The sequence below is a fragment of the Bactrocera neohumeralis genome, chromosome 2, assembly GCF_024586455.1.
Source record: "Bactrocera neohumeralis isolate Rockhampton chromosome 2, APGP_CSIRO_Bneo_wtdbg2-racon-allhic-juicebox.fasta_v2, whole genome shotgun sequence".
Taxonomy (NCBI): domain Eukaryota; kingdom Metazoa; phylum Arthropoda; class Insecta; order Diptera; family Tephritidae; genus Bactrocera; species Bactrocera neohumeralis.
The window spans coordinates 114,226-255,383 of NC_065919.1; the positions used below are offsets into that span (position 1 = coordinate 114,226).

Consider the following 141,158-nt stretch of genomic DNA (forward strand, 5'->3'; position numbering starts at 1 on the left):
GATGTTCAATTCCATTTCCATGAATTTCATAGAAGATTTCGGTTAATTTTTGATGAATTCACGCACGGTGATCACGGATTTTGATTGGCCCACATGTTGACCGTCATTTATGTAAGTCCTCACGATCACTTTGAAAACGTTGAAACCACTAGTGCACTCTGCTACGGGAAATTTGGTATGAGTTATTGTTCATAGAAATAATGTAATATCGGAAGAAATTGTTCAGATCGGCTCACTATAGCATAAAGCTGCCATACAAACCGAACGATCGGAATCAAGGGCTTATATGAAAAAGTTTCGCATTTGACATCGTATCTTCACGAAATTTGACATACTCGTAGATTACTGCTTAAGGTAATAATATAATATCCGAAAAAATCTTTCAGATCGGATTACCATAGAATATTGCTTCCATACAAACTGGACACATAGTTACTAAAAGAAATACACCTGTGAAGGGTATATTAGCTTCGGTGCAGCCGAAGTTAACGTTTTTTCTTGTTTCAACTCAATTTAACTGCATTAACCTATTTATATTGTATGTTAAATATACATACATAAATTTTGAAAATAATATTGCGCATTCGAAATTCAGATAATTTATACGGAAATAAAAATAAAAGAACGTACTGTTATATGTACATATTTGTTATATTTTGTTATATGTACATATAAATTTGGGCGGATATGTTATTTCTTAAATTAATATTTTTCCTGAAACCGAGAAAGTAGATTGTATTTAAACAAGCAACTTAAGCAATTTCGTGTACAAAACTATTACCATACAGGGACGCCACCAAGTTAGAGAATCGAAAAGGAAACTTTGTCTGCGGAGAGCAAACCAAAATCTAATAGCATATTCTGGTCTTGACTGTGATACAATGAATTAATGAAAAAAACATATAGTTTTTTTACAATATAGATAATATCTATTCAGAAGTAGAAACACTTTAAATATTTCGTTTGCCTTAATCATTTTATCAAAATTCTTGGAAGAGGAACGCTACATATAAATAATACATAATTAATATAAGATTAAAAATTGTTCAACTAAATATAAATAAATTTTATCTCACATCAAAATTATTTTATATATTTAACAATTTTTTCTATGAAATAAATTTAATACAAAGAACCTTTCGAAGCGGAATGACTAAAGTTGAAATTTATTAAAAACAAAAAAACTAAATTAAAGTAAATATTTAGATTTTTGCTGGACCGTCCCATCCTCTACGGTATAAACACCTTCTGAGAATAGAACCTCATGGAAATGTTCTAAATAAATATGTGACATTTTTTACCAAGGTGACTATTATGTTTCGAGATATAATATTAGTAAATAGATATAGTTAGCTACTGACATAACGGCTTATCGCGATTAAATTCGTATAAGCTTTTGTAGTTTACTTATTCATAATTGATTTACATGGGTCTTATGATCTACGTATGTGGTCGTGTATTTAATCAGTAATAAAATACGCATATAGTGTCTTCTTCGCAAATTTCAATTCTTCTAATTGCGATTCTGCTTGTGATTTAGTTCGACCGTTGAATTCAGTTGGAATGGGTGCATCTAAACTATTAACGCAACGCGTCATTTAATTCAGTCTAGCCGGAAAGCCTGAGCAAGATTCAAATACTGTGCTAGTTTCAAGCACTATAATATACAATACAGATTCAGCAAATATAACACCCTAATTGAAAATATGGATCCGATGGACTCTACTGTAACATCCATTATAACTTCAAAACCAATAAAAGCAATGAATGTGACTGAATTAAGCTCTTCTCTTCAACATTTTGGTGTTCTTGACTATTTCGTTTTTGTGCTCATGCTGTCGGTGTGTGCAATAATTGGTTTATATTTTGGATTCATTGAGAATAAGAAAAAGCAAAGTGACAATGAGCAGCGACGGGGTTCAGAGGCGTTAGAATACTTGGTGGGCGGAAGAAAAATGAAAGTGTTTCCTGTGGCTTTGTCTTTAGTCGCGAGGTATTGTTCTGAAATCGTGACTGGCTCAAATCAGTCTAATTAACTTCTTGTACATATGAATAATAACTAGTGGTATTGTCAAATTGATAATTCTGTTCAAATTCTTGTTCATTCACGATTGTAGTGAATATTATTTTATTATATATATTTATATTATTGATGACAATTGTGGAGAAAATCACTAATTCATAATTCAATTCAATTTGGTGGTTTCTGTTGAGTAAATTAGACGAAGAAGAAGTGGCGGAAGATCGTAATTTACATACATACATATGTATGTACATATGTATATAGCGGAGTAACTGTGCGTAGTCTCGTTTTTACAAGATTAAATTTTTACCCGAAGATTTCAAAAGTACTATATAGTAGCATATTAACATCCCAACTAAGTCTTATTTTTTTCACTTTACATCATTTTTCTTTATGATATTTAAGTACATTCTACGGTTATGGCAGTCGCTTGTCTAAAGTGAACAGGGGTGCAAGTAATAATATACTATTTGTGATTTACTTTTCCTTTGGATTGTACGCCCTGTCATGGTCAATTCACATTTCTATTGTGCTTTTATTTGTTTATATAAATATATTCTGTATGTATCGTGTATTTTAAAAACAAGTGCAAAGCAGTGAAATTAAATAAAATCCCTTGAAGCACAGACTTGTGAATGGTCGTAGCCTATGCTTTTGTTGCTGACATTGATTCTTCATGAATGAGTACTAAAAAAGACTTTAGTTTATTTTAACAATATTTTTACCTCAAAAAACTGTGGTAAAAGTTTTTTTTAAATCGGACAATATGATAACAGAATTTGATTCACTATATAATATTTAATTAATACAAGTTTCTCACTTTTAGTTTTGTTTCCGGAATATCTCTACTTGGTACATCTACGGAAATCTATGTTTACGGTACCCAATATGCTTTCATTCTAATTACGTTAGTTATATCTGGAATAATATCGTGGTATGTCTTTCTTCCTGTTTTTTGCAATCTTCAGTTAACTTCGACATATGAGGTAAGTGATAGTTTATTTAAACCATGTTCAGATCTGCCCTCAATTTTGAATTAGTCTTTAGTCAGATGAATAAATTACATATGTATTTTTACATAATTTCTTCGCTGTATATCGAGAGTAAATAATAAATTTTATTGCAATGGATTTGCCGCATATTATACTTGTTTTTCATACTCGCGTAGTAAATTGTCCATAGAATGTTTTGTTATACTCTTGCGACTTGTTGCTACAGAGTATATGTTCACCTAACGGTTGTATATACTACTGTGAATTGAAAGGTGAATTTTTTTATTTTATACTTCGCGTGTTTTTCGAATCGTTTTTTTATCTGTAAGTTGGTAGTACTGCTGGTGACATCTGTGCTAAATTTCACGTCAAAATATTCATTAATATTTAAGATACGCGTCGTGTAACTTCTCGTTATTCAGCAAATTCACATGACCACTCCCTGGACACCGTTTTGACTCAATTGAGGATATAAAAGCTGAATCGAAGAGAGCTCTGTGGCCATCACGACGGAGGGTTTTTCCAAGTGCTATTATGACTGGAAAATTCGTTGGTATAATTGTATTGCAGCGGGAGGGGATTACTTTGAAGGGAATGAAATGGATAAAATTCACCTTTCAATTTGATCACAGTACATAGTATGTATCACGTAAAACTAAGCGAGATAAATATATGTAGGGTTATAAATATATAAATGATCTGGATGACCAGGAAAGAAGTTGAAATCCGGGTGACTGTCTCTTTGTCCGTCCGCTTGTCCGTGCAAGCTGTAACATGAGTAAAAAAGGAGATATCTTCATAAAACTTGGTATGCGGGTTTCTTAGTACAAAAAAATTACGAGTTCGTAGATGAGCGTAATCGGACCACTGCCACGCCCACAAATCGCCATTAACCGAAAACCCATAAAGTGTCGTAACTAAGCACTAAATTAAGATATAAAACTGTAATTTGGTACAGGGGATCACAGTAGCAAGTGTATCTCCTAAACTACTAAAGCTATAACAACCAAATTTGCTGAGCACAAATATCAAAAGAACTCCTACCGACGGTGTGAAAATGGAAGAAATCGGAAGATAATCTCGCTCACTCCCCTTATAACGGTACTGTTAAAAATTACTAAAAGCGCGATAAATCAATAACTAAATACGCCAGACATATTAAATTTTACCACCTAGATGATATGAAAGAGCTTTATAGAATTCGGAGTGAAAATTTGACCAGGACCCGACCAACTGATTTCGATAAAAACTACTAAAAGCGCAATAAATTAATTGCTAATTACGGCAGACACATTAAATTTTAACTGCGAGATGGTATGAGAAGGCTTTATGGGAGCCGGAGTGAAAATTAGATGATGGGCGTTGCACCGCCCACTTTTTAGTGTAATCACCTCTCTTGCTACCTGACCCACCGATTTCGACAAAATTTAGTACAAATCATTCCTCTCATATTCCTATACGACTACAACCACGCCTACTTCCTAAATAACACAATTTTAATTTCCATATGATTTTTTCACTTTCCAGTACACAAATCGGGAATCAATTGATATATGATATAGTACTAAAACTTTACACTAATAATTAATTTAAACAGTTCAAGCCTCTAGGTATCCCAGTATCTATAGTCGACTTTTGACTGAAAATATCAATCAATGTGGAGATATACAATTGAAATTTAGATAAAAACCTTTACTGGCAAAAGTATTTCTGAGTATCAAAAATGGGTTGTATCCGGTTAATACTTCCCTGAGCCCCCATTTAAAGATTTTCGAACTACCTCGTGACTTTATCCTGCATATATCGGCCAATATTTGAGTTATCTCAATGAAAATTACAAAACGTGTTTTATTCATTATAGTATGTCTTTATGCCTAAAATAGTTACAATTTATCGAAACTTGACCTACCTTCCATATACTTGTAACTATTATCCGCTTTTTCGAACATCCGGCTGACTTTGCTCCATATGATTGGTAATTGTATGTGAGGTACCTTAATGAAACTCAAGGAACATTTTTTTAATATGTGGCATGATAATCGTTACCAGATAAAATCGGGTGGATATTACCCGATTTTCGTTTTTTCACAAACCTTATGTGTCGGTCAATATATGAGTTATATTATGTAACAGAATCGGTAATTGTATGTGAGGTAAATCCCGCAAATTAGGTAAGAATTTCATAATTATTATAAAGTGGTGTGATGTCGAAAAATAGATAAAGTTTGTTAATTCATTCTCCTTTTCCTGGCATACCCAATACATTCGATTACATTATGTAATTATGCACATCGGTATATTTAATCTGTACATGCGAATCTGATGAATTTAGCGATTTCTGTCAGTTAGGTTAACTTTTAAGTACACATTTCGGATATAAGGAAGGGGACAATAATTAGCCCATTTAGGGGCATAACTTATAGAATAAATCAATAAAAAACACCATAATTTTTTATGATTTTATTCTTTTCCTTAATTAGTATTTTGAAATGCGATTTGGTCGCGAGGTACGCTATTTTGGATCCGTTTTGTTTATCGTAAACATGGTGAGCTATGCAGTTTAGCCACATTTATTTTAATTTATTATTGTAATATTTTTTTAATTATTTCGTCAAACGAAGATTCTTTGGCTGCCCGTTGCAGTATATGTACCAGCTTTGACCTTTAACCAAGGTGAGAATAAATTGACGGATGTTATCACTACGAAAGCTCAGCATTTTTTAACATACATATGTACATATATCTTTGCTCTTCCAGTATCTGGAATCGACACGCATATTGTAACTCCAATAGTGTGTCTGATTTGCACCTTCTATACTTGTGTGGTAAGCGTGATTCAGAAGGAATTTGTTTTCGCATTTAATTGTTATTATAAATAGGGCGGCTTAAAAGCAGTGATTTGGACAGATGTTGTGCAGAGCTTCATTATGTATGGATCAATAGTGACTATTTGCATTAAAGGAACTCTTGATGTGGGGGGTTTAGATGTGGTTTTGCAACGAAATAGAGAAAGCGGTCGTTTGAACATGCCGGAGTAAGGGAAACTATTAACCTCTTTTATACAGGGGTACAAATTTAATGTTCGCTTTATGCTATAGTTGGACCTGGGATCCTACTGTACGTTTGTCTATGTTAGCTGTGTTTGTGGGTGGATCTCTTCATAAGATACAATCTTCTGCTGTCAATCAAATTTGCATCCAACGTTACCTTTCATTGCCTTCCCTACAAAAAGCCAAACACACAGTCGTTTTATTTAATATCCTGCTAATCTTTCTGATGTTGTGTTGTTGTTATATGGGATTATTAGCCTATGCCAGTTACTACGACTGCGATCCAATTAGCACAAAGGTAGGTATAAAGGTAATATATTAGCTTACCCTAATTCGTTTATTTGCAGCTTGCTGCGGCTAGTGATCAGTTGCCAACTTTACACGTAATGAAGACGGTGGGTGATATACCTGGTTTGACAGGCCTTTTTGTTGCTGGTGTTTTCAGCGCAGCATTGAGCTCATTATCTACTGGGTTGAATTCCTTGGCTTGTGTTATTTCTCAAGATATTATTGCATCCTTCTTTAAGACACCGTTGAACGAACGACATACAGCTATTTTATTGCGCTTAATCGTTTTTGTTTTTGGTACAGCCTGCATCGGTTTGGTTTATGTCGTCGAGAAACTTGGTATGGTTTTACAGTTAGCCACAATGACAGGGGCAGTCACAATGGGACCACTCTTAGCTGTTTACACAATGGGCGTTTCCTTTCCATGGATCAATGGGAAGAGCGCACTTACGGGTTGTGTGACAGGCTTTTTAGTTTTGAGCTGGATATGTGCTAATGCACAAATCGCCCAAATGAGAGGGGAAATCGCTTATCCGAAAATGCCAGTATCCATTGATGGATGCGAATATGAATTTGATAATGCGACAGCTTGGGATACCATTTACAACTATCAGTGAGCTTTTGTATGAAGTAAATAAAACTCTGCTTAAATAAACAAATAATAAATTTTATAGGCCATCAACTTTCGAGCAGCGCAATTTATACCATCTATCTTTTTTGTGGTATTCTGCTTTTGGTGCAATGATTTCGATAGTAGTTGCATGTGTATCAACTAGACTATTTGGTACAACGGATTTGGAAAAAATAGATCCAGCATTACTTTCACCCTTTGTACGGCGGTTCTTACCATTAAAACAACGCAAAACATATTGTAGTGTTAGCTTGGAAGATTTTTCTAATTATAAGTCCCCGAATAAGGGTTTCCAACGACGTGCTAACTAAATTAATTATAAATGCTTTAATGTATGTCTACTCTGTTTTGGAGTGTTTTTGGCTTAAGTTTTTCAAAAATTTATTTACAATGTGCGTATGTGTATGCATTCCATGAATAGGAATAGGAAGTGTTTTATCTACATTCTTACATCTTTAAATATGTATACCTGTGTAGGGTTCTTAAGATTTGTTTACAAATTGGCTAATAAAACTGATGTTAAATACTTAAATTTGAGCGGATAAGCAAATATTTGCCTAGGCAACAATAAATTAATTTTTATAATTTTTTAAACTTATTCATATAAAAAAACACTAGTACTACAAATGTTTAACGTCACTATTTAAAAAGACAATACAAAATCTGTTAACTATTTAAATATTTTCGTTCCTTTAATTTGGAAAAATCAGGCACAACTGCTGTAATGTTAAGAGTTTGTGCCACTTTATTTAAATTGATGTAGTTGCCAAGCCTTCCAGTTTCTCTTGGGGCATTGTAGAGGGTAGTTAAGTTTTGACAATGTCCAATTTAGAGAAACTGCGCTTCCAATAGCTTGGGACATAGGAAGTGTTAGTAATAATCGAATTGTCGTAAATAAATTTGGAACAATATACATTAATTCGTTTGAACAAATATAATTTAAAATGGAATGTTATACCACATAACAAACATGGCAATAAATTTAAAATTTGCAATTGGGTTTCAAAACGAGTTTGATTACCAGATGAGCCTACACCTGTCTCGACTTCATAAATATCCATATGCGCATCATGCATCGTAACGGAGGCAACGCATCAACTCAACTCTCTCGTGTCACTAAGTGGCTTAACGGTTAATGAATGCACATGATGCAGAAGAACTCCCCACGTATAAGTTGACCCTGAGAAATATACTATACATATAAATTTAGAACTATTGATGAAAATGTATTGTTTTAATTTCCTATTACCCTTACTAATGCCACTAAACTTGCTGACAGTAATGTTCTTGTGTTCTTATTAGGAGATAGTTTTCGTCATCTATTGTTTGATTACTTTTTAGCCTAGTTTCAAACTCTTTCCACTTTTGATATTATTTATCAAATTATTTAATATTACTTTATATTTGTTATATAACTATTGAGCAACCTATATAAATAAATTTTTAAAATATCACAGGATATAAAATAATTGCTTTTCCATATTATTCATAGTACATCGGCAAGCGGTTTAGTAGAAGAATGCAGCTGTTTTCTGCTACTCTATTTGTAATTAAAGCGGTGAGAATAGAATTTCCATTGTTTAGAGACCCATTACTAATACAAACAATACCTCAACAGATTATATGGCTGCCCATTGCGATTTATGTTCCGGCTCTAACATTTAGCCAAAGTGAGAATTCATAGTTTGCATACATACATATATAAAGTATATACATACATACATATATATTTACAGATATTTATTTAAATTTCAGTTAGCGGAATCGGAGTGCACACAATCACCCCCGTTGTGATTGCAATATGCACATTCTATACAACAGTGGTTAGAATACAAAAAGAAATTGAATTAATTTATGTTTATTTAATTTATGATTTTATAATTTAATGAAAAAAGGGAGGTATCAAGTGCGTAGTATGGACAGATGTCATTCAGAGCTTGGTTATGTATAGTTCCCTGATCGCATTAATTATTAAAGGTACTTATGATGTAGGAGGCATTACAATCATGTGGCAACGCAACCAAGAAGGTGGTCGATTGAATACTCCAGAGTAAGAAAATGGAATAGTAACTGTCAAATACCTAGAGTAACAATAACTTTATTCGAAAGAATTACTTTAGATCCTACGGTACGCATGAGTATTATTTCTGTTATAATAGGAGGTACATTTTTTAAGCTTCAGAATACCTCCATAAACCAGCCGACAATTCAACGGTTTATGTCTCTCTCATCATTAAAAGCTGTTAAATATACACTTTTTATATTTACTTTTGGGGTAATTTTTCTTTATTTGGGCTGCATATATGTGGGTCTCGTAGCATTTGCAACATATTATAAATGTGATCCAATCTCAACCGGCGTGAGTAAATTAACATATAACAAAATCTCTTAATATGAAAATAGTACTACTAAACCATAAAATACTTAATTATTGTGAAAGCTTGCCGAGGCTCGTGATCAGCTGATTCCACTGCTGGTAATGCAAGTGTTTGGCAAGTTTCCAGGTCTTCCAGGTCTTTTCGTATCAGCTGTGTTTAGTGCAGCATTAAGTTCCGTTTCAACTCTCTTAAACTCTTTGGCAGCAGTGTTACTGGAAGATTTTATTAAACCGAACGTTCGAAGTCCGATCAGTGAAAATACGGTGGCTATCGTTATGCGGACCATTGTAATAGTTTTTGGTGTAAGTGCAATTGGACTAGTATACATTGTCGAAAAAATGGGGATGGTATTGCAGCTATCTGCTACTATGCAATCGATTTCATACGGACCTATGTTAGGCATTTTTTCTACTGGTGTATTGATGCCATGGATCTCAGAAAAGGTTGAACCTTTTATGCTGGCGTGAGCAAATAATACCTGGATTTATTATTTTCAGAGTGTTTTTGTTGGAAGCCTTGTCGCCGTCTTGTCCATGACTTGGATATGTATCAAAGCTCAAATGGCCATTGTGACAGGCTCATTTCGTCACACAAAATTGCCGGTTTCCGTTGAGGGATGTGACTACGAATATGATAACAGTCGCTACCTGAATTCTACGAATGAATAGTAAGTAGTTTGTTTCCTTCTAAGGTCAAAATGTTCACACATTGATAATACATATTACAACTCGTTCTTTTTAATTGCCTTAATAATACCAGCGAGGTTAAGAATGGAAATGCCATACACCATATCTCTTTTCTGTTGTATACAATGCTGGGTGCTCTTATCACCATTGTAGTTTCAAATATCGCTTCACTTTATTTTGGCCGAAATAAGATATCTGATGTAGATAAAAAGCTAATTGCCCCATTCATTGTCAAATATATCCAAAAGCAGAGCTATAAAAATGTTCAAACATCCGAGAAGCTTGAAATGGAGTAATACCTTGGATCACAGAAAGCTACGTAACTACAATCAATTTAAAATCGATGTTAATCAAAATGTTAAAATTTCTCAACTCAAAAATAAAAAATATTTTGAGATTTTTATTTCTGGTACTTACCTGCGTTATATCAAATAACTTATCACAATTTAAAGGTGACTGTTCAAAACCAGTTTTGAAATAAAATGCAGAAGAAATTAGCGGTGGATTTTCTGCTATTAACGCCAAGAGGGTTTGAAAACTGAAGCTGTTAACTACATAATGCAACATGTAATCAGTTAAAATAATAATGACGAATAATGGAATATAGATCTTCGAAATGCAAAACACTAATCTGCCACCATTAGGATATGATAATATCTAGGAAATTGCGAGTGAAGTGAAAGTAGTTTGTAATAGGACAGTCTGAGCTAAGGGAAATTTTTATAAAATTTTAAATAAGAATCTGCGTGAATTCAGTATAGAGGTTTCCGTAGTTAAAATTAATTATATAGAAAAATAATTAAATTGAATTGTACTAGAACTCTATTTGATAGTTAATATTATATAATCTAAATTTTTTTATGTAATTTAATGTTGTTTACGTTTCATACGTCACAATTTATACAGATTTAATGAATGGGAGTATTCACAAAAATTTTAATCATTCTCAAAACTATTGAACAAAACACAGAAAATGTATGTTTATTGAGATTAATTTCTCGCCATTATAACTTCAATGAAAGATACACATTTTCTTATGCTTAAGCATTCATTATGCTATTTACCTGCTTTTGCTGTAATTTTGCTTTCGCTAAAATCGATCTTTTCCCATTAGATATTTTTGTCAGTATTTTTTAAAATAAAATTTGTTAGACATATACACACTTGTATATGTAATCGAATCTTGCTGCCAAAACAAAATGTCTAAATTAGATTTGGAATATTTAAACTTGTGAAAATATATCAAACATTTCGTTGCCTTGTTTTCGAATCCCACTCAGTAAGGGAATCTATTTCTCCACTATCTACCAAAATTGCATATCGTTTTATCGAAATAAAATAAGTGTTGAAAATTGAACACGTAATGAGTTGCTTCCCACGTCCATCGGAATGTTGCTGCTGTTCATCTTGTTCGCCCTGTTGCAATTATATGGGTGATTGCTGCAATATCCGTCGAAATCGGTCCTGTATTGATTGTTTTCCAACGCGGATGATTCCGGATGTACAAGTTCCTCCCAAAAAAACTAAGTCTAGAAGTTCTCCAATTAAGTCTTCCATGACTAAAAATAATAATAATAAACGTACGTCCCAAATTAAAAACGGAAAGCGTTTAAATGTACCAGCCGAAAGCGAACCCAGTATGGAAACTAAAAATCCTAAGCAGACAAAGAATAAGCAAAACTTTCAATACCAGGACCTCAAGAAGCGTATGGAGGTAATAAGTGAGGAAGCAGAACAAGATTCGGATGAAGAACCATTTAGCAGCAAAAATATTCAGAATTCATGTGCCGACTTTCTCAGTATTGTACATGACACGGTATTGGAAACAGTTCAGGTGAGTAAAATGTTATTTGTACGACTATAACCATAATTAATGTTTCTTATTAGAGTTCTGTTGAATGCATGATGCGAAATTATTTTGTCCATACAATGGAAAAGGTCGAAACGTTGTGTTCGCAGATGATGAGAAATGAATGTTTACTAAGCAAAATGTACTTGGATATTTTAGACAGTGAGACTTGAACTTTGAACTGAAGAAGTTAATGCTCTTAATATTTGCTTATTGCAGAAATATCACAGCAAAGCGAGAAAAGTTTACGACAGTTTAAATGTTTGTGTCAATTTATTGCCGAGACTCAGAGAGAAGTTAGCGAAGATCGTACACAGAATCAGAGATGCAATTGTCCTAATTGCACGGGAACGGAAGAATCTTTTATATCACTGGCTAAAGAAAGGGCTTTGTCGAAAGGACGCCGCCTCTCTGGAAGCGGCAATAGTAACGTTAACTTCAATGTTTATAAGAGTGAGTTAAATGCAACGAACTATCGTGACCCCGACAACGAGGTAAAACCTAAAACATCGCTGACAAGCTGCACAAATTTAGCACAGTCTAAGCCTAAACTACTTGAAAAGCCACCAGGTAATATTAGTAGCCTGAGTAATGAGGCAATTCGGCGAAATATTAGACGGTTGAATGAATCTGACCACTTTGAGTTTTCCAATAATCGCAGAATTCCTGAGCCCCCTAGGGTCGATGACAGTTTTAAAATGGAACAGTATGAGAATCGAATAGAAGGTGGCAAATACGTTAGTGTGAAAACAGGGCCAAGTGAAACAAACATGCCGGAAGTAAAACTGTAATGACAGCTATTTTATCCTTTGCCGTATTTTGTGACCAGTAATATTTAACTGTGCATTAAAAGTGGCGATTTGACGTTTTTATTACGAATATTTCGATGAGCCTTGTACGAGTATGTACATATACAGACGAGTGTATTTAAATCATTCTCCAGCCGTTGTCGTACGGTAAAAGGCAGAGACTTCTCCTCTAATTTGCATATACCAGTAGATGTATGTGTTGGAGCAGAAGTTTTCGCTTTTTAACTTATCATAATTTTGATTCTTCCAAATTTAACGAAAGTTTAAATCCTCTAATATATTATATTCAGATATCGAGCCCGAAACAAAAAACATTTATTTTCTTGGATGCGTATTGCGTGAAGTATACAAGGTAAAATTGCATAGAACCAATAACTAGGATGATAATGGTTCATTCTGTTTCTTACAAAAGAGTTTTGCGACTACTTATGCGCAATTGTTTACAGTTATACCAAACACCGATATGTCTAGTTATAAATATGTTATAATATTTATATTTATGGTATTTGAATCATTTACCACCTTTTGCAAGGTGTTTAAATGCCTATTCATCCATATGTTAATCATCATTACATATGCGCAGAATTGTTGGAAAAGTGAACTCTGGTACAGGATTTATTGTAGTAAAACGGGTATTGTGAAAAACTCAAATATTTACGTACATTTTTTTATAAGAGCTCTAATAGTTTATGAAATGTGACATTTAAACATATTAGTAGGTTGGCCTCTGCAATTAAAAAAAATACAAATAAAGGTAGTCCTCATCTTTTAGACCTATGTAAGAGCCGAATTTGAGCTCAATTGGATACAGAGGTAAATATAGAACTTAATTATTTTTTTGTTTAAAGATCACCTCCGTTTTATTGACTCACAGTGGAATTTAGTCGACTTTAGTAATTGGAGGTGTTTTCAAATATTGTAAGAAGAATTTGAACTAAAAATTCAGTGTGTTTAAATAAAAGCAGACTTCTAATTGTTCTAAATGTACCATATAACCGAGCAATTAACTCATTACACAATTAGATTTTGAATAACAATAAAATTGTGTAAAGGACTCTGTGAAGTATGTCCAACGAGAGTAGAAAAACATATACATATATTTAATCGCAAATCAAAATGAATAAAATACACTCAGTCTTTTTTTTACGCGATTGTTGGTTCTGCCACTAATCGCGTAAAAAAAAATCGCGTAAAAATGGTTAGTTTTCCAATATTAACTGACGAATTGGTTCCGAATATAAAAAATATCGCGTATAACAAAATATACGCGCAAAAAAATATTCAAAAACAATACAATAAGTTTCAAATTTCAGACTTATGATTTATTCATTCATAACAAAATAAAAAATACAAAACAAAAACCATATATAAAAGAGAACAAAATAGAAAATAGGTAGATTTATTGAAAACACCGTTGAATGCTGTTTAATCACTGTCATTATCCGTAGTGGAAATTATTCTTAGCCGCTTATTTTGATGGCCGGCACTGATATCACTAGAATTTGTACCAGAATCAATAGTAAGAACTATGGATTGATGTTCTGATTGACTAAGCATCTCCGACTGAGTTTGCACCATAAATTCAGTTAATTTTGTTTGAATGCTTCTTTTTGGACCCAATAAATTCCGATGTAGTTCTTTATATCTTAACATGCAGAGACTCAATTCTTTTTGAAAAATTCGTGCACGTTCGGCATCAGTATCATTTGCTACAAAATAATTTTCCAATTCTGCTGCAAGCTTAAGACCTTATTATAGTTAGGCCTTTAGTCTTTTAACGAAATACCCGAAACTGTATACCCATACACTCACACACGCATACCAATATCCACACACTATTAGGGTGCGCCGACATATTCAAAAATTATTACGCTTAAAAATATGTAAACAAGCAAAAAACGAAAAAAAGCAATCGCGTTAAAGTGAAAAATTCGCATAAAAAAAGGAATTTGCGCTGCAAAAATAACCGCGTTAAAGTGAAATAGCGTAAAAAGAGATCGCGTAAAAAAAGGACTGAGTGTATAGCAAAATATAGCGAATGTAATGCCTATTACGAGTATTAGTAGCGTGATGAATAACGCTTTAGATGATATCGCCGGTAAGACGGATATGGTACTCTTTACAAGGAGGTACAAAATCTCGATATGAAAACCCTCAAGGCTCTATAGTGTTGAGTTAACAATTAGGGGGCGTACAAAGTATGTGGGAGTAATTTTGGATAGAAAACTGATTTAGAAACAAAATATGAAGAAGAAGAACTGGCCTTATACATTGGTGTTACACAGCGGAAGTCAAGCCAATATTGCTTTAAGATTCTTTGGTGTGGTGAACCGTTGTTGGAGGGGATACAGCAACTTGCTGTTCTCTGCATAGTGGGGGCTCTAAGTACCACACCAAGGCTTGCCATTGAAAGTAACTCATCCCATCGACATTGAAGTGGTAAGCTCTGCAGTAAAATCAGTTGCAAAATTGGTGGTGTTAAGTGAATTCTCCATATGAATTTTTGGGCCCTGCTCAATATGCAAGGATTTGATGGATAAAATAGAACATATACTCTCACGCTATATTTGGGGGACATAAGTAATGACGATACATGCAGAAAGTGCAGGGAAGTACGCATGAGAGAGACGCTGGCTACGCTTCTGTTCAGCATTATCTGGAACTCGTATTAGATATCGACATTTTTTGGTAGTTTATTTTTCTTGGTATTGGTAATGAGCTAAAATAAATCCCACCTGTTAAAATAATAAATAATATGTATAGCTCTGACTTATAACTTCGCCCAAAAATAATTTTTTATAGTATAATTAATCAATGGGGATTGGCGGCTTTTAACGAAAATCGATATAACGTTAATAAAACTAGACGTTTGTATATACATATATAAATTTAGTTTTATTTAAAAAAAATCATCTGTAATTTGTTTTTCTTATTATCTATGCCTATTTTATCTTAGTTTAACATTTTATATATATACAATGTATATTATATATATAAATAAATACATGCAAAAAAGTGCATATTAGCCATATAAGTAAAATATTTTGCAAGTATCTCCTTATATACAAGTATTCATGCATTTAAGTACATCAGCGTCTACACGGCATGTTAGCATAAATATTAATTACTGAAGAGAGGTCTTTAATGACTGATTCTCATGCATCTCTGACAGAGAAATTCGAAGTTTGCTTTTGCATAAATGGCGGACAACTTCCATCTACACAAATATGTATGTATGTACTTATGTGAATTTAGTTTACCAAATCTGTTAAGATGAAAATATGAATGCATGAAATAATAGATATCTGAGAGTAGCAGGGAAAGTAAAGCGTTCGCAAAGCGAAAGCAAGCTAAGTTTTATGTAAATCAGACATAAGAATTATGTTCCTTGTATCTTTTTGATTCCGACAATTTACGATTTTATTATTTTTGTATCACAAACAATTCAATATAATTTTAAAATAACTTAAAATATTTAGGTTGTGGGTTAAGATGCAATCTAAATAGTGCACGACATCATACTTCCGAAACGGCTAATGGATCATTTTCTTTTTCACATATTACTACATGTGATGACGCTTTGGTAGAGCGTCGTGATACGGCGAGCGAAGTGGTCAACGTTCGCACTGAATCGCAGCTATAGTGAAGTCGACGGCTCACGGTGCTGCAACGACTTTGTGTTAAAGTACTATTTAAATAAGAACGGCAACAGCATTTGAACCACTTGAAAGGGGGGAAACGGCTGGGAAAGTAACAAAAACCAAAAAAGGGTGTGTTAATGAAACTGAAGCTATTATAATTTTTATACCACGAATGTGTCACTAACCTTAGTGTGCGAAATACTTGCGATGAAAAGACGCAGTAAATGAGTGGGTTCGCTGCAGAATTTAGTGGTGCTAAACTCTGTATAAACGTTGCTATAGCAATATTGGTTTGCGTTTTCGGAATACGTCCAAATACTTGCAGTAAGTCGAAGACAATGTATGGAGACCAACACAGTATAAATACGATGACAATAACAAATGTCATTTTGACGGTTTTTACTTTGGCTCGGGGTATTATTCCGCGAGAGCTGGCTCTTCTACTAGTTACATTGTTATTACAATGTTCTGAGGTCGCAAATGTTAATTCATGATTTATATAACTATATGCATACTTTACCTCCGGATGTGAATATGGAGCCCTTCGCCCAAATAGTTTTGACGATAATCGCATAACAAGCTGAGATGATAAGCGCGGGAAGAATGAATAGTGTTGTCGCCACTAGGCACATATATGTTTGCCATGCTTCTGGCGAACCAAGTTCTATCCAACATTGCATCTGGCCCTGGATTAGCTTTTCTTCGTAAAGAAACAAAATGGGTAACGAGAAAATAACTGATACTACCCATGCTGCTGTAACAAGATGCTTTGCCCTTCGCCCTTTACGAGAAGTTAATGTAAATCAAAGCGCATCTACTGTACAAATAAATTTATCAATTGTTTATAAATAGGTAAGACTCACATGATTTCGAGAAGTTCATTGGGTGAGTTATGGCGTCATAGCGATCGATACTCATAGCTACTAGCACATACGTAGAGGAATATGTTACGCAAACTTGGGAAAAGCGTATGAGCTTACAAGCAACATTACCGGCCCTCCATGAAATTGTTATTCGCCATATTATGTCGGTAAGCACATGAAGCAAACCGACAGAAAGATCTTATGAAATTATATATAATTGTATGTAGAATTAAAGAAAGTTAATAGTTGTAGTGAAAGTCTATATTTACTTCGTAGAATATATCAAAGCCACTCTTACCTGCGACTGCCAGCTGCCTAATAAAGTAGTTCATTCTTGATTTTCGATTTTTGTTTACAAACAGAACAAAAAGCACTGTAGAGTTGCCGAGCACAATAACAGTGAAGAGTATCCACAGAACTGCGAATTGTTCCATCTGAAAAACAACAAATTTGAACATTACTAATCTATATACATATGTATATAAAACCGATTTGGCTGAAAATTGGTGGGAAAGTAGCTTAGAACCAGGGTAAGGACATACGATACCTTTTATCTCTTTATGTCCAAATTTAATACAACTCATAAATACAAAAATTATAATTCAAATGATAAGCATTTTTTTCAAAATTTATACAACATACATATGTTCAAAATTCGTGTTTGTGGGAAAAATAATACAATTTCTAAGTATTTGGTTATATTTGGTTTGGTAAATACGCAGTGAGATAAATTATAACTGGCTCAGTAATTAGACGTTGAGTATATATTATAGCACGTGAATCCCAAAAGATTGATGTCATAACCTTTCCAGCCGACTTTTTCGTCGTTCAACGCCTGAGAACCGGTTCACCATGTGCAGTCCACTAGAATAACTGACGATTGGACTTCAGTGGGAAATGATGGAGCTATGTTTCTATTGTCCCACATCGACCCAAAGATTCGATTTTATTACGATTAAAAAGCACTCAAACACTTCTCAGAATCAGTAATTCGTTTTTTGCAAATATATTTTTATCGGTGGATTTCCCTGAGCCCAAATTCAACAGTATTTTCCCCCAAAAAGCTATTATTTATTAACACACGAAATGCTTTATGATCCATTTTTTGTAAACTAACACAAGTTGCTTCACAAAAATGCTATATCACATTAACTAATAGTTATAATCCGACTAATAGAAATCGTATAGATGGTAGTAGTTGTAGTATCTATGTATGTATCAGCCACAGTGAAGCGGGGACGGGTCCTCTAGTAAACAATAATAAGCAAAAAAAAAATTAATTAGACGAATGCAAAGCAAAATTTTCAGAAAAGTCTTTGTTTTTGCCAAACATCAGGACATTGACTACATTTCTGGAGAAAATTTGCTTAAACTTGAATGGGTGACTTTGTATCTCGTCTTTGATATATACATATGTACATACATATATGTACATGTGTAATCGAAATAAACTGTGACCATTCTTACTACCCAATATTAATGATATGTTTGATAAAAGAAAAATTTCTAAATGCTGTCGTAAAGTTTAATACGACGACGGTACGGAAAATTTCATAATACTTTAAGTAAATGTGATTGTGGTTCGGACTATCGGTGTACCCATTAAAAAGAAAATATTAAAATTATTATTAGACATGGTTGTATGTGTGTATGTATTTTAAAAGTATCTATTATATAATTTGAATTAAATCGGTGATTTATAGCATAAGCCTAATTCCAGTAACTGCTTCTATACTTGTATGTATAGGGTTTTTCAAGACGCAATATTTTTTCCTGCTCTCTTGATATTTCTCTTCAATAAGGTTTGCCATTTCGTTATTTAAAGATATACTATCCAGCAACGATTCAAAATTATTAAAATTTACTACCGAAATTCGGAGTCAGTTACCTCAACTTTAAGAGCTATCCATGTATATACGTATATACATGCATGTACGTATATTAAAAAGCCAGCAAATTTAAAGCATTATGACCCAACGGTATACTGAAATCACAACGAAATAGGGTAAATATTGAATAATGTGGTTGTTTACCTTTAAAATAACCATATAACGATAATGTACTAATGGGATTAAGCCATAAATGCCATCATACAAGTTTTATAATTACTAATCAAATAATTAATTTTCTATAGTACTGTAAGTATCAATAATTAAATTTAAATTTCGGTGGCACCAAGCCTTTTTGGAGGGCCGGGAAGAGGTCGCTGATGAAGACAGTGCTGGGAGACCTGCGACTTCGACAATCACCGACATCGCGACAATGTGACTCGTGTGCGCAATATTTTGAATTCAGACCGTCGACTAAGCATTCGTTTAATTGCCCAGATGATAAAATTTATCAAATTTGTCTTAAACATGCGCAAGGTGTGCGCGAGGAGGGTCTCAAAAGGCAATCTTCCGAGCATGCACCTCGGCACTCAAGGCTATTACGGAGAATGCCGTCCGTGGCGCCTTCAATGCTTGGAAGGGGCCTATTTTGGAAGTTTTTAAATAATAGTAACGATTGGTTCAATAAAGTTTTTTAAATCAACTCAGTCCTGTTACTTTCCGCATACACTCTTTAATAAATGGTTAAAAGTTTGGTAGAAGTGGATGATTTTGTGTTCCATTGTGTTATCAATAATTTTTCAATTCACTACTTTGTGCGTATGAATGCATATTTACAAATAAATGTGCATTTATATTGTGGCCGTACATGTATACATTAACGCAGGTATTTGAGCATTATATTGTTTAACGGCCCGCAAGCCCATTTTTAGACGTTTAATACATACATACGTGATGCGCTGCGAAAAGCTTTCTTTGGATAAAATATGAAAGGAAAAGCTAGCCGCTGAGATTAAAGATGTAAATATGCACGTCGCGACAGCAGTTACATGCACAAATACACATGTATTCATATATTGAGTCGCGCGTACATACATAGGTATATACGCACGATTTGAATAATTGTAGTCATGGCAACTAAGGCGTAGTGACATCTTCTCAAGTCTGCTGTTCTGCCAGCCTAGAAAATAAGTAAAAAGTAGAGTAAAATCTGTCTGTCCTAAAGCAAAGATCCCCTAAAGAGAAAATAAAAATAATAATCCGTATGGGGTAGAATTTATTTTCACTTGTACATATTTCTGTACTCACGCATTCATATTCTATTAAGAAATGTTTGCGATGTAAAACTCAATACCCTGCGAATATGAGATGGAATGACTAAGTAGAAATCAGAATGACTACTATTGTCATTAACACAATTAATTAATTTTTTATTCTACATAATTCGTTGAGACATTTTGTATGTTGTTGAAGAAAATCATAGAACAGGAGCCACTGATTAAATAAAGATTTTTTGGATATGAACTATGGGCACACCAGGGAGGTATTTTCAAGTATGATTTTGGGGAAAGTGTGGATGAATCATGGCATCAGTATTTTTATGCTCTTGCAACATATTGCTACAGAGTATAATGATTTTGCTCAGCTCAAGTTTATTTGTAACACCTAAGACTTAACTTTATAAATATAAAGTTGTATATATACATATGTACTATATGTACATATAAATGATCAGATGATGAGACGAGTTGAAATCCGGTTAATTGTCTATCCGCACGTGCCAGCTGTAACTTTTGGGAAAATGAAGACGTCTTGATGAAACTTTGTTTACATAAGCTCTTTAGCATCATTAGAAGTTCGGTATTATAATAGAATACCTATAAATGGAAAACCTATAAATTGCCCTAACTAAGCCACAAATTAAGATATAAAACTGTAATATGGTAAAACGAATTGCATTAAAGAATAAAAATTCTCAAAATCGAACCATATCTGTTCAAGCCTCCAGATACCGAACATGGACACTTCAGTGCCTTGGCTGATTTTTTTTATCGAAAATATTGATCAATTAGCGAAATATGTAATTGAAGTTCAAAGAGAATCCTTTCCTGATAATAGTACATATGTATGAAGAAAATGGGTGGATTTGGGTCAATATATCATCTTTTTCTGTTAATACTAAGTAGTAGTTTGAAAAAATATATAAAATTGGGTCAATACTACCCTTATCTCCTAAGATTTTCAAACATCTGGTCTGCTATTATTTAATGCCAAAAAATTGTGAAATTATTTTATATGAAATGCATCATAAATATTTTCGTTATTCTAACAAGCCTTTTGCCTAATATGTATGTCGGTCAGCGTGCAGAGCAATGGTAAAGGTTAATGCAACAAGCTTTCTCTCTCCCAGGATATTTTATGAAATGAAGTGAAGAAAGCTTCTTAAAAATTATATTAATGGTTTAGCGCTGAATATGAATGGACGTGGTTTGGAGTCTAAGCCTCATTTGCTTGAATTCCGATTCTCTGGTTGACGTTTTCCACATAAACTCAATATATTTAATTTAGCCTTCTCGGTTGACATAAATCTCATTTGAAGATGATTTTAATATAATATGGCGTACGCGAAGTAAAGTATGGCATTAAAAATAGAACTGTGAATTGTTTGCCTTTTTAACATAAGTGAGATATAAGCTATCCCATCTTTTCAGTTAGATTAAACTGGATTAAAGTTTTACTAAAATCGGTTCAATAGCTAAGCAGCTTACGCCAGACAAAATGGACACGTAATTTGTACATGAATTTAAAAAAAAGTAATAATTTTGATTACAATGCCATTCGGAAAATTCATTATTTTTTCCATTGACAAAAATTTACTGAAATCAATTTAAAAATTAAACCTCAAGTACGTCTCTTGGATTTTTATACCGGCAATAACGCTTTTCGCCTTTATTGATAAATAATATTTTCCCTTTATTGAATTGTTTGTTATACTATTATAGTTTACTGTAATATGGATGTATCAGTTTAAAATCCTGTCGCGGCGTTTCAGCTTTGACGTCACTGCCTGTCCATGTCAAACTACGATTCTTGGTATGTTAAATGAACGTATTCGAATATGTATACCATTCATAGTCTAGAAACTTCCTTTAGTTGGAAAAGAAATGACATCGCCGATACAAATTTCTAGTAAAATAAAGGGAAAGCAAGGTCGTGGTTTGAACTGGTGGTTATGTGAATGCTATGTAATGATGTGGTTGACACCAATGAAATAAGTTAGTGTCAAAAGACAATAATATTTAACGCACAATTCCTAATAAAATGATTTCCATCCACTATTGGATATGTCTAGGGATTCATCAAATTATTCGACAATTTTCGGTTTTGCCAGTATTTACATATTTACATATATTCAGTTGTTTAACTAAGTGATTTTTAAAGAAATGAAATGTGCCAATGAGTACTTAAAAAAACTTGTGGATTGTGCACAAAATTATTATTGCTACCTCTTTCTTTGATTAAGATTTTACATCAAATTTTGTCAGTAGTGTATCAATTACAAATTATTATCTATTTCAGACTGAATTGAAATTGTAATTTGTTTCATACGGCATTTAAGTCTGTCAAGTCAAAAAAATGATTAGTTACATATGATATAGTTGTAATTATATCAATGCACATATGTAAATACTTATAAACGGGTAAACGTTGCAAATTAGTATAATAGTAAATATGTATGTATAGTTTGTACGTCACTCACCTCGTAAAAATAGAACGAATTTAGTTTATCATTTCCTACACTCTCTGTCGTCTCTGTTGATGGTCCCAAAATATTTCCCAATACTTCCTTCGAAACTTTATTGCCACCGTTAAATGATGAAGAAATATTTTGCTCAATCAAAACTGGATGAAGATCGAATGATGCCATTGACAAAGTCGTAGTCGGTGGTGTAGACGTAAGGACAGCATGAGATACAGCCGCAATGAAGTGAGAGTAGGTAAAGTTGCTTAGTGAAACGATAGTGCTTGTTGCAGGAGTGTTGCTATTGCTTACTTCTACGTAATTGAAGTCATTAGCAGTGCTATTTGGGTTGTCAATCGCGGCAATAACAGCGGCACTTACATTCGAATTTGTCGTTGCTGAATTATCAGGAATGAAAGGCTGTGGAGTATGTTTGTAGGCCAGCACAACTGGAGGCTCCACTGTATACAAACGAACATTAATACCACCCATCACATAGCCTAATACATATGTATATAAGTATTATTCATTGTTATATCGTGAATTGCAAATTTGTCTTTCTTTTGAGAATTGCGGATTTAATTCAATGGTTTTCTCCGATAAATTAAGGTCGTCGCAGATCCCACTACAAATTTGGTTAAAAGTTAAAATTTTGAATTTGCCACTTAATTTTTTTTGGGTTTACGTTTCAGACTGGGAGTAGAGTTACACATAAAATGTCGAACAGACTCAAACCAATAATACATAATTAAGAACGCTGCAAGAAGTAAAAAAAGTTGTTTATATAACTTGTATTTACATACAAATGATTATTTTCATTCGATAAATAAATAATGTAGGACTGCCAACAACGCAGAAGTATAAATTTTGTAGTTTGCTAAATGAAATCAAAATAATTTAAATTTTCTATCTAAATGAAACAAATTCAAACTCTCCGTTAGTTTCTGTCGGAAATATATTCACATCCTTATTATCTAGTCATTGCCACGTCCATTTCTGATTTAGCGACGGCCTAATTACCTTCTTTTACTATCTGATTTTTATGAAATACATGTACATATGTAAATATGTATGTACGTGCATGTACATATAAAAAATATTGTATGTACATTACATTATAGTACTGCTAATAGTTCATTTATGTAATCATAATATTTGAAGGATTAATTAACCAAAAATAAAATTTAGTAAAAGATGAACATTTCCTTTTATGCGCAATACGTTTTTTTTGCATCTGGTACTTTGAAATTAAAGAATTATAAGAATTTTTTAGTTCCATTAGAAACGCAATTAATTGCGTTCGTCTGACTTTTTATGCCAATCTTATTTAAGACATGTACATATGTATATAATAAATAGGTCATTATAATTTTTAATATTGATTTTCGGATGACTTCATACCGTAAATATTGGTCATATATACAAGCAGCACCAATGAAAACTTAGGCGATGTGTTTTGCTCACCTCCGCGTAATGGAAGAAATGGGTACTTACATTCTCTTAATAATAGAAATATTTAATTAATTCTGTTTTTTTGTGGGAGGCAGTAAGTTGAAATAGCGCATGATGCCTATTTCACAAGGACTAGCGAACAGTTCATCATCTTAGTTTCTGTTTTCCCGCAATACCACTATTCATAGCTTTTTAAGGCCTTGATTCGGTTTATAATTAAAATATACAAAGTATAAATATAATCATATACATATTATGTATCTTATATTCAGTGAAATTTAGTGAGAAGGGTTTCTTGACCAGATTTTGGATTTTGAAATCCTGTTTTGGTCTCAATACAATGATAATTATTAAAACGAATGTGTACTCGACTAACTAGCCAAATTATGGGTTTATAACCCTCTGGTTGTCCTAAATATTGCTATCTTACAGTACTATTGAAGGCGAACAGTTCAATATTTATAATAACTTTTAACACTTTGTACTCTTTTATAAATAGGTAGTACAAAAAACGTATGGAGTAAAATAAGTTTAAAGTTTTGTTTAATGAGGTCATTTAAAAGATACAATATTATTATTACGCCTATAATGCGCCATTAAGTTATTACTATGTCAACAGTGTAAGAAGGGCTATCCATGGTTCGAAAATCATAATGCATATTTAGTGTTTCGCAATCCTATTTATCCGTTCGTGCAACAGATAATTATTCACACATATACATACATATGTATGTATATGTAAGTGCATTCCGTGTACACGTTACCATATTGCTTTTGAAAATTATGGAAGATGAAACGAGTGCGCTGGAAAAGAAATTTTTTAAGTTTTTAAAAGTGTTGCATTTTTTAAATTTAAAAATATATTCATATTATACGCAACCTATAACTCTTTGTCCAAAATATATCTAAATATCTACATATGAGTATTTGCAAGTAATTTAGCAAATGATAAAGCAAAGCAAAAACCTTTGATATTAGACACCAAATTAGTAGATATTTATACCATATAGTATACATATATTATCACCACTTTCCTTATCACTCGCCATATGTACATAAACTGGTACACCCCGTTTTAAAGTCTTATAACGTTGGTTTCCATTTATTGTTACAGTTATACATACACGTATGTACATATGTAAATAAGTGCATAAGTACAGATATATGTATGTGTACTCATTATGATGCAGCGTGATACTTTTGAATTTAGTTTAGCCATAAAACTTGTTTTTAAATATGCATTTCTATGTATGTACATACATATGTATGTGCAATAATCCAACACGGTGCAAGTGTCAGAATTACAAATATTCTGCTTTAAAACACTAACGTTTTTATCACAAAACAATTAATTTCAACCAATACGTTATTCGACTATAATAAGGGAAGTTATGATTTACCGGTTATTTAATGATTTCGGTGCACGCTTTTGAATATGCACTTCATGTATATACATACATATGTATGTATGTAGATGTGCGGTCATACACGGATAAGTGCTTATGCATACGTATGTACATACATAGATATATATTTCCAATATATGATGGTTGCACTATTTGCAGAATCCACTTATCTAATCTCATACATAGAAAACACTTCACGGGACACGAAAAACCAATTGCCACGACAAACGTAAGTCTGTATGTGCTTATCTTTCGTCCATACGTTTGTTGCTTACATCACTTAACACTACCAATCGAACGTGTTGCTCTCACGGAAGGCGACGACATACTAACAAATCAATTGGTCGCGTCTGATGCTACTGCCAATGTAGCCGCTGTAGCTACAAATTTATAGACACTTCTTTTGCTTTTGCCTTTGTACCATGCTGCTGTCCTTTCAAAGAGAAAGCTTTGTTAATAGCAACATAAATATATCTGCGTCACGAAATCCATGTGAGAAATCCAAAAATGGCCTTTGTGGAAGACGAATGGTCCACATAAGCGTCATCTTTAATTTTGGTATCTAAAAGCACAAATTCCGATTGTTAAAGTTAACAACATTTCTGGTTATTACTTAATGCTTATGTACGTACACATAGAAATAAGATGTAAACTAGTACCAAGTGCAGCAGCCGTCAGTTAAAACCCTATACATATATTTATATACATATACGTATATATGTATATGTAGGTATTAATATAACGATTTAAACAGAAAATAAAAGCTCATACTTTATTTTATAAATTTCCCAACTTCATTTTTAACATTAACAGAAAGCTTTTTCTTAAATACGATTGCAAATCAGAATATAATGTGTATGTGTTTTTCTGTTAAAGGACATTTATTGACATTGATTAAGCTTAAATGGTTGATCCAACTGCTCTTAAATGTGAAGCGCGTTTCGATATTAGACCTGGCAAATGGTTTTAAAGTAGTTAAGTAATTAGCTAGTTTTGAGAGCACCTTACTCCCTTATTTCACATAACTGCAACCGCAAGATTTAATTCAAAGAGTTGAAAGACACATACATAAAGCAGACTGACACAAATTAAACTAAATTCTACTTAAATAAACAATATTACAATATATTACATAATTATAATCACACGTTTGCTGTTCCAACCTTGTAAAGACCACCAATTTACAAAATTAATTGATTAATTAATTAAAATTAATACCTGGAATTAAGAGCGAAATTCGCTTACTTACTATATATGTACGTGTATCTATAACTCAGTTGACTCATACTTGTGCGGTGATACATGTGTTGCACAGAACAGCCAGTGTTAAGAACAAATTTAAAACCCTTCAATCTGCTCTCAAATTTGTGACAATTTGGGAATCATCTCATCACAGTTATAAATTAAATTTTGTTTTCCGCTTTAATAATAAAATCTTTCAACAAAGTTTTGATGCATATTAATCCTTCACTATCGCCAGTGATAATTATGGTTATGACAAAGTTCAGAACTGCTTAGTCAAAATAATACTACAATTTTAGTTTATTCCAAGTAGAACGGGAGGTATCAAGATTATAATATAAAATATATATATAATACATACATTTATATATGTATGATACAAATTTTAAATTCTTTGAGAAATAAATAATCGGGAACGAGCATAATTTAGAGTTAGAATTACATTTGAAATTCCATTATTTAGGGATTTTTAACGATCACACGTGCCATAGCGTATTAATATGTATAGTACATTATTCACATACAATTTTATGTACATATATTAATTGTTTGTTTTCATTATAATTTCCTTCTTCCTCCGCTGTACTTTTTATTACATATTAACGAACAGCAGATAAATACCCATTATTCTAATCTTAGGCATCTCCACCTCCGTTTCCTCCGCGCGTTGTGCTGCAACTACGCATCGTTGTTCCACCATATTTATTGTGGTGCAAGTGTTCGTCGCTGCGAGGTGTCATGCCATCGGAGCTCATTTGGAAATCATCATCATCCTCTTCGAAAACGGGCTTGCTAATTTTCATAGCGTCTTCTAAGCGATAACTGTTACTTTTGGGCAACGGTTGATCGTCACATTTTAGTTCACTCATTTGTATTTGGGTACAAAAGCGTTGAATGTGCTCCAAAACTTCACGCATACCCATCTCAGATGACTTTTGGCTCATGCTACGCTCCTCTGAAGAGGTTTTGTGTGGTTCCGAAGGAGGTGTTTTAATTGTGCTGCGACATGAACATGAGTTTTGTGCCTTTTCACATTCATTGACCGATGTACTTTGCTTCGATCCGCTACCTCGCTTCTCGGTATGATTTGATGGCGGAGTTGGTGCAGCAGTTGATTGGGTGTTTGAAGTAGATGCCAACATCGTATGGTGTTGGTAAAACATTTTGTCATACTCTGATTTCATGCAGAGATAGCGGAAATGGCGTGAGTTCTCCTCCCCGTAGTGCACAACCTCTGTCGGATTAATAGTATAATCAATTTTTTTGAAGTGATTTTGACACAAAACTTACTGTTATTCAAATCAGCCTGAAGTTTATTTAACATTGAGTTTGTGGATTTAAGTTCAGCAGAAAATCGATCGACTTTTGCTGATAATTCACGAAAATTACGGTTGAGTAAATCAGAGATGGATTTCTATGGAAAAAACCAATTGTAAGATGAAATTTATGCGCTCATTGAATTCGCTAAAACTTACTCCAATAGCGTTTTCAACAGTTTGACGAATGAGTTCAAAAAACTCTTCGGTATCATCATCCTTATCATCGTCATGGTTGGCGTGATGGTGACGATGGTGATTAGAATGCTCCTGAACGCGTAGATCTTTTTGCGCGGTACTATCCGCAAAGCTTGTATAGTTCTTGTTATCGTATATATTAGGCGCATTGTATATCGCCGATGGGTGACCATAGTTGCTTTTTTCTGTGCGGGCAGTCTTAGCTTTGTTACTGCTACTATGCTCTTTTTTACCATCATCGAGATTCAGTACCTTCTCGTCCTTACCAAAATATTTGTCTTGTTTGACGCTATTAGTTACCGGACGTGCACTTTTGCGACGACCTGTCGTCATACTGCTAACTCCCATTGTATTGCCGTTACTATTGACGGTTGCCGAGTTGCCAGATGTTGCTTGACAGCTGGTATTGTAAGGAGTATTGGAAGTGATAATGTATCCTCCGTACTCTCCGCGATCGCGTAAGTTCTTTGGCATGTTATTGTTTGCTTGAGATTTAATTGTGTTTGTTTCAAATTTTGACGCATACAGCTCTTCGACAGATTTCCGTGGCCGTTGTCTTACCATTTTATTGAAGGAGTTCCGAATAAATACCTCTTAAAAATATACGAATACTGTTATTTGTGATCTGATCTTGCGATTCTTCAGCTAGGGAAAGACCATAGAATTGTGCGATGCCGAAATGATTTTGTAGCTGACCTGATCACTTGATTACAAGGATATGGTGTGTAACAAAGAAGGAGATAAATGTTAGTAGCAAATTATTTCTCTGAGACTATTTAACAATTTTTTTTTCTTTTTTGACGAAAATGTCAGTTTACGTTTCCTTGAAATGTGTCTGAAAAATAAAAAAATAAACTGCAGTAGAGAATTCAAAGTATACACCAGATAGCGCTAGATAAGTCTTTATATGTAGACAATGTCTACTAGACATATGTATATAATACCGTTGTAAAGGAACTGGACGTGGTTATTATCCGATTTTAACCATTTTTACAGTGTATGAAGGCGTAGAAGGCTTCTTCTCACCAAGTTTGGTTGTGTCTGTGACGTTTACTATTATGATCTGTAGCAACATTTTGGAAAAGCATAAAAATCAATGAAAGTGTTAAGTGTTTACGATTTACGATTAATAATAGTCAACGAAAATAGCAATTCTTTAAACATCTTTATTCAAAAAAATTTAAACAATTTAATAGCTAACAATGTCCTGGAATTTAACCCTTTGCTAGTATTATGTGACATAAATATCAACCTGGTAAACCATTGGGCTGTCAATTATGACGAGCTAATCACTGGCATGATTACGAATTTCTCTATCACCAAATGTAGAATGTCTATGAAGCAACACATGCATACACATGTTACATCTTCATTTAGATAAATTTAAAAGATAATGAGAGCTTCTACCAAACGGGACAGGAAAAGTAAAACTGTTAAAAACTGTTCTTATATATTTGGAGTCTATTTTAAAATGTTAATTGTAAGAATGAATCCTAAATGGATGATCGGTATCTTTTAATAAATTATTTATATGTGTTTTTTGTTTTGTATTTACACTGAGTTGAATTTTTCCAGTTTTTATACATAAATGCAAATTCAGAACTATTTTTTAATCTTATTCTTACCCTTAGCACTTAGTGTAATGATCACCTTAGCTGCAGCATTCACAAGAATTAGATGACTTTTGCCTTCCTTGCTTATAAGTATTTATTCTTGTTATTTTTCTATAATGTGTAAAGTGAAGGTATGTTCGCTTCGAAAGTAGACATATCATTTTTTGAAGTCTTTTATAGTAAGTCATTGTATTATTTACATAGAAACTTCACCCCTACCACAATACATATGTACATACATATAGCACCCAATGGTCTTATGTTACAGAGGCCAGTGCACTTTTGCTCCAGAGACAATGTAAATACATTATGAACATATGTACGTATGTATGAATTTATATTCTTAACGATATCACCGTGACAACAGAAAGCGATGCCAAACATTGTTATGTTGCACGAGAGATATATAGTAGCTTTTCTACATATGTATGTATGTATACGGTGATACATATGTATGTATGTATATTCACAAAATCATAACGACAAATTTTGTCTCAATAGGCTCACTGCTTATGCAATAATTTAACTGTGCGCATATAACTATTATTGCTACAAGTATTTATTGGTCTTTTAAAACAATTAAAACCGACCTTAACGATAAGGGAGCATGCGCTGTATGCCATGTTCACTCTTTTTAGTTGAGCTTAAATTTGGTGAAGCGTTAAGTCTGTCTCACTCAAATACTACAAATTAACTGGCAAACGCAGGGCAATGTAACAATGAAAACAAGCCGTACAACAGTTAAAATTCCACTCCAGGTAAAAAGGTACCAAAAAGCGGAACCGCTTGCTTGTCGCGAAAACAGTGAAGGTAATTACTGGTGTTTACATTAACCGGTCAATATTCTAGGCAAATGGAAATATAGACCTAGTGAATTTTCTGATTTGCGTTAGTCTAAATATTCAAAGTGAGCCACCAATACCAACATTCACGAAACTTATTATGACTAGTATTACCTATTGATTTTTAAATGGAACCATAGGCGTGTGCCCTAAAATAAATCAAATTTGATAGAAAAATTATTAATGAAAAACAAAGTGATGTACGTTAACTATTTTACTTTCGTATGCAGATACTAGCGAACGTAAATACATATGTATGTACATACATATCTCAGTTACACTTGTAATATATACAGCTGCAAGAGTTAATAAGGCACACAAATTATTTACAATGCTAATTAGAATAAACAAAAATTAATTTTCAAAATTGATCAAGTAACTACAAATGTGCTGTGATATTTGTATGAAATAGTAACACATCAACATTTTTATACGAGATTTATTAAAGATATTAAGTGATTTTCACCTTTCGTCGGCGCGTGCATTATTTCATAAATTGGCATTACATACTTACATGCATACATATATAGTATGTGCGAAATTATTACTAAATGCAAAGCAACAAGGCATTGCATACATATTCAAATATGCTCCCTCAGAAATGATATTTTTGTGCAATATACATACATAGGGAGAAATATTGTAAATAAGTATGTAAAAAACAAAAGCTTTTCTACACGGTTATGTAAATTTACCTATACAGGTATGTACCTGTAAATATTCGTATTTTTCAAACTTGCAGTTGTGATCAGAAATCAACCCTTCGAAGGTAATACCAATTCCGTGCATGATTGAACGGGTTAAAGTGCGCACACAGTTTGTATGTACATACATATACATATGTATGTATGAATATTTGTTTACAAATTTACGGAAATGTGCGTTTACATCATTACCGACTATAACAACTAATTATTCCGAGCGGTTAAATAATGTTAAAGGACTAACTTATTTTGGTGGGAGGTTAATCAATGCCATAAGCAATTTGATGAGTACTTGCAAAAAAAGGACTCTAGGTCATAACATAAAGAACTTTGGTTTGGAACTGTGGTAATATCAACTCTGTTTTTAATATAAAAGTAAATTATGGGTTCTCCCCCTTATATGTACTCGGGGAAAATTACAAAAAATGCAGTTTTGGTTCAATCAGAAGTAATTGTTTGACAAAACTTTTGGAAATCAAAAATATATTAAAGATTCTACGTCAAGAAAAAGTCACAAGAAGCCTTATCCTATAAGACAATATTAAAAAAAGGCTTTCTTTTAGTGTATAGTATATCAGAGTATTTTCACTCGTACATTAAATCATTGATCGTAAATCATTGTGCTAGTCAGCTACAGAATTATATAAATATAAAAAACAAACTTATGTAAGAATATCGAAAAAATATATTTTTTACATATGCACATACTAGATAATATCATTCAAAACTAGTTTTTATGTACTTTATAAACTGGCACAAATAGTAGTTGGTATACGGACCCTGTAGGAAATATAAGGCTTTTAACCGCATAGATGCAAGTGCATAGATAAGGAGAATTGACAATTGTGTTTTGGTCAAATTAGGTCGAAATGTTTCGATGTTCTTTTCCTGTGGGTACTGGTATCCAATTGCTGCAAGCCTAATGCGATTACAGTGAAAACTAAACTTGGAAAATAGAATAGGAAACAAATAACCTACAGAACACCTTTATATGTGCTTATAATTATGTATGTACATGTGTGTATACAAAAATGTATGTATTTATTCCAAAAAATATTCAGTTAGATTTGCCAGGAGAAAAACAATACCGCGAAAGAAAAGATGGAAGGAAAAATGTAAAACCGTCAGAACTATTTGTATAACTTAGTTAGAAGCGGCCTACATAAACATATTACTATTACTATTAGTAAAATTGATTTATTCAGTATTTTTCACTGTTATCTTATATTACTAGTAGACTGCATTTGAATAAGAAGTAAAATAAATGAACTGAAATTGCTGAGATAAAAAGATATGTTTTGCAGAATAAGTGGTAAGTGTCATCAAATTTTTGTCGCTAATTAACGTCTTTTGAAACTTACACAATTTATTTTCAGTATTAATGTTGACCCTCACTGTGGCCAATATTTGCATTTTTTATTCAGTATGCGTTTCCGCGCAAGGAGCTACTGATTTGCTGAAAATTACAAAACCAACGCCGAGAATTATTTCAAAAGGATCGTCAGTAAGAGCAACAGTTCCAAGTACTCTACAAGCGACTGGTTCGTCTACTACAGAGGCAAATCCAGCGACATCTGTAGTACCTGAAATTTGCATACATGGTGTAAAAATTTACTCAACCGACAAGCATGAAACCCATAATATACAATACGAACGAGATTTCGTGCAAGTCCGTGAAGGTGATGCTATGCTCAGCATATTGACGGCAGATGTTGCTTCACCTCTTTTTGTAATTGATCGGATCAACAGAGCAAATCTCTTGGACGCAGACTTTGAAATTGGGAAGTAAATTGGATATTTGCTTTTATCTAGCTACATATACATATGTATATATTGTTTACGTTTTTTATTTAACTATACAGGAGTTCGTGCTATATTGATCGAAGATGAATCTTTTGCTGAAAACTTACTTATGCAAGAGGTACAATATCTTCAGCAGTGCATTGCTCATGCTATTGGTATCTTTGTCGATTATGATTTGTACAAGAATTCCGAGCAATTCATCAAAGATCTAGAGTACAACATTTGGCCCATACTTCCACCTCGTATGTATGTACTGCCAAAAGTAGCACATCTGTTACACCAAATGCCTTGGGCGGGAAGTATAGCATCTGTAGAAATTGTTACTGAAAATTTAGATACTTATAATGAGTTTATTGAGGCTGTGCGTCACGAACACATGTGCCTTATGCATTTCAAGAGCGACAATAATATTTACATTCTCTTTGGAAATAAGTTGATGAGGCATTTTGAAGATAATAGCACTATTTTTGCAATATCCACTGATCGCACAGATCGTACTTTTCTAACAGGTGTGTATAGTAAAAATTAGAAAACACATTTACGTACATCTATGAGTACATGCATTATTATTTAATTTAAGATCTCCCAGATAAGTCGTATATACTTATGGAAAGTGAAGTAGATCCTGATAAAATTGAGGAAAATTCCACAATGCTTGCAACAGAGGAGACTTTAAGGGACAATTTGATTCAACCGTCGAGGGTTTTTGCTTTCGCTCGGCCCATGCTGGAAATCGTCCGTTGGCTAAAGGGATCATTAATGCGTAACTGTAAGCGGGAACAAAACATGTTTGTACTTGAGTCTTGCTTAAACTTCCTAAATTTTATTGGTGATTGGCAAACACCTGAGAATCGTCAATATTACGAACCTGTTAAACTTTTGGAGTTATTACACATGCAACGATTTACTTCGTTTTTGAACTTTAAAATGTTTCAAAAACGCAACAAAAACCCTAACGAAAGAGCAACGCCTAGTCAAGATAACGCAGATCTTCAAGAGATTGCTTCTCAAAACTTTATTACTAACATAACTACGTTTTATCATTACAATCAAGCTAATAGCAGTAGCCTAGAGTTAAAACCTAAATTTGGTCAGGTTTTCAACTGTCAGTATAGTGCGGGAGAGAATAGGCGGTATCCATTTTTATTTGATGGAGAGTCAGTGATGTTTTGGAGAATTAAGCCGGATGCATGGGTAGCCACGGGAATGACTGCCGCTATTCTTGGCCTAATAATTACCTTGGCCATATTAGTATTTATTGTTGTTCGAATATCATTGGGTGACGTATTCGAAGGCAATCCCGTTACATCGATCTTATTGCTGCTCTCTATGATTTTGTTATTCACATCTTTTGTACCTTTCTCTTTGGAGTATATCGGTGAACATAAAAACTCGCACGTGACTTTTGAAGATGCCGCCACACTAAACACGCTTTGCGCTGTACGCGTTTTTATTATGACTTTCGCCTATTGCTTGACTTTTTCACTATTACTTTGTCGGGCTGTTATGCTCGCTTCGATAGGTTCAGAGGGCGGGTTTTTGTCTCATGTCAATGGCTATATTCAGGCTGTAATCTGTATTTTCAGTGTACTCGTACAGCTGGGTATGTCAGTTCAATTATTAGTCATTATGCATGTCGCAACGGAGAGTATATCATGTGAAAATATGTACTATGGCCATTGGTTATGGGTTTTGGTTGGATATGATTTCATGTTACTTATGGGCATTGTGGGCTTGGTTCCTTTTATCTATCGCTCACAACGGAATTATCGCGAAGGTATTCTTATTGTTATTGGTGCTGTGCTGACTTTCGCAATTTGGATCGTTTGGATTGGAATGTCACTCTTAGGCGATGAGATGCGAGATGCTGCAATATCTTTAGGCCTACAAGCCACAGGTTGGGCTATTTTGATAGGTGTGCTTATACCGCGAACATTTCTAATAGTACGCGGCATTGAACGTTCGGATATTGCTCAAGCATTGCCTTCGCTCACTTCACTAGCTTTTGCGCAAAATAATCAGTACTCTTCAGAACAGGTAATTGATCATTTCTTTGTAGTATAACCTAAACAATTGTATAATCTACTTATTTCATAGAGCGTTTACGAGTGTGTTAATCCAGCTATGCGAAGTTGTTCGCAAGTGGATATAGCTCAGTCCCCAAGTGAAATCCCAACACTTCCATTACGCGGCGGTGGCCCGCGCAGACAACAATTTTTCGCAAACTTACGCCAGGCTAATGCCAATATTAACCCACAACGGCAACCGCCACGACCACAGAGGGGCAGTCCTACACGTTCAGAGTGCTCTTCTCTGCCCGGTTCACCAGAGAGCAGTAAAATAACTCGGTTTTAAACAGACAAAAGCTCCATGCAATCATATTAACTTACCAAATATACTGTTTGAATCCATTTATTTGTATCTAGTCATTCATTGTCTTTAAAGACTGTTCTTTTTATTATACATATATATACATATATATATATTAAATCGAAAATTTCGAAACATACTACATATATACATTATTAAAAAGAAATAAATGATACTGGCGTACGTATTTTTGTACTCTTGCAACAGGTTGCCACAAAGTGTAATAGTTTTGTTCACCTAAGGTAACACTTAAACTCGAGATAGATATAATGTTTTATATATATATATGCCATTATGAATATTTTGGTATATTTAATATAAGTAACTTTTATCTAACTGGATTTGTTTGAAGCCTGCAGTAAGTACGTATAGTCCTGCCAATTATATAATATACCAAAACATAAAACAGAAATATTTCAATAGTGTTATAATATTCTAAGGTATTAACAAAATATGTTAAGGATTGATTATTACAGTTTCTCTCGATAAAGTTCCGAATTCTAATCTCCATCAGTTTCATTACATAAGTTTTACACATATGGTTATTGTTGTTGTACCATCATTGGTTTTCTGTTTTAATTTTGGCGACTTATGCACATATATTCCGCTCCACTTAGTCTCTTTGTTACATCATTCATATCAAAAATTTGTAATTTACCATAATAATGAATTAAATTAAATTGAAAGGTTTGCTTTCCTACGAAATCACGAGTATCCTTAGTTCAGATTATAGATATTTATCCAACATAAGAAAAGGAGATATTGATGTATGATATGGCAAGAAAATTCAATTTTTGTATATAATCTGGTTATAAAGTGTATTGTCTTGTTGCGGATATATTGCCGTGAACGTTTGAACAATAATATAAGAACTACATATATTTCAATTTTGTCCTGGGCTTCATTCTACTCAGCCTGTTGTTAAATCCGCTACTGTAGCAAAGTAAAATCATGTGTTTAGCATTTAAGTTCAGTATGCATACTTCGACAATTACCCTGAGCACAGTTTAAAATTCGCCGAAATTTATTTCCAAGACTTACTTTTTGCTCAAAAAACCTATATTTACAAACATATTTACCGCTAAATTTATTTACGTCAAAAATATTATTTGGGGATAATATAAGAAATTCTTATCAAACACAAAATGTTCGTATTCACAAAACCAAGTTCTCTCGAAAGATAAAACATACTTATCTCTAAAACGTCTAAAGAACACAGTTAATTCCATGTGTCGTTATTGTCTGTTATTTAGTATTGTTTATAGCAGAATGAAGAATAAAATTACTATTTGCTTAAATACGCTAATAAATTGAATAACTGCCCACAAGACAGTTCTATTCAGTATATTGAGAAAGCTTCTTAACGAAAGATTTTGACTTTTTCGTGAGTTGTTTTCGCTCCAAAAAGCTGAATTATTAAATACAATGAGAAAGCTTCCTTTTGCACGCTTTATATAAATAATAATTAATTTTGTCTGGTAACTCCTGTTCATCTCAGCTATTTTGTGGTTACTGTTATTCGACAAATTTCGTCGAGTTCAGTTTTGAACGCTATCCCGAACAATTAGGATTCAATTACACATTCGCGTAGGTAAAAGTTTTCGGTCGACGATTTTCGATGCATATATGTACATAGTATAAATTAGAAATACACTCAGAACTCAATAATAAAAAACAAAGTACGGTTAAATGATGTGAATTGAATATTTTTGAAGCAAGAATTGGAGAAATATAAATAAATTGTTTGCAAATATGTGTTGAGATTAGTTGCTTAAATCAACGTTATGATAATTGCATGTGTTTGATTTATTTGTTCGATAATAAATATAACTGTAAAATAGTGAACAATTAATTTACAGAAATTTAATTAATTAGTAATAACTGCATAAAACATATTAATTTAGTTTTAGAAAATTGTGAAAAATCATTGCCATTAAATTCGCGTTTTCAAAAGCTTTATTCCATTATCCTCGTGAAATATTTTCTCTCCCTCTCCCGTAGCGAGTGTGGTGCGTGTCCTTATACATATTAGTCACTCTCTGACATTGTATGTAGTTTTGTGTTTCGCGATTCGTTAAGTGGCATAATTCCATAACTAAAAATCCCTGCTCGAAATGTAACTAGATAGAAGAACATCAAGATTATACCAATTAAAGAACGTTTTTCTAATGGGTTATATTTGGTATATCCACAGGAATTGCAAGAACTGCGAAATGCAAAAATGTAATGAATTTAAAAAGGAATAAATCAACAATATTTGGCTTGGGTGAAAGTAACACTTGCTTCTTTTTTAGTATTATCAAAATCTGGATTTGTTACAAACATGAACAGTAATCAAGTAACTATTATTGAAGACATGAGAAATGATATTTTTCAACCAATATCTGCCCACTAACAAACCTCTTTTGGCACACTGAATTCTTACAATATCGATCCAATTCAAATATAATTTTTACGGTGTATTAATCTGAATATGCACCCCAAAAGGTAGGTCAAAGAAATTAGCACAACGACCCCAATGTGGAGCCCTAAATTATGATGCACTTTTCATTTATACAAGTGTTTATGAACAAAGCTTTCATTCATAAAAATTCAAAAAAAGTACTTTTGGAAAGAGGCGGTGAGCTGTCGTCAACTAATTGACAGAATGCCAACTGTTAAAAGCGCATGCCTGCATTATTTTAGAGAGCATTTCTTGTGTTGCTGCTGTTGTTTATATCAACTTAACGAAAGTAACCTTTCACAAACAACATCACATTCACATATGCTTTTCGGTTTTATTCGACAATTATATATGGTATACAATTTTATATTCTCACTGGTGCGAAATTTGTTCCTTCTTTTGCACAGAAATAAGGCGCACATTTCCCAATCCCTAATTGTTCATAAAATTATAAAAGTGTGTATAGTATATATGAACGTAGAAATCGGGGTTTTATGAACAAGCAATTAATCGTTTTGCTTGACAGAATGAGTTAAATGAAAGTACATACAATTTTTCTAAATGCTGACCAGCTGTTTAGCCATTGCTTCAAGCACGAACACCTCGAAGATAGCTGCAAATGATGTGTTCGCCGTCATTAATGCTAATCTAGATGGTAAGAACTGCAGTTTATGATCTTGAAAAAATTGTACTCTTAACGATATAATGACAAACTTTCAGATGAAAATTTTCACACTGAATTTACAAATTCTTTGGAGGCAAACACAAATACATTTCAAAGAGTATCGATGACGAAGCAATTAGCTACCAGTTCACCTACAACAAATGGTGATCGAAATGCCAGTAACTTTGTTTTAGCCCCTTTGGCCCCACTAGCTAATAATGATGCATCACTGCGGGGTAAAACCGATTCGACTGGCACTGAGGCGGATATTTGTAATACTGCAAAAGTGTTGCAAAAAAATAACAGTAATTATTTAACTTTATTGCCAAAGTCACAAGCTGCAAATAGCTTGGCCTCAATCAATTCAGCAAATGATGAAGCTTCTTTAAGAAAGACAGTGGATGATACTAATGGTCGTTCAGCGGCGCTGGAACGTGCCTACGTTCATGACGTTTATGAGAATTGTGATGAACCATCCGGCGCTATTCGACCACGAATAGCACAATTTCTAAATAATTTAGATCCTGGTGCCGTGGTGTGTGATGTCGGCTGCGGTAATGGTCGTTATCTTGCTCATGGAAATCGTTCTATTTGTACAGTTGGAGTAGATCGTTGTTATCGATTGAGCAAAGTGGCACGTGAAAAAGGAGGAGAGGTTTGTATTTCTTTTGTGGAGTCAAGCAGTTTTGATATAGCATTATAATTTATTTAAGGTTATAATGTGCGATAATTTGGAGCTACCATTTAGAGATAATTCATTTGATGCAGTTCTTTCGTTGGCTGTTGTTCATCATTTTGCTACCACTGAGCGTCGAGTAAACGCTCTCCGGGAGCTGGCACGTGTTTTGCGCATTGGTGGTCGTGTCATTATAACGGTATGGGCACTTGAACAGAGACACCGTCGTTTTGAGTCACAAGATGTTCTCATTCCATGGCAGCCTCCCAAAATTCGTAATATGAGCTGTTCGGATGAAGAGGATGATGAAAGCTTCTTACCACCTTACCATGCTTACACGGAGGACTCAACAAACTCAAGTCGTTCCGCTGGTGATGGCGATAGCTCAAGTTTATCCTCATCATCGCCTGGTGAATCCTGCTACAGTTTTGTGCGCCGTGCTATTCAAGTAAGGTTCATAACCTTTACCATGTTTATGCTTCAACTTTAATCGGTTTTACTCTACAAGAGTAAATAGTTATATTTTTGGCATAAAATTAGCAAAACGGGAGCACTGCGTGAATCAGTTTCTAAAATAACCTGACTTGACGTTCAACTTAACTTAAAGCCGATTATGCACTGGAGTTAACACGTCTACCTATGTAAAGTAAATTTTTATCTGACTAGACCATTTAACTCATGGGTTAAACTTACCCGTGTAAAATATAACCGAGTAGAAGAAGTATAAACGTAGTAATAGTAAGAGTAAAAAGAAAAAGTAAAAAATTGTCATTTCTTTTCAGAAACTTGCTGCTGGTCGCAAGCATCCTTGGTTTTTGGACTCGTGGGCATCGAAAGAAACCAAAAATGATAGTAGTCTTGACTTCGAAGATGTTAAAGACTTACCAATCGAACTTCGACGACTTGAAGACTTCGAAGATTTTTACGATCCTCCACTTTCTGCAGGATTGAAGTCTCGTAGCCTTGGTAGCATCCTAAATCCACCTCCTCGCCAAATTGTGCGTTCGCGATCCAGTGTACCTAGCTTGGGCGGTACTCTCTTTCATTTGGATATGAGTTACAAATCTGGAATACCTGCATCAACCCATTCAATGCAAAACAGTCAACATTTCCATACCAAGGATTTAAGTGTAGCACCAGTTATTGTCACCAAAACCAATGTATCTCCCACAAAATCCATGAATGCAGTAATTTTGAAAAATATAAATAACAGCACTCCACTAGGTCGACGCCCAAAGCTGATAAAACAAAAACAATCATTTTGTGATGAAGAATGCCAACTGCCAGAAAATTCTTTTCATATAAAAAGTACATATAATAATCATAGTGCCAGTAATAGTTTGTATTTACGTAATCGCTGCTACTTCAACGGCAATAATATTAACGTTAACTCACAAACTCTAGGAAAAATGCCTGTTATTGATAATTTGCACCATCAATCTCCCCTTACCGCCCGCCAAATGATGCAAGCAAGTATCTTTTTACGCAAACAAAGTTCATTGAATGAAGAACTTATGGCCGTTAACCGATTGCGTGAAAAAGAGGGAGTTCGGAAACGCATTCAAAAACAGACGTCGTTAAATGAAGCATTTCTCTGTCAATCAACTACGCTTTCTAAAAAATTTCATATCATCAGAGAGAACTTCACCAAGAAAGTGAAAACTTCAACAGGTAGCTTTGAGCGGGTCACAAAAACAGGATTAAACAAATTAGTACAGAACTTTTCGTCTTATATATCACCAGGCACAATTAATTCCGATCTGACGGAAAAAGTAATCAGCGAGAGTCAAGAAAACAGTGCCGAACAGTCACATTCAAACGTTCCAAAATGCAATAAATATCACCATCATCATCATTATCAGTATGCTCAACACCAGCAATCATTAAATCTCCAAAATTACCAATGTCAATCACGTACCTTCATAAACACCCACGAAACAGGTTCACAGGCATCACATTATCAAAAACAATTGTCGGTCGGTAGTGTAGTCAACAAATATGCTGGTCCAGTCACATATTGCAACAATGCAGAGTGTTCTAACTCGGGCTGTTATTGCAGTACATACCACTATGTGGGTTGTAATACCTTTTCCACTACTAACGATGGTTTTGAAAATATGGATGGGGAGTCACGTCGACACTCTAAAGAGTCCGGTTCAGATTCTTCTAAGGACAGCAGCTTGCAGTCGGATACAAGTATTGAGTCTGAAGATAGTTTTGCCTCAGTTATTTTCATACCGAAGCCAGAACAGCAACAGCAGCAACTTAACTATCATCAAAGTTCAAATTCGAGTTCAAGTAATTCGTCGTCCAGTAACGGTGGAGGGGGATGTCGCACTTACGGAAGTTGTTGCCAACACAAAAATGACACGTGTAAAATTCAAAACAATGACAATACCGCGAACTGTTTAACATGTCTAAAGCATCTGCAACAGCCGCATCATCAAAGATTGTCCTCCGTACCCACTTCACCTATGATTTTGCCATGTCCCCCAACACCAGCGCACTCTCCTGCTGCTATACAAGCTGTAATAACATCGCCTCCAAGGACAGTTGCAACTGTGACGGCAGCTATGGCAATGCTTACTCTACCTTCAGACAATAAAAATGGAAACTTAGATGATAATTCAACGGCATTCTCCAAAATTAATATGAAAAATATTAAGGATCGATTCGATTTTGATGAGGATCTTATCAAACAACACGAAAAGGATACAGCTCAACATCAGCAGGAAGATATGGAATGTAAAATAACACGGCATATTGTAAAGAACTTACCTCCTATACCTAAATTTCGCAAACAATCTTTACAACCAATACGTCAAAGTTTTCCAATCGTACGACGGTCATCTGCAACATCCAGTTCATCTATACCAAATATGCCCAAATTAATGTCTCTAGAACTTTTCAATCCGGCTACTGACGATCTAGACAGCGATTCGAGCGAGGCATCCACTCCAAACTCAATTGATAGTGTTATTAGTACTGGAAAATCGAATTCTACGACAACGACCATAGAGCAAAGTGAAAATATGAAATCGTCTCCTAATTTTGAACAAGATGGGAGCGATGGTTTACTTTTTGAGCGTACTGTTAAGACAAAAAAACAACAATATCAAGAAGAACAACTGAAAACCAATAACGATATTCCACATAACATATTTTTAAATGAAGAAGACAGTTGTCCTAAACCACCGAACAAAGGCAACATTAACCTAAGTTCGAATTCTCTACAAAGGAAAGAACAAGATTTTGTTGGGTTTGCTGAACAGCTCAATATACAGTTGATGCGAAAAATTGAGGACAAAAACGATGTTGATGAATGCGTAAGTTTAGAAATCACGAGCGAATGTGGGGATCCTTCAGATGCACACATTAATGTAAATAAGAAGCGCAGCAATGAATTGCGAGATTTGTCAGCAATTCGTGAGGAACTTCGAGAACGACGTTTAATGCTCGCAAATCTTTCTACGCAGCCAAGCTTACAACAATCGCCCACTTCTTCTACATCGTCTTTATCTTCACAGACACGCAGTTTTACTATTCATGAGGAAAACGAAGAAGAAAGTGATGAACGAAGTTACTCTCTGCAACTCTATGAAAACTGTAAAATATCCAAAATTAATTATAAACGTAATCGCCCATATAATTTGAATCCAGAAACCGCTTATCTGTTGCAAGACGAAGGTGATATCTTTGATGAAGAAGAAGAAAATGAGCTTGGCCACTTGTTTAAACATCATCACTCGATTGGTCAAGAAACTCAGTATCAAGCCAAAGATGAGGTCCAAATATATCCTAAAGCCATAGAAAGGGCTCCCAGATGTGATACTATAGAATTGGAAGTGGCAGCTGAGAAGGAAGGCTATTTCGAAATTAAAGATCAACATGAAAACAAAGAAACTCAAAAATCTCTCCAAAATCGACAATCAACAGAATCATGGGGCAATTCTAATAGTTCTGCCGGTTCGCTTGAGAGTCCTTCTCAAGGAGGATCGACAACACACCACCGTTATTATCATGTTTTTCGCGAGGGAGAGCTTGATGCATTAATCAACCACCATGTAGCTAGTCTGCATATAGTCTCCTCATACTATGAACGATCTAGTTGGTGTGTAGTTGCTGAAAAAGTTCAGGTCTGGACTATATAAATAACATCTAAAACTTCATATAAAATGAAAATAGAAAAGAATAGTAAATAACCGCGGGCCAACTAGTAATAGCCTTTGAAAATTCCGCCTCTTTACTCGTGCATAAATTTTATGTGTATATGTGCAAACGGAATTGCTAGTGTGTTCACACGTTCTAGTTCTAATTCAGCATAGATTCTAATGCTTAATAAGTATATCTCGAATATGCATACACATAAACTCCTGAGCTTACATCGAACGAAATAGTCGCAACGAATATTTATATTTAATAAGTAGATATTCATAGCTCATCGCTTAACATATTCTCATCATAAATATGGAAGTACATATTTATGTAAATACTGGTGCTTAAGTTTATTTTGGTATTAACGAATTCATAGATATTTTACGTTTAATTCGAGCGCAGCTTTTCATTAAAGCAATGATTAATTATTAAGCTAGTGAGCAAATTCTTAACGAATATGAAATTGTAAATACATGTTTCGTAACACCACTAGCTACTACTAGATAAAATATAGAAAGATGTAGAAAGTGCAACTTTTTATGAAAGCCTCTATTTATAATTGTACATAAATTTACCTGATACTATAAGATTATTTTTAACTAGGCGTGATTATTTTTCACAATCATTTGCAATACGAGTCCATAGTTAATTTTGATTACTTCGCTGTAGTTTTTCATCCAATGCATGGCGTTGTGTCTATCACTTTGTCCATATTATAAAGAAAAAGTAACAGTGTTACCAACATTGGAATTTAAAGCGCACGATCATTTATAAAATACCGTTTTCGTAAGAGTTTTAACTTGTTTTTATTAAAAGTAAAAAAAAAAAACAAATTATAATATATTCAAAATAACACAAACAAAACTTTATTGCTCATAACAACTGGAAAAGCTTTAACTCTTACAACAATAGTACTTAAAAATAATACTTTTTTTTAAATATTTGTAGTCTCTGATTCTTCTCTGCATAATATATAAATTGGCTCACCATTTTCAACCAATTTTCATAAAGTTACAAGTTATATTTCTAATTTCGTTGAAAGGGTTTACCCTCGTTGGAAAAAAAAATGTTGTGCAAACCTTTTTATGGTGATACAGGGTATTCAAGTTTTGTTCATCTAACGATTGTTTGCAAGACCAACGACTAATTGAGACACATTTAGAGTTGTAATATATATAAACGATGTCGGATGTTCCGACCATTTTGGGTCCAATGTAGATATCAGCCAAACTTGTTGAGAGCTACTTTCTTTAGATCATTTTCATACACTGTGAAAATGGATAAGTGAAAGGAGATAATCACGTCTACTCCTCATACGTTTATGTGGAAAACTATTAAAAGTGCGACAGCTTACTAACTAAATACGTTGATCACATCCATGACACACAAGGGCCTCATAGCACCCGTTGCCAAATTGGAAAAGTAATTGACCAGTTTTGTGTACATTCAAGTATAATGCCATCTCACGTCAAAGAATAATAATCGGACAATAACTTTCAAATCACCCGATACTGAATTTGTGGGCAACAATGCTTAAGGCTCCCGAAAATTTCGGTCAAACTGTAAGATATGTTATTGACATACAGAGCGAACTTATTTCCGATAACAATGTGATCTAGTCCTCATATACTTAACATAAAGATTTTACAACTTCCGGTTAACATTAAACCGTCAATATCGGCGAATATGTAAGTTATCGAATATATCTACATATGTATTATTGTGTATTTCAAAAATTTGTGAAATTATTCAACGAATTGCCCAAGCTCCCACATATTCGTTATTCTGGCATATTTATGCCGAATATGTCGGTTAGTGTTTGAGTTACATTCATAAAAATAATATATATTTTCCCGCTTTCTGACCACGTAAATTGCAAGAGTTTAAAATGTTCGGTTAAACCCGAATTTATAAATGGATACTAATAGGATGAATGGTGTGGCGTTAAAAAAAAAAACAAAATTGGATATTCATAAGTAAGATGGTGGTTTAAAAAAGGAGTAAATCTGATGCTCAAAACACTAATTTGGCAACTTTTATCCATAGAGTATGTGACTCAATATGTTTGGTGTGTTCTTTAGAGTGACATAGTTAGTCGATTATATTATGTATGCTGATCTTATAGAATAATATGTAAATCCGAATGTTGTTGCGTGTAGTGATATTTATTTCGAACCAATAAACGTATTACTTAAAATTCTTTAGAATTATAATAATTAGTCTTTTAGTATTTAAATATTAAGATAAACGTATAATCATAAATAAAATTGATTTAATAGAAAAGAGTGTAAAAAATTTAGAAATAGTACGATGATACATAAATTACAACACTACATTTTGATTAAAACATTAAAACCATGTACTCAAAAACTGAATATATGTTATCTAAAACTTTTCCGAATAAATTCCTTCTTAAATGAAGTGTTTGTTCTTTGTTTTGAAATAGATTTTTTACTATGTGATCTAGCGATTATTCTACCTTTCATTGAAAGTCTTAGAGATGATCTGCGGTTGTTGCAAAAATTTGTTTTTTTTTTTCATTTTACTTGTGACAAACGTGGATAACAGGTTACTTAAGATAAAAAGCACCTGTGGTGGGAATATCTAGTGACACCTTCATAACTGTTTAAAAGTTTGTCATGGCTTGTTCATTACATTTTTTCGTATTAAAATTTAAAATCTGAGCATTAGAATCGTTAAGCATGTTGAATCTGGTCGAAGCTGATGATCGATTACTGCTGTTACAATGATGTTCACTCTATTGTGAGTTAAATATTAGTTACAGTGCGGTAAAGAAGTTAAATAGATATATATTTTGAATGGATTTGAAAAATATTTTGAACAGGTTAATACAAGGGCTTTTAGCATTTGATAAACTCAGGATCACTTGGTGGGTATGTTTGTATTTGACAACAGTAAGTATACATTGAATTATATCTTAATACCATTTAGAAAGCTTGCATATAAGATCACTAGAAGTTGTGAAAAGTTCAATAATTTTTTTTATATAAGAGACCTTATAGTAAAACCATCTGTTAAAAGCAAGGTCACTAAAAGTTAAATCTACCCTTACCTTGGAATCACTTCATTACATTGCTCACGTCAGTAAAATAAATATGACTGACACGATTTGAAAACGTGGAAATTGGTTAAAAGCAGGCTAAAGAAGAGAAAACTTTAATTGATTTAATAATGTTCATGTTATTATTTATTTTATGTAATTTTAAGTTATAGTCTAAATTTTTAACGGATTTGCGACCTTCATTGGGAGTGCATTTAGCTAGAACTTTTTAAAATTTACATATTACAATTTCTTTCTTCGACTTTTCAGATTTAGTGTTCACTTACTGACTGCTTAAAGCATGTATAGTATTACAAGTTATACAACTCTTACTTAGTGCTTAAATATCTTAAATTTAATTAGTTGAGCTAATAACCTACTTACCTATTGAAGTTTCACAACTTTGTTCCCCTTCTTGCTTTTCGCGATTTGAAATTTTACTTTAATACTGTTAACAATAATAATTACAATACTTTGGTATTAATAATTGCTGTTGTTAATACAATTATTAACTTAACTTGTTTATATTTTATTCTTCCAAAAAAGGCGTTTGACATGTTAAAGGGAATAATCGAAGGGGAAGGAAATGCGTTTTCGAAACGTGTGACGAATTACAATTGAGTCACGTTTTCCCCATGGCCTGCAGAAGCAGCAGAAAAGATAAATGGCAAGCGAAAGCGGACTTACTAAGTCGATGGGAGCCTGCCACTGACATTATGGCCGATGCAGAATACTCTCCTGCAAGGGATAAATTAATTAAAGAAACTTTGAAAGATAATAATAAAAAGTTGATGAATGTATTTGTGAATATTGATATGTAGAATGCCTTCAATACTTAAGCTATGTAGTTCTTAACTCTTACCGCTAAGCACGTGAAGGTCGACGGAAACGGAAGCACTATTCGATGGCTCACAAATGTAGGTGTCCGAATCCAGCTTCCGAACGCATGGTATTATTAACGAACCGATCTGTGATGTATAAGTAAATAAAAATATTGTAATTTCGTGGCAAAAACACTTTATACTTACCGTATTACTACTGCTGTCAGCATTACCGAATATCGTACGATCGATTTCTGTGTACCAACCCATTTCATTATCATTTGTGATTTGTGTTTTGCCGCGAAACCAGATAATGTACGCTGGTGGGTCCAGCGTATCACGAACAATACAGTGCAATGCCACTCTGCTGCCCGCCTTCACGAAACGATTGCGATCACCAATAAGTTCAGTGTGGGGTACTAGTGGAATAAAAGTAATAATTAAATATAATATACATATATGTATGTACATATATGTATATATAATGTAAAGATTATATAAATTTTGTTGATATAAGGTTGTGAGAAATGCCATGAATTACTAGTGGTACTCATTTAATGTCGCAAATTGTTGAAATGGTGAGAACAATGCAATGATCCATCGTAAAATTTAAGGAGTATATTCAGAAAACCTGCCGACATTCAAGCGACTATTTAAAACTATTTAAAATTCTAAAACTGATTTACTAAACATTTTATAAAGACATACATATCTTTTTTCTCTAATTATCCCTTCTGGTTCTGTTGAAATTTGTTTCTATGATGTTGTTACAAAGAAATGTAATGTAGTGGAATGCATCCGACACTTACCATAAAGAAGGTTTACTTGGCTAGAGTAATTATAAATCCAGATAGTCTCTACTTACCCACCACTCCTAAATGGATTTTAGCGCTCATTTTCGGTTCGGTGGGCACTTGGCATTCATACCAGCCTTCATCGCTTTTCTGTACGTTTTTGATTTGTAGTGACCAAGTGTTATCGCTCTGGCCTTGAAAAATAGATTGAAAGCGCTGATCGGAGATGAAAGTTGCTTGGTCGACAGATAGAATATGTCCATCGCGGAGGCGCAGCCATGAAATTGGCTTATTCAAAACGCGCTGAATCTGTTGATGAATGAAAACGATTATGCATTCTGATGAAACTTTTTCATGTGTTTTTAAAAATATCTTATGAAAATACACTAAGTAGTAGGCTTTTGTGCAAAGAGTGAACGGAGCTTCATTTTGTTTGCGGTAGGTATATTAGATAAAACCACTTACTCAAGAGCATTGCCTTGAAGTTTTGTTAATTAACAAGTAGACTCTGCACCAAAGGAAATCAATCGTTGAAAAGTGGTTTGCTAAGTTTGAACAACACGAAATGAATACCGACTACGATGAAGTCAGTGGACTCCCTAAAGAGACTGTTACCGACGAAAATATCAAAAAAGTCGCCAATAATAATAAGGAATTGCTGATTCTGAAGATTGTTTGAAATTATTTAATCGTAATAAAACCGAATTTTTGCCTTGTTATTGGACAGTGAATGACACATGGTTCAATTATTTCACACCGGAGTCCAATCAACTGTCTGCCGAGTGGACTGCACATTATGAACCGATCCAAAGCATAGAAAGACGCAAAAGACGGCTGGAAAGGTTATGGCATGATTATTTTGGGATAGATGTGGTATAGTATTCATCGACTATGTTTAAAAGAGCAAAATCTTTACATTGCCTTGTTGAAGCGTTAAAAACACCGAAAATTGTCAAAATAATGAACACCAAATGTGTAATAACTTTTAACCACTTACGTTGCATGATAAATAGGCGTGATTTCCCAATTGAACGGTAATGTTTTTGGTTGTCAGAGAAAAGTTTGGACGGCGTCTGTTCTGTTGGTAGGCGGCAATATAAAGTTGGTCCTCGGATTTCGTAGACATGCTCGATGTTACTGGTTTTATTGAAGGAGTTGGGGGTGGATACTTTGTCAATTGGTCTATAACAAATGGCGATAATGGTGGTATAAGTGTGGGCATCGAAAAGCCTTTTAAGAGGTCGTCAGGTGCCGATGAAGTCTGTTTCGATGATACAGTTGAAGGTAATGAAATTGGAATTGATTGCTGGGCTACAGGTGGTGTTGAAGATGGCAGTCCATAAACAGTTTTCACTAAATCTTTAGTTATTGGAGTCAAGGAGTATTGTTCAGCTAATATTGAATGAGTTGTCATTGGATTTTGTGATAAAGCAGTTTTCGTAGTTGTGGACAATGAATCTACAACAGGTGTTATTGTCATAGACGTTCCTGTTAAAGGTATCGCTGCGTCCTCTGATTTAGCCAACGTTGAATCTGAGAGATCAAAGAATACCCGAATATTTAAATATTGTAATTAAATTAAATACGTTTTCAAACAATAATGGTTTGCATATGTACTACGTAAGAGCTTCACTGCATTAACTGTTGGTAGTCAGTTGTTGTGTTTTAGATGTTAAGGAAAAAGCTAAGATAAAGTATCAGAAGTCAAATGATCGATTTTCCGATTCTTTATTTGCTTTTATCTGTACGCATATTACAAAGTTCTGTTCTGATGCCTTCATTGCTTGAGGTTTAGTTATTTAGTACAACAAAAGCAGCTTAGGAGAATAATGGAAAGTATGACGTAAATGTAATTTAGTTTAAAATTTTTAATATTGGTGAGCTAGTTTATGAGGCAAGCAATCTCTCGCATATATTACTATGTATATTAAAACCTATTGCTTCCAACGTTTGGTTAAGCTTTCTTTATGAAACAAAACCTCCTCAGGGTACCAAAGGCAAAGAGATGTACTCTATGTTAGACGTTTGAGCCAGTTTCTCATCTCGGTCGTGCTGAGAACCTTGTTGTTATCCGAAAAATGGAAGGAAGTACACAATTTATAAGGTTATGGAAACTAATCTATTACACTCTTATCAACATCGATTCAATTGTTATTACTAAAGATGTATAAGAGGTCTTTTATGCTTCTGTTGGTAAAATAACATTAAACTCGTTAGTGATTTTAATAATTTTACATTTCATATATTAGTGAAATTGTTCATAAATGGTAACTGTAGCCATAAGAACGGGTGTATTTTAACAGATGACAGATGCTGCCTGCCACCTGCTATCTTCAATGCACCTTTTGGAGGTGCTGGCACACAATTATGTTAACATATGTAAAGATCTTGTAATTATGTATATTTACTTACTCGATTCCACTAGTATGAAAAACAAAATTGCTAATAAAAATTTCCATGTTATAATGCATGAATTCATATCCTTCATAATTTGATGATGGCTAGTGCCGTTGCAGTTATTATTAATGTCATTCTCTGCTTGTGCGTTGTTCGTGTTCTTCATATTTATTCGTCTCTGTAGTTTTTCTATGGTTAGAGTTGAGATTTTTGTAAACTTGTAGACCACAATTGTCCGACTCTCTTTGTGTTTCCCTTGAGATATATTCACGCTGTGATTTTGTGATGATTATTAACGGCTATGGTAAATAAAAATAAATATATTAAGGTAAATCGTGGGTGCAAATATTTACTGCATTTTTATTATACTAGTCGTTCGTTCACATTCAGTGTAGTTGGAACTTGATATACTTGAATTCAAAATATTTAACTGAATATTGCGGTATTATTTCGAATATCAACCAGTTAGTTTTGATTCACAATTCTATTTATTCAAATTGCTCGTAACTGACTCGAATGTGAAGATATGTGGTTTTCTATATTTTTACTTACGCTATATGTGTCACTGAGTGAAGAAAAAACAACATGTTGCTAGTTGTATTCATAATTTACTGGACCTTAAAATTTTAAAGAGAGCTTTAACAGTTCAGAGGTATACCAAATTACCAACTAACAGTCAGGCGAACAAATACCGCTAATAATTTTTAAATATGCTCTTATGGGACTCCAAAAAAGGTAATATTTTCACCATCTCTTTATATTTGAATGCTCGTATATCCAATATACACAAAAGCACAACCGGCGGGCTGTTGTGCACGATATGAGAGGGTAATAAAGGTAATAAATGGCTTTTCGTTGCCAACATATGTCTGTTCGATTTGTACTATATGTACGCTCATAGCAAGAAAATGAAAACACATTTAACCACAATTTTTAACACATTTTGCAGTTTTTCTTCCTCATCTTGCTTTAATCTCATCGCAAAAAACTATCAATATCAGTATAGAGATGCCATTTTTAAAACTTAAATCACAATTGCATTGTTAGTTAAGCTAGGAAAATAGTCACTATTGCAACCGCATCAGATGTCTTCAACTCAGTGTAAGAGCTTTTTCGCTGATGTTGAATAAATGAAGTTCCTATTAGTGATGTAGGGATGCAGTGACGCCATTTTGCTCCATTTGTCCGATGTTTTTATACTCTGGCAACCTGTTGCTAAAGAGTATTATAGTTTTGTTCACCTAAAGGTTGTACGTATCATCTAAAACTAAGCGAGATAAATATAGGGTTTTATATATATAAATGATCAGGATGACAAGAAAAGTTGAAATCCGGGTGACTGTCAGTCCGTGCAAGCTGTAACTGAAATTTGGTATGCGGGTTTCTTAGTACAAAACAAATTACGACTTCGTAGATAAGCCCACGCCCACAAATTGCTATTAAGCGAAAACCAATAAAATGCCATAACAAAGCACTAAATTAGGATACAAAACTTTAATTTGGACAAAAATTGTCAAAATCCGACAAAACTGTTTAAGCCGCTAGGTACGGAATATATGGCCCCAGTATCTATAGTTGACTTTTGACTGAAAATATCGGTCATTGTGTGAGACATGCAATTGAAATTTAGAGATAATCCTTTCCTGACAATAGCAATTCGGTGTACATATAAAAAATGAGTTGAATCGGGTCAATACTTCCCTAAGCATCCATATACCTAATATAATGATTTTCGAACTTCCAGGTGACTTTATGGTGCATATATCGGCCAATATTTTAAAAAATTAAAAAACATGTTTCATTCAATACAGTATATTTTTTTACCTAAAATATATATGACTGGGCGGAAACTTGACCTACCCACCATATAACTATTACCAGTATTTTAGAATATCCGGCTGAATTTACTCCATATGATTGGTGATTGTATGTGAGGTACCTTAATGATACTCAGGGAATATTTTTTTTAGTATCTGGCATGATAATAGTTAATAGATAAAATCGGGTCGGTACTACCCCAACTCCCACATACTACATACGATGATTTCGTTTTTCTAACAAATCGTATGCCGAATTTGTCGGTCAGTATATGAGTTATATAGAGTGTAAGAATCTATAAAATTGCTTAGATTCCGATCCTCTGTGTGATGGTTTCCGTCTTAAGGTATTTACTTGGCTTTGATGCTTGCAAGAGTATGAAATGTTCGGTTGCACCCGAAATTAGCCCTTCCTTAGAAATAAAATTGTTTTATTTCTCATTTTTCACTATGTTTCGTTTTTCATTCTTGACATTTCAACTTCGCCAAGCACTTCTTTCGCGCGCATGTCCGTTTCAAATGTTTCAAATATTCATCAGCGTTTACTTTCCTGATTATCCTAAGAAAACACACATGTGCATGTTAATTGTCAATTTCATTTCCATTTGGTTGAATTCTTTAGATTCTTATTATTCTCTGATTTAAATAATCTCTGCGAAAGGCCCCAGACAGAATATCAAGAATGGAGAAGTCGCAGTCAACCGACCCAAAATCGTGTGAGATGGCGACATCGTATTGAGGACGTATACTTCAGTGGGGGGGATTCAAAGAAAATTTTGTTTTTTAATATTAGCAATCAAATTTTTTTTTGCACACAAAGAAAAGTAAATAGTTTAGTCAATATAAAACTATTGAGTTCAGAATCGATTTTCCTTTATGAATATGATTCCGCCGGGAGAATTAACCCTGTTAAATTTAAAAAAACAGCGCTTTGGCGCCGTTACTGTAATATCGTCAATACAAGTTAAAAATCTTTGTTGGAAGAAATTTTGCTGTAACTTTTTTGGATATATGGTACATATTTTATTTTAGCTGTACACTCTTGCATTAACAATATATTAAAACAATTAAAATGAAAAGGGCACTGTTCACATATCTGTCCAAATCCGCGGACACGCCCCCATCGTTTAAATATCCCAGGTAAATCGCTTTGTGAATCGGCAGTTATTGCTTTCTCCCGCAATTAATAAATTGTTTTCATTGCCATAAGTACAGATTTAGCGGGGTCCATTTGTCTGTATATAGCCGAACTAGATTCTTAATTATACCCTGAACAGGGTATATTAAGTTTGTCACGAAGTTTGTAACACCCAGAAGGAATCGTCGGAGACCCTATAAAGTATACTATACATATATAAATGATCAGTATGTCGAGCTGAGTCGATTTAGCCATGTCCGTCTGTTCGTCTGTCCGCCTGTCTGTATATATACAAACTAGTCTCTCAGTTTTTAAGATACCGTTTTGAAATTTCTCTTCAAGAAGCTGCTCATTTGTCGGAACGGCCGATATCGGACCGCTATAACATATAGCTGCCATACAAACTGAACGATCGGAATCAAATGCTTGTATGGAAAACTTTCACATTTGACAAGATATATTCACGAAATTTGGTATATGTTATTTTCTATGGCAACAATGTAATCTTCGAAGAAATTGTTCAGATCGGTTAACTATAGCATATAGCTGCCATACAAACTGAAGATCGGAATCAAGTTCTTGTAAGGAAAACTTTCATATTTGACAAGATATATTCACGAAATTTGATATATGTTATTTTCTAAGGCAACAATGTAATCTCCGAGGAAATTGTTCAGATCGGTTAACTATAGCATATAGCTGCCGTACAAACTGAACACATAGTTACTAACAGAAATGCACCTGTGAAGGGTATTTAGCTTCGGTGCAACCGAAGTTAACGTTTTTTCTTGTTTTAAATATCTGTTTACTCAATTTTGCATGTGTCCGTTTGTCGAAATGACAGATATCAGATCACTTGAGCATACCAACTGATCGATCTAAACAAAGCTCTTGATAGACAACTTTTTTATTTTAGAATATTTTCCAATTTTCGAACAAATTATTCAGATCAGACCACTATTGCCCATAGATACCATACAAATGGATCGTTCGAAAACAAGATCTTTTTGTTTATTAAGTCAGCTTAAGTCGACTTGATTCTTCTTCAAATCAAACAATTTGGCTAGAAAGAACTAGCAAAACGTTTTCCAGATGCAAAACGGCCGGTTAAATTTTCAGATTTAGGTCTACATACATACATATGCAACAAAAAAGCACTTGTGAAGGGTATTATCTATTGGCATATTTTCAAATTCCTACCACTCTCTGCTTGAGAAATATTGTGTAAAATTGTTGTTAGTTAAATAAATGGTTTCTAAATTGTTTGACTTCTTTTCTGGGAAGCACTTACTTAATGGTTATATCTGAAACAACTGCCTTAACTGACCTAACCAAATCATATACCCACCGTACTCTTGAAATACTTGTTTATAAAGTAGAAGAGAATACCAGAAAAATTTTGTAAGGCGTCATTATTATAGAGAAATCTCCGTAAACAATACTTCTGATCATGTTATTAGTATATAATCTTTAAACTGTAACTTTCAGTAATTCCAAAGTTTTATATTTTTGTTTTGCCTTGCTTTTGTGCTTTTTTTCTTTTCGCACATAAATAAATAAATAAATTACACGTATTTTAACCTAAACTTAATTAATAATCGTTCGTGATACTTGTGTGCGACAAGTAATACAACTTGCATGGTTTATATTATAGATGTGTGTATTCCAGTCAATTTATTCCAGGCCCTAAACTTCATTACACTCAAGAAACAGTTGATGACAATCATATCCGGAGCGTCCCCTGCGTCCCGCATCGTATAAATGTTCGAACTTACCATCGCTGGTGCGATCCAGGAAGTAGCTTGTAGCATAACTGAAAATTAAATTTCTTCGTTGATTACTTCCACCGTTTTCTAATACTCGCAATACTTACGATCCCAGCTGGCAGAAGATGCTGGCGCCTCCAATTTCACGAACACATTCTGAGTTTGCTTCACACATATAGCGTTGCATACATTTGTCGTCCGCATTGCGGTAAGTACGCACGTAACCTTTCAGAAGAGAGAGACCGGCAACTGTGGCGTCACTTACCGAGTCCCGTTTGCCCATCGAGCGAGCGGACAACGACCGATGGGAGAATGATGTCTTCAGTGCATCTAGCAGGTTCATCACGATTTGAATGAACTGAGTCAGCCGAAATGCAAAAGTAGATAGAGAAGCAATAATATAAACAGAGAATAAAGAAATTACGTTTTTTTCATTAAACTACTCAAGAACATACATACATATGTATGTATAAACGAAGATTTAAGTATAAATATTTATTTATAAATGTGTGCGTGTGCTAATAGCTGTGTAAGCTTGCCAAAGTGTGCATAGGTAACTAAAGTACACAGGTAAATTATAATGGAGAGTTATGTGTTTTTAGTTGGTTTTTTGCATGTGAGTACTAAAATGTGATCTGTGTAATGTTTATATTGCTATTGTTGTAAAATGTGTATTGTAAACATTTCTTTATCTTCTATAGGTAAAAGCATTACGTTGTTTACATACTATTTTCCATCAATTATATTTTTAATAGTTTGTTTATTTTTAATTTATAATTTACTAATTCATCAAAATGTTCTTTTACCTCTCCAGCTTGTTTCGCCATCGAATTCACTTGATCGGGATCTTTGGTACCAAGCACTGATGACAGCACAGCAGCTAAGATGTTCTGTTGCAAGCGAGAAACCACACAAAACCAATAATTCCACACACCATTCAGTTTGAGATAGTTTTCAATATTTTATGTATTGATTTGTTTTGTACAAGAACAACAAAAATAATGGTAAAACAAAAAGAATAGGTTTTTGGATTAAAAATATTTATGAAAACAGATTCTACGACTACGCATACGTACATATGTAGGTCTGGTATGTACATACATATGTAAGTATGAATTTAGGCAGTGGAATTTGAGAACTAATTAAAGACAGAGGGAGGGGCATACATGTGCAAGCACATCTGCAAATATTCCGTTTTTGTAGTTTTTTCTATCGCGAAATATGGTACTAGTTACACTCTCAGCAAAATATCTAAACTCAAAACAGATATGAAGTTATATATGTATATAATATGTATATAGTATAAACGATCACGATGACGAACGGGCTAAATTGCGGGACTTTTTGTTCGTTCGTGCTTGCGAACTTGAGGGTTGGTGCACATGTTCCTTGACCCGAGAGGTTGATACATATTGCAGATGGGCGATATCGGATCACTGTTGCGGTTATGTTGAAAGCTAGTAAATACGAATTTTTCAATTTCCGTTTCATTTTATATCGCAAATATCGGATAATCTACGATTTGTGTATATTATCGGGCCATATGTACATATGTAATATATTACAATTGCGTTCTATGTTCACGGATATGTAAGTATATTCTATAGTTTAATGAATAAAATGGGCGAAATTTTTTGAGTCTTGTGAGAGAAGTAATCGTATCGGTTACACCCGAAATTAGCAATTTCTTGCTTGATTTTGTTTATGTTTTACGTATAATTCAAATATACAACTATTATTTGTGCATATTTAATACTATCGTTAATTAAGATTAAAGTGAACCATTGGATCTGTTTGTCTGTACAGATATAACATAGTTTGTAATTGGAAATTCTGTTAGAATCTTGAAGTTTCATACTGCACTATGTATCCATACAATATGTTGTATGTACATTCTAAATAAACCGTTTGGTAAAATAAAACATACACCTAAAAATATAAATATAAATAATTAAATAATTTTATGAAAATCATAAACTAACCATTGCCCTTGTTAAACTCTTTTCTTATATTATATACATATGTATGTATGTATCTTACATTGTTGAGTGGTAAAGCATGTAAAAGCAGTACTTTTTAGTTATATCTAAGGAATTATTTACACTAAATTATAAAATGCTATGGGATTGTATAAAGTGCACTTCAAGTTTCTACTATGCAAAATGTGATTCAATTTGAAAAATTTCTCCTTACCTGCATTGGTGAGCCGCCGTTGTCAACCTTATCAATGCCGTCGCTTGGAGCACCGCCTCCCAACAGAGTGTTAATGATTTTTAGACCTTAAAGTTGAGAAAGAAATGTAAGTATTAAATAGCAATTTTTACCCCTTGAATATTGCACTCACCCATTGATATTACATTGGCCCATGGTGAGCCACCAAAACCGACAGAGTTGTCGATATCGTCAGACTTAGATGGCGCGTTAGCTGCTCCATTGAAGAACATCGTTAAAACAGTCGACAACATATTGGACCAGGAAAAACCAGTGGGAGTCTCGCTTAGTTGGTTGACCACATCGCCGTCATCTTCGACATCATCTAAAGCCACTTTTTTTGAAGCATTGGGTTTCACCGCATATTTTCGGCCCGTGGATTCAGCTGTTGATTGATAAACAGGTGACTGCTGCATTTTCTGAAGAAGCTGCCGTTGGTAAACTTCATTTTGGGGATAAGCATATGTGAGGAGCAGGTAGTTGGTAGAAACTATTAAAAGTAGCAAGTAAGAGTAAAGCCGGCGTTGGTTAAGCATGCTGTAGGGAGAAAGATGAAACGGTTAATTTAAAAAAACACAGCAAGTGCAGTTGAAAAAAAAGAAAAGTCAACAAGGATCATGTCTACATGATATTCTTATTTGCATTTTCCTAAACGATATTAATGCGACAACCATATTTTTTAAGTTTTTGATTTGCTTTTTACTTGCTCATTGATATTTAACAGGTGTGTTGCAATTGTCATGTTTAAGAAGAAATTGTGCATTGCGACTTTTTCCACTTACATTTTCTGAAATCATTGGTGCAAAGCAAAAAGAAATTTAATATTATGAAAATATTCTTATTATTTCGAGATTATGTGCTAAACGAAAAGGCAAATGTATAATCTTCAGATGAGTTTACTTCAATGGACCATTTTTTTATACAAAACACTCATTCTTCCTAACGAGTAAACAACCTAACTTAATATGTGCGAGAAAATTAACTTAAAGAAAGTTCAAATAACGGCACAAATTAATCTCTTCGTATGGTATGTATACTGAGGAGATGATTTCTGTTTGAGACGCGCCGATATCTTACGTTCGTTTATTACAATTAAGTGTGCTTACCGCTTTTCTCAACAGATGTTTTCAATTTACCCCGGACTACTGAATATATTCACTATACTCTCCCTGCTTGCCAGTTAATTTCACATATGTATTTATGTATTTAGCTCAATAAGTATGTATACTTAGGTATAAATTTCTGTAAAAGTTCATTTGTATGTGCATATGTGTACTTGTAGTAAAGCTTCGGCTGCTAAGTAAGTCTTTCAAGTTGAAAAGAGAAATGCAACTATCGTAACAATTGTCTTCGAATAGCGGCACTTGACCACATTTTTGTTGTTTTTGTTGTTTCTGCTGTTTCTGCTGTTTCCGCTGGATTTTCTGGTTCTATTCCCCTGTTAGCACTACGATAATTGAAACGAGTGACACAAATCGCATGTTTTAGACTGCGGTAGCTGTTCGCCATGCAAGCATAAGTTGCCATGAGAAGCACGCCAGCACGTTCCTCGATCGCCATAAGCAAATTAAGAAGAATTTGTGAATTATGAAAGTTGAATTTTTTATTGCCAGTGCTAATCAATCAAATACCGTAGTTGATTAATCTATACTTTCTACGTACATATGTATGTATTTATACTATTGTAGTATTTGAAAAATGTAAAAAATCAACCTCAAAACCGAGAAAAACATAATGGAGATACTGTATACCTTGCGAAGCGACAACAAAAGATTGTACCGCTATATGCCACCTGGTAACGGAAAAATTATATATGCATGTATGTATGTCATTTGCGTTCTTTTGGTTTGCAATTTGGAAACATTTGTATCTGATTTAATTCATAATTACCGCTTATAAGTCGAGTTCCGGCAGAGAAAGTGAAATTGTCGCAAGACGTTTAAATTAATTGTTAACATTTAATATATGTATATGAAGTACCTATACAGTTACTTTGGTATCATTAATTTTTTTTTTTGGAGATTAAGCGAAGATGAAAATGGAAGACACGATTGCTTTTTCACTTTCATCAGTCCACACATAAAATCAAAAAACAAAAAAGCCGCAATATGAACAGATAAAGGGAGAAAAGTGTAAGTAGAAAAGGCGGAGAAAAAAGTAAAAGTTTATTGACCGTAAAAGTTGTGCGTCTTTTTTGTCGCTTTTTCAATCATTTTCGCCGGGCTAACATATTAAAAAGAGAAATCATTGCCATATATGCAGTGGTTATTGATTGATCCAGGGAATAATTAGCTGTTGGTTATTAAATTTGCATATAGGAGTATAAAAGACCCATCCTCCCCAAAGCTCACAACAATATTAATATTGCTCAGCTTTGAAAATGGAAATGGATTTTGGGTTCAAGTATTCTGATATTTTTAGAACGTCATTGTGATATACATATAGCACGTATGTAAATAATTTTAATTTGATATATCGTGAAATATCCTTCCTTAAAAGACAATATGTACATATATAACAATTTTTTTTTTGTTTTTTGTAATCAAAAATTCACAAAATTCACAAAATTCACGGTCTTATGAAGAGCTTTTGTGAACTTGGAAAATATACATACATATACATTCTACCATAGCCTTTAAGCGTTCATAAAGTATCATTTCTTTTATATAGTAATTAATGTGTGGACTTAATTTCATGTGCGTCTCACGTTTTAGTTAAATTGAGCACAACTATGCACTTTGGTTGATTTTAAAATCAAATACAACGCAATTACGAAACCAAATCGTTTACTTTTACTTTGAGTGATGCAATGCGATTTATTCGGGTATCCAAAAATGCATGGGTATATAGACAACGGCCCTTAAAGTACCCAATTTTTAATTTTTGTTTAAGACATTAGAATATTTAGTAACAATAATTTATTTTTCAAACTGTGTGTAATAACTACATATGTACATATGTAAATATTTTTTTCTGGTATTTGAAGATCAAAATTTGTATGGTACTTGTATGTTTTGCTGTGAGATAAACTAAAGACAATTGCGCCAAAGTAACGGTATAAAATATGGTAGTTAATAAACTTTCTTTACTAATTATTTTCCCATATACCTGTTCACATACATTCATACACTCGTGGCCACGCAAACCTTACCACTATACTTTCTTAAATTTTTTTCGGACTTTTTCGTTCGTTCGGGATTTTCTTCAATTTTGTTTTTTTTTTATGTTTTTAGTTAGCATAAGTAAATTAAATTATATTATATAATAGTTTTTAGCTTATTATGTTTAATGAGTAAAACACAAATTAGCTTTTCTGTGCTTATACAAAAGCGGCCGAATTTATTGTTTTTAAAGTGATACACCGATTAAACTTCGTGTTTCAACTAAAATCAAATAAAATAAAATATTAATTTCAATTGTAGTGTAAATGAAAATAACTTAAAAAAGTAAAAAAAAAAATCATTTTTTCATCGCATGTCAGTCTTTTAAATTTAGAGCTCATTTAATAAAGCTCACTATCTTTCAATTGATTTATCTATATCTGAATGTGTTTTGTTTTTAATTTTTAATATTTTTGATTATTAAACTATCATTATCTTATTTCTAAATAAAAAAATTTTATACCGCAAAATACTTGAAAATTTTTAGTGGTAAGGTTTGCGTGGCCACGTGTGTATGGACATACATACATACATCCATATTCATTTCGCAACAGTTGTACTTTTTCTATACGTTTGACAGTTAAATAAAACAAAAAAATATATAGTGTATATTTCATATCTTAATTCGATATAAATGCAGAGAATTATGTATGAGTGTATGTATGTACAATATGTATACCTACACACACTGCGCTTTTAAGCATAACAAAAAGCAGAGTGTGTCAAGTCAACAGTAAAACTTTCTCCACTCAAGCAAAAGCCGAATGCCAGCCAATCAACAGATGGAATCACAACAACTACAACAATATAAAAACGGTATGTGCATACATACATACATATTTACATACAAGTATACTGATGTAAAAGTTTGTGCCTGAATTCGTTTTGGTTAACTGCTTCGATATACATACATAAGTATAAAATTTGTAAGGAAATGATATCAATTATTAAAATAAAGCTTTATAATTTCAAAAGCAAAACCGAACTATGTTAGTTTATCTTTGAACTTGACTGAGATAATTGTACGTTATTGTGCATATAAACATATAAGTATGCCGTTGCATATGTTCAGATAAATTCATTTAAATGCTTTTGTTTTGTTCATTTCCAAAAACTCTTAAAAAATTTCAAAATATTTTACGAAATAGATCTATGTATGTATGTATCGATTTTTTGTCCATGACTTCGACTAGGTAAGCGTGCTCTTATGTATGTACATATGTAGCACTTATCTACGTACATATAAATTTAATTGTATTATAATTATTATGTTTAAGACAACTTCTTCGTTTCGGTTTCCCATATCAAACAGCTAACTTGTTTGTATTCTTTCACAATTGTTGTTTGCTGTTGCTATATTGTCTTTTTGTATATTAACGATTTAATTCTTAAGGTTCTGTTATGACTGTCGTTTTGACCTACATTGTAAAGTATATTCGAGTGTGTGAACTCGAACAAGCACGAAAACGTGAGCACACAATAGTTGGTGTAAATTAGTCCTAATTCGCTAGAAAGTGCATTCATATGCACATTTTTAATACCGCCGTCCGCTATCCCATTTCGAATGCGTAAAAAATTTGCATACATACATACATACATATGTATCTTCTTTCTCTCATACGGTTATATTGGTTAATGCACCTTAAGTTTTGCTGAATTGAAAATTTTTAGCTTTATGTTAAGTAGATAAATAACTTTCTAATTCTTTCTTAAAATATTATATTTCAGGGCTTCTTTCGCTTACTAGCTTGTTAGTTATTTCAATCCAATTAACTTAACATTGGACATTTTAAAAGATCGATCATTACAAAATAAAAGCCTTATCGATTCGTTCATTTAAATATAACGCCATAGCTTACTTTTATTTGCCTAAATTCTTGATATTTTTGTCAATGGTTTCCCGTTTTAAGCAGAAGGCAGGCAGATATGCTATATACATACATATGTACATAGGTATTTACTGATGTTTATAATTTCTGGTAACAATAATTATTGAGCGGGAATTCATAATTGATTAGAATAACTTGTAGTTCTTTGAAAATGAGCATGGACTAATCACTGAAATATACTAAGTTCTTAAAAAATATTCACGTCAGATATTCACTGATTTTACATTATATATTTATAATATACATACATACATATATATTTTAATTGTACACATTTAATTATTCCGCAAAAGGCAAGCCTCCGTGCTAACATACACATTCACGCAAGCCTTCCGCGGATCGCTATCATAAAAACTCACCTGATTCCAGTTGGTGATTTTCTCTTTCGCAATTCACTTGTATTCTACAGAACTGTGCAGTTAACTATTTCTCGTAACTGCGGACTCAATCACTTTAATATTTGCTATTTAGGATCTTTTATCCAACTGTGACACTTGCGATGAGAAATATATATATACTTTTAACATAAACGTTAACGTTTGTAAGTTAAATTTTCACTGCACTGACGTTAATCTTGTAACTTGTTAGGAAATTGCCGACATCTGCATACACAGTACGATTTTCTTTGACTATAACAAAAGTATTCTTGCTCTAATTTGCTAACTTTTCACAATCTACACTTTGGTTTCGTTTTGGTGCTTTCTACGGTGATTGTATTTTCGTGCAGTCGCTGTAAGCGATTTCTTTCGTCTGAAACAGCGATCGCCTTGAACTTGGGTTTATATAGTCTGACCCACATTCCAACGCTGTAGGAGCGATTAAACCAACTACCAGTTGAGAGTTGCCGAAGAAATTTACAAGCAACAAGTTGCAGCAGTAGTTTTGTTGCCGCTATTGCTGTTGAAGACACATATGCTCACAGTGAAGGTAACGAACGTGAAAATGGCAGAAGCACAGTGCTGTTGCAGCGAATCAATGCTGAAGCTAGGGCAGCTTTAGCGCATGCGTGCATGGTTTTACAAATGTTAGTTTCGTATTCAGCGTCGCTTTGTAACTCCACGACTTGTATGAGCTCAAATTAAAATTTAAGAGTGATGAAGACCACAAAAGAATATAAACAGTAGTAATATTCCAACAATCACTCATAAATGTAAAGTTAGCAGAACATCATGATTAAAGAAAGCAACTATTACATTGCTTCAGTAGCTATAATAAAACTTGTCAACAAACTTGTTTCAAAAACTTAATTAGTATTGATTCACCTACTACCCATATCCACCCCACACTAATAGTTATAATTTTTTATCCGTTGACTAGTTGTGATCGATCTCACGTAAAGATAGTGCGATCGTAAAATATTAACACAATTTTTTTTTGCCAAAGTAAACTCTTGTGAAAGACAATTTTAATCCAATGAAAATATTTATTAAATTTTTTTATCATTCGACGCTAATTTTTAGAACACAATTAAAAAACAGGTTAGATCCATCTCGGTTTCTGGAATATAAAAAAATGTTAGAGAAAAGTGATCGTGGTGAAATTATTTACATTGTTACTAAATCGCTTGTTTACATAGAAGTTGCCTAAAAGTAGGCAATGCAGGTTTAAATCGATAACTAGCTTAAGACCGACAGAAAAGAATGGAAATATGTAAGTATTTTATACCGTATTTTGGCATAATTCTGCAATGTAAAGAATATATATTGATCATGTTTATACTTATATACGTACAATAGAGAAGTTGCTTAATGTTCGGCAGCACCAGTTCTTATCGCTACCTTATATGTTACGGGATTATCTTCCAACGTGGCCGATTTTAAACCCATATACGTCAACTTTATACAAATGTAATACTTTAGATGTAATACAGCGTCTACCTGTAGGGATGACGTAGTTTTGGCAGCTCGAGGCAGCCATGATTATTTACGGATTTGTCTTAAATTGTGTCAGTGTGTTCAGTGTGGTTTCAGATTTTAGATTTTTAGATTATTACGCAAATATACGTGTAAGAGCTTTTCGCGCAAAAAAGGATCTTCTTAGAAAAGCCCATTTTTCGCTATTGGAATGAGTCAACTCATCGTTTACGGCATTTAACCAGCAACACTCGAGGAGTTCGACGACAACATTCACCGCACAGTAGCCGAAATTCCAGCTGGAAGCTGCACCGGGTCATTCGAAATTGGCGGAGATATGCAAACGGAGCTTTGGTGGCCATTTGGCTGACATTTTGTTCAAATTATAAATGTCATGGAATTATATGCAAACAAAAAAACATAACCTCTTTTGACCAAATTTGAGTATTTTATTCCATTTTAACATCACGTCGTTATTGTTGGTAAACCTTGAATATCTTAGTTTATCCGAAGCAGATGCCTGGCGGTGTCAGAATTTTTGGTAGGGAGACCTTGTTTAATGAGACAAGAAAGCTTTTTTCTCAAAATTCATCATCTGCTCAATTGCGGTACATATGCATATACACACATACATATGTATGAATATCTAAAGCAGATTTCATGTATGCATCATGTAAACAAAATAAAACATCAGCAACATCTGGTCGTCAGTCAACACCATGCGCATTAAATGATGGCCTTTAAATAATGGGATTTTTATACCCTGAACAGGGTATATTAAGTTTGCCACGAAGTTTGTAACACCCAGAAGGAAGCGTCGGAGACCCTATAAATTATATATATAAATGATCAGTATGTTGAGCTGAGTCGATTTAGCCATGTCCGTTTGTCTGTCTGTCCGTCTGTATACATATATACGAACTAGTCTCTCAGTTTTTAAGATATCATTTTGAAATTTTGCAAATGTCATTTTCTCTTCAAGAAGTTGCTCATTTGTCAGAACTGCCGATATCGAACCACTATAACATATAGCTGCTATGCAAACTGAACGATCGGAATCGAGTTCTTGTATGAAAAACTTTTACATTGACGATATATCTTCACAAAAGTTAGCACAGGTAATTTTCTAAGGCAACAATGTAATCTCCGAAGAAATTGTTCAGATCGGTTAATTATAGCATATAGCTGCCATACAAACTGAATGATCGGAATCAAGGGTTTGTATGGAAAACTTTTGCATTTGACGTGGTACCTTCACGAAATTTGACATGGATCATTGCTTAAGATAATAATATAATCTCCAAAAAAATTGTTCAGATTGGATTACTATAGCATATAGCTACCATACAAACTGAACGATCGGAATCAAGTTCTTGTATGGAAAACTTTCACATTTGATAATGTATCTTCACCAAATTTGGTATAGATTATTTTCTAAGAGAACAATGTAATCTCCGAAGAAATTCGTTCAGAACGGTTAACTATAGCATATAGCTTCCATACAAACTGAACACATAGTTACTAAAAGAAATGCACCTGTGAAGGGTATATTAGCTTTGGTGCAGCCGAAGTTAACGTTTTTTCTTGTTAAATATCTATTTTTGTATTAAATTATTTATACAAATATTTATCTGAAATTTATTCCAAATTCCTCAAGCCAAAGTGTAATATATCATACCATAAAATAGGGTTTAAACTTGATTCTATTCCGAATTAAAACGCCAAATGCTACCTTTTTCTGAAAACATGGTACTTAACCCTCATCGAGACCCTCGGGTCTGGCCAGGCATATTTTGTTTTTAAATGTTATTTAAATATATTTAGAGTGTAGCAAACGACTTGCGCTTCCAGGTAGCTTCCTAGAATTTTATTGTCTATAGAATTCAGAAAAAAAATTCGAGGATATTGTATCGAAAAGGACGAAAAAAGGATATTATAATATTACACCTTAGTGCACCAATGGAAAATATATGAACTTTGGTATGTTTCTATCACTTCGCATGGTTGATTTATCTGTTTTCATGTTCGTTACATGTCCAGATTGGTTTGTATGTTTATCTAGGTCAAATACTTTAGCCGCTAGAGCGTTTTAAAGGTTAAGAAAAAATGTAATTTTTCTCAAAATGTTACATTTTTTGTGAACGCTATTGCCACGCCAAGCGTGAACAAGGCAGTCAATTTGATTTCCACCAAATCGAGAGGTAAGAAATTTCAAAAATGTATCTATATTGTACATATATGAGCGTAAATACAACACGTATTTCCATACAAATGTATGTAAACACCACTTGGCCTAGCCAAGCACCGTTGGTTTCAACTAAGTGTATCAGATCGTTGGTCTCGACCAGGGTTAAATAAGTAGGGAAGGGATAAATACAGGTCTAACCGAAAATTTTTTACTTAAGCACTAAATTAAGATTAATTAAGGTATAAAATTGTAATTTGACGCAGGGGGTCGCAGACCTACCATGGACTACATATAATTCGTTTTTCTAACAAACCTTATGCCGAATTTGTCGGTCAGTGTATGAGTTGTCTGGAGTATATGTATATGTAAAATTTCTTGAATTTCGATCCTCTGGTTGACGCTTTACTTTTTAAGATATTTTCCTAGCTTTGATTCTTGCAAGTTGCAAGTTCGATTCCACCCGAACCTAGCCCATCCTTACTTATTTTTTATTACTTTGTGATTACATAAGTTACATAAGTTTACACAAGTTGTAATAATTGTTCACTTAAAATTTAAAGAGATTTAATTGCATCTGATTTTAATGCATTGTCGATGCTGGTAAAGTGTTGTGCGGAAGAAGAATTATTTCGTTATAAAAGAAAACGCTTTAAAAAGCATTGCAACATGGTTTACGTAATGCAAAATTTAGTGGCATTAATAGAAATCAGTGGAATTGAATAAATCTCCCTTTTGTAGCATGCTAGTTATACAAATGAACGATATCTGTTAATATAACGGACCGGCGAAAGCATTTGTTAAATCTTCTTACTTAATTTGGTATGGGGGTGATTTCGTGCTTCAAAAGAATTTCTTACGAGATCTTCTATACAACTCTGAAAAAATTGTGCCTTTAAATATTCTCAGATACCCAAATGAAGGACTGATCTGTCCAAATGAAGGATTTGGTTGAATGTTTTAAATGAAACGAAGCAATCGAGGAGCAGAATTTTTTCATGAAACCCCTATGTTTTAGTTACAAAGCTTTAACCATGTGCCTTAACTAAATAATGTAATCAAAATACTATGTTATTTACCATAATTCCGTTTGTGATTTTCTATTAAGTTTTCGAACTGGTAGTCTAGTTCCGTATTTCATTTCCGGTCGGTGACATATTCCTCTTTCCGGCCCGTGTGTATGTCCCGCATCTGGGTTCCTAATTTCTAAATTCGAACATTTTGTCCATAAACGATTAGTTTTTGATGATAGTATCCAACGTTTTGTTCGATAATTCTTTTTGACAATTATGCAGCCTAGATCTGATGAGTTTAGATGTCTTAAATATTTATGTCTAAATTTTCAAAAGATGCTCTCCTCAGTTTGTTCTTCGCTCCCTTCAATGCCCGTCTGCGGCCGTTTAAAAAAAAAAACAAAAATGGCCCTCTCTCATGCTTTCCTATCGGTTAGTACCTCAGTTTGAAATAAACTTCCAGAGTTAATGATAAGAAAACATGAACTCTCTTACAGAGATTATTTGGAAATCGTTGGTATGAATTAGGCCAATGCTATAGAAATTGATGTATATGGAAGACTTAGCCCCGAGTATTTAGGATAGAAATTGGTTGACAAATTCATTAAAGTAAGGCCTTAACTTTAGATCATCTTCGGATTAGGAATGATTTAGTTGTCTTCCACATTTCTGTTAATATGAACAATAAAATTTAGTTTTATTTCGATAAGATAGAATTAATCATCGTTGCTTTAGTCAAGTCAGAGGTTTGTCATAATATACTTACTCAATGCATTTATATATAAAATAGCTTAGATTCCGATTCTCTGGTTGACGTTTTACATCTTAAATATTTCCCTGGCTTTGATTCTTGAAAATTGCAAGAGTAAAAAATGTTCGGTTGCACCCGAACTTAGCCCTTTCTTACTTGTTGGGTTTTATTTGCGTTCATTCGTTTTCACACAGTACAAGAAAGTAATAGCAATACTTATTCCCAGCAAGTCTGAGGGATTTAGTTTTAATGGTTTGCATATGCTTATAAGTTTGATATGCACATTAAACTTATTAGAGGCAGTACCACACCCACTATTCAAAAATTCTTAATCCAAAGGTATGTATTTATATTTGGATGCTCTGTGCAAAGTTACAATTTTGTATATAAATTATAGCACTAGTTTCCCTTAACGGTATTTTGAAAGCGTGGCAGTGATTAGATCCCATCCATCTACAATTGGGTGCCAAGGAACACGTTTATCAAGATTAATCTAGATTTCTCAAGTTTTAGTTGGGATTTCAAACGTCTTGTCAGTCTGATCATTTATTATACAAGTTGGAACTAAGTGAATAACTGAATCTCAAAACTTAACCAGACAAAGGATTGCATTCAGCGATAAACGTTTTGTTAGTACAACCACTTTGTTGTATACAAGCAACCTTCAATTCAAGTTAAGGTTGCTTGATAATGAAAAAAGATTTTAATATTGATCTGCCAGTTTTAATGATATATATACGCTACAATGCTCCGATCTTGACAACATTAGCGGAGATTGTAGCATTGCCTTGCAAAAAAATTTCCTCTGCTCTTCTAAATTTTAATTATCAATTGAGAGTCAAACATTGTATTTTGTTATGTTATATTAAAAGCGATTTCAACTAGGACGCAGGTGCACTTGTAGAGCTTTTTAATACTGTACGAACAAACATAATTGTAATATTTATAAACAAAATTCTCCCACGCTTTTTTAGAAATACTCTTTATTTTAATGGCTAGATTTTATTAAACAAATTTTTAGTGGCATTGGCACATAAATGTTTCAATTTATCCGTTGTATAATTTAGATTTATTGTTTTCCCGTAATAAACAGTAATAAATATATTGTGGCACAAACACATTGTTAGCATCTGATACTGTGGATAACAAACATACCTTTTTTGCCCTTAACCATTTTTAATTATGATCGTATACTTAGAAACCGAAATGCTTCTTCTACCTGCTTGACAAATCGGGCAAATATACTATATAAATATCATTATTTTATCGATTTAATTTTTCTCATATTAGAAAATAACCTTTAAATTGCATTACAATATAAATTGAAATATAATATTACATATTTAAAATCTCAGTCTAAACTTATTTTACTTGGCAATGTTTTATTTACAATTTTCTATACTTACAATCAGTCAAAATTCTACAATATAAAATAGAAAACCTAAATCATGTTTTAAAAATAAAAAAAAAAAAAACGGTTAGATAAAATTAATTTTCAAGGTGGAAGACATTTGACTGTCATTACTGATTTATATTAGATATGTTTATAAGATCCATTAAATTTTATTTTCCTTTTATTATTATCATTATTCGAAGTCTTCAGAAGCGAAAATCAAATCGTTTACATATTAATTTAACGATGAGGTTACTATCACTAAAATGCATATTGTATGTTATTTGCCAAGTTGATATTATTCTCTGTGAATATCTCTTAAGTCGATTAAATCTTATACTCTGTATTCGTTATTCAACAGAGGTTAGTGGAGTCCACGTGAATCCATCGTTCTGCTCGATAAAAGTATTCGCAATGGCGTAAAAATGCAGTGAATTTTTGGTGCCACTGCCAAATTATCAGAGCTAAGATTATTTCTCGCCACTTACATTGGTTTGTAATCCTAATCCTATCATTAACCCCAGACGTTATCGCCGATGCCGAGTACTCGCCTGTAAGTAAGAGGATCATTAGAAAAAATGCGATTTAGAAAATTAAATATGACAATTTAATAGAATTGATGTTTTTTAATTACAGTATTTTAGTTGTTTCAGATGCTTCGGTATGTAATGTACTATAGAAAGTAGACAGCATTTAAAGTTGACTACTAACGATTTTCAGAATCTTTAAATATTATTAAGTAAATGAGATGATATTTTGAGATCGGCTATTTTCTCAATAATTGCGAGTATTGAAGCTCACTCACCCCTTAAATATTTGTATTTAGCAATGTATCTATTAGAATATATTAATATGATGAATAAAAGCGTTTACCGGGGCGTATGAGCAATGTCTAGCAAGTTGCGATACATAGTCAAAATTTATGCGGCCAGCTTATTCTACGACGCATAATCGATCGTATACAGTACCATCTTTTCATAAAATTAAAAGTATAAACACAAAAAATATCTAAAAAAATGTATTCTTATGAAGTAACACCATTGATTCAATTTGATCAGAAACTATCAATATCATGGGGCACTCGCTGCTAATGACATATTATGTAAATTAAATTATTTATTGAATGTGGTAAAACAGTTTTATTTAACCTTTTGTTTCTTGTCAGAGAATGTATTATAAATTGAACAAATGTGCCTACATATATACACACATTCATATTTAGCAGATTGCAAGGGCAGTGGATTCGACATGCTTTGTTGTTGTTGGCGGTGTTAATGTTAGCCACCGGAAACTTTTTACGTTGCTATCGCATTTATAAATATAATGCTTAAATGTAACACGATTTTATAATAACTAATTTTATTTACTGATTGCGTTCTCAATAACAGGACTTGCAATGCGGAGCCAAGCGGTAGTTGTCCAATCAATTAATCTCTGATACGAATAAGTTACTTGGATTCAAGCTCTGCGTCGGAATCAAATGAGCTTTACTAAAGGAATAAAATTATTGAAATACCAATAAAAAATACGCTTTTAAGGCACTTGAAACCAAGAGGTGTAAAGTAATTCTTAATATAAACTGACAGTAATATTCATACTTTCCTTACAATAATACATACAAGTATTTTTGGGATTAAATATATTAAGAATTATTTTAACTCTTTAGTTTAATGTGCATTAAAAGAATGTTTGATAGTATTTTAAACTAAATTTTTTGCCGCACGTGGTGTTTTCACTTTATTTAAGGATGTGTTTTGCAAAATTTGTTATTCAAATGACAGCATGGATAGGTAATGCTTTTAGTTGAATAGTTTTAGGTCTTAACTGTATGTAAGCTAATATTCGATACGAGCACAATTAATTTCGAAATAGAAAAGTAAATCTATAAATATAGTATGTTAATAAGAGAAAGTATACCATTCAGTACGTGAAGGACAACTGTTTTGGGAGCACTGTTAGATGGGCTGCAGGTGTAATTGCCGGAATCATTTTTCTCCACGGATGGTATTATTAAAGATGCAGCCTGTAAATAAAATTGTAAGATATACATTTTTCGTCGTAACGAGAGAAATGTTGCTGGTGTGCGTTGTGGGATCACAAATTTGCATCGCAGGCGGTTTATTAGTGTGGATTGTAAAAGTAGTTAGAGCACAACCAATGTTATTTTCAAAAAAAGGGACATGTTTCATCTTCTTTATACATAAATCTTAGTAAATACTTTATAAATATAAAGCTACTTACCGTTACATCTCGTACTTTTACTGCTGCCAACATTGTAATCGTTGTTGTTATTGTTAATGTAGTTGTCGGACAATGAGTCGTCTTTACTTTGGTTGGCACTACTGCTGGCACGATGTCCACTGCCGCCGCTACGGTGGGGAGAAAGGACAAAGTGGAGTTATCTGTGCCAAAATCAAAGCCACCGTCGCTGTCCGCTAAATCCATCGCGACGTCTGTACCTAATCGAGAAATTGGTAAAGTGGTCGAGGGCGTTCCTGTTGTCAATTTTGCATCCCTGACAGACGTTTGGACTACTGGTGTGCTGTTCTCTTCATTTTCAAAGTTGGTAGCCAAGACTGGTGCTTTGGGCTTTGCTGATGCGGCAGCAGCAGTATCGAATGGTGGAGTAGTTGTCGTTGCACTATCGCCTTGGGCCGTTGATGTTGTTGCTTCCGCGGTCGTTGAGAAATCGTGTAAAGGCCATTCGATGCGTTCGATTTCTGTGCGCCAACCCCTTCGGCTATGCAAATAAATCTGCTTATGATTATGGAACCAATTAATAAAAACTGGCGGGTCCAATGCCTGGCTAATTATGCAACGCAGCTTCACTTGACTGCCAGCCTTGACGTGTTGCGTGGGTTCACCTATCAATTCCGTTTTCGCTTCTGCACCAGTGAACAGGCGATGGCGACAGAGTGCAGCGGTCATCACAATGAAATGAAAGGGCGGTGTTGGATGAATCATATAGATGTAGGTGACATTAATGCGCAAACAACCGTCAAAAGTCGGATAACGCATGTTATGAGTTATGAGTTCATACGTGTTTGAATGTTTTTGAGGGCATGTTGCAATTTTTCGATATTTTTATGCGAAATTAATTCGATGCATGAAATTAAGATAATGGAAATTTGATCAATTTAAATTATCATATTATTAAGAATAAACACATATATACATACATACATATACATATGCACATTTACATACATAGGTGTGCCAATTGCAATGATTGATTGCAATCATAACGACATTATATAAAAATTATGTGTCACTTTTGTGCGGCTAAACTATTTTACCGGTTTTAATACAATTTAGCAAACTGTGTTCAGTTTTACATAACTTAGAAGATAGGATAGTTTAAATCTCAATTATGTTAAAAGTTAAAACAGTTCATAAACGAAAAATATTTTTTTCAAATAATAAGCATGTGGTCAAAATTTACATATGTAAGAATCATTTAAATATTTTATTGCTTCAAACAAATAAAATATCTACACATAGCTCTGCGAGAGAACAAATAATTTTTGTAGAAATATTCTACTGATTGTTTCGAATAAACAAGGCGGCTTGTTTTCCTTGTACGTACCATGTGGAACCGGTAAGACCTCAAGTTCAATTCTTTGGATTCTTAGTATAACGTCAATCTTAATAATATTTTCGCTGTATTGAATAGTTTATTTTAATAATACTGAATATATGTATGTATGTCATAGACACAGTAGCAAGTGGCCAGATTTTCTATTTATTTTTTTAATTTTTTCTTTTAAACGCATTACAACAGCATCAAATACCATAAGTACACAACATATTGTTCAAGACGACTTACCAACTACCCGCAATGTGACGATGGCACTCGACTTCGGCTCCGTAGATACCTGACATTCGTAGGTACCTTCGTCTTTAAGTTGAACATATTTGATTTGTAGTGACCAACGATCAGGTTTCGGTGCGAAAATTGGCTGGAATCTTTGGTCAGCTATGAAAGTCGTCTGATCAACTGTTAAAATGTGTCCATCTCGTATTCGTAACCAGGATATCGGTTTTCTCAGGATCTGCTTCACCTGTTTGGTGAAAAATAGAACAAATTTGCTAGAGACTTTATTTATAATTGACTTTCCACATGCCCAATATGCAATATACATACATATGTGTAATTATTGCCGTATACGAGTATTATCTCAATTATAAAATAAATTGAGCAAAGCATTTTAAGCCCTACTGTACTTGTATGAAACTCCATTAATGATTATTTACATATTCGATGCATTTCATCAGTGTGCATCTATCCTCAAATATTCATAATACAGTAATTAGAATATTTGTAAAAATCCACAACTTGAAGAGTTATATATGTAGTTTAGGGCAATATGGATCATGAAAGTGCATCGCTGCTGGCTTTTGACATTCTACCTCACATTGCCATCTTAAGTACAGTCGTATCTGCGATATCATTGCCGACCCGAGACAATTTACAGTCTGCGCTTTCCACTAGCTGCAGACACAGGTAGTGTTAGTAAGAACTGAATTACCGTAAACAAATTTGGAACGATATCTAGTTAAATTTTTGAACAAATAAAATTTAAAATGCTCAGTGACATACTGTTATGAGCAATTTTTCTGCCAAAGCTTGTACCTCGTTGTATAAATCTGTCGGCTGGCACTGGGCGATAGCAATTGGATACCGTCACCTAAGTCACGTAAAATGGGATCGTCCTAACGACCACTTGATATAAAGGACGTAAGTGCTTTCTCTTTAAAGCAATATATATAACTTCATGGCGTTTGACATACAAACTTATAAATTGGACTTACATTACAGGGGAGATAGGCATGTGTGCCAGCCTGACTGATCACCGTTTGGTGGTCGTCGATGGATGGAATAGGCCGTGGTGTTGTTGTTAGTGGAGGTCGATTCGTCCTTGCTTTCGTTGTTGTTGGTGATACCGTTTGAAACTGAAACTCTTTAGTTGTGGTGTGTACAATTTCTTGGTCAAAAGCAAGACCAAAAGTTGTGTCCGAATAAGGTCTAGTTGTTAGAATCGTCGGCACAATATTCGAATTTCGTGAAGGATCAGTTTTATTTTTTACTGTTTGGTTAGAAAACACCATGATTATTTTAAAGTCGGTGTCATTGCCGATCAAATGGTTTTCGGTTTCTGGCACAACTTTCATTGCTCTAACTGGTGCGATTGCTGTTAAATTTAATTGTTGTTGCTTCACTTGACGAGTGCGTTGTTGACGAATTTTCCTCACCGAATGTGTTTGCTGTTTCGGCGACTTGCTATTGCTATTATTTAAGTGGTAGTCATTACTGTGTGGGCTATCTCTCTGAGGTTGGGTCCGCTGCAGGGGGAAAGTGTGACGCTGTAGTGTCTGTAGTATATGCTGATATAGGCTACAAATATGGTTGGTATCATGTTCATCTACAATGCGGTTGTCGTCATCAACTTTTCGAACCAATAATTTTTTGTCGTAGTCGTAATTGTAATTACATTTTTCTTTATTTTTAATATTGTAATCTCTGTAGGGATGTCTGATATCAGTCGTATTTTGGGGACTCGGTTGTTCGTATTCGTTATTTATACTAGATAACGGAAATAATTTGACCTCTGACTGCGTTGGAGATGGAGATGTCAGCTTTTTCGTAGCAGGTGCCACTTTTGCTGATGAATTTCTTATGGTCGCAATTGTTTTTGATGTCATTTCTGTTGTTGATTCTCTAAACTTTCCGACAGTCTCTGTCAAACTTAAAGATCCTTTTGTCTTGTGGTTTATTAATGCCTTAGTTAATGTTGTTGTAGGGATAATAGAAAATTTAACATCTTCAGGCGCTTTATGTATGTTTCCTTGAACGCCTTGACGAGATAATTCCTCTTTTTCTTGCCGTTTCATTGTTAATGATGTCAGTGATGGCTTTACTTTCACTCCATTATCCAAACTTAGTTGCCGCGCTAGTGTTGGCACTGTCTTCGACTCTTTCGAATTCATTGCACGGGAGGTAATGGCTATAGAAATTTCTTTAGCTTTTCGATACGTTTTTAAACTGTTTTTCTTTATCTTTACTTCCACATCAGCTGGCACAACTGGTTTTAATACCAGCGGTATTGAAGTAGTTGAAATGGCTTTTTCGGCCGTCCCTGCTGCCCTCTCGATAACATTCAATGTCGAACCTGTGGCATGATAAATGCGAAAACTGGCAAGTTACAAATTTAACATAAGAAAATTACGGTATATTGTATAATTGTTATTATTTCTGAGGGCGAAGCAGTTAAAGCGAAAAATTCACACAATCTGGCAAAGAACATTAAGCCATCCGAAACACATACAAAACCCGCATATCGACACCCACAATTAAGGGTTTAATTTGCTTGCGATTAGAAAAAACGGATCAAAAACATTAATAACGCTGTTGAAGCAAAGAATTTCTACCGATGTAATTGAAATACGATTTTCTCTCTTGAATTTAGTGCACGTGGCTGTCATTCCTTCAATTGCAGGACCTCTAAAACCGCTAAGTGTTTCTCGATAGGGGACCATTTAAAAATTAAATATGACAAATTGCTATTAGATCCAGTGATAAAAACGACGTTAAAATTTTATTTAACATAAAATGCGCAGCCCAAATTAGGACCAGCTATTCGCCACGTGACTGGCTAATAATAATATATTTATACAACCAATTTACCTTGATTGTCTGGTTTTTGGGGTAAACGATACTAGTATATGTATATGCAATGAAGATTTCTTATTATCACATTTTTTCTTACTTACCTGGGATGATTACTAAAACACCGAATAGAATCCACCAGTTAGAAGTATTAATACCTTTCAAATCCATTAAATCTTTATATTGGTTCGGAAGTATGAAGTAATTAATGTCTGCTGCTATATATAGTACACATTATATATCAAAGAATAACAGGTGGTAACGTTCACATAGTTTCCTGTCAAATTGAGATTGAGTAAGATCGATATGCAATATTTCTAATTTCATGATCCGCCGCATTACAAGTGAATTCAATCACTGCGTGTGAATAAATCGGAAGAACGAAATTTCGAAGTAACTCTGCATATTGTTTATTTTGTTTTACTGTTCTGATTGTACACTACTGAACCCGTTCATTGCGGGTTTCGATGATTTTATGGGAATAACCAAATATACTATATATCACATTATTTAATAATGAAATTGATTGAAAATTTTATTTCTTTAAATTTATTCACTTTGCTTTAGAATTTTTATTATATACTTATTTGTTTATTGTGTGGTTTGCAGCGGAGAGAAGAATATGTTTATACCAGATGGGTTCACGGAAATTGATTGATTTGTGATTTGTGAAACTTAGAGGAAGTCTGGTAAAATATACATTTTTGCGTTACTTCCTCATTTTAATAGGTTGCGTTCAAAAACGCACTTCTTAGTTATGTTTAAAAAATCGTTTTTGAAACTAAATTTAAAACTGGAATTTGTATTCGAATGATATGTACATATGTCATATCAAAGAGCTAACCAGTTATAAAATATATAATAGCCTCTAAAGATTTATTCTACATATTATTCCAGATTTACTTTTATTAATCGACTTTACAACTTACAATCAAGAGATTTACTGATATAATTTTTCCAGATTCTACCATACAACAGGGTAGTCAACAATACAATACCCAATTTTTAGTAAGTATAATTTCAAATGATTTAGGAGAATTAAAATATCATTTCTCGCTATTTCTTCTGGATACTGTGCGGATATATGTATGTATATGTAAATATTGTATAAACAAACATTTTTCAGTATATAAAAAAATAAATATACGTTTCGTATAGCTTTTTTGTAATTATTTCAGTTAACCGTTTGAAATTCTAAATCCAACACTTAATAACGCAGAAAAAACGTAAAATGTATCGCTTCCGTGACGCCCCTTCGCTGATTAAACCGCAAAGTTCACACTATTATTTGATGATTTGTTTACACTAATTGCTTCCTCTATTTCCACTTCGCATGGAGACTCAGTTGGTCATAATTTCAATCAGTATTTCGGGACAACGTGTCGTATAAGCAACTTAAAATTATGGACGAATTACTATGCTTGCATATATTCAGTAGACAGTTACTATCACTTTTCATAGTTTATTTCTTTTTATATGGCAGGGACTGCTATTTACCGCGCGAAACGGTGCATCTGCACGAGATGCTCCTCGTTAACTGATAATAGTATTCAACTGTGGTTTCCACTGATGTCCACATTTTATACTCCATTCAAAGCTGTGGGAAATGAGAGAATTTATCTTGAGTTTTAATTCGTTAACAGTGAGAGACAAAACCAAAATTGTCCTATGGCCAATCTCTAGATACTTCATTCTGTGAACGATTTAACATATGTGCGATTGCTTTTTACTAAAGCTTTCCCATTATGATAAAAAGATCCGTAAACATTTAACAGCACATTGAAGACCAACTGTAATAAGTTAAAGAAAACCTCTACTTTAGATAACTTCGTTAAAGCAAAGTAAACCATGATATTTACTCTCTCCCTCTCTCTTAACTTTCTCTATGTTACTGTTATTTAACAGAAAGGATACGTCCAACAAAGCCATAAACGACCAAAATTAGCGAGACGAAACAAATTGAAATGAAACACACACAACTGTTATTTTCATCGTAATCAACACCCAAACAGCAGATATCACAAATCGAGCTCAAGCGATGTCCATACATACTAGTATGTTCGTATGTTATTTTATACATATATATTTATATAAACCGACAGAATTTTTAACATCTGCCACTTTCATATAAATATCAATTCCTTTAAACACGTGTTCATACGTATGTCTATTTAAATGCCGATGTGATGCACACATAATATATATGTATATTCATTCCTATATTTGTACATGATAGATGTGGTCAGCAAAATTACATTTTACAAATACGATATTTTCACCAAAATTCGATTTATTGATGTTATTCATAAAATGCCAATGATAACAAATTGTTATGAAGCGACTTCCGATTGTTAGATTGGAACTCATGTATAGTGCTATATAGAGCCTCCATATAGAGAGTGTGATTCGTTAAATACACTTGAATTAATAGATCCATATCTTTGTAACTGCGAATATGGTTGTGGTTAAATATTTCCAAGGCCACCGCCTAATTTCATGTTTTCTTGGAAACATTGGAGTAAGTGTTCACAAATTGTGCATCTTATACATAAAAATGAATCGCAAAATGTGTTGCTAAACGCATAACTCAACAATGCCTGGATCAATTTGGCAATTCTTTTTTTCAAATGTTCGTTGAAGTTAAAAGATGGTTTTTACGGTTTTTGCCCATACAAACGTTATATAAAAATGAATGTTTGTTTGTTAGTAACCAACCTTGATGAAAATTTCAGAGGTTGTTCGTTGTGGATCGGGAAAGATTTCGAAATAAAAAAACCTTATACTTTTCATGAGGAAAAGTTGGAAAATTGGATTTTCGTTTGTTTTGTTTTAAAATATTTTGATTTGTAAATTATTTGAATCGTTCAATTTCGGTCGCTTGCTCTTTTATTACGGCTATTCAAAAGAAAAATCATTGAAAATTATTCAGTGAAAATTTTATATGTGTTTCACACAAGGTGATCAATTACAGATTGAAATTTGTTACGAAGCCACGAAGAGGTCGCGCTAATATCGGTCTGCGTTCTTTTTGCCATCAATGTATGGCAGCCCAAGACACATGGACGAGTACTCCCAGGATGCGATGACATACATGTGGAATTATGGATCGCGGTCAACCAGCAAGCGATCGTCACGATGTCACAGCACGACCTTTCAAACAACAGCTACGATGTTTGATGGACTTTATCCTTAAGCTACGTATGGTATATATGGTGCTGTTAGATGCTGGATGTACATATTCTGTTGAGTAGCAAAAAAGAGGTTTGCCGCACGCACACATTCTTCTTTGGATGCGGATGGTGGTTACACCAGATCAAATTCATGAAAACATTTCTGCGGAAATTCCTGATCCAGAGATAGATCCAGAATAATACGAAGTGGTGAAAACCAATATGGCTCATGGACCTTGCGGGCATCACAATCCCACTTCGGTTTGTAGGTCTGACAATAAATGCACGAAACACTATCGGCCTGCTTTTCTTTCTGAAACACAAACCGGATATGATGGATATCCATTGTATCGGCGTCGCTCACCAGACGACGAGGGCAGAACAGTCAGCATTCAATTTAGAAGAGTGAATACATTGCAGTCAGTGGAAACACCGCCAGCAACAAAATTGGCCTTGACGAGTTTTTTCTCAACTTGCGTCAGTGATCCGTTTGCGAGAACATTGCTCTATTCGGAAATGCCTTGATATTATACATGGAATGTGTCGTCGAAGAAATAGTTACGCAGAAAGCAAGGCCAACCAGTAGACGGACATCCAGGTGTGCACTCAACTAATGCATTAGGACGAATTTACACAATCCACCCGAAAAAACGCATCTACCTTCAGTTGCTATTGATTAATATACGCGGTTCAACTTCATTTGAGTCATAGCGTGGAGTGAATGATACGGTGTGTGCAACTTTTTGAGAAGGAAGCCAGCAATTACAATTACTGGAACATGATAATCACTGGAATCAAACGATGACGATGCTATAGCTACTTCGAATGCAAGTGAAGCTCGCACACATTAAAAAAATGTAGAAAAATCGCAAATAAATTATTTTCAACACAATTTAAATTCAACTTTGTTTTCATTTCATATTAGTTAAATGATTAGGAAAAATAAGAGAAGTGGTATGTGTAAATTATATGCGAGACAAATAAAACAAAAAGTTAACTTGGAGATAAGAGTACGACGAGTGCAACAAATATTTACGTGCATGCGAATTAGATAGTATTTATGGCAAAAAGTGTGACAGCCTTCATTGACACAAAAACACAAAAAACTCCAGTTTGCTCTGTAATAACAAAAATGAACTCGGAATACAACATTAAATTGCTGGATTAGGTGCCTACTGATTTCGGTTAGTACTTTATTAGAAATGAATCCATTTTCCAGCAAGGCAATGCAGCAATTTATCGTTTCAACAAAACGGTTGATTTCTTGTTGTCTCGGAACATGCAATTTCTCGATTAGGTCGCAATTAGTCCCGATCGAAACCCTGTGAAAAACTTTTCGTCTGTGTTATCAGCTGAGGTTTTCGAACAAGACGGCAATTTGAAAACGTAAAATGCCTAAGAAATGCCATTGTCCCAATACTGACAACAATTGAACAAACCATTATCCATTCTTTAATTACATTTTATTTTTCTAATAAATGTTAAAAACACAATGCATAATAAAAGTGTTTTTATATTTATTTCGTTCGATTTATTTAAATTATGTTTGAGAAATCTAGTATAATTTAATTTTTTTCCAATAATAACTATATCATAATTTGAATTAAATAATTATTCGAAACAATATATTGCATATATATGTATGTATTTCAAACGCTTAACAGTATTAATTGCCCTCTGAAACTTTGGGCGTGGCATTGGAAGGGCTAATGTATCCGTATAGCCGAAACCTGGGCTTTAAAAAACTTCGAAGACCAATTAGCGAAAATGCGATGTGAATACAAAACAATGACTGAGCCATTGAGTCTGGACATGTTCTAATAAAGCAAGTATGCAAATATAAAGAATCATAAAAGTCATAAAAAGCATAACGCCACGGCTGAGGGGGAAATGATGTGTGTTGAAGTGTGCGTGGAATTTTTTTTAAATCCTGCAGCCAGCACTGATTCAAAATGCTGCATGGGGTTTAGTTGGTCAACAAGTTCGCCGAATATTTGCGTATGCTTGAATAAGAGAATCTGCTAACATACATAAAATATAAAAATTTATTAAACTCCCAAGTTTAAACTTCTTTAAGATTATTTGGAAATTTATTCAAAAGCAAAGCTATAAATAAATACAACTAAAAGAAGGCATTAGGAGTTCGTAAATTTTTTAATGTTTGCTGCTTTTATTGCTTCAAATTGTTAACATATTTTCAGAATAACTGGGAATCAAATTGAATTTAAAGAAATTAAATCTGTGTTGATTTATGTTTAATTTAGTCAACACTGAACATTTTATTATCACTAAATTTTACTTGATAATATGAATAGTATAAGTGAGCTTATTTTTTCTTTATTCTTATCGTTAATCAAATATTTACTCTGCTCACCTGGCCAGCAAACTCCAACGGTTGGCGAAATAGGGCCAGTCACACTGTAAAAAGTGGTGCAAAATTAAAGCAATAATTATTTTGCCCCAAATTCTGGATCTCTATACAACACTTGAAACATACTAATGCTAATTGTATATAAAACTTATCACACTACTGTTATCTTCAGCAATTTTGCTCGCAAATGTCTTTTTAATAAATTGCAATTTGTTTTTAAAATAATTTTTGAATGACTTGGGTATGTCACGAAGACGCTTTACTTTAATTTTGTACAAGTCATTCGAAGCTAGATATTGCGGTATGTCTAATGATAATGGCGAATAATTAATACTGTTCACTTGCTTTATCTTAAAGCACTACAACACCCGTCATTGCAGAAATTTAAAAAAATGTCTGCATAAGCCATTGAACGCACGGGTATGATTGTTGCATGGTACAGATGTTGGATTCGCCTTGGCACAGATGCACAGTAGCGCGAACACTGTCACGTTGACAGTTATTAACTGAAAACCGAAACTTACAACAACTCAACTAACGTAAAGTAAACGCAAACGTTTGTTGGCAATAATTTGATAATTTTCAAGCGAAGCTATACTTTCAAAACCAAGTTGAGATATAAAATTAATGTAGCAAATTTAATAACGGTATTCATTTTATGATGCAAGACTATCTTCAGAAGCATGCATAGCGATTTGTTGCAAATTACAATGAGATTTGTGAAATGGAAAATGTAAATATATTTAAATATAATACTGTTTTATTTGATAATATTTTGATATGATTTGATCATAGGAAAAACAATCACGGATAAATGAAGAAAAACTGACTTATTGCAATATTGCCATCGAGCGCTTATTTAACCCAAGTTGCCATTTTGCCATTATTACAAAAATGCCACATTAAATAAGTACCCCTATGAGAGGATGAGAATGCAGAAATCAAATTCTAAAATTATTGTTTATAAATTTTGTTTACATTTCTTGTAATCAGAAATTCAAAACGAAATTTAAATTCTTTAAAGATTATGAAAAATTACTATGACTGTGTGTCTCGGTAAAGGTGAGAGGGTAACTAAACTCTTTCACTCATACCCTAAACGTCTGGTGTTCACCTTACTAGGATAATCGGAATTCATCTACATGATACATTTTTATACTCTTGCAACCTGTTGCTCAAAATATTAAATTTTTGTTCACCTAAACGGTGTACGTATCACCTAAAACTAAGTGAGATAGATATAGGGTTATATATTTATAGTGTAGATGGGCGTAATCAGACCAATGGCACGCCCACAAATCGCCATTAACCGAAAACATATAAAGTGCCATAAGCAAGCACCTAATTAAGATATAACTTCAAGACCCTAGGTACCGAATATTTGGAACCCAGTACCTATAGTTGACTTTTGATCGAAAATGTCGGTCAAGTTTGAGATATATAATTGAAATTATATATGTCAAAAATGGGATGAATCGGAATACTTCCCTTAGCCCCATACACCTAATATAAAGATTTTCGAACTTCCGGGTGACTTTGTATCGCATATATCAGCCAATATTTGAGTTATTATATTTCAACAAAAAGGAGGTGTTTTACTGATACTAATGGATATTTGTGCTTAAAATGAAAAAAATTAGGTAAAAACTTGCTATAGCCCTAATTTAACTAATATCAGGATTTTCGAACATCCGGCTGACTTTGCTATATACATATAGTACGATTGGTTTTTTAGTATGTGGTATTGAGAAAAATAGATAAAATCGGGTCTACCCCCAACTCCCATGTATTAGATATGTACCATATAGTGACTTTCGTTTTTCTAACAAACTTTATGTCGAATGTGACGGTCTGTGTATGAGTTATATTTTGTATATGTATGTACGTGTGCGACAAAACAAAAGCACGGAATCTATGTACCTTGTCGGTATTTAAATTAATAAAATCATAAAGTTCGTTATAAATGATTTTATTTTTATTTTTATAACTAGTTCATTCATTCTTCCTTTTTGAATTAGTAAAAATTAAACAAGTTAACTTATTAAAAAAATATATAAAATTCCATATACGAAAAACTCCAAAAATCTGGTGCGACAAAACTAAAGCACGAAGTGGTTTTATGATTGAAAATATTATGTCTTTCAATATTTGGTTGCGTATCCCTTATTTTTCAATACAGCTGCACATCGGCGAGGCATGGACTCAATTAATTTATTTGGTGTGTCCCAGGAAATGCTTTTCCATGCTATCTTTACTTGTATGAATAACACGTCCTTCCAATTTTCCATTGATTCTGTATGGGATTGAAATCTGGTGTTTGTGCGAGGCACTTCGAAACCTCAATACTGTTATCAACAAACCACTGTTTTACACAAATAGCAGTGTATTTCTGGTCGTTGTCATGTTGATAACTCCATTTTAAAGCCATTTCCAAATATTCTAAAAAACATTTTTATGCTTATATTTGTCCATTATACTGTTTATATGATGAATTGGCTCTATTCCATTCCCTGAAAAACAACACCACACTAGTACATTGTCTCCACCAAGTTTCACCGCGCTTGTTTTATAAAGTTGATTTAGACGTTGTCCCTTCGATTCGCCAGAGAAAAGTAGAGTTTGCCGTTTGGTAGTAGTCCAATTTATGTGCATCATCACAAATTCCAGTCGCGCCAGTCTGTTCTTTAAAGAAATATACGGCTTTTTTGCACTCCTGTAGCATGAAAATCCCCCATGGACAGCTCGACCATATATGGATATCTGTAATATATTTAACCGTAATTGTCTTACAATATATGTTGCCGATATAAAAGGATAATTTTTTATTGCCCGAATGACTGCCTTATCCTCTCGTTCAGTTGTTTTCCGCGGCCTTCTACCTCTATGCGCTGTAACCAAAGAACCTGATTTGCGTAATCGGCTAAATGTTCGGGAAACAATAGGATGATTTATTCCAAACTTTTTTGCAATAGTCATAACCGATAATATTCTTTGAATATGTGGTATTTTACCCTCACTCTACGTTTGATTTGTTGCTTATTACTGTTGCTAACTATCCAATTTACTTTTTTAATTACATCTAACACGGTGTACTTCTTAAATTCTTACATTTAAAAGTCAAGAGCGATGTCACTTATACATTCCCACTTACAAGTTCATACATACAATTGTATAAACTTAAAAATTTCGGGACTCAGGCGAAATCGAAAAAGTTTCAACCAACTGTTGCTATTAAAACTTGTGGAAATTGGGAATTACACTTTTAAATGTGAAAATCATCAAGGTGAAGTTTCTAATATCTAAAAAGAAAAGCTCCATTTTCGGACGCACCAAAATAAAGTAGAAACAAGAATTATAATACCCTTCACAAATACAAAAGATTTCATACAAGAACTTGATTACGGTCTGTCAGTTCCATACCAATTTTGGTAAATATATCTTCTGAAATGAAAAAGTTGTCCATAAAGCAGATCTTTTGGCAGCTATATGCTATAGTGATCCGATTTAAACAATTTCTTCGCAAATTGCAAAACTGCTTGAATTCGGACTTCCCTTTGTGAGGCTGATATCCGCCAAAGTGATCCGATATCGACGATTCTAAAACAAGCGAATTGGGGAGGAAAGGATGTGTGCAAAATTGCAGATCTTTACCTCAAAAATCGAGGAACTAATTCGCATATAAACAGGCGGACATTACTAAATCGACTCAGATAGTCATACAGCTCATTTATACATACATATATACCTATATGGTCTCCGATGTTTCCTTCTAGGTGTTACAAATATCGTGGTAAACTTAATATACCCTGTTCAGGGTATAGAAAATAAAAACTGATAAAGCAAATCAAGTGAAAAAGTAAATAAGTGGTAGCAGGGACAAAAAAATTCTTGAGATACATAGCAGTACACGAACAATACGAACTAAAATACCATAAAATAAATAACAACAACTTCCCTGAACAAGCAACCAATTGGAATAATATAACAAAAATATCCTTTTCATTTTCGGTGCTGGTTACGATAGTTGAGGCAATGGAGTGCTCATCGTTTTCTTATTATTATTTATTTTTTTTTTTTGTTTTTACTCCAATGCAAAGCTAACAGTGATATCCTGCACTTGGTGGCATTCGTTGATTTGCCTGTCGCTAAAGAAATTGCATTTGAAGTAGAAGAAGCACAACATTCACGGTAATTGTTGAGCCTCGGCGACAGCGATAGTCGCGGTAAGTCAGAAGTGATATCTTAAAAAATATGAAATAGAAAACAATAAGTAAAACAACAACAGAAGAAGAGAGCAAACGAAAACAGATTGTAGAACAATGAAGGCAAAAGGAGCGGGGCCCACAGTTACTGTGGCATAAGCAACTATAACAAGTAGGGAAACTTAAGTGCCCGTAAAATTTCCCCAAGGCCTAATGATAAAAGTTTGCACTATTCTAACCGCCAACAAGCTCTTGGACATTGCTATACCGCTGGGCATCCAGTCTACTCCTTGTAAATGCAATTTCCCTGATTAGTATTGTTAGCTTAACCCTTCATTCTTTTTTCACCCCGCTATATAACACGGAACATAATAATGTTACTGTAGTTATTTCAGCTGTTGTATTATCGTAATAAATGCATTCCAAGCAAAACGAAGAGTAATCAAAGTAAAATTAAAAATGAGCTTATTTGACTAACTCTTCGCTATTCAAATTAAACCATGATTCCTCGGACATGTGTGGGTAGTTTGTAGTAGCGGTTTTACAGTTTAACTTAATATAATGGTTTGTCAAAAAAGTCTTGCGGTATTTTCGCTAGTTGGCGCTGAAAGTGCGTAGTTCTAGTTTTATTCGTCGCATCGGGTCATGCTATACCTTTTTGGAAAGCTCATTTCACGCGCTAACACGTGTTTGATTGATTGTCGTTTCTTTTAAGTCGTTCGTGTTATAGCGTCGCAAACATGGAGCAAAATAAAGAGAAAATACGGCATTTTTTACAGTAGTACTACGATAAAGGCAAAAATGTATCTCAAGCCGCCAATAAAATTTGTGCAGTTTATTTTTTTTTTATAGTTTTTCCACCGCACAACGATGGTTTCAACGTTTTCGTTCTGGTGTAGAGGTGGTCGAAGATGCGCCATGCTCCGGAAGGCCTGTCGTCGAAAATTGTGATCAAATCGCTGAATTGGTCAAAAGAGACCGGCATAGTAGCAGCCGTAGCATCGGTCAAGAGCTGGGCATGAGTCATCAAAAATTCATTTCAATTTCAATAAAAAAAAAAAAAAATCAATAAAAATACCGCAAGGCTTTTTTGACAACCCATTATGTATGTGTTCACCTTTTTCATTTTTGTATGAATGAAAGGAAGCCTTTGGTTTGATTTATTTGGGCAGTTTGCATTCGCTTGCTTTTAGTAATGGCATTAATGTTATTGTGATGGTACTTGTTGTTGGCTTTCTTCAACTTCTAAAGTTATTTGCTTCTTTGAACGTTCTGGTGGTATTGGATTCTTTGCATCGTATGTGTTTGTTTTACCCGCAGTTCACTTTTATTCTTAGCTGTTCGAACTCGGAGCATCTTTTTCCTTAACAATTTCATTTAAAGTTTTAAGTTCCTAGAATCAATTTTTTATACACATCTAAGGATGTAATATTTGCGGCAAAACACTACATTTATATTAATTCATTTCAACCTGTAAGGTGAATGCAAATGTTTTTGAAAAGTTCAAAACTTTTTTTTGACCGCACTTTACCAATTTATGAGCATGTTCGTTTGAAATTATCATACATTGAAAGTTTAACACCAGTAAACAAATAATTACACTTTTCAGATAAGACACCACCCTTGTAAGCCCTGTAGTAACATTAGGTGCTGTCAGTACAGTGACAACTAACTTCAAAAACTTTGTACCCGGTTTTCCAATAGGGATGACATGATTTTTAAGTGTCGTTTCGGCCATTTCTACTATGGCATGATCTTTAATTTCTTTTCGCTTACGCATTATTCAATTTTATTATTACCGTTCTCTAATTGCAACTTTTCGTGCTCTTTTGCCATTTTATGGACGACTCACTTTCATCTGAACAATACTGTCGATTCTGGTGCGATAAAAATCCATAAATAATTCATGAAAATTCATTATATTCACCCAAATTGACAGTTTGGTGTGGTTTTTGGTCTGGTGAAATTACCGGTCCGTACTTTATTCCAAATAAAGCTAGTGACACCGTCACTGTCAATGGAGAGTGGTATAGATCGATGATGGCTAACTTTTTATGGCCACAATTGGAAGAAGTCGGTTCCAACAAAGCGGGGCTACGTGCTGAACAGCACGAGCAACAACCGAATAATTGCGAAAAAACTTTGGGGATTTAATTATTTCAAGAAATTGTGACATTAAATGGCCTCCAAGAAGTTGTGATTCAACACCATAAGACTGCTTCTTGTGCGGTTATTTGAAGTCATTGATTTCCTGCAATAAACCGGTCTCTATTTAAGTTTTTGAGCGTGCTATTCATGACGTCCGACTCGATTTAGAGGAAAATGTACTAGAAAATTGGGTTCATTGAATTCGTTCCTGCAAAAGAAGTGGTGGAGGCCATTTGGATGACATTATATTCAGTACTTAATTGTATCGATTGTACTTCACATTAAATAAAAAACATTTGAATTTCCTGAACCATTAGTGTGAGTGTGTGTTTAACTTTTTTGAAGGTATCGTATTAGTCTTATTGGAAAACCCTGTATATGATAGTATGAATTGACTTATGCAATGAACCAATGTCTGATATATTTTGAAAGTTGCCAAAATTTTTGATTTCAATTGGAGCAGCAAAATATAATATTTGTTTACACCAATTTAAAATTTTCAACTCAATCAAATAAAAAAATAAAAGTTCGGGTTGGTCGACAGCCTTTATTTTATAGTCGAAAGCCGGAGTGCGGGACTTTAATCCGCTAAACCTAACCTACTCCCACCTCATGTCTCTCCCACGGGACCACTGGACAAAGTATTCCTTCATAAATGTCGACAGCCTTCTACACAATATTTGTAGTACCGAACATTTTAAAGATTTGCTCAAGGAAATCGCAATGCACTAGTTTTGACAATATTATGTATATGTATATTATTCATTGTTGCTATCCAGAACAGGGTGAATATTTACAGTAAACTATTGTCATTGTCATTACTATTGCGGTTTGGGGTACACGGAAATATGCGACATGTTTAACACAAAGTGCAGCACAAAACTACGAAATGGATAGCAGTATATCTTGCGCAAAATGCCATGGAATGCAGCAAACAACATAAGCAACACAAAGTCTGTCGAGCGGTATAAACTTATTTACATACATACATACTTTAATCAAGTGGCAACAGTAAAGAGCAATGGTGATGAAAATTGTTGGGAAAGGTGTGGGGGAAATAAATGAAATCGTATTTGTTAGAAAGTGAAAATGGTCGAAAGATAGTGGACGCTGAATAGATTGATGACAGTAACGAAATAAAAGTACTTGCGACAATGAAATAGAACTAAGAAAGAGGGACTAACTATGGCGGATATAGTTATGAAAATTTATGAAGGTATAAACAGATTCGTGAATACAAATAGCACCTCAATTGTATAAAAACGGAGAGTTGTACAGAGGAAGGCAGAGGACATTGTACGAATAAATAACACGTTACGTAATACGTGAAAAAAATCAAGCCAAATTTTCAAATTGCTATGAGCCTACAATATAGATATGTACAAAAATTTCGATATTTAGGTCCTTATGAGGTGATGTAATAATAATCACTTTCTCTTCACCTAATAACTACTTACCAGAGATCCCCTCCTGTACATGTTGCAATATGGCGCGTACGATGCTTATCACAAACAAATGCTGGTTTGAATTGAGAAAAACAATGGCGCGATGCCAGCACAAATTGACTTCCAAAGCTTGGAACGAAGCATAATTATGAGAAATTCTCATTACTATGAATTAATTACACGTTCACTTGTGCACGAAATTCCCATAAAAATTGCTTTTAATTGCGACTCCAAATCCTACGACTGTCATTGGGTTTATTCGTATAATTTAAATGTGTCACACATAGTATATAAGTACGTGTACATATGTATGCGTGTTTATGTATGTATAATATCTAATGTAAGCTAAAAAAGAGATTAAATTTAATAATAACTAAAGAAAGGGAAAGGACTATAAATAAGGACCCTTATATCTTCTTAGCATTTATGCTGTGTCCTGCGGAGATTCAGAGCAAGTGCATGGAGTGCGACTTGACTTCTTTATTGACTTATAGCATTGAAAACGATGAAATAATTAAAATGGCGTATTTGAATCGCTGGTATTATTTTTTAATAATGTAGTTTGTGTTGTATTTCTGAGTTATTACTGATTGATGATTTGACAAAAGTATGAATAGATGTTAATGCAAAACTCATTCAAAACAAAAGTCTGAACATTGGATAAAAATTTATTCATACCTTAATTACAGGAATCATTAAATAGTAGAAAAATACAAACTATTGAGGAACAACTACATATGTTCTGTGACTTTTGTCGCGTCATACGCGCATCTTTAAATCGCCCTTGCGTCCTTCCATCCTAGAATATGCTTAGGCTTTAATAAGTTCCTCAACTATTTCCTGCGAAAAGAAGAGTGAATAAACTTTTCCAGCTGAGTCGCAACTTTTTCTTATTCATTTGTTAGCCATTCAGAAACTTTCGCGTTTTCCCATTCGCTTTTTATAAGTTTTTAATGTCTACTCAAGCAATTTTACATGCAAATTTTATGGTGTATTGGTTTTTCCTTTTTCTTAAGTGAGTTTGGCGTCTATCGTGTTTAAGAATGATTCTCTGCAAATTTTTAGGACACAACATCTGCGTCACCTTAAAATAGGTAAATGAAGGTCTTAAATGAGTTCGAAGCAAGTTTAAAGAAAAAAGTAAATACAAAAAAATTGATAAATCGGTCGTCATATACCTAATATAATGATTTTCCCTATCACCACCCTATGCAATGAAGCCGTATATATATATCGGTTGATATATAATATGTCTTTAATAAACAAAGTGAACTTTTGACTTTGATTCGGTGCCGATAAAGGAATGAAATCGGTCAAGACTTTTCTATTTTAGTGGCACGAAATAAACTTGTTAAAGTAAGAATGTTTTTGGTGCCAAAAATTAATTAAATGGGTCCTTATGCTCTTCTAACTCCCATGCCCCCTACATAACGATTATAATATTTTGCTAACACCTGCAAATTGCGAGAGTATACTCGTACAATGTCCCGCTATAATCGAACCTAACGCTTCCTTACCTATTGATGTAAACTACTTCCGAATAAATGGGATACATACATACGACAACTTTATAAGTTTGGACCCAGCAGAAAAATATCCAATATGGTTTTAGAAATAAGTGCTTTCATGTTTCATATAAAAAAAGGATTGTAGTTGACAGAACTGTTAGCAGTTTAATCATAGTTTGCACAATTTTTTCAATAGCTAAAAACAAGTCAGCGCTTCCAAAGACCGGTTTCTAACGGATTTCTAAGGAAATGAGAACGAATAGACAATCCCTTTACATTGAATATTAGTTAATAAAGGGCTAATGGGTAGCAGGAACTCTATGCAATGCTTCAGATTAATATAAAATGAGGAGACTACAAAACATTGGTATCACGCTGTAACATGACAAGTTGGCTGCGGTAATTTTTCTTCCTTATTCCAGAATTGCAAATAGCGAACGACTACAACTTGTTGCAGTCTTTACACGAAAAATTAAACCACAAAAACCATACCATTCAACGTTAGCGTCAAAGGCTATGTGGTACAGACGTTGTGGTACATACTGGATTTTGTGTGGGAATGTGAGAGGAGGCACGTTAGCAACTATCGATGGGGCAGATGAAATACGAACCTTCCGGTTTAGTATTTGCAAATCTAGAAAAAACTTTGTAAAAAATATGTAGAGATTTTTGGATAATTTTTGAAGTTTGAAGCTAGATCCTTCAAATTTCTTACTCCCTGGTTAAGGCAAAAATGAAATTACTGATAAAAACTCCAAACGTACAAAGGAGAATTATTCCATTACTTCCTCTCAAAGGAGTGAAAGAGTAATGCCAACTCCCAGAACACTTACTCGCGAGTTTTACTAGGATATCGGCACTAATACATACGCATGTTTACAGATTTTTAATTTTTGCCTTGTACGTTGCCCCACACATGAAGTGTCACGTCATAAGCTTTTCCTGGTACTGAAAACTCCAATGTGATGTTCCATCCAAAAATTTAATATAAAGCGAAAATCGAAAACGCAGACGAATGAGTAAAAGCTGCAGTTGACAGTTTTATCAAGTGGCGTATCTCGGTAATAACAAGGTGTATGTGTGCCTACTGCTACTGTGCCGACTGCTGTGAACGACTAATACCCTAAGCTAAAGGTGTTGTGCTTTTTGCAATATACAAGTAATACATATGTAATTACATTTTGCAAGAACTTTTCAATTCCAAGTTTCGAATTATAATACTTAATATCTTATTTCAAATCATCGCCAATGAAAAGATGTTGTTTTAAGTGTCTCCACCCCATCATTAAGATGTTTTCGGCCGCTTTGAATCTGTGACATCACTGACTTTTCCTTATCACTCCATGTAACCACCCATTGCTTCAATAAGTAAAGTCAAAGCAGGCCATTTTGTAAAGTTTATAATATCCGGATTAGCAATGTTTTATGTTTCGAATAATTTTAATTGCACTCTAATGTGAAAACTTCTGATAATGCGATGGTAATAAAAGAAACTTATCGAGCTGAAAAAAGGGAATTGAATTTGAAGAGATTGTTTTAAAACTTATGTGAAATAAGACTTGCAAATAAAACTGTCGATAACACACCGTCTAGATATGAACAATTTCTTAAAAGATTTTCACTGCTTCTATTTTTTAGCAAACATATCTAATCTATCCTGAGTCAGTGTTTATACATAAACGAAAAAGATACGAGTACACACATAGCCATTACATTATATTTATTTTATGTTTGGATTGTATTTGTTTCCTCTTTGTTTCTTTCATGCCTTTGGTAGCTAATTCAAATCAAATACCCAAAGAAATAGAAATAAGATGCCACAGCTTCCAATTGGTTTCTTATTTTTATTGCCCATCTTTGCTACTCCTTTCGACTGGTATATTGATATACTTTTTGTTGACGCTTCATACCTATGCTAAATTTTACTTTCTTTTCATTATTGTAGAATCCATTGGCATATAATGTGACGTTTTCATCGCTAGCTAATCCCGCCATAAAGTTCACTTAAATTATCATGAATATTTGGGGGTATATGAAATAGACATATAAATATGGGATGGGATAAACTTGGGGAGGAACTCTTTATTAAGCCGATTTCTTTCTCGGATTATTTAGTATCTTTTCAGCAGCCAAAGCAAGTCGTACAAATAGTGTAATAGACGCCGACATTATTTTGCAGCAATATAAAAAGAATTATATCTTGAGTTAAGTCAGATCTAGATTTTTAAGAATGACCAATGATCTAAGTTCAGGTGCTACACTCCTACATACTTAATTGCAAACATTCACAATTACAATTTAGTAACAACTCTAAAATTACTTGACTGATACAGTAACAAAGCAAATATCAAGTGAAATCATCACATCCACGGCAATAAGGGCAAGTACTGTATTTGCTGCAGACATTGCTGGACAACGCCAACACATCACAGTGTAAACAGCAGGTGTTACGTACACACCATGTCGGTAGGGTTTTGGACAAAGGTATGTCATTTGCTTGCTGTACATGATTGTATGTCCTCTTATAAAGCTTACGTTAGTTGAGGAACCGATTTGGAGTTTACCCGAGAGAGCAGCTGAAATCCTCTTGTTATGTTGCTGTGAAACCGTTTTGCTGCAGGCTGTGGAGTAACAAATATAAAGGAAAGCTCGCTATAAGCTTACTTAAATTAGGATAGTATATGCATGTAAGGATCTGTGCGTCTTTGTTTGCATAACCAAGACTATTAACCGCAAGTGTTAATACGTATACATATATCCGGATACCCAACCTCTTGTTTCGCAGGCTTTTATTTTTGTATGGTAATTGAAATTACAGCCTAGGTATTCAAAAAGAAACACGTACATTCCACGCAACTGTGAATTATTAATTTAAATAATGCGTTTTTAGTCAGTTTTTTGATGTAATACGACAGTTGCCATTGAATTAAACTTAACTCTGATTTCATAATCTATTCTATAATGAAAAGAGAAGCAATGGATTTATTTTACGGATTTAAATTTTTCTCCATTTCCGACTTTACTCTTCAGCCTTGAAGTAGAGTAAATAACAAAGCCAAATAAATAAATTGATGCTTATCAATTTTTGTAATTTTAAACAGGTATGGTTCTACCGCCCACCCCCTTCCAGGCAAAAGTCAAAACTCCCTAACGTGGATACAGAAACAAACAAAAAATCATGTTGTCAGTGGCTTTTTCGAATCTTATTTAAATATTTCAATTTGATTTCTTCTCACGTAATATTGATAAATTATTCCAATTCTATACTCCATCTAAGCACATCTGTGCCAAACTGAAATTTGTTGAGTGATAATGAAAACGGTGTAGCTACTTAAGAAATAGGTGCTAGGCGTGCTGGCACTGGGTGGAGGGTACTACAATTTATTTTTTCAATGTATATTGCTGATGTGTAAAATATTGCCAAACTGGAAAAATATTTGCAAAGTTTTGATATTTTTAGGCTCTTTCAAAATGCTGCACAGAGTATTATAGTTGTATTAAACTAAGTTGTTTAAAATACAAAAAAGAAAAATAGAGTTATGTATTTCAAAATGATTCGAAATATGAACAATAGGAGTGACACCGCTCGCTTTTAAAAATCAATTGACCTACATATTTTAACCACATCTGATAAAAAACATTGCTATAGCATATTGTTAAATTGTATTAGAACCTGAAAAATCGGTATGTATGTGTATCACCATTAACTTCGCGTCAGCTTATTCTTTAGAATAGTTAACGCAAGATAAGTTTAGTTCGCATATATCAATAAAATTGTGACCGTTATTTTAGCATAGCATAGCGTAATTTGGAAAAGATGTATACTATTTGTGCTGATCTGCTTGACTTTACAGCTTCTTTATCCCTCATGGTAAAATCGGTTTATATTTTCCTCTAGCCGTCATATTCAATTGAAAAATCCTTTTAATTTGACAGTGGTTTATTTAGAAATACATATGTACATTAGAGTGTTTAAAAAAAAAAAAAATTTTTTTTCGATTGTACTCGGAAAAATAGGTTCCTAGACACCTCTAAGAAAGCCTCTCCAAACATGAGTTTTTAATTGTAACGGGAAGGTCCTCCTACATACAGTTTTCTATTTTTTCTTATTATCAGATAGAAAAATTTATATCTCGCTTCGAACTACTTGAAAAAATATCTTGTTCCTTAGATTTTGTAGGAAATTGAATGCTCTACAAAAAAGGTCTAATATGATTTTTTCGTAAACCCAAACGTTTAAAAGATATTAACAGTTATTGATTATTTTTGGGAAAATTTTTTATTTCTTAAGAATTTTATTACTCAATGAAAAAAAATTATTATGAATGATGAAACTTATAGGCTTTCTTATAGGTGTCTAGGAACCTATTTTTCAGAGTACCAAACGAAGAAAAAAACAATTTTTTTTTTGATCCACCTTAATATGCATTGATGTTTGACTATGAATATCTCGTAAACGCTTAACTTAATCGAAAAATCATAGGAGACCATTTTTATAGAGCAGTAAATTTCCTACAAAACTATGAGTTTCATCATTCATAAAAATTTTTTTCATTGAGTTATAAAATTCATAAGAAATAAAAAATTTTCCCAAAAATAATCAAACTTTAACTGTTAATATCTTTTAAGCGTTTGGGTTTACGAAAAAATCATGTTAGTCCTTTTTTGTAGAGCATTCAATTTCCTACAAAATCTAAGGAACAAGATATTTTTTCAAGTAGTTGGAAGCGAGATATAAATTTTTCTATCTGATAATAAGAAAAAAAAGAAAACTGTATGTAGGAGGACCTTCCCGTTACAATTAAAAACTCATGTTTGGAGAGGCTTTCTTAGAGGTGTCTAGGAACCTATTTTTCCGAGTACCAATCGAAAAAAAAAAACTTTTTTTTAATCACTCTAATGTACATACATACATTATAAGTGTATAAGCAATGACTCGTGAAAAACTTTTAGCAAAGAACTAAACTGGATAATTACTATTTAGTTGCTGCCAAGTTACGTGCCCTTGCTGCTGTAATGGCTAACGGTGAAAATAGTGAGCAAAATGAATTATGCGCATGTCCTGCCGCTCATACTCCCTACTTTGCTCGCTTCGATAAAAACAGAAAAGAGAACCTGTTAAATACAATTGCCTAAATAGCAATTCTCAGGCAAAGGCAATAGAATGCGTGAGCGCATCGTATGTTTTGATTTTTAAATTAATTTGCAAAAGCAATTTGTTTAGTTCAAGCATCTATTAGCACATAAATTGGTGCTAACAGTACGTGTTTATATGTTGAAGTTTTTAGAATAAAGAGATTGATTTTTGAGCAAATCCCTTCAAGTAAAAAAAATGGCCAAACTATTTTAACTCAAGACAGTCAATTGGAAAATTTTAAGTCCATGAGGTGAATTTCATTTTTAGAACTTGTTTGACGAAAGCCAAGAAATTTGCCACACTTCAGACTCGACTATTGTTATCACATTTGAATTAGCACTTTGCATTTTAACATCGATTTCCTCGATGTCCGTAAGAGTGTTTTAAAAGATGCCTAAGGCATTCTTATTTTCGGTATACACATATACGATTTTATACAAATAGTCCGAAAGTCGATGCAGTTTGGTTCATGCTTTGGAATTCTAATTAAATACATTTATTTATGTAGTTAAACAAATCCAAGTGCGAGTATGTATGTACATTAGTGTGTTTTTTTTCTTTGAACCATTAATTTTTTTCAGTCCCGTCACGAAATTTCCTTGGAAACCCTCTAAAAAAAATTCCCTGAAAATTTTAATTAAACTCACGATTGTAGTGTATTTTCTATGGAAAATTTTTACAGGCCTTGGTCCAGTTCTTATGCCCACTTTCACAGTCCATACTTGAGTTGTGCCCAAATAAAATCTTAGCTTAGCATTGTTGCAAACTGAGTAGCCATTTGCGTTTCACAGTCAATGCTTAATTTCTAAAAAAATTTTTATGGTCAAAAAAATCTAGCGATATTTTCGCTAGTTGGCGCTGAAAGCGCGTAGTTTTAGTTTTATTCGTCGCATCGGGTCGTGCTATACCTTTTTGGAAGTTATAGCGTCGCAAACATGGAGCAAAATAAAGAGAAAATACGTCATATTTTACAGTACTACTACGATAAAGGCAAAAATGCACCTCAAGCCGCCAATAAAATTTGTGCAGTTTATGGACCCGTTACAGTTTCCATTTCCACCGCACAACGATGGTTTCAACGTTTTCGTTCTGGTGTAGAGGTAGTCGAAGATGCGCCACGCTCCGGAAGGCCTGTCGTCGAAAATTGTGATCAAATCGCTGAATTGGTCGAAAGAGACCGGCATAGTAGCAGCCGAAGTATCGGTCAAGAGCTGGGCATGAGTTATCAAAAATTCATTTCAGTTTCAATAAAAATAAAAAAATTCAATCAAAATAACGCAAGACTTTTTTGACAACCCATTATATGGCAACGTTATGGGCAACATATGTTTTACAAATGTCATCCATAAAAATATGTTTGAAATATTTAAATTATAACAGACAATATGTACATAAATTTGTGAGGAAAGTTATCGAAAATGAATGAAAACAACAAAAGAACCCCGAATTTCACCGCTAGCGAATCGAAGCACCTATTGGAACTGAAGAAATCCCAATCCGATTCCATATTTTTTCACAAAAAATAATTTCTTATTTCTTATTATTCTTCTTTTGACAAATAACTGAAAATTCAAGACAAAAATCAGCTGTTACTTAACCACTGCTTAAGTCTCCCATTTTTAGTACTTAAGCCTAACTTAAGTATGGACTGTAAAACACTACTTTCCTGTGAAACCTGGCATTAATGTTAATATTAAGGGCTAAATTTTTCAGGGAATTTTTTTTAGGGTAGTTCCAAGGAAATTTTGTTACTATTGATACCAATTGTATGTATATTACATCGAATTTATATTTACTCAAATTTCTTTGTATGAAAGTCGGTCGTTATCACGCTTTATGTAGAATGAAATAACTAACTAACGTAGAAAAAATAAATATTAAACATTACATGCATACATACATATGCATGTATATGTATTTCCAACCTTTAGGCAAACTTTCAAAGGAGCGGTATGCGAGGTGGAGTCCACACCATTTTGTGACTATAAATTTCCGCTTAACTTGATTGATGATTCTTTAACTTCTCTATGACATTTTACATGCGTAAATGAATGGTGCAAAACATACTTATGTACATATGTATGTATATATATAATTTGCCTAGCATGTAACTACAGCTATTTAAATTCCGGAGAAAATACTTAGTTGGGTATAGAATTTATGCGCACGCATGGTTATTGATGCGTATTTGCTCGACCTTTTTTAATAACACTGGTCTACAAACACAAACAATTTTTTGTTCTACTAACTGGTTTGATCATATTTTCTGCTCTAAGCACGGAATTTAACATGCAAACATGTAACATGTAAAAAACCATGACATTATATTAGAAAAGCCACCCTAACAATTTTTCCTGCTTTCTTAAACTTTGCATTCGTCACAATCTCTATGATTCGAAGATATTTTGGTTTGAGAAATTGAAAGCCTGAACCTTCTTTGTTCATAGCTTTGCCATTTGGTTTGCGACATTTCGCTGTACTTTCAAAGTAAGAATTTCTGTAGAATTTTGTAAGGTTCCCCGCATTCTATACCCTCAAGCAATTTCTTTTGGTACAATTTTCTCATCTATAAAGTATGGTACTTAACGAAGACAAAAATAATAATAATAACTTACCAAAATATTCCAATTTCCAACTAACATTTAAAAAGTTGCAACGAATGCTGCGCATGCGCATACATATGTACTGCCATTAAAATAAGTTTCGGCACTTATTTCTCATAAAACTTGTTAATACTTATTTCTCATGTATGTACTATATATAAAAGGTGTCCCAAAATTAACGCAAGATTTACATTTGCCACCATTTATGTAGCAAAGTTTTGACAAACGTAAAAAAAAGCAAATCGGCAGCTGACAGTTTAGGTTTATAAAAATGGAGCGTTACACGATAAAACAACGTGTCTTTATTGTTGTTAATACAAATGGCGAAAACTTTTAATCTCACCAAAACGTGATATTAAAAAACGGTGATCGGAAATAGATTCCAAGTCCAATTGTGACGGCATAACTCTTTAAAGGAAAATTTCTTTGCAGACCAGTGTAGCTTACCGGTGGCAGAGCTATAACAATAGATTAATTTTGCAGCCTAAACTTCTGGGCATAAGCTTTCCGAAACACTAACAAATATTTACAGATGTATGTACATAAATATGCGTAGCAAACTCTTAGTATTGGCGAAATAACACAAAACTATTATACTTTGTAGTAACATTGGTGGACACCCATAAGCAATGAGTATAAATGAAGGAAACCCATTTTATTACCATCTTAAGACAACACAATAGATTCAGCTCTTACTTTCAATATCAAGGAACTATATGATCCCAATAATTACTACTTACATACATATATATGTATGTACAGGGAATTACATATGTACATCCAAGTGAAGACAAATGAAATGCAAATAGTCGAATTTTAGTAATAATAATATTTAAGCAGTACGGTTAGTGTAGGACAAAGCACCTTGAAGATTGTTTTAACTTATATTGAACGATTAAAACATCGGATTTATTTCTATATAATTGTATCAATATTTTCATGTCAGCGATAGGAGTGTCCTCACTCACGTACATATGTATGTGTGTCATTTGAACACAGGATTTTTGTTCGCAGGTGAAGCCAAATAAAAAGTTACCATATTACTCAAATAGGAAGGAAAAGTTTTCACGTTTGTCAAGCAAGCATAGATTTGTTATGGGCAAAGTTTCTGGTAAGTTTTACCAGTTGGAAATGCGTAGCGCATTAATTTTATCAAAAGCGTTTTATAAAACACTTTATTTGAACATAACTGACACTTTTATCAATTAATGTAATGAATAAATGATTTTATTCTGACAATTCCTGGTGTCATAAATACCTATTGAGCGTGCGGTGATCAATAGAATTTACGCCAAATGAGCGCCCTTTTCTTTCAAATCTATCTGTAATGAAGGATTTCAATCGAGTGTCAATTAGAAACTCCTCTTTAACTTTGAACCAAGTTACCTTTGATAGTTAAGTGTCTCACCTACATACATCTGTATTTTGAAAAACACTCACCCTCCTTTTATCTTAAATACATTACGTCGACATATCCGTATGTATATACATACTTATGTATTTACATACATTCATACATAGCTGTGCGAATTTTAAGTTTTGCACAAAGTGGAAAACTTTCCGGCTCCGCCTTTACGTCCTTAAGCACGCTACTCCTTTCTTCTATAAAACTTGGTAAAGCGCATTATCATGTGATTTAACTACCTTGGACTCTTCACTGCCTTGTTGTTAGATTAAATTTAAAAAATGCGCATATATGTATATGACAATTGCTTCTGTTCAAATGCTTTTAAGAGTCCTTCGTCTCGCAACTTTTACATTAGTTTCTTCTCTTACCACTTTCTCCTTAACGCTTATTGCATTCAGTCATTCTTTGCTTGATGACTTATTTTCCTTAGCATCCTTCATCTTGTTTACTTTTGCTTAAAATGTCCACTCCTTCGTTCACACATGTCAGACGCCAAAATATTTTTGCCATTTCGGTTACTAATGGACTTTAAAGTATGTTGTGTGAACATGAACACATTATTTTTCTTAAATGTATGTACATATGTATGTATATGCATACACCCGCGAAACAAAAAAAGCCACACTCAAAATATTTTGTAATTTTGATGCTTAAAGTGAAAAATGTGTTGTTTGTAGTTTAATTTAATAAAAATATTTAGCACAACATTTCACCAATATACATATACAAAATCACCAAAACATGCAGTGTTGAATTCAGTCTCTTCAAAAATGTTGGCCTTTTTTGAAACCTATAGTGACGACATCCATATTTATAATATTCCATTTAACGTTTACCACACTTTTAACTCTTTTTTGATGGATTCGTATAAAGCGCTTAAATATTCGGCAATTTACTTCTTAGAATCACACTGTTTCTTTTATTTGCCTCTATTCAATCATTGTTTTGGGATTTTTATGCTCATTTTAGCGTTTATTGGGTCCTTTACGTTCTCTAATGGCGGCCAATCCAATAAAGTAATACCCAAAATTAAATTTGACGAATTATCTTAAACAGATGACGGGCGTGAAGAATCTTAACTTACCGACGTGCGCTATAGCAAGGTGCGGAATTATCCCAAAAAAATACGGCTTGGATAATTTTCTGTTAGGGGCAAAAAGCTGGGTTTCACCCTTTCCGTTATAATATTCTTATATTTATCAGCATTCACTGAGCCATCTAATATTAAAATTGGTTCCGATTTGTATTTGGAGATGCATCACCATTATATGTACATATAGAGGGAATGTTTCACAGTAGAAAGAATGACATTTTCTGCGAATCGTTCACCACATCTGCAACGAACTGCTTGATATGATGATAAGGTTAAACTTCGACTCGTCAGAAAATATTACCGATTTCCAATTGGCTTGCGTCCCTTTAAGCTTATTTTTAAATCAACTTAACTACTTTTATAAAAGTTTTCGGGTCACGAGTGGCTTTTTACTGGTCTTCTTCTCAACATTCCCATCTCGTTGGACCGATTTTGAACTGTTCGAGTTGTAATATCATTGCTAAATTATTTCTGCAACTCTGCTTTAATCTCGGCATGTAAACTTGTTCTTAAGTTAGCACGGTCTTCTCTTAAGCTAGTGTTTCTTTTTGAATTTGTAAATAACACTTCCTGTGGCTTTTTTGTTTCGCTCGGTGTATGTGTGTTACGAATTTTCCTCCTCCATGCATCATTCCTCCTCACCTTTATAAGAGACCAAATCCATCCACAAAACATGGCAATTGTAAAGCCAGAATCATATATGTAAATATCGTTTTTTATTTGGGCATATGAATTTATGTATATTCCACTGGAAGATTATAGATATGATAGCGATGTCTTCTTCCATATTATTACTGCGACTGGGTCTGGAAAATGTCATGAAAAAGCAACTTCATTTCTCCTTTAATTTTTTTCATTCCAGCAGCAATTAAAAAGTCGAAAGTTGTTGACAATTGAATGGCCTGAAACATTACCACCGGCGAACGAAATATGTTTGAAAAAAGGAAGAGGAAAGGTGCAACCAAAGCATTAATGACGTAACTGCACCACTTCTCAAGGAAACAACAAAAATGGGGGTTTTCATTGGAACACCCATGGAATACAGTATACAGAAGTATACTCGAAATTTAAAATTGTAATTGATTGTATTAACCTGTCGCAGCGTGTTTCACAAAGCTATCAGAAAAGTAGGCGTGCCTACTTGATCTACTCAACATAACAATGACAGTGGGAAGAAGATACTTCCTATAGTCGTCATGAGCGTGTTGCCTACTGGACACGTAAATCGTTCAATAAATTCCTTTACTTATAATCAGCATTCCGTAGATTTCGAGAATTGTCTACCTGTTCGATGGAGGATCTGTTATTGAACGATGAATTCTAAAAACTAATTATGTACTGCTGATCTTCTGGTTATATGCTACGCACAAGACGAAAGAAGATCTAAAAACAGCAACAAGTGCAACACAGCTGCAATAATTACTGAAATACTAGTACTAATATAATCTGAAAATCTTAAGCCTTCATCTCTTCCAACTTCTGGAGTACTACCAGCTGTGAGAGGTGGGGACCAGAGGTATTTTCGTATGTTTTTAATGCCACTAACGACGATAATTTGGAACAGTTTGACGCTAGTTCTTTCAACGGACGGATTGGAGTTTCGTTAACCATGACTTGCTGTAAACTTCCGTCTGATTCTTATATCTAAACGAGGTTTAGAAAGTTTTCACACTATGGAGAGTTAATAAGTTGAAGCTGTGTCAGCAAGTGGCTTGGAAAGTGGAAGTGAATTATTGCAACTCCGTTGCAGTTGTGTAGTCTTTTGCTTTGCAAATAGTAAGTCTCGATCATTTCCTGGGTTTGCTTTACTTATGTATTTGTTTCATTTGTTTACCGAATGCAGCTAGTAGAGTAAACTTCGACCAGTAAAGCCAGCTAAAACGGATGGTTCTACGATCATATTAGATTTCTGAACTGAAAGACCTAGACTGGTAGTCAAAAAGCCGTTAGCGGCATTGCACTCCTAACTTCTTAAAACAATAAATAATTTGAATCGTTTTGAGTTTCATTCGATTTGAGATTCGAACATGAATAAGCATAAACCGGATTTCATTGTAAATCACTATATGTTTTATGTTGAAGTTCATTAAAAATACATTAAATTTCTTTGGGAATAAAGACGAAAAAAAGGAAAATCAACAAATCGTGGCAACACATGTTCGGCCATGTTCACGCCGTCAGCAATGCAATTATTCTGTAAGCAATTCCATACTACGAATATTAACATTTTATGAAAGCAAAGAGAGAAAAATGCGGAGAAAAAAAGTAATAAGCAACGGATATTTTTTCATATAGATTTGTTGAGAGCTTGAAGCAGCTGTTACCACCGTTGGAGGACCCTTTTAAGAGCCTTTGGCCAGCAATTAATGAATAATTTGTAGATAATTCATATTTAAATATGGGAAAAGTAAAACAGCATCAAGGACATAATAAACAAATACTGATTACATTTAAATGTTCCTTGCAGCTTCCATTATTCTTCAATGTCCTAGCATACATACTATGCGCTTTCGCAACCGTAACAAGTATTTGTTGCAAATGAAATGTTAAAGGTAAGTTATTTTGGTCATTAAAGTTCCTTACTATCCCCAGGAGCAAACCGGTTTTCTCCTATAACTATGTACCATATAACCGGATAAATAAGAGTAATAGCAACTGTTTTATAGCGCACCTACATCTGCAGACTACATCTGTGGTGAATACTCTTAGTAACTTAACTGAAAACACTTACAATTTAATACTGTAGCTGAACAAATAATCATAACTGTTATCCTATATGTATGTGTGCAGAATTGTGAATATGTTTCTAAACCATAATTGTAACTTTATACACACAAGTATATCTACATATATAGTACGGGGAGTCTGCAGTTTGGCATATGATAAATTTTCTATTTACCTACCAATGTAGTTCAATTGTGCCACATTGGAGTACTCTACAAAATGATAATGCTTCTCCAACTGCTCATTCCTCGCATATTACCAATTTTGGATTTTTTTGTCTCAATTTAATGGATTAAATTTTAATCAAATAAATTTTGGTTAATTTTGGAGTACTCATCGATCATCGATCATCATTACGGAAACGAGTTCGCAGATAGTCGCGTGACGCGGAAAGTAAAAGAAGTCATATTAAAATGTTATTCTATTTTATGCTTAAGCTGACCGTCCCTAAATTATTATTAAATATTTTTTGCACAGCTAACATCGAGCTGACTTTTTAGAATTAATTAATTTTCGCTTTTACGAATTGTCGAACTGTATGTCAAAGAAAGAAAGATAAGAAATTAGTAAATATTTAAAATTGCACATCGGTGCATTTGTTGGTTGGTCAAAGAAGAACTGTAAAGATCTAAAAGTGGTCCTTAAAGTTTAAGAAAAAAAAAAATAGTTGAGAAAGATATACTATATGCAAGTATTTATTCACAAGAGAAATTCTGCGACAGGCAATATAGTTCTATTGCATCAAGCCCACTTATACGCCAATGTAGAAATGTTTTACAAACAAAGCTTAAATAATTAACTTTAAGACAACCGAAAATAAAATATTGTATATTAAACTCGCCAATTTACTATACCTACTTATCAATTGTAAAATAGAATTATCTGTTTATTGTCTCCTTAACCTTTTATTCACTATTGAAAGAATCGCAGAATTTATTGGCTGTGACTGCAGAAATGAAAAGTCAATATGGAGTAATGTCCCGTTATGGCACTTCTTGCCACTTGACAGTGCAAGTGACTGGGAGGAATCGCAGCACAGACGAAAATTTCAACAAATCATTGTGTTGATAACATAAATAACTGGACATACAAAAATAAAACTACAGCGGGACTCTTCAACCTTATATCTAATCTGTTTTATAATAAAGTTGCAAAGTAAAATACTTCATGTACTATATGTGTGTAAGTATATTCATACAAAAAAATCTTGAGTAGAATGTAGCTGGTAGAGAGGAAGGTGTTATTAAAAGCGTTTTGTCACCAGACAGTGAAACTAAACTGGAAAATATCAGTTTACATATATGTAAGTATGTAGAATTTCGTGGGAATCAAAATAGTTAGAAAACCAGCAGATTCACACTCAATTTTTAGAAAGGTAGTTCAGAGAGAGAAGAAAATTACGTCGCAAAATCACTTTTATCAATAGAAATAAAAGCACAACCGAATCGGAATTAAAATTGCTCTCGAGGTATTAATATTATTAAACATTAACTTTAATTATAAAAAATATCCTTGTGCTAGAAACAAACCCCTTTTATTCCAAATATAACATTATTTAAAAGAAGACGACGCTTATGTTCAAATTGCTAGCACCAGAACTTTATTACATTTAGGGGTTTCACATAGTCTCATAAAGTTATAAGTTATAACGATCCGAAAACATAGCGTTCAGAGTTGTATTTGGGTAAACTTATTTTAGTATGCAATCCAACAACAAATTTTTTAAACTAGTATAAAAATGTATGGTTTATTTTACGATTCTTTGTGACACGTTGTGAGTACCCCAATCGGTAGATCAAAGCTTTTTATAGTTGTAGTAAAAATTGGAAATTCTTAAAGTTTTAAGCCGCCTCCTACCAATTGGATAATCATTTATGAAATCTAATCTCATTTCCATACTTCCGGCTTCACTCTCGAACTAATAATATTCGCACTTTGGTGCACAGTCAATCTCACGGTCGAAATTAATTACATTAGGAATCTGAGTCGTATAAGCCGAATTTATTTTTATACCTAAAGTAACAAGCCGTCTTAATTTAAAAATTTCACTTGTTGACCTACCTACATACATATGTATTCCTTATTAGCATGAGGAAGTGGAGGAAGGTTCTGCCCATTTTTACCATCTTAAAGTGAAAATAAACTATTGGATTTGTAGGTTAGAAAATGTCGATATAGCAAACTGTGGAAATTCTTATAAATATATATACAATACATATAATAATCTAAGATTTTAAACGGCGTTGAGAGTTCGACGGAGATTAATAAAATTACTTTTAATAACGGAGTATACATTGCAGGGGCGGATCCACGGGGATACTACGGAGAGTAAATAAATATGCAATACATCAAATTCACATTGTGATAATGGTTATAGTTGCTTCAACCAGTCCAACAAATACATAGGTATTGTATGGTCATAGAAGTCGTCGAAATATTATAATACTCACTATACCAATAGAATTAGAGTGATCATGGGTACCACTTTGCTTGCCACACTGAATAGACTTGCCTCTTCCGTCTTGAATCAGGGTGAGATAATGCTATATTAAACGTACATATTAAATTGTATCGTTCTTGCTTTCATGCATTCATTCTGTGTCACTCATGAGCAGGCATAACAAGCATTTCACAAACCACAAGGCAAGGCCACAACAGCGACGATTATTGTTTATTTCCTCATGGATGGCGCATACTTATTCTGCACTTGCTTTTTTGCATCACTCTTTGTACCCGGGTGCAATATGTTTCATAAAGCTCTGTGATTGTTCTCTATATATGTACATATATGGTAAATATAATGAATTCCCGAAAATATCAAATTCGGCTCATATCTTTGACTTAAATTGATATTAATAGTGATTATATGTATGTATTTCACCCCCAGAAAATGAGAAATTAACGGATAAATTTTGTTAACTGCGTTGTTTTGTTATGATATGATGTTTTGAAAAAATAGGCAAAAAATGTCTGTAGCAATTCGATTTTGGCAGACCTTAGCCTTTTCCTATTTATGTATTTACATTTTGGGATTTTGCAGTTGTTTGTTTCTCCTACGTTATTCGTAGGGCACCTGCACTTGAAAATATTTTGAAAACTTTTCTAATTATGTTTTGCTTTAGTTTCGGGTTCGTGAGTGTGGTGTTGATACGACCGGATGACATTACGCTTGGCATTCTTTCTTAATTTTTAACCACATTTTTGATAAAACGAATTAGTAGTCATGGGGAAAAATAAAGGAGTGAGTGGAGCAGCTAAAGGGGGCGGTGGCGGCGATAACAGTGGGGGTGGTGGCGGTGGTGGAAATGTAAGCAAAATTTGTGTTATGCAAGCGAAATATTTATTGTAATTGTAAGTAGACCAATAGATTGACCTCAAATATATAGTATAAATATTTAATATGTGATCAACAATTTTTCAAATCTTGTGTCACATATTTTAAAAACTAAGTATACATTAGAAAATATTATGTATATAAAGATTAATATAAATTTACATATAAAAGGGAACAACCAGAATGAATCGTAGCGGAATATACAGTTGAACATCCCTAATTCGAATCACCATAATTCACAAAATAATTTCGGATTTCGAGTTATGGAAGTTCAATAAGGAAGTATATATAAATAATAAGCGAGACGAGTTGGGTAGATTTATCCATACCCGTCTTTCTGTCTGCAAACTAATTCCTCAGTTTTTAAGATAACGGCCAACAATTTTGCACACGTCCGATATCGGACTATTAAATCATATAGCTATCATTTTGACAGGGATTGAAGAATATGACGAACTAACTCAAAGAAAATCATTAACCCATAAATCTGTACTAACCAAGAAATTTGGCTTACCTTTCAATATTTTTCTCTTCATTTTCAGAAAAAAAGTGGTGGCGGTGGTGATAAGAGTGGGAACAAAAATAAGGGTGGCGGGGGTGCGGAAAAAGCTGGTGGCAAAAAGGGGCAAGAACAGAAGGTTGGCGGAAGTGGAGGAGGAAAAAAAGGAAACAAGAAGTAACAATTAACTATTAGGTTAATTTATTTGCATATTAAAAACTATACAACATAAAAAACCGTTTTGCCAATAAAATTAATAAAAGTTTAAAGTTAGCCAATAAAAACAAACAGATAAATAAAAAGAGATATCTGCATGACTACATGTACTTCAAATAGACCCGTAGACAGGATGAGACGGGTATTATGGATCCTAAAGATACGAGAATCAATTTATTTATACATTAAAGAACAAGCTGAATCACCATTGCATCGACATATCGTTAATTGGAAAATCACTAGTTGCCAGAAAGTGATGATAACACAACTGAACAGCGGCGGATTTAGGCTCACTGCCGTCCTAAGTTCGGTCTGATACGACGCCCTTTTAGATCACCAAAATTCTGCACATTTTGATTTGGAATATATATATATATATGTACTATATATATATTTTGTTGAAATATAATTGTTGTTATAATTATTGTTTAATATAGAAATATTTATTAAGCTCTTACAAAAAATAATAATAAGCATTTTCCTTATTCGTGTAAATATATCTACAATGTCATCGTAATCCATTTCTTCAACTGATTGGGCTTCTATAGAGAGTAATGCAAAAGCTTTTAGCCTAACGTGGCCACATCTTACGCGTATACTTTTTTCGTATCTATGTATTTCAAAAAATTGTGAAAAATGTTAAAATTTACGTAGAGATTTTGATAAGCATAAAAGTTCGGCCAGTTGTACACTGAAAGTATCTAAAATTAGGTAATAGTTGAAAAAAGGAACGTGGAATAAACACTTAGAACAAAACCTCGTTTCATTTTTATAAACATTTTTGGAATTTTGGAACTCTGTAATTTGATTCTGTGGTACAACTATCATAGTTATAAATCGCAAGGTTTTCATGCTAAAAAAATGACTTTGCGAATTTTTTTCTTAAATATCGATTGATTAATCTTATTCAGACCTTTTTTAGTTTATAATTTTTCAAAGTCCGCGTTCACTGTCATTTCAAAACTGCTTGACCGATTCATTTCAAACTTTGTACACATTTTCGACATATAAAATACCTCCCCAATCGTTAAGTATTTTTTTTACATTAAGGGTGTTTTCCACCCACAAAATGGTCGCCAAAAATTTAAAATGAAAAAGAGTATCAGAGAACAATGGGGGGAGGATTCGATTATTATTTGACTAATTTTCCCTGTTTTTTACTTTCGGATAATTTCCAGCCGAGTTATGGTGAACGCCGCAAATTTTTTCTTCGCAAGACGTTTGCGAATTTTTTCTTAAATATCGAATTAATCTTATTCAGACCGGCTTAGTTTCATATATTTTCAAAGTCCGTTCATGTCATTTCAAAACTGATTGACCGAATTTCAAACTTTGTACACATTTTCGACATATAAAATACCTCCCCAATCGTTAAGTATTTTTTTTTACATTAAGGGTGTTTTCCACCCACTTTTTTGAAAAAAGTATCAGAGAACAATGCATAAAAATTTGCAAAATCTGATTTTTGAAACGTTAGTATGACATTTACTTTTTTGAAGATAATTTCATTTAAATGTTGACCGCGGCTGCGTCTTAGGTGGTCCATTCGGAAAGTCCAATTTTGGGCAACTTTTTCGAGCATTTCGGCCGGAATAGCCCGAATTTCTTCGGAAATGTTGTCTTCCAAAGCTGGAATAGTTGCTGGCTTATTTCTGTAGACTTTAGACTTGACGTAGCCCCACAAAAAATAGTCTAAAGGCGTTAAATCGCATGATCTTGGTGGCCAACTTACGGGTCCATTTCTTGAGATGAATTGTTCTCCGAAGTTTTCCCTCAAAATGGCCATAGAATCGCGAGCTGTGTGGCATGTAGCGCCATCTTGTTGAAACCACATGTCAACCAAGTTCAGTTCTTCCATTTTTGGCAACAAAAAGTTTGTTAGCATCGAACGATAGCGATCGCCATTCACCGTAACGTTGCGTCCAACAGCATCTTTGAAAACATACGGTCCAATGATTCCACCAGCGTACAAACCACACCAAACAGTGCATTTTTCGGGATGCATGGGCAGTTGGCCACCAAGATCATGCGATTTAACGCCTTTAGACTATTTTTTGTGGGGCTACGTCAAGTCTAAAGTCTACAGAAATAAGCCAGCAACTATTCCAGCTTTGGAAGACAACATTTCCGAAGAAATTCGGGCTATTCCGGCCGAAATGCTCGAAAAAGTTGCCCAAAATTGGACTTTCCGAATGGACCACCTAAGACGCAGCCGCGGTCAACATTTAAATGAAATTATCTTCAAAAAGTAAATGTCATGAACCAATCTAACGTTTCAAATAAAGAACCGATGAGATTTTGCAAATTTTATGCGTTTTTTTTTTTAAAAAGTTATCAAGCTCTTAAAAATCACCCGATACAAAAGGTCCGAATAAATTTGCTGGATCCATATTTAAGAAATAAATTCGCAAAAACAGTATTTTTTTACCTTAAAAACCTTCTTCCACTTAAGATTCTTCTGCTTCTCATTTATGATATTCTGCACCAATAATGCAATTTTTTAATGTCACGAAAAAAACTATGAGTCTACTTTATTGAGAAAAGTATGGTATATGGCGCAAAGCATCCCACGTTTTCTTACAATTATATAATAAATTGGAACTAATTTCAGAATATAATTTTGGTATATTTTTCCGGCTCTAAAATTTTAACATTCAAAAATTTTTGCTTCCTAAACCTAGGTGGAAGTCCATCATTGCCACTGAATATTTAGCCTGCATCAAGGCACTGAGTATTCAGCCACTATCCGCCTAAACTTTATTTCAACTACCATTTTATATTAATGCAAAACTTTCGTTTTATGTGTACGCATTTCCTTGAAATTTTTTCATAACTCGGCAAAGGACCATTTTTTTAAATCATTACGAGACGTTATGCTAAACTTATTGATTAAATTTATTTATGATGTTCTATTGTTATAAATAAGAAATGTTCTGCAAAGCGTAAGAGTCGTAATGTCCGAGTTGTTAGCACAACCCCCTTAACTAGCGAAACCAATCTTGTGACATCGCCCCAAAGAAAGAGGCAGCTCCTGATTTAGTTTTGGAATCGAACTTAACTTTCCCTCCTGTATTGGTCACAGTTGAAGTTAACGAGCTCGCTTTATGCGCCGCTGTCGAAGCAGGCTGAAAGGGAAGGTAATTCAAGAAGAAAAAGATATAAGCTTGAAGAAGTGGTTGTGTAAAATATGTGTTTGCATAGTTAATGGGATATCAAACATTATGTCTGATAACGGTAGGTACCAAGCATTTAAACTCGCAAAATTAATTCAAACAAAATGAAACTCCAACAAACAAGAATTAACATTAGTTCAGTGGCAAAATAAGATATTATACCAATTTGGTGCAAACGTAGCCAAATACAGAATTTAGGAAATTTGGTAGTAAATTTTTTTATATGAAATGCAATCAGTAGTTTCAATTTCGTTGGGATGGAGATTTTAACAGAAAACAAAGCTAAAAATCAGTTAAAGTTAAGAAATATACTTATCGGTCCCAAAATAGATTTAGCTTACGCGGGTTTAGCTACAAATCAAAGAAAATATTCTTGAAGAAAATTTGAAGGTATAGTATATACTGTAACTGTTATAAGCAAGTGTAGTAAAACAAAATGTGTGATTTACCTTTTCACTGTTCTCAACAACGTTTTTACGCTCCGAATATTCGACGGATGCTGGAGTTACAATGGGTAGTAGGGGAAACCATGCAGTTGATGAGCCAATTGAACTTAAACACAAAACATTTGGATCTTTCTCGTGTACCAGATTCGCAGATCCTTTAGGAGCCATGTGTGCTGGGAAAGGTGGAGTCAGTACACCAAACTGACAATGGTACCGAGCTATCGATCTTTTGACATTAGTTGATATAGGTTCAGAAAATAATTCGAAATCAAATGGATCAATGAAGCTCTTGCATGTGCCTTGCAATGCAGAGAATTGATCATTCAACTGTTTGTCATCTCTAGTAACGGCAAATATAGTTTGTAAAAATTTTAAATCGAAATACAGTTGTAATGCAATATTTTGGTTGCTTGATATATTATCGGTTAGGATTTTTTGATATTGCTGCAGGATTTGTGCCAACATATTCACGTTGTAGTAGTGGAGTACTTTAGTTGGTAAAGTTTGTGGTACATTCGAATTCAACATGTGTACTAATGTGAAAAGATACGTTTGTAGTGAGATACGTGGTTGATTGGGAATGCGAAAGGTAGAATGTATGGTGGATTCTGACTCATCCTTTTGATCAATTTCAACAGTTTCCCAGTTCTATAAGCAATTAAAATGTAATTAACAACAACACTCATTTTTTACTTCAAATTATTATTATACTTACAGCAAATTCTTCTAGAATGTTTTCATTTGTAATAGAACTTGGGATATTCCATTCACAATTGCTCTCTTGTAAAATGCCTTTAACAATTTGTTGCCAAAAAATTAATGTTTCTTCTTCAATTAACATACAGACTCTATTCCAATGTTCAATACTATTAGCGGTAACATTTCCCACCCACTGACGCCAATTTCCTCTTTGACAGAAGCAGGTTTTCAAGTTGGGGCAGAGTTCAAGGAGAGCTGCAAAGCAACGTGCTACAAATAAAAGTTCACTACGCTGCGTCGGAACTAAGTGAAGGCTTTTTACGCGACTTAGAAAATGTGTTAGTTGTGCTTCAGAAGTCTCTCTCAAAAAAACAATCAATGAAAGTTTGTCTTCTGCGCGTGTTGCTTGCTCTTCAAGAAGAACGTTCATTTCAGATATGATACTTTTCAATTTCTCATCGAATTCAGCGCAAAGTGATATTATGTCGCTATCATATCCTTTTGTTTTCATTAGCATTTTTTTAATTTTAGTATCATCACTTAAAGCTACTTCTAAACTTGATGGAAGATCATTAATATTTTCATACCAAATATCTAGTGAACTCAAATTTATATCTGTTAATGATTGTTCCAATGATTCAAATGTTGTTTGCATCGCTTTTGCCCAATTATCGTGGATAATGTCGTGAATGCGCTGATTAATAAGTGGTATATATTTCTGTTCGAAAAAATCCAGTGTTTGCGTGAGTTTTAGCCTTTTGACGACTTGATCAAATTTGAAATAATTTTTGTAAGAATTAGCTTCTATTTTTATCTCTTTGATTACACTCATTGTTGAGACGTAATCAAAAAGTTGCTTGAGTTGCGTTGCCGCAATGCGTCTGATATCAATGATCCATTGTTCAAGGGATTCGCGGACTTGTGTATCATCAAGAGACTGTGTTTCGATTCTAACACGGAAATTCGAAATGATCTCTGGTAGCAAATACGAATGAACTATATCCGCCTCCTCAACTAAAGTTATTATTGGCGATGAATTTACATCGTTGTGCTCTTGTAGTCTTTGCAACAGTAAACCATTTTCTGGAAGTTAAGAAAACAGATTAAATACATATATTTAGTACATAGCATTCGCATCAAACCTAAAAAGCATTTTTCTATAATATCAATTGTGTTGTTTAATATGCGTAAGCTCGCTAATATTATATTTTGTACTCGTTCCCGCTCTTCCGTAGACTGTTTTTTATCATTGCTCAAGCAATTTAAAAAAGTTTTGCATCGTAAATTTAGAAACGTTTTCAAAACACTATTCAATGAATTTTTTTCCAGTATCAACAAACTAAGCAAACAATCTGTGGCCACATTGACATTCAAATCTTCCTTTTCTAAGGTTGCCAGTACATGCATTTTTATCGTCATATTGAAGGGTTTTAAAATTTCCCATTGCTTTTTTGCAACAGGTAGATGTTGCATTAACATATTACTCGCATCTAACTGTAAGCCAGTGCTGACATGTCTACTGAAAATAAACAATTCACTGGCGCTATAAAAGCGGTCATTATCAATGTGAGTCCAAATTAATTCAGGTAAAGTTGTCAACAGCTTGATCTGCAGCATTGTACTAAAGTAGTTATTTAGTTGCTTATTAGCATTGCGATTGCGAAGTAAATCTTCCGGTTCGCTAATCTTAAATCCCAATAACTGCTGATCGTTAAGATTACGACAGTTCATGGAAATTGAATCCACTTGCTCTGTGAGTCTCTGTGAGGTATCTCTCATAGCCACAATAGTATCTGCAGCCTGCAGTAAATCACGATAACGTTCGCTGTTGAAATTTTTTTTCAAATAAATATGTTTATTTTATTTATATACAACAAAAACGTACCCGACCATTAAGCGTAGCTCCTCCCGTTTGTTTTCGACAACCGATTGAATTTTTTTATGGACGATATCAATTTCTGGAACACTGTGGTGTTCGAACAGAGTGTCCACGTCTACACTCAATAAATTAGCGGCATCCATTATGCCGGTAAAAGTTTTCCGAATTATTCCAAGGAATATATTGGTGAAAAATCTGAAATAAATATGAAAACAAAACTTTGACACGTCGGTAACAGCTGATTGATTACAGCCACATCTAGCGGCGGTTAGCTAAAGAAGGACTCTTTACACTTTTTAAGTGAGAGATTTGAGAGAAAAAATTATTTATAAAATTATTAGAATCTTTCGTCAAATTAGTTATAAGATTGTAAAATTTTGAAATACTTTCGCATAAATTTTATTCATGATTTGAAAGAGCAATATAATAGATTGAAATATATTAATAACTAATTCATAAACAAAATTCAATTTTTGGAACAAAATAATATTTAGATTTATTAAACAGTTTAATACGGAAACGATTTAAATATAATATTTAGAGTAGGCATTTACTAAAAACGTTCATATGTGTTATTAAATATTTTGGCACCGATATTTTAATTACTAACAATCTGGCAACAGTCCGAATTGTTCATCAACGTGCCAACATTGCTCTAACATACATATGTATATATTTCGTTATACTCCATCCGGTCTTCCGGCCTTCTGTCCTCTTGTTTGATTTTGTGTTGTTTACATTTTCTAACACGAAAGATATCATAAAGAAATTAAACGGGAACATTTCTTATAGAATACGGTTCATACATCACTGAAAACTATGCCTTATAGCAGAATTTTGATTTCGCTTAGTAAAATTTTTTAATTACTCGGAAATAACGATGGAGATACCATTTACATTTTAATTACAAGCGCGACTATGAAAAATGTACCATTTGCTTCGTCTGCCCCTTTTGTCTATCATGAAAATAATTTTCAAATTCTGGGTATACAATTATTAGAAGTTCTTGACAAATGAAAAACAACAAATCTGTCCAAAATGATTAAATTGATTAAATAAAAAAATTGGTATGAAAGGGAGAATTGGTTTTTGGTCAAATATTTAAAAAATATGATGTTTTCCACTTAAAATTGATAAGTCGATAAGTGCATTTTTTGTTTTATTTTTTCAGAATTTTCATAGGTAGAAAGGAAGTAATCAGCAAAAATACGTTATGAATTATCTTATTCAACGGGGAAAGGTTCGCAATCAAATGATAAATGTACCTCAGGGACTCCCGGAACTCTTGTCAGATATCACACGGGAAGTATTGCGTTGTCAGCCAACAACGGAATGCCTATGTCAATTTATTATCGACTACTTGCATTCAGTAATTGTAACAAGAGAAAAAGCCAGAGGTACTAAAAATCTATTGTTTGTATCAGACATTTGTCATATAAAAAAATGTTAATATGATTGCAGTGGCCAAAGGCATTATTGATCGCGCATTAGCCGTGGTGGATGAAATCATCGCGGACATGTGTGTTTGCGATATCAGTAAGGAAAAGGCCCAAGAAATGGCAATGCATATGGAAGAATGCTTCCGACGCTTCCTGAGCAGAATGCGTTGTGAACAGCGAAAGGATATTGAAGTTGTGCGTTTCGAGGAGAAAGATATGCTCGATGCAATGATAGAGCGCTGCAAGTTCACTGAGCAGGAACTAAAAATCTCCAAACCAATGATCGAAGCTGCATATCGCCGCTTTGTGGATGCATACATGAAAGCACATGAGGTAACTAAAGACCAAAAGTATCCACTATTGACATAATTGACATATTTTATTTGTCAAGGACTTTGAAGGTACCGAAGAACTATACCAATATTTCAAAGAACGTGAGCATAAACGACAGGAAGAAGAGAAGGCAAAATTGGCCGCAACGAAAATTCAGGTTTCAATATGCAGTGATGGAATGTTTCTTTTGAAAGCTAACACTTTTTGTATATTTCAGGCAAATTTCAGGGGGTATAGAGTACGAAGAAATTTAGGCAAGCCACTGCCCAAAGAAGTTTCTCAAGAAGAGGTGGGAATAATACCTGATCGGAAATCTAATTTGAATATGATCTTTCTATCTTTATCCACTATTAGTTTGAAGATGAAGATCTAGAGTTAAAAACTCAAGCTGCAATTACTATTCAAAAAGCTTTTCGCCGTCACTTGTCTTCTTTGGAGTCTAATAAATCAATCGAAAAGGTGATCAATGAAGTCCGAAAATGAAATTAAAAGTAAACGTTAAAGTTCTCTTTACAGGGCGGTGAGATTTGTGAGCCCGGTTCTGAAGTTAAAGTTGTATGTAACCTTTCATTTATCCTTGTATATGCATATATAGTATATACTAATTAATCTACAATATTTCAGACTACTACCGATATACCGGGCGAAGATATTACAGAACCTCTGGAGCATATAATAGTAAGCAACGTTATCTTTAGAGCTGATACTTTAGTTTTACGTAATAATAATATTGGTAGGGTGAGGATGTGCCTTTAGAAGCAACTCAACCATCTCAGCCACCTGCTGAAGTCATCTCGGAAGTTGTACAAGAACCTGAACCAGAAGCCGAACAAGCAGCTGAGCCTATTCGTGAAACCGAGCCTGGACCAGAACCGGAACCTATATTGGAGGTAGAACCAGAACCAATTTTACAGGAGGCCGAACATTCTGAAGCTCCTCCGGACAACGGCCCAGCAGTTGAGGAGGAGCCCGCAGTTGAAGCGGCTGCAAATGAAGTTGATGTTCCTGCAGAAGGCTGAAAATTTGGACCTTTTAATTGTTTGTTTAATAACAAATTTGATTTTATAATAAATTTTGTGAAAAAATAGTATATTGTGAGCCTCGAAATTCGTTATAAAAAGAGATCATTGGATATAGTATTTTTGCTAACCCAACTGCCATTTTTAGTCATGTGGAAAACATACACAGACAAACATCAATATGTTTTGAAGAAATTTACTGCTTTCCTTCGTCTCTATTTATGGCATGCCGGTAGCAAAGTATATTCATATGCGATGTAATAAAAATCCGGTCGACTTATTTTATGAACCGTATTATTAAATTGTCCGCAAGCACATTACAACCCTCCAGTTTTGTCTGAGAACGAACTAAAGCTGTTGGGTGGAGAAGGTAGTACGAGGAGTTTTTGAATCGCATGCCCTTGAAAATGATATGGTCATGACTTTTTTGCTGGAAAATGGAAAAAATGTCATACTTTCAATGGATTCATAATTTAAGTTTATTACAAGGATAACTACATTGGGGCGTAGTAATTCATACAGAGAATTTCTGGTTAAAGATAGAAATATGTTAGTATGGTGAAAGTATCGACATATGAAATAAAAGCACAAATTCTTTTTTAAAGTATGCACATATGTATGTATTTATGTCTAATACCAAAGCACAGTTAAAGCATACGCGCTTGTATCCAGTCATCAAATATGGATACTCTAGTGTACACATCCGGAATGACAGTGAAGACTCCGCAAACAAACAGCCCATAAGACACAATACCTACTTGATGCAATCCGGCGCTTGTTTTCATCACCAATGGTCCACCAGAGTCGCCCTATAAAAGAACTTATACATTTGGTTTAAAAAGTACAATTAGACCCACTCACTGAACAAGCACCCGTAAATATGGCGCCCCGTGCGCAAATTTCCGTTTCTGTGAGATCCTCCATTCCACTATATAAGCATTCCTGGTTAGTAATGGTGCGGTAGTTCACTGTTTGCAATATGGTTGGATAATTTATGTTCTCCAACTCCGGCGGCAGGAAAGGTAAGGAAATGGGCAGCCGCAGACCCCAACCAGTCAATGTGACAGGTACTCCCCCATCCACAAGATCAGAACCACGCACTTCAATAGCTGACATTCGAATTCCATCCAAATTCAGTGGTCCCTCAAGTGTCAGAATCGCTATATCACTGGTGACGAGCTCCTCGTAGTTATCGTGAATATCATAGGATGAAACTTGTACTCGTACACCTTCTGAGTCATTAAGATCGCGCACCCCAGCCAGCACCGTCATCCGCTTCACATCGAAATCTTTACAACAATGGGCGGCTGTGAGAATGCGATTAGGTGATATTATTGAACCACCGCAAAAGTGTTGGTACTTATTTTTTTTCGTAAAATACTGGAGCGATACCTGATAGGGAACATATTCGCCAGGCGGCACATCATGACCACCAACAATTCGCGTTGAATCCGTGGTGGTGGACGTCACAGCTAAAATCAAAGAAACGGAAAGTCAAGAGGCTGTCAACACGGTCGATACACGAGCATACCATGAACGAAACAAAGCAAGGTGTTTAGAAAATTTGAGACACTAAATCCTTTAAACAATTCCATTTCTTATTAAGAGCAGACTGTTATGCCATTAAAATTTCGTATTTTAATAAATTTGTCTTAGAGTGACACCGATCTATTTATAGTTGCACGATATTCCACATATTCACATATTCATAGTAAACACGCAATGCAATTAGCCACGAATAATCAGCCCTCGCAGTAGTCGCCGCGACCTCCAACAAACACCACTGCCATTAGCATAACTATCTGTTGGGTCATGGAATTAGTGCTGCACTTGAAATGCATGACGCTTGATGACTTCGACAAGCAAATGTATGCATGTGCATGCAAATGTATATTAGACGAGCAAAAAAACTTCGTTTAAAATATAAGTTAATAGATAATTAAACAAATTTGCAAAAGTGCGTCTGTGTTTATTTGATTATTATTTATATTATTATTTGTCCATGCAGAGACATATTTGAATAGATAGATTCACTCCGGAGGGAAATTAGTAGCCATCCCAAGATTTCAAAAATACCCTCACAGATATGCATCTAACCATATCCAACATTGTGCGATAAATTAAAGAGTTTGAGAGGTTTTATGCTCTTGCAACCAACAGAGTATAATAGTTATGGTCTCCAAAATATCCAATTAAGATATCTTGATGAAACTAGGTATGCAGGCTCCTTAGTACAAAAAAATATTACAAGTTCGTAAATGAGCCACGCCCCCAAAAAGCCATAAACCGAAAACCTATAAAGTGTCATAACTAAGCATTAAATTGAGATAAGAACTCTAATTTGGCACAGGGAATGGCAGTAGTGGCACCTGTGGACAAAAACTTTTGAAAAAGTGGGCATGGCCCCGTTTTCTGTTGTTGCATATATTTCTCGGTAACTGGTCCTTCAACTTCATTGTCAGACCGTTCGAAATTTTCATCATCTTCTGTATTTCGATCGTCATTCCAATTTTCGATGTCTTCACTGCTGACGTCTACACCAGCAGTGTTTCATCGTAATCAAATCAAGCAATGGAGTTTCATCTTCGGTGCCGTATTGATCATCGTCTCACTGTTATTATATTTTCCACGCTTTTAAAAGCACAACTCTTGGCAATTCATTCCATGCTAATTTAAGCAGCAAGATGGCATCACGATTTGAATGTCCTTTCAAATTATTCTCAACCGGAACGTTTTCTTGCGATACAATGTTCCATAACAGTTTAGCCCTGTAACCCATAAGACTGCTCAAGTTAGGGTGCTCATCCCATTCCATTCTTATGGGATATAGATACATGAACAGCAAATTTATCAGCTTAATAAACGAATGATGATACCAGCGGAAGAATAGCTCTGAATTCATCCAAAACTTTTGCGAGTTAGCATATTCCAATGGGTTTTCAAACTCCTTGAAGCAATGGGGGTTTGCGGATTTAGCTATTTTTCGGCCAGGTGCCGAAGAACGGGATATTCCGATTTATGTAAAGTTTTCATAGTTGAAAATTCATGTGTGTTTGCCACTGCCTCCAAAATTGCATGACGTTTTTTGTTTAGTTTTTAGATGGTCGCCTTAGATACATTATTATCCAACGCCAATTGATCTCCATGAATACCTTCATCGATTTTTCTAAAAATCTAAGATTTTTGATGAAAATCTAATTTGACTTGCTATTTTTTCTGCTTTGTTGACATTTTTTAGAACACTTACTATAAACAACTCACAAGCTCAAACGGTCATGACAAACTCCGTATGTACCTCGCGACTCCTACAATTATCTTTTACATAGAAATTTAATTGTTTTTGTTGTCAAACAAATAGATAAGCTCAAAAGAGTTTACAAAAAGTAAAATTTTTAGAGCGGTACGCGGACCCTCAAAATCCGTCAACTTAGCCGAAGGTTTAACTTTCTCGCAAGTTAACTTTTGAGCGATTTTACTGTACTACATACATACTTGAATAATGATTTTCGTTTTCCTAACAATTTACTGTGAAGTTAAAAAAGAGATAATTTTAAGTCTTATAATTGCGGTTTTCATTAATTAAGTTCTTATTTCAAAGTCATAATGTTGCTCTTTAAATTCCGCATCACGTATGTACATAGGTATGTATGTATGTATATGGGTGATTTTGTCTTAAGATAAGCGTGCTTTGACCCAGCCGTCGAACATGGATACGCGGGTGTAAACATCGGGACTATTGGACGCACATAATGCAGTGCCATAGGAAACGACTCCAACCTGTTTCAAGCTTCCACCATTATCCATTACAAGGGGACCTCCGGAATCACCCTGAAAATTTGATTTATTTTCATTTAGCAATTAAGAATTACCAATACTAAAATACAATGTTTAATTTTTTCATACATTGCAAGCTCCTTTGCCGAAGCGCTCCAAGGCGCAGATCTCCGTATCCGTCAACTGTGTCATAACTTTTTTGCATTGCTCGTTGGTGATTGTTTTATAGGACATCCGTTGCAGCAATGTCGGGTATATGGCCAATGGACCTTGGCCCACATGCCACATAGCACCCCATCCAGAGAGAGTTACAGCCTGACCACCATCGACTTTGTCACTTCCACTCACATCCACCTGTTTTACTTTGGCGCTATCCAACTCAAATGGTGGCTCGATTTTTAAGATGGCTATATCACTAGTAACCAACTCCTCATAGTTCTCATGGATTTCGTAGGACAACACCTGTGATCGAATTCCAGAGCTATCATTAAGATCACGTATTCCTGCCACAACTGAGATTCGCTTTGCATCCTGACCATTGACACAATGAGCTGCCGTTAGAATGCGATTGGCAGCAATTATGGACCCGCCACAGAAGTGTCTATCTTTGCCACTTCGTGTCCTATATTGCATGGATACCTGATAAGGAATGTACTCGCCTTCAGGTACTGCGGCACCACCAACTACTCGCTCTTGTGAATCAAAATCATGTGATTCGAAGTAGCCATCCACTTTATGGTTAACGATTGAAAAAATTTTATATGTACATTCATATATATATAATTTGCTGTATTCACAAATTCATTCAAAAGTACTTACAATCTAGAATGGTTCCCTTCGAGCGTCTTAGACTAGTGAAACCAGTTCCCAGAAAGCAGGATATAAGTAAAATGGTTATTAAGTCTGCTCTCATTTCTATGTGGTCTTTGGAATGCTATTTCCGATGTAGTGCCACTTGCCAAATTCATATAACGTTTATATACTGAAATTTCCAAGGCTCCCATGAAATAACCTCAGTTAATTTTTAATCGCTAACAGTAGGCGGTAACGAATTTACATATGGTATGTTTTAGTTAGTGTATTTGAAATAGGAAAAAAAAGTATTTTTGAGCTCATTTGTTTAAAGGTTTGGTATATTTCAGGTATTTCGTCGTTATAAATAAGTTCCACTCTACTCTTATTTGGGTGACAAATGATGTGCCATCATGTTTATATAATAATATTACTCCGCAGTCTTCAGTTATTTTTATTTTTAAGAGAAGAACTATGTATATATGTACGTATGTTCTTACAACATCATATGATGGACTCAGTTCTATTTTTAAAATAGTTTAATCATATCTTCATACTTTTGACAATTATTGGAAAAGGATTTCATAAAACCTTAAACATTTTAAGCCATATATGTATGTTTACTGTGCGATTTATAGTTTATACTGCCTTCTAAAATAAATATGATATATTGTAAAGCAACAAACATTTGCTTCTTACTAACGCTTAACAGCTATTTTGTTAGAGAGTACAAATAATTCGCGAAAATGAAGCTTACTTATTTCTAAGTTATACAGATAATCTGCATTGAGAGCATGACACAGTGTTATTGCGATTATTTCCTATAACCAAGTTTGACCAATAGTGCTTTAGGGTTAAAAAGTTCTGACTGAGCTTGTAGTGAGTGAAGCATTTTCAATCATCTCAAGGGCATTTGGTATATCCAAGTAATAATAAATAGGTCATACTATTTGAATTATAATAGTTTTATTTAATTCGAGCTTTGAAGATCGCAGGTGACACAATTTGCACTATACATATCTACATATGTATGTACATATGTATATACGAATGCATAGGAAAGTAAAAGATGAGAAAGGTTAAAGAAATCTACATATAGCATTATAAAGAAATACTAACATTTAAGATGACACTCCGCGGCGGCAACAACAAAAGGGATGGCCTTTGCGATTGGATGTGGAGATTCGCGTTGAAAAGCGGCAACAGTTACAACAATACTGAACATGTTGGAGCAGAGTTATAGTTAAGTGTTGTGGCCTTTAAACTGCAACGAACCACATGTTGTGTGCGGTATCAAGCTGGGTGCTGGCCAACAGCGCGATTCAATAACACACAGTAAGAACTTCTTCCACATTGTACATAACGTAGTCTATTCGGTTTTGCACCCGCACATAAATACTGGCATATCATCATACATACGATTTTATCACATAACAATTCACAACTCCGCCTTTCAAAACTTTTTCCACTTAAGTGAATTGACAAAATCGCGCACACTTTCGCGTATTTGGTGAACAATTATTTACAAAATAATTATAAGCAATTTATTAGTGTGTACTCTTCACGTAGTGACGCAAAATATTGCATTACGTCTCAAAACGATTTATTTACTAAATTTATGGTACAATATTTATTTAAAAATAAATGCAACAACTATCTTTTTATGATGAAGCCAAAAACTTTAAACTGTATTTGACAAACACTATAAGTTACAAATTGTAATAAATTTTGATAAATTTGATAACTGTAATTAAAAAACTAGTAAGGGGTGCTAAATCGTGTGTTACCCAAAGGGAAACTGGCTGCTTAGGCCTTTGTCCCACGTTGGAAATATTTTATGCTTTTATGCTGTAAGAATTCAACATTCATTATTCGACGAAATCGTGTGTGAGTTACAGCCGCGTTTGGCATCTTATTACCTCATAATATAGGTCATAGACTCAGTTTCATTATTACATTTTGCTTCATGTCCTAATTTATTGTTTATATTGGGTATCTAAGGAAGAAGTCAACCAGAGGAATGGTAATTATTATCTAGGGGATATGAGATTTAGATTGAAGTCTAGAGCGATTTCACTCCGCATTATAATGCTTTAAATTATATAATCTTCATTTCAATAAAATATCACACATTTTGACCAATATAAACGGTTCAAACTGGAGTGTAAAGTCGGAAATTTAATATCGGGTATATTGGAAGGTTTTGACTGATTGCATTAACTTTTGTCAATACTCAAGAACATTTTAAGAAGGTACTTAATATTATTATAATATATGTATGTATATATGTTATCATTATAAAACCATGGGATAATATTGACCCGATTTTATTCAATTTTGGCGTCATGTCTTAGCATATCTGTTAAGTTCATTAACATAACTCACATATGTATTATATGGTATAAAATCAACTGGAATACCTAAATTGTAATAATAAGTATTAATATATGTTAATATTCTGCTATAGTCAGAATTTATTTGGTCTTATGTGAATTTAAAACGAAATTATTATACATATATGTAAGGCATGATCGCCACACGTTGTGAGAACATCAATATGTATGTATGTATATTCAGTGGGAGTTTAATTCTGCAAATTGATCAATTTCGGGTGGCATTTCAATTGCACAAATTCTGAAGAATAACACCTACTACTCCTATCCTCCTATCAAGAAAATTTTCGATGGCCCATCAACTCACGTCCAATGTTTTCTTGCAAATGCATTCACACAGATCGCTGCAATGTCGGTGGCAACAGTTTTCGGACATGAATTCGGTCTGTTGTCTGCTGTCCAATTCCGCCGCATGGCAGTTTTTATCTGTGAAAAATTTAAATATTGTAATTTCAGACTTGAAGTACGAAGAGTTTGCTGACAAGCCAAGCTAAGCCAAGAGTGTGGAATCATTAGATCACCATCCAAGCTAGTTCGCATCCATTTGCGCAAATGACTGATTCATTCATTCTTGTTTTGCCTCCAAAGGATACCGCTTGGAGACAACAGATAGGTGCATCATTCTTTACTCAGTCATCAATTGAGAAGAGGAGGAGGAACTGGCAGAATGTTATTGAACAGAAAATATCCTCTTCTTCTTCTCAATTCATTGGTTTTCGCGATGGCCCTTTAGTGAAATCTTGCGTGGGCTTGATGAGTGCCCCTGCAGCATACAACATTAGGTACACTGTGTTAATGAATCATTCTCATTGTGTTTCTTCTACAGAATTGCGATTGCTACTCAAATTGAATACTCCAATTATTGCTACTGTGTTATAGTGAGCTCTCGGATTGCTTGAGTTGAGTTTGCGTGTATTTAATCGAATTAATTATGCACACCTTTGTTGGTTTTTAAGCTTTACTGCCGGCTGCGCTTTTTGGCTAACCACCTCCTCTTAAGTTCTTCTGCCTATACAGAGAATGGGTCTTGATCTCTGCACTGTTGTGTTAATTGTTAGTATGGCCTGCCCACCCGTCCAGTTGATTATACCCTTATTGACGGCGGGTTGGATGTTGCATGCCACTATCGGCGTATGCCACGCTATCATGTCACTGGCGCAGGCGCAAACAGAGATAAGGAAAGGCTCAATGGCTTTATTTAGAATGAATTTGTATTGTAAAAGTTTTGGTGTTGTTTGTTTGCTTATTCATTCACAACTCGCCACGGGTCAGTGTCATGATTCTTAATGCTTTCCCACTTAATTGGACCACACGTATTCGCATGTATTAATAGCAGTGACTTAATGAGATTCAACTAATTTGCATATGCCTCAAAAACTGTTGCTGATGATATACAAACGAAATGCTACGGAAGGGCTAGTCTTATGAGTGTATACTATATATAGTACATAAACATCAAGGACAATTAAACTAACTTTCTGTGAAGACATTACACAAATCTGTTCACATGATCGCAAATAAGCTAAATTGACTCATGTCGGAAATATTTCACACCTACTACCTACGCAATACCCCTCATTACTCTGCACAAATTACATGTAGAGCCGATGAAAAGGGCATATGGCTGTACTGAAAGCAATTAATAGCAGAATGAAAATTAAAGTTTCTTGCGATGATCACTAAGCGTTACATAAACATATTTACAATTATTGGTTTCACACCGAAGTTAAATGCTTTGTCAGAATTGGAGAGAATATTAGAAAAATAATTCCTGTGGTCTTCAAATTCATTGGTTTTTAAATTTAATATTCGTGATTTATTCTAAGTTCTCTCAGTCCGCATGCTTACTGTGAATCATCTTATATTATTGACTTTTGACTACAGTTACGTCTTCCACACTTTTGGAAATGGATACATAACCTGTGGAGAGAAACAATTTTGCTGATCGGAAAAAGTTGAGGTTAAGGAAATTTACATATATGGAAGACGTCCTCGTAAAATTCTAAGCATATGTACATATATTGTAGATTGTATAGTTTGCGCTTTCAAACTATTACTAGTGACTAAAATACTAAATACTTATTATTATACCGCCACGACATCTGAAACATAGAAAATCACTCGAGTAACCCTATGTCTATGGTTATACTCGTATGTATATTATATAACGCCAATTTCTAATCGCAGGCGCCACTCGTGAATCCATAAAACACGCAATGGCCATCACGTAGCACGGACTACTCGTCCACATAAAGCGGCCAGAATGCCTATTAGATATCTTAATGAAACTAGACAAGTTTGGTGCCAGAATTTAATTAATCGGTAAATTAATTAGATGCTAAGTATAATTGCAATCACTATTTCGGCAATAAAATGTCAGATCTTGTCAAAGATTCTTCACGGTAGTCATTTTACATGAATCTTACTCATGATTACAAAAATTAACATATAATATCAACTTCCGACCAAAGGATGCATATGTATGTGTGGAGATATTGTTCGCGTCTTTGTTAAATGTCCACTGTGTATTTTATACTTTAACTGTAAAGCCTTGAGGCGTTTAATCATAAGTTGACATATCCGTTAATCCCAGAAATGTAACTGGGCCGCATATATCTACATACTAAATTCATGCTTATAAAAAATATTATTAACCGCAACTACAAAGAAGGCACACACGCAGGGGCATGTGCATTCTACAGAGTAGATTCTTCTTGTTCGTTCCCGCTTGCCGCTTTTGTGTTTATATTCTTCGAACTGCATAACTTTGTGTATGCACACACGTACCCCGCAGATGTGGCCTGAACTTGTTGGTACGCTTTCAGCAACTCATTTGTTTGCCCACGTCTTTATGTTGTCAACAAACAGCTAATCCTTTGCACAATGCTTGAGGTTGCCCGTCGCTTTGTGGTGTTACGGTGTTTGCTTGCTAATACAAAGTGGTAAAAGCTAATGAAAGCCAGGAGAGACTTTGTTAAAACTTAAAATCAGCCTTTTAAAGGATATAATTTAATCTCAGTATAGGTTATGCGATATATTAAAAAGGAAATAACCCCCTTTACCAAATAACCAGTTATTTACACGTTTTTTGATGTTTTTCTGTTTCTGGCAACAATTGCCTGGCGGTACCATGTAAGCTGATCCACATTGAAGTTAAATGTGGTTGTATAACTCTGTAAAATTGCGATTATCAGAAATGTTTTGCTTTGAATCGTTTCAGCTGGGCTTATTGACAATCAGTATGGTTTTAAAGGCCTTAAAATAAGGTACACTAACGGGAATGCAGCCTTTAGTAATATTCGCCATGGGCATCCTGCCGATGTTCCTAGTAGCACTAATCAGTGAAAATCGAAAATTCATTGAAGGTACATCTTATGAACCATAAGCGTAGATATACAATATATTTATATAATGTATAAACACGTGATAATTTTTGCAAATAATAGCGGTCAACCAGCTGAGGGAAGCCAACGGGACTATGAACGGATTTCTACCTTTTGCAGTACCTTTTCAAGTTTCCATACAAGTTAAACTCGGGAGGAGGTACCAGCATCTATGTGGCGGCAGCATCATTCACGAGCAAGTCGTCTTGACAGCGGCGCACTGCTTCTATCAAAAACATCCAACGAAACATCTAAGGGTGATTGCCGGTGTACAAAATCTTTCAGAGGACACGGCGCAACGTTACGACGTTGCGCAAGTTATCCGGCACAAGGCCTTTGCACCTCTACAAGGTTATGATATCGCTCTGGTTAGTCTAACTTTTCCGTTGCCCATAGATGGTGTTCATTTTGATACGGTGGATTATCGATCCGGAGGTAATGTCGAAGACAGCCTTGAAACATATCTTATTGGTTGGGGTCGAACAAAGGGAATGCTGGAGATTGTTGCATTCACGACAGTTCAATCAAATGATTGTCGTTTGTTGGGCTTTACTTATGTAACCAGCACTGATTTGTGCGCTTACAGCGCCACGGGACGTGGAGCTTGCGATGTATGTACGAATTCGAAATATTGAGCCTTGTACTTAGTTATTTCATAATTTAGGGCGATTCTGGTGGTGCATTACTTACCGCAAATCTTACCAAACAGATTGGACTGCTGTCGTATGGCAAGTCTTTTTGTAAGAGGAATCATATATATGTCTATACAAGTGTGTTTCGATTGATTGACTGGATAGACGAACAAATTGAAAGTTTGGTAGGCACGCAGAATTTTCGAGCATGATGTACTGATAATAAATGTAACCGCAACGCTAGTAACGTATTCGCATGTCGCAAAATTTATTGGCAACAGCAGCATTTTCAACTGGGTATTTATACAATTGTAAGAGAAGATTGTCATGTTGCAATTTGTTTTGTGACAGCAGAAGCGCCTACCTGTTGTCATCAATTAAGTAACAAGCACACGCGACCTATAAATAACGTGAAAACAAAATCTATGGATTAACAAGAATCTCCACACTCAAGCTGTGTGCACTTACAGCTTTTATCTTTTTAAGGGTAAACAGTGGAAAATAAACAGCCAAAAGACAAAACGAAGTTTTTGATTTCAGTCGGCTTTAACGAGCCATTCGAAAATCGCGTTGTCCTACAGGTTTGTGTGGCGAAAATGGCTGTAGCTGTTTACAGTCTGCTTTATTAATTATCAAATGCACTTCCCCAAACCCAATGGGCCCATAAAATATCAATACATATGTACTCTTCACTCTCTTATTTGTCTTAAACACATTCTTGAGTTCTAATTTTTCAAAAAAAGTTAAGAAGATCTTCCAAAATAATCATTTTTATTGGTTTGGCAGTAGTTACGGAACTACATATCTCATACCACAGCGGATTTAAAGCACCTCCATGAGCGATTCCGCGCACTGTATGACATCGAACTTAGCCAAGCCATAAATTATGTCCTACTGCGGCGCATGCTTGTGCTCGACTGTATTACGGTTCATGGTAACTTGGTAACTTGTGTTCTTGTAAACAAATGAGATATTGAAATGAATGAGAAAATGCAGGCTCTGTTTTCTGGACACATACAACATTTCGCCAATTTTCACCGAACAGGCACCTGATAAACTAACTGGAGAATGAATGCTTGCCGCTACTGAAGACAAGAGGCAAATAAAGCCGCACTGTTTAACTCGATAAAATAGTAAATTAAATAAATTAAACATAATTGTGTCACATACCATGGCTTTTATTTATAAAAGATTCTGGGACGACATAATCGTTAAGAAAATAATAATGATATTTCAATTTTCCTAAAGTTTATAAATAGCTACTATTATGTCCCAACTTTCTTATTCGTGTTCGGATATTGGATACTTACTCACTTCCAGCATGTTTAAGTTAACGGCGTTCAGTACACTAATCTTCATTGCTGCTCTAGGCAATGCTTCCTTCATAGAAAAATCAAATTTTACCGAGCTAACTTCAAAGGAAATTGATATCTGGGACTTGGGAAACCATACCGATGAGCTTGCCACTGACTCTGTAAATCGTATAAATGGCGGACGGCCGGTAGAACAAATTGTTCCGTACCAGGTATCGTTGCAGGTGCTCCGACGTGGACGTTATCACCACTTTTGTAGTGGTTCCATTATCAGCCCTCAGCACGTTCTTACCGCTGCTCATTGCTTAACGAAGATGAACCCAAATGAGATCAGTGTTGTTGTCGGTACATTGACATGGCGCTATGGTGGCGATCGCCATGGGGTTGTAGCTATGCGCTCCCACCCAGGTTTCTCATCGAGTTCATTAATTATTAATGACATTGCGGTGTTAAAGGTAACTCCGTCATTCAATTTGGCCAGAACATCAATAAGCACAATTTCGCTGGGTAATCGAGCACGTGTGGGTGATAAAGTGGCAGTGCGTTTGACGGGCTGGGGCTCCCTGACGCCTACGGGATCGACCGGTTTACCAGAACGATTGCAAGTGTTAGATTATCACACCATATCGAACCAGGAATGTGCCCAACGTGGATTTCGCATAACAGCCAATGAGCTGTGTGCCCTCGGCGAAAGAGGTCGAGGTGCTTGTGTGGTAAGTAATGAGGTTTCATTTATTTCAATTAATTGAAAAAATATTATGTTAAAAGTGTAGTTGTGATATATTGTATATTTGTTATTTTGTCGACATGTTCCAAAAAAGTAAGGCTACGTACGAAAACAAGTTATCAAGTTTGTTCGAAGAAATAATATTAAAGAAAAGTTAACAACATTTTTAAGTATTTTGGAAAATATAAAATATATTTTAAATATATATGTGCATATATCGTTCGTCCGTCGACAGGCAGTGAAAAACTTCTGATCTATTATAAGAGGCTCTTCCGGTCCTTACGCTATTCACTTCTACTTTCCAAAAAATATTTTACTCAGAATTATGTAACTGCCGTAAATGAGTTTAACATGTGATAGGTAAGCCTACTTCCCATATGAGAACCTAAAAACAAATAAAATATGTAAGGTAATATATACCGATCCATAACAACATTATTTTAGTTTTATAAATACTTTTCTTTAATATTAATATATTATAGTTCTTTTAGTTGCGCCCGTTCTTATATCCTCATATTTTCAGGGTGACTCCGGAGGTCCACTTACAATAACAAACGGCACACCACAGCTGGTCGGGATTGTTTCCTATGGCACCGCGACATGCGCCCTGGGTCGGCCTGATGTTTACACAAGAGTCTCAAGCTTTCTGCCATACATTAATAGAGTAATAAGCAGTGAAATACCGTGAAGTTGTAAAACATGCTATTGTGAAAATTAAAGCTTGAAATTAGTATTCAAACACTAGATAGTTACAAATTTAACTAATGGAACTTTAAGAGGAAAAAACACGCGAAACTAAACGAACAAATACATAAATAAATAAACTATGATGCAATAGCGACAATGACAGTGACGATAAGAACAAACAGACAAACATTCAAAAAATTCATTCATGACGAACGGAGCGAAAGATGCTCCATCTTTGCTTTAGACTTAGTACAGAACAACTATCTTCTTTGACGCCGGCTCCGAATGGATATTGCTTGCCATGCCTCATTACCACTTATTATGGCGCTGAAGACGGTGCGACGTGCCAGATGCGAACGGCCACTTGGCCAAAAGCCAGCCAGAAATGCCGTTGGTAAATCAATAAATATTACGTGAATAACCATAAGTGTCCGAAGTGTACTCAACGGCTAATTAAAAAATCTTATTCGATATTCGCCACGGACACCTCTTCACAAATTCCACACTCCATCGTTTGATTTTTTGCTCTTTTTACATACATTCACAATCATCAAACTTGAAAATTCCATGTGTTCATAAGGAAGGGCCTGTGCTGAACGATTGGCAAAACAGTTGGGCTAATTTATTGCTTCAGCTAACGGCGACATTTAGCGCGAGTCACTTGCTCGCTGACATCAACAAAAAGGAATAAGAACTGATGGCTCAACCAAACCTAATGCAAATGAAAACAATTTGACTCTGATTTGTCGCAGTTTCTATTTATGTACATGCGCCCCACCGACCTCGAGTCCAAAAGCTTAAGACTATGCCTAATTGCACAAATGATGTACTGTAAGTGTCACACAAACTCTCACATACAAACAGAAAGTCAGTGGCTGTTGGCATTTAGGCTATAGAAAGAAATCTTACCTTTGTTGGAAGCGACTGAAATAGTATTTAAGTAAAATTTAATTTTTCGCACAGCAAACGTGAGATGCACTTGTAAGCAGACTCACATTCAGATTGATTTGAGTATGAAATGTACGCTTTGCTGAGCTGACCTAGCTGAGCACAACGACATTTATATAGTATACCCATATACATATGTATATAAGTATGTACAAACATACAAAGTTTTGTTGGAACTTATTAGCTGTGCTGCTGATGTGAATCATAAAAAATCATGGGGCTTTGCTTAACCAGCAGTCATATTGTTTATTCGTTAGTAGACAAGCGTACTTAGTTACTTGGACGTAACTGCTCAAAGTTCCTCTCTCGGCGTTGACTGGAATTGCAGTCAACGCGGTTTACTCATTGCTGCGCGCACATAAATTCATTTAAATCAATCAATTCAATTTGTTTGTCAATAAAATTTAAATGAGTATTTCATTTAAGCAAATTAAAATCGACCCAGTTGAATGCCGAGTTGAGTTTTTGCGCTTGAAGTTCTGGAGCTTAAAGAGCGTCGTCCGATATATCGAAGACTGCAAGCATGCTTGCGTATGCTACCAAATCTAAAAAACGAATCTGACACATCAAGAGTCAACTACAGAGTTTCACCTAAATGTTTTCTTATAAGTAATTTCTCTGCAGAACTTTAACCAATATGGTTTTTCAGCAATAAAAGTGCAAAGTGTGGGTACAATCTGATTAAGAAATCAGCATGTAGTAAATAGCTAAACTTGAATGTTGGGAATTTTACTTTTTACACTTATGCAAGATTGTAATACTTTTTGTAAACCCATGTTGCACAAGTCGTATCAATCACCCGTACAAAAACTTTTTCAGAATTGGTCAGCTGATAAATAGACAGAAAGCCGGATAACAGCCAAGTACAAACACGCCACGAAAATTATCGGTGTGTAGAGGAATCAAAAACATAGAGAATTGTTTATTTGTTGATAACTTTAAGTGCGTTTCAAGTTGGAATTTTGTCAACGAAAATAATAAATAATAAAATAAGAAGTGGTGGCACGAATACACATACATGCGTGAATGCATATAGTTTTAAAGAATAGCCACGTACGTACTTCTTGATAATTGATTTGGCCGGAGGAGTGGTATAGACACAGAGCTTGGCTGGCATAGTACGCGATAGCAGTTCGAGGAACATTGTTGGGCCGCTGAAATAGCTGCATGTTTCACTACCATCGGTTTTAGTGTTTTTAAATTGTGTCCATCACAGTTACCTCCGCAATCCATGTTGTTGTCCGTGAAACATTGCGTGCAACTGTATACTGCCAGCGATAAGCAGATAAGCAACATTAGCGAGCAATTTTCAATTAACACGAAAACCTGTGAATCGATAGATACACGTAGCCTCAAGACACTACAGCGGCCGCACTGTTTTGGCTTGGCCAGCAGCGTCAGTCCGCCACAACAGGTCTCCGATTGGCCTTTGCTGGTGTCAGGCAGCCACCACCGAGGTGGCGCTTCGAGCGCCTCTCTAAACAAATTGTGCATCTAATGCTTTCGACGCGCCGCAACGCATCACTGCCAATATGTCCACAGCAGAGTTGTGCATTAGGCCCTCTATCCTATAGAAGTGGCAGGCAATAAGTGCCTATCGGCAGCTGAAACAGAGCGTTTAGAATGCACTCAAAGCTAATATTAATAATAAACACACACACGGCGACACATGCAAGAGCAGAGAAAAAATATCGACAACTTCGAGCTGGCAACGTTCGACCATTTATCATTTTAACGTTTTTGCGCGTAGTGGCCGTAAAATTCGGCGCGATCGCCACGAACATCGAAGCTTCAAATAAAATGCTTTTATGCAATACGCAATTCTCTTTGTCATTTTTATACTCTCATAACATTTTGTTCAGAGTATAATGATATTTTTCATTTAATGGGAGTTTGTAACAAATGAAACCAAATAAGATAGATATAGAGCTATATATACATATATAAAAGTCAAAATGAACTTGAGTAAAAATTGCGATATTTTTGGTTCTGAGGAGACTAGGAGACTTTTTATAAGACATAAGTTACTCTTAACCAGCTGTCAATTAAGCCAAATCTATTGGGGGTCTTAATACTAAATTATATCAACATCGGTAAAATTATTGCCATTTTATATCGTATTGTTGAAAGTCGCCAAATCGACCTCTCATGTAACGATTACACTGGATGTTGCCTGTTATTGATGTTTGGTTTTTGTTTGGTTGCGCCCGAACTTAATGCTTCCTTCCTTGTTTCATATGAGTTTGCTGTTACTGCCTTTGGGGTGAATACATGTTGGTAAAACATTGCTGGTAACGGCGACAGTCAGTTGGCAGCGTTCCGATAGTCTATGGCAACCGATTTCCTTAACTTGCGTTGTACTTTTCTATATAATGTCATTGTCGTCATCAAAGCTTGGGTTTGTGTGCGCAATGACGTTGGTAACCTTTCGCATAGGCTGACACCTTTAAGCCGTTGCCACCACACAATTGCCACTTTACGGTGGGCCGATGATTTGTGGCCACCCATGCCTTTGTAAGTACTCTAAACAAGTGATATATGGAGACACGTGGTGCTGTAAGGACTATTCGCGTAAAGCCGCGTTATCTTATGTTTTCGGTGGAAAGTGATTCGGTCTAACAGAAATTTTGAAGCATATTTAATACTCGCTTTGATAAAAGTAGGTAAAATAAAATATACATATAAGCTGCATACATATACATATGTATATATGCCTAAGCTGGAACTGGCAAAGTATGAAAGCAGTAAATGGTCGTGCGGACTCGCGTGCAAGTCTCCATAGGGAATCACAGCTGATGAAATAAAATACACTGGTCATAGCACTGTCAACACTCGGCTGCTTTGGTCCAATTCCAAGTTTTTTCGACGGATTCAGTCATAAGATAAAGATAATTTCTCCGTTTTTCGAAGCTAGCTTTACATGCCGAAATATTTGCTTTCTAATTTCGAAAGTGAGCTAATTGAAACTAAGTACTATAAATATGGGCGCCATCATGTTTTCCTCTTACTTCATTGATGTATGAAATTTTTCGGCTTTTTTGACAGATTCTGTAAGGCGTCAAAGTCGAATCTTCGAAATAAATAAATAAAAATTGTAAGTCTCAAATCGACCTTGTCTTTATCAATACATATTTATTAATATGGTATAGTTTCCATTATTATTAATTTAGATGCGGCAATTGGTGTCCGTAAATGTTTTATAGATAAGAGGCAAAAGTAATAAAGAATAAATAACCAGAAACATATCGCAATTGCATTATAGCGGAGCTGACAGTGTGTGTGTGTGTATGGTACGTTTATAAATGCAATCAAGAGAGCAAGCTGCAAGCAGCGCAAAAATTCAAGAAAAATTCGACTGCAAGCAACTACCAGTATTAAAATGCATATGTGTATGTACACATACAAAATTATTACACTCGGCCAATATTTTCAATGACGCGTGAGTTCAAAATGTCAAAGCATATGGTACATTGCCCATGCGTCTACATATGTATAAGAAGGCTTAGCTCAGCCCCAAGTGCTGTGTTGGCGCACACGTGTGTATGTGCTGGCACAAGACGCGAAAGAACAAATGTCAATAGCAAAATGTGCGCCTGCGCTTTGATGGCGGCCAATGCAATTTTGGGGCAACTGCTAGAAGACGTGGATGCTACTGTCTTTCTTAATACCAGTGTTCTTTCGCGGAGGTGCGGTATGGTCCTACGCATCGCCGACCTGGCGCAGTTTAGTACTGATACTACTGCAAAACGCGTAGATTTTATTTTATGATTTGTTGTCTTAACTAAAGCTACAGCTCATCGGCAAGTCAGAAAATCACGCATTTGCCTCACGTTCCTCAACTATGATCTCCGGCAAAGATAATACCACTTTCCCAAATATCTTTGGCGTTCGCTTCTTTTTCGCATTGGTAACTGCTTACCAGCGGGCTGGTGACTTGCAGCTAGCAGTTGTTTCTCGTTTCGTGCCTTTACGAGCAGTGTTTTTCATTTTCGAGGCCAATTTGGTAAATTTGTGGAGATATGCAATATGTTTGTATGATGTTGAAAACGGTTTGGCTGCAGCTGCGAAAATTGCCACAATTGGAAATGCAATTCTACGGAGTTTTCCACGGTTCATCCTTTGAGTTTTGTGTAGCTGAACTAATTTTTTAGCCAATTTGAACACCTGTAAGCAATGATTGCTGATTGAAGCACATATTGAAATTTATGATATGCAAATTATACATTTTCACCCAATTTCAAAAATGATCATTCAATGGTTAAAACGGCCGTTGTTTATATTTATTAGTTACTGGCGAACAATGTACTTAAGATGGAAAAAATATTAAATATTTTGCCCTATTGTGGAATGATTTTTTCTATCAATATTCGGCAAAACTTAAGAAAATGTTTATAACTAAACTCTTTGTTCTAATTTTATCCATTTTTATCTTTATATGTTTGCTAAAAAATAGAAAAAGTGTTGCGAAAGTGACTTGATTGTTGAAGTGTTCTACAATGTCAAGTTAAGAACGCATCGTTTTGCCATGTTGTTCAACATGTAGCGACCGATACTGTATGACAAAGGTAGTCAAATTTTATCGATACCTTGTAGTGTCATGTTTTCGAAGACAATTATTCCGTGTGATTACTTATTTTCGCATTCAAAAATCTTTCGCATATGGTGACATGCTGCTTAAACCAATAAAAACAAACATTATGTACACCAATTAAAATTCTATTAAAAATCTAAACATTTCAATTATTTACATTCGTCTTGTTACTTTCAATTTGCATATTTGCCAAGATACACCCACACAAATACGCATATGAACCACAGTTAATTTTGAAAGTTCGTATCCTTCGCGTCCTCACGACGTACGCAGCTGTGTCTGCACATTAAGGCGTTCTCGCTGTTAATTCTTAAACGCTCTTTGAATTTAAGTTCGCTCACTTCTCCACATATGTGTACACATTCAGGCATTCATAAGTACATATGTACACACGCGAATTTATTTATTTTCTAATCGCTACCATCTGTAACACTGCAAATATGCCGTGTACACAGGAAACTTGTATAATTCTGGGCGGCAAACGTCGCATCGATCGACTAAAAGCGCATTCATTCCAACACATGTAATGAATTTAAATTGTATGCGGTCGTCAAACCGCCCCCATCGCTTGTGAAGAGTGGCTTATGGCAATATCATATTTGACTTTCATTATGCTGTTAAGCGTATGTCAACTCAAAGCGTGTATTGCAGAAACAATAAAACGACTTAATGGTTAATAATTTCGCTCCGCGCTGCTGGCTTTCTTGCGGAATCGTGTCGTCACAGTTGTATCAGAGGAATCCTTTACTCGCTGACTCCTTCTTTTGTCCTTAAGGTATCATTTTTCGTAAATTAAACACGCCCGTTATACATACTAATAAACATTTAACTGTACATACATATGCATAGGTGTTTTCTCCCAATCTTTGAGCACACATATCCTTACATATTTATACATGCGTAAATATGTTGCATATATGTATGTCCGCCCTTCTTTCCAACACTGTAGGGCGCTCCATACCGTCTTTAACTGCGATAAACTTCCTTTATCGCTCTTGTGCTGTGACGTATGCGCTCATATGCATGTACTTACAAAGGTGGTTGGGGGTGTGAGCAGCGTGTCGAATAAACAATAAAACTGGCACACTATTACATATCCTTGCTGTCATATTTCCATTAAAGCCATGCCATTTAACTCCTAACAAGGATATTTGCATAGGAATAGGCATGTTCGCTTGCCAGTGTTCTACTGCGAGTTGGATACTTTTAGTACTTATGTATATTCTTAACTTCCGGCTTTTATCCTTTTGTCGTGCTCCACAGCGTACGCATTTATGGTGTCGTACACTTCACACCTCTCAACACATACATACATATGTAGCCTTCGGGGTAATTGTTGCTATATCTATGACGCCAAGTGTCTGCGCTTTTGAGCTTGTATTAAACCAGCAACTCGCATTGAAATAAGCGTTAATAAAAGAACATAGCGGTTGTTCAGTGACATCTTTTAATGACACCTCCGGACGGATGGCGGAGTTATTTCTGATATTGAGTACTTCTTCTAAGTACACCTACAATATTTAGGAATATCCTCTTCAAACGCCTCTTTGGTACCTTAACCTCTACATCTACCGAGACAAATAATCAATGTTAAGTCTTGCTCCTTTTTAGGTCTTCCACAAGAAATTAGACGAAAGTGAGGCGTGCTAAAAGTCTTTCAAATGAGTTCACTTTCTTCAATATCCTAATATTTACTTAAGCAAATAAAAGATTAAAACAACGGCCTGACAGCCAGTCATGACTCAATTAATCGTCTCTTGTTCGAAGTACTTGTGTACGTCTTTATCTTTCGCTTTGGTTAATGCTCGTTATCAGTTGTGAAATTATAAAAGATGAAAAATGCAGAAATAAATTTGCCATACATGTGTACTCATTGCATCCCATTTGGCCACTATACTATTACCATCTCTCACAGCTGACCACGAGACGAGTCGCGCGAGATTTGCTGGATGTTTACTGTCAACTGTTGTTGTTGGAGTTGTAGTTTGCGGGTCAAGTGTTTTGTTCAAAGTGCATCGCGTTGTACTCAAACTAGGAAAATCGCCAACCACCCGAACATACAAGACACTCGAGGAGGCATGACGACTGCATTCTTGACTTTTTTGCCCCATTCTTTTCTTTTTAAGAAATGCACTGTCGTTGGTTGTGTGCAAATGGAATACCTTGAACAGCAATTGCAAGAGAAGTCAGAGAAGCAAAATATCCGTTTTTGGCTTGTTGGTGTGGTATCATAAGCTTTGGCAATGTTATGATCGACGCCGGATCTCGTATCCATTTTCATTACTATTTCACTTTACGACTCTTCTCTCTGGTTATTTCAGGTTTTGAAATACGGACACATGGCTGAGGGAGGTATTACAATTTTGTTCATGATAAAAAAAACCATAAATTATGTTAGCTGATCAACGAGTCAACTATTTCAAGCTTATCCCTTGGCAATTTTAATTCTTTTGACATTTTTAAGGGCGAATACTAAATAAGACGTATCGATAAGTTTTACAAAATGTATAACGTCATTGCAATATTATGGGAACGCCCTAAATTATTAATGCTAATGAAAAATAAGAAGCCTAGTTACGTAGAACTCACGTCTTTACCGATTACTTTCAGTTTTAAACACTAAAAAATATTTGTAACGAGCATTTTAAGTCCAAACACGAAAATTCAATATCGAATCGATTTGAAACGGTTTCAATAGATGCAAATAAAAGCCATGATGCATAAGAAACAGTCTGATTAGAGAACTTACCGCTGGAGAGAATGAACTTTACTGAGTTTGCTGGTATTCTCGCAGAAGTGGAGAGTAATACACTGTAAACTGCAGGCTTCGACCGCAAATGCTAGCTGTTTTCTACTAGAAGCTGCACATTACAAAATATATGAGAAGCTTCAACTGTTAAGGTGTAAATTCCAAGTGAGCATGTTTACTTGAACTATTTGCTGTTATTGTATAACCACATTCTTTCGGATCCAACTATCATATCTTGCTGACCAACTGCCGGCTAACTAAATTCAAACGCAGACGCCAAAGGAACAATTAGCATTGAGAAGAATAATTCTCAGCTAAATGGTTGAACATTTAATTTGCCTTCCCACACATTACCCCTCTATTATAAAATGTTAGAGTATTGTATATATGTATGTAGATAAATGTACGTATACACATCGCGTTGTTGAAGCGTTATAATTAATGATGTACTTGCAAATATTGGCAAATTAATGCACCCAGTCAGCCTTTATTTATATACGTACTCAACAGTAGTCGGAATGTTGTTATTGTTGCATTGCCGCAAATGTCATCTTTTTAAATTTGCTTCTTTCCTCCATCTCTTGCCTGCTTACGGTTAGCACTGTGCTGCTGCTGCGCTAACCCTCCCCGACGGCAATATAAGTCTTCTGGTGCTTGGAGCGCTAATGATTTGCAGTGAGCAAACCGTCTTTCATAGTTTGCTTTCTACTATTATTATATACACATGTACCATGCTTTGGAAAATATTTTCCCACTCAGCAAATATTTGCGCTTCCATACATTTTGAGCGTATTTTAATTGATGTCAAGCGGCAGCAAGCAACCCACCAGCAAACGGCAGTAGTAATTAAAAACACCTTTTAGCTGAATTCAACATGAAGGGAGAGCAAGCAATAAGAAAATTTGTCAGTCGTGTTGTCAATGAATTCATTTTATCCATTTATCAAATATTCTTCTACACATTGTCCATTGATGACCGCTAATGTTCTTTGATTTCTGCTTAGTTGATTTTCATGTTTTAGTTACCATAGCTTAGACTCAACGTTTTCCTTGGCCTTGTCAATCCATTTGCAAATCATTGGGGTTTGGGTTGCCCTTTCGCCAGCTGGTCAATTCGTGATATCAGAAAGAAACTCAAAATCCCCGAATATGGCGTTTCAGATCATAAATACCTTTACTCAAAATATTTAACCGTTGAGGCACCTTTCAAATAGCTTATAACCAATCGGTTTTATAACACATACAATTAAAGAAGATTAGTAGTAATGCAATGTGTCCATACCTACAGTTCTTCGTTTATCTGACCGTTGAAATAACCACGCTCCCCTCTCATATAACTTGGCAGTAAAGTATGAAAATAATATAATAATAATGCTAACATAATAACTGTATGTTATTATTAAGAAAAAAAGATATTAGCGAACTTTCACTTGCATATTAAATGTAAGTACTTTCCACTTCTTTCGATATAAGTGTAAGAATTTACACATATGTATGTATGTAGATGACATATAACACTTTATTTTTAAAAATTAGAATAGTACCCTCCTGGCTTTTTCTAAGACATATGGTAATACCCTTCACAAATACAAAAAGATTATTATAAGAAATTAATTTGAATTGGTCATTTTGTATTGCAGCCCAGAAAGAATTATGGGAATCTCGTTAAATAAAAAGTTGTCCATACAAGCACTTGCTTCATTCGGTTTGTATGGCAGCTATAAGCTATAGTGCTCCGATAT

At 34.3% G+C, this 141,158-nt stretch overlaps 16 protein-coding genes and 3 long non-coding RNA genes across 44 annotated transcripts; 9 read left to right on the forward strand and 10 right to left on the reverse strand.

Moving 5' to 3' along the window:
- Positions 1–1,506: 1,506 nt before the first annotated feature.
- Positions 1,507–9,377, forward strand: LOC126767725 (sodium-coupled monocarboxylate transporter 1). 3 transcript variants are annotated; one of them, XM_050485286.1, is made up of 13 exons: positions 1,507–1,993; positions 2,850–3,009; positions 5,496–5,561; positions 5,637–5,688; positions 5,773–5,840; positions 5,895–6,049; positions 6,114–6,363; positions 6,413–6,460; positions 8,477–8,542; positions 8,603–8,654; positions 8,740–8,807; positions 8,880–9,034; positions 9,094–9,377. In XM_050485286.1, exons 1-13 carry the CDS (start codon positions 1,707–1,709, stop codon positions 9,374–9,376), a joined length of 1,710 nt encoding a protein of 569 aa, XP_050341243.1. In that variant the 5' UTR covers positions 1,507–1,706; the 3' UTR covers position 9,377. The 3 variants fall into 3 exon arrangements, with proteins under 3 accessions (XP_050341243.1, XP_050341244.1, XP_050341241.1); XM_050485287.1 differs by lacking the exons at positions 8,880–9,034; positions 9,094–9,377 and having other exon boundaries at positions 1,513–1,993; positions 8,721–8,810; XM_050485284.1 differs by lacking the exons at positions 8,477–8,542; positions 8,603–8,654; positions 8,740–8,807; positions 8,880–9,034; positions 9,094–9,377 and adding an exon at positions 7,028–7,984 and having other exon boundaries at positions 1,515–1,993; positions 6,413–6,966.
- Positions 9,378–9,463: 86 nt separating this feature from the next.
- On the forward strand, positions 9,464–10,460 carry LOC126767732 (sodium-coupled monocarboxylate transporter 1-like). Its single transcript, XM_050485303.1, has 3 exons — positions 9,464–9,805; positions 9,860–10,029; positions 10,122–10,460. The coding sequence occupies exons 1-3, from the start codon at positions 9,464–9,466 to the stop codon at positions 10,342–10,344; spliced, it is 735 nt and encodes a 244-aa protein (XP_050341260.1). The 3' UTR covers positions 10,345–10,460.
- A 99-nt stretch (positions 10,461–10,559) lies between these two features.
- LOC126767730 (uncharacterized) lies at positions 10,560–14,388 on the forward strand. The gene is made up of 3 exons (XM_050485299.1): positions 10,560–11,882; positions 11,936–12,059; positions 12,117–14,388. The coding sequence occupies exons 1-3, from the start codon at positions 11,412–11,414 to the stop codon at positions 12,686–12,688; spliced, it is 1,167 nt and encodes a 388-aa protein (XP_050341256.1). The 5' UTR covers positions 10,560–11,411; the 3' UTR covers positions 12,689–14,388.
- A 1,697-nt stretch (positions 14,389–16,085) lies between these two features.
- Positions 16,086–25,828, reverse strand: LOC126767727 (cardioacceleratory peptide receptor). Of its 2 annotated transcripts, XM_050485288.1 has the most exons (7): positions 25,756–25,828; positions 22,800–23,242; positions 17,509–17,644; positions 17,211–17,408; positions 16,868–17,128; positions 16,533–16,815; positions 16,086–16,448 (listed from the first exon to the last, which is right to left on the reverse strand). In XM_050485288.1, exons 1-7 carry the CDS (start codon positions 25,817–25,819, stop codon positions 16,223–16,225), a joined length of 1,611 nt encoding a protein of 536 aa, XP_050341245.1. In that variant the 5' UTR covers positions 25,820–25,828; the 3' UTR covers positions 16,086–16,222. The 2 variants fall into 2 exon arrangements, with proteins under 2 accessions (XP_050341245.1, XP_050341246.1); XM_050485289.1 differs by lacking the exon at positions 25,756–25,828 and having other exon boundaries at positions 22,800–24,670.
- A 556-nt stretch (positions 25,829–26,384) lies between these two features.
- On the reverse strand, positions 26,385–37,085 carry LOC126767729 (uncharacterized). Of its 5 annotated transcripts, none has more exons than XM_050485295.1 (5): positions 36,919–37,085; positions 29,340–29,458; positions 28,357–29,230; positions 28,172–28,295; positions 26,385–28,115 (listed from the first exon to the last, which is right to left on the reverse strand). In XM_050485295.1, the coding sequence occupies exons 3-5, from the start codon at positions 28,957–28,959 to the stop codon at positions 27,517–27,519; spliced, it is 1,326 nt and encodes a 441-aa protein (XP_050341252.1). In that variant the 5' UTR covers positions 28,960–29,230; positions 29,340–29,458; positions 36,919–37,085; the 3' UTR covers positions 26,385–27,516. The 5 variants fall into 5 exon arrangements, with proteins under 5 accessions (XP_050341252.1, XP_050341253.1, XP_050341250.1 ...); XM_050485296.1 differs by lacking the exon at positions 36,919–37,085 and adding an exon at positions 30,599–30,757; XM_050485293.1 differs by lacking the exon at positions 36,919–37,085 and adding an exon at positions 30,021–30,657.
- On the forward strand, positions 30,722–35,910 carry LOC126767733 (protein bride of sevenless). The gene is made up of 6 exons (XM_050485305.1): positions 30,722–30,818; positions 32,792–32,866; positions 32,931–33,333; positions 33,415–33,866; positions 33,938–35,394; positions 35,455–35,910. The coding sequence occupies exons 2-6, from the start codon at positions 32,848–32,850 to the stop codon at positions 35,710–35,712; spliced, it is 2,589 nt and encodes an 862-aa protein (XP_050341262.1). The 5' UTR covers positions 30,722–30,818; positions 32,792–32,847; the 3' UTR covers positions 35,713–35,910.
- Positions 37,086–37,208: 123 nt separating the features above from the next.
- Positions 37,209–46,108, forward strand: LOC126767723 (uncharacterized). 9 transcript variants are annotated; one of them, XM_050485281.1, is made up of 5 exons: positions 37,209–37,314; positions 38,743–38,825; positions 38,891–39,489; positions 39,548–39,958; positions 40,293–46,108. In XM_050485281.1, exons 3-5 carry the CDS (start codon positions 38,959–38,961, stop codon positions 43,659–43,661), a joined length of 4,311 nt encoding a protein of 1,436 aa, XP_050341238.1. In that variant the 5' UTR covers positions 37,209–37,314; positions 38,743–38,825; positions 38,891–38,958; the 3' UTR covers positions 43,662–46,108. The 9 variants fall into 9 exon arrangements, with proteins under 9 accessions (XP_050341238.1, XP_050341229.1, XP_050341231.1 ...); XM_050485272.1 differs by having other exon boundaries at positions 37,226–38,214; positions 38,578–38,825; XM_050485274.1 differs by having other exon boundaries at positions 37,226–38,214; positions 38,637–38,825.
- A 1,091-nt stretch (positions 46,109–47,199) lies between these two features.
- Positions 47,200–51,876, reverse strand: LOC126767728 (uncharacterized). 3 transcript variants are annotated; one of them, XM_050485291.1, is made up of 7 exons: positions 51,487–51,876; positions 50,754–51,037; positions 49,339–49,874; positions 48,413–48,650; positions 47,755–47,966; positions 47,589–47,694; positions 47,200–47,464 (listed from the first exon to the last, which is right to left on the reverse strand). In XM_050485291.1, exons 2-7 carry the CDS (start codon positions 50,902–50,904, stop codon positions 47,349–47,351), a joined length of 1,359 nt encoding a protein of 452 aa, XP_050341248.1. In that variant the 5' UTR covers positions 50,905–51,037; positions 51,487–51,876; the 3' UTR covers positions 47,200–47,348. The 3 variants fall into 3 exon arrangements, with proteins under 3 accessions (XP_050341248.1, XP_050341249.1, XP_050341247.1); XM_050485292.1 differs by having other exon boundaries at positions 51,431–51,876; XM_050485290.1 differs by having other exon boundaries at positions 51,291–51,876.
- Positions 51,877–55,088: 3,212 nt separating this feature from the next.
- LOC126767731 (uncharacterized) lies at positions 55,089–63,458 on the reverse strand. 3 transcript variants are annotated; one of them, XM_050485300.1, is made up of 6 exons: positions 63,080–63,458; positions 57,804–58,207; positions 57,653–57,738; positions 56,266–56,349; positions 55,567–55,817; positions 55,089–55,506 (listed from the first exon to the last, which is right to left on the reverse strand). In XM_050485300.1, the coding sequence occupies exons 2-6, from the start codon at positions 58,204–58,206 to the stop codon at positions 55,380–55,382; spliced, it is 951 nt and encodes a 316-aa protein (XP_050341257.1). In that variant the 5' UTR covers position 58,207; positions 63,080–63,458; the 3' UTR covers positions 55,089–55,379. The 3 variants fall into 3 exon arrangements, with proteins under 3 accessions (XP_050341257.1, XP_050341258.1, XP_050341259.1); XM_050485301.1 differs by lacking the exon at positions 63,080–63,458 and adding an exon at positions 58,453–58,717; XM_050485302.1 differs by lacking the exon at positions 56,266–56,349.
- Positions 63,459–69,321: 5,863 nt separating this feature from the next.
- LOC126767724 (uncharacterized) lies at positions 69,322–78,114 on the reverse strand. Of its 2 annotated transcripts, none has more exons than XM_050485283.1 (7): positions 77,999–78,114; positions 76,687–76,859; positions 74,728–76,085; positions 73,742–73,976; positions 72,157–72,800; positions 71,833–71,938; positions 69,322–70,466 (listed from the first exon to the last, which is right to left on the reverse strand). In XM_050485283.1, exons 2-7 carry the CDS (start codon positions 76,751–76,753, stop codon positions 70,270–70,272), a joined length of 2,607 nt encoding a protein of 868 aa, XP_050341240.1. In that variant the 5' UTR covers positions 76,754–76,859; positions 77,999–78,114; the 3' UTR covers positions 69,322–70,269. The 2 variants fall into 2 exon arrangements, with proteins under 2 accessions (XP_050341240.1, XP_050341239.1); XM_050485282.1 differs by having other exon boundaries at positions 77,887–78,114.
- A 29,346-nt stretch (positions 78,115–107,460) lies between these two features.
- LOC126767734 (uncharacterized) lies at positions 107,461–109,196 on the forward strand. The gene is made up of 2 exons (XR_007669154.1): positions 107,461–107,742; positions 108,268–109,196. It is a non-coding gene; the product is annotated as an uncharacterized LOC126767734 (long non-coding RNA).
- LOC126767735 (uncharacterized) lies at positions 108,862–109,851 on the reverse strand. The gene is made up of 2 exons (XR_007669155.1): positions 109,801–109,851; positions 108,862–109,456 (listed from the first exon to the last, which is right to left on the reverse strand). It is a non-coding gene; the product is annotated as an uncharacterized LOC126767735 (long non-coding RNA).
- Positions 109,852–111,045: 1,194 nt separating this feature from the next.
- Positions 111,046–114,856, reverse strand: LOC126757982 (conserved oligomeric Golgi complex subunit 1). Of its 5 annotated transcripts, none has more exons than XM_050471948.1 (6): positions 114,644–114,856; positions 113,901–114,583; positions 112,775–113,841; positions 112,063–112,707; positions 111,955–111,964; positions 111,455–111,565 (listed from the first exon to the last, which is right to left on the reverse strand). In XM_050471948.1, the coding sequence occupies exons 1-6, from the start codon at positions 114,778–114,780 to the stop codon at positions 111,543–111,545; spliced, it is 2,565 nt and encodes an 854-aa protein (XP_050327905.1). In that variant the 5' UTR covers positions 114,781–114,856; the 3' UTR covers positions 111,455–111,542. The 5 variants fall into 5 exon arrangements, with proteins under 5 accessions (XP_050327886.1, XP_050327905.1, XP_050327895.1 ...); XM_050471938.1 differs by having other exon boundaries at positions 111,469–111,565; positions 111,926–111,964; XM_050471957.1 differs by having other exon boundaries at positions 111,476–111,565; positions 111,955–111,985.
- A 771-nt stretch (positions 114,857–115,627) lies between these two features.
- On the forward strand, positions 115,628–117,505 carry LOC126759434 (protein TsetseEP). Its single transcript, XM_050474233.1, has 9 exons — positions 115,628–115,704; positions 115,809–116,034; positions 116,099–116,409; positions 116,468–116,566; positions 116,627–116,698; positions 116,764–116,868; positions 116,926–116,964; positions 117,034–117,087; positions 117,147–117,505. Exons 2-9 carry the CDS (start codon positions 115,851–115,853, stop codon positions 117,426–117,428), a joined length of 1,146 nt encoding a protein of 381 aa, XP_050330190.1. The 5' UTR covers positions 115,628–115,704; positions 115,809–115,850; the 3' UTR covers positions 117,429–117,505.
- A 570-nt stretch (positions 117,506–118,075) lies between these two features.
- Positions 118,076–119,023, reverse strand: LOC126766418 (chymotrypsin-2). Its single transcript, XM_050484208.1, has 3 exons — positions 118,960–119,023; positions 118,290–118,900; positions 118,076–118,237 (listed from the first exon to the last, which is right to left on the reverse strand). Exons 1-3 carry the CDS (start codon positions 119,021–119,023, stop codon positions 118,076–118,078), a joined length of 837 nt encoding a protein of 278 aa, XP_050340165.1.
- Positions 119,024–121,100: 2,077 nt separating this feature from the next.
- LOC126766408 (chymotrypsin-1) lies at positions 121,101–122,115 on the reverse strand. The gene is made up of 3 exons (XM_050484205.1): positions 122,022–122,115; positions 121,332–121,933; positions 121,101–121,256 (listed from the first exon to the last, which is right to left on the reverse strand). Exons 1-3 carry the CDS (start codon positions 122,113–122,115, stop codon positions 121,101–121,103), a joined length of 852 nt encoding a protein of 283 aa, XP_050340162.1.
- A 5,533-nt stretch (positions 122,116–127,648) lies between these two features.
- LOC126765200 (plasma kallikrein-like) lies at positions 127,649–128,971 on the forward strand. The gene is made up of 3 exons (XM_050482812.1): positions 127,649–127,752; positions 127,834–128,381; positions 128,435–128,971. Exons 1-3 carry the CDS (start codon positions 127,668–127,670, stop codon positions 128,612–128,614), a joined length of 813 nt encoding a protein of 270 aa, XP_050338769.1. The 5' UTR covers positions 127,649–127,667; the 3' UTR covers positions 128,615–128,971.
- A 708-nt stretch (positions 128,972–129,679) lies between these two features.
- On the forward strand, positions 129,680–131,308 carry LOC126767480 (chymotrypsin-2-like). The gene is made up of 2 exons (XM_050484977.1): positions 129,680–130,428; positions 130,966–131,308. Exons 1-2 carry the CDS (start codon positions 129,724–129,726, stop codon positions 131,128–131,130), a joined length of 870 nt encoding a protein of 289 aa, XP_050340934.1. The 5' UTR covers positions 129,680–129,723; the 3' UTR covers positions 131,131–131,308.
- On the reverse strand, positions 129,873–139,768 carry LOC126767491 (uncharacterized). Of its 2 annotated transcripts, none has more exons than XR_007669111.1 (3): positions 139,418–139,768; positions 130,899–131,088; positions 129,873–130,827 (listed from the first exon to the last, which is right to left on the reverse strand). It is a non-coding gene; the product is annotated as an uncharacterized LOC126767491 (long non-coding RNA). The 2 variants fall into 2 exon arrangements; XR_007669107.1 differs by lacking the exon at positions 139,418–139,768 and adding an exon at positions 132,039–132,443.
- Between the last annotated feature and the right edge of the window lie 1,390 nt (positions 139,769–141,158).

Excerpts from the sequence above, each read along its gene's own strand:
- LOC126767725 (XM_050485284.1), top strand. The coding sequence starts at position 1,707 with ATGGATCCGATGGACTCTACTGTAACATCCATTATAACTTCAAAACCA. Across the intron at positions 5,841-5,894 it reads GCACCTTCTATACTTGTGTG|GGCGGCTTAAAAGCAGTGAT; the intron begins GTAAGCGTGATT and ends TATTATAAATAG. Across the intron at positions 6,967-7,027 it reads GATACCATTTACAACTATCA|GCCATCAACTTTCGAGCAGC; the intron begins GTGAGCTTTTGT and ends TAAATTTTATAG.
- LOC126767732 (XM_050485303.1), top strand. The coding sequence starts at position 9,464 with ATGCAAGTGTTTGGCAAGTTTCCAGGTCTTCCAGGTCTTTTCGTATCA. Across the intron at positions 9,806-9,859 it reads TGCCATGGATCTCAGAAAAG|AGTGTTTTTGTTGGAAGCCT; the intron begins GTTGAACCTTTT and ends TATTATTTTCAG. Across the intron at positions 10,030-10,121 it reads CTGAATTCTACGAATGAATA|CGAGGTTAAGAATGGAAATG; the intron begins GTAAGTAGTTTG and ends TAATAATACCAG.
- LOC126767730 (XM_050485299.1), top strand. The coding sequence starts at position 11,412 with ATGAGTTGCTTCCCACGTCCATCGGAATGTTGCTGCTGTTCATCTTGT. Across the intron at positions 11,883-11,935 it reads CGGTATTGGAAACAGTTCAG|AGTTCTGTTGAATGCATGAT; the intron begins GTGAGTAAAATG and ends GTTTCTTATTAG. Across the intron at positions 12,060-12,116 it reads GTACTTGGATATTTTAGACA|AAATATCACAGCAAAGCGAG; the intron begins GTGAGACTTGAA and ends TGCTTATTGCAG.
- LOC126767727 (XM_050485288.1), bottom strand. The coding sequence starts at position 25,819 with ATGAGATTAGATAAGTGGATTCTGCAAATAGTGCAACCATCATATATT. Across the intron at positions 17,129-17,210 it reads AATGAACTTCTCGAAATCAT|GGCGAAGGGCAAAGCATCTT; the intron begins GTGAGTCTTACC and ends CTTCTCGTAAAG. Across the intron at positions 16,816-16,867 it reads CTCCATATTCACATCCGGAG|AACATTGTAATAACAATGTA; the intron begins GTAAAGTATGCA and ends TTGCGACCTCAG.
- LOC126767729 (XM_050485298.1), bottom strand. The coding sequence starts at position 28,959 with ATGGTAAGACAACGGCCACGGAAATCTGTCGAAGAGCTGTATGCGTCA. Across the intron at positions 28,296-28,356 it reads CTGTTGAAAACGCTATTGGA|AAATCCATCTCTGATTTACT; the intron begins GTAAGTTTTAGC and ends TTTTTTCCATAG. Across the intron at positions 28,116-28,171 it reads TCAGGCTGATTTGAATAACA|AGGTTGTGCACTACGGGGAG; the intron begins GTAAGTTTTGTG and ends TTAATCCGACAG.
- LOC126767733 (XM_050485305.1), top strand. Across the intron at positions 33,334-33,414 it reads TTGGACGCAGACTTTGAAAT|AGGAGTTCGTGCTATATTGA; the intron begins TGGGAAGTAAAT and ends ATTTAACTATAC. Across the intron at positions 33,867-33,937 it reads AGATCGTACTTTTCTAACAG|ATCTCCCAGATAAGTCGTAT; the intron begins GTGTGTATAGTA and ends ATTTAATTTAAG.
- LOC126767723 (XM_050485272.1), top strand. The coding sequence starts at position 38,732 with ATGCTGACCAGCTGTTTAGCCATTGCTTCAAGCACGAACACCTCGAAG. Across the intron at positions 38,826-38,890 it reads CATTAATGCTAATCTAGATG|ATGAAAATTTTCACACTGAA; the intron begins GTAAGAACTGCA and ends ACAAACTTTCAG. Across the intron at positions 39,959-40,292 it reads TTGTGCGCCGTGCTATTCAA|AAACTTGCTGCTGGTCGCAA; the intron begins GTAAGGTTCATA and ends ATTTCTTTTCAG.
- LOC126767728 (XM_050485291.1), bottom strand. The coding sequence starts at position 50,904 with ATGAAGAACACGAACAACGCACAAGCAGAGAATGACATTAATAATAAC. Across the intron at positions 48,651-49,338 it reads ACGCCTATTTATCATGCAAC|ATTCAGCGCGTTTTGAATAA; the intron begins GTAAGTGGTTAA and ends ATTCATCAACAG. Across the intron at positions 47,695-47,754 it reads CTGACAGCAGTAGTAATACG|ATCGGTTCGTTAATAATACC; the intron begins GTAAGTATAAAG and ends TATACATCACAG.
- LOC126767731 (XM_050485300.1), bottom strand. The coding sequence starts at position 58,206 with ATGCTTAACCAACGCCGGCTTTACTCTTACTTGCTACTTTTAATAGTT. Across the intron at positions 57,739-57,803 it reads GGCCAATGTAATATCAATGG|GTCTAAAAATCATTAACACT; the intron begins GTGAGTGCAATA and ends CTCAACTTTAAG. Across the intron at positions 55,818-56,265 it reads TGGCGAAACAAGCTGGAGAG|TTCATTCAAATCGTGATGAA; the intron begins GTAAAAGAACAT and ends CGGCTGACTCAG.
- LOC126767724 (XM_050485283.1), bottom strand. The coding sequence starts at position 76,753 with ATGGATTTGAAAGGTATTAATACTTCTAACTGGTGGATTCTATTCGGT. Across the intron at positions 76,086-76,686 it reads TGTTTTAGTAATCATCCCAG|GTTCGACATTGAATGTTATC; the intron begins GTAAGTAAGAAA and ends ATCATGCCACAG. Across the intron at positions 73,977-74,727 it reads ATGCCTATCTCCCCTGTAAT|GTGAAGCAGATCCTGAGAAA; the intron begins GTAAGTCCAATT and ends TTCACCAAACAG.
- LOC126757982 (XM_050471929.1), bottom strand. The coding sequence starts at position 114,780 with ATGGATGCCGCTAATTTATTGAGTGTAGACGTGGACACTCTGTTCGAA. Across the intron at positions 114,584-114,643 it reads GAGCTACGCTTAATGGTCGG|CGAACGTTATCGTGATTTAC; the intron begins GTACGTTTTTGT and ends AAATTTCAACAG. Across the intron at positions 111,566-112,062 it reads TTGTTGAGAACAGTGAAAAG|CCTGCTTCGACAGCGGCGCA; the intron begins GTAAATCACACA and ends CTTCCCTTTCAG.
- LOC126759434 (XM_050474233.1), top strand. The coding sequence starts at position 115,851 with ATGAATTATCTTATTCAACGGGGAAAGGTTCGCAATCAAATGATAAAT. Across the intron at positions 116,035-116,098 it reads AACAAGAGAAAAAGCCAGAG|TGGCCAAAGGCATTATTGAT; the intron begins GTACTAAAAATC and ends ATATGATTGCAG. Across the intron at positions 116,869-116,925 it reads CTAATAAATCAATCGAAAAG|GGCGGTGAGATTTGTGAGCC; the intron begins GTGATCAATGAA and ends TTCTCTTTACAG.
- LOC126766418 (XM_050484208.1), bottom strand. The coding sequence starts at position 119,023 with ATGGAATTGTTTAAAGGATTTAGTGTCTCAAATTTTCTAAACACCTTG. Across the intron at positions 118,901-118,959 it reads CTTGCTTTGTTTCGTTCATG|CTGTGACGTCCACCACCACG; the intron begins GTATGCTCGTGT and ends CTTTGATTTTAG. Across the intron at positions 118,238-118,289 it reads TATTTACGGGTGCTTGTTCA|GGCGACTCTGGTGGACCATT; the intron begins GTGAGTGGGTCT and ends GTTCTTTTATAG.
- LOC126766408 (XM_050484205.1), bottom strand. The coding sequence starts at position 122,115 with ATGAGAGCAGACTTAATAACCATTTTACTTATATCCTGCTTTCTGGGA. Across the intron at positions 121,934-122,021 it reads GAAGGGAACCATTCTAGATT|TGGATGGCTACTTCGAATCA; the intron begins GTAAGTACTTTT and ends TTAACCATAAAG. Across the intron at positions 121,257-121,331 it reads TCGGCAAAGGAGCTTGCAAT|GGTGATTCCGGAGGTCCCCT; the intron begins GTATGAAAAAAT and ends TCAAATTTTCAG.
- LOC126765200 (XM_050482812.1), top strand. The coding sequence starts at position 127,668 with ATGCAGCCTTTAGTAATATTCGCCATGGGCATCCTGCCGATGTTCCTA. Across the intron at positions 127,753-127,833 it reads AAATCGAAAATTCATTGAAG|CGGTCAACCAGCTGAGGGAA; the intron begins GTACATCTTATG and ends TGCAAATAATAG. Across the intron at positions 128,382-128,434 it reads CGGGACGTGGAGCTTGCGAT|GGCGATTCTGGTGGTGCATT; the intron begins GTATGTACGAAT and ends TTCATAATTTAG.
- LOC126767480 (XM_050484977.1), top strand. The coding sequence starts at position 129,724 with ATGTTTAAGTTAACGGCGTTCAGTACACTAATCTTCATTGCTGCTCTA. Across the intron at positions 130,429-130,965 it reads GAGGTCGAGGTGCTTGTGTG|GGTGACTCCGGAGGTCCACT; the intron begins GTAAGTAATGAG and ends TCATATTTTCAG.